The sequence below is a fragment of the Ceratotherium simum genome, chromosome 9 (assembly GCF_057802395.1).
Source record: "Ceratotherium simum simum isolate JZ-2026a chromosome 9, ASM5780239v1, whole genome shotgun sequence".
Classification (NCBI taxonomy): Eukaryota; Metazoa; Chordata; class Mammalia; order Perissodactyla; family Rhinocerotidae; genus Ceratotherium; species Ceratotherium simum.
This window is the reverse complement of record NC_141908.1, coordinates 61,196,621-61,331,468: the sequence shown is the minus strand read 5'-3', so window position 1 is coordinate 61,331,468 and position 134,848 is coordinate 61,196,621. Positions and strand designations below refer to the sequence as shown.

Below are 134,848 nucleotides of genomic sequence, written 5' to 3'. Positions count from 1 at the left end.
ACAATATTTGGCTTGAGTTGATAGTCTCAATTCTGCACTTCACTGAGAACATGCAGACACAGCCTGAAATGAATACAGAGAAAAACCAAACGTCTCTCGTGATTATGGCACTACTCCCTGTACGAGCATTTTAAAGACATTTTCAAAAAAATTAGTTCAATTAAAACAAGTTTGAATGCATATTTTCTTTATGAATACAATGCCTCATGTGAATTTGTTACTGGAGCATTTTGATTACACAACATTTTTTGCTTATATGTGTATGGTTATAGAGATAATACAAAAAGAAGCAATAAAAACAGAAGTAGAAACTTTCTACATTTCCTTCCAAATATTAATTACTTGCATGTCTGTGGTGATATTTAAGGATCTCACATGGCCCCAAATAAGTGAGATCTTTTTAAAGCCTGGAGAAAGAGAGCTTAGGATATACTTCAGAAATTTATAGTTCAATCCTTTGTGATATACATTTAAAAGAATAAGTAGGCTCCAAATACTTGTCTAATTCTTTTTCATCTTTTCTATTTCCCTCAAAAGACAGACCACTTTAAAAAAATTTTTGAAATTAGTAACATGCTAGATATGTGGGTTATCTTTATTGCAGCCACTTCTGTGGTTCAAAACCATATAACTAGGAAATAAATCAACCAACAAGCATTTATGGAGTATCTACATTGAGCTTAATACTCCACCCAGGGCTGTGAAGGTACAAAAAAGTGGTATTTCATTGAATCTAAGATACCATTGATTATAAGACACACCATTATTTTATGCACCACTGGGAAAGAAAAAATACTTCCAATTAAATCGTTACAAATTTTAAGACATCATTGATTATAAGATGCATCTTGATTTCAGAGAAGTTAATAATATGAAAAAATGTGTATTTCAGAATTGATAAAACTCAACAACAACTAAAAATAGATGCTGATTTCCAAAAGCTTACAATTCCATTTGGAAGGGGGAAAAAATCAACTGAGAAAAAATAAATCACAGAATAAAAAAACAGTGTTAGCAAAAACATGGAAGTAATAATTCATGCTGTGGGGAAGCTTCCCAGTTGTAAAACGAGAGCATGTTGGGAATAAAATTTACATGGTATGGTGAGTCTAGATTATATAAGCTTCAAAAATCAGGTGATGTTTGGGCTTGTAGTGTTTACGAACAGCATGAGTGACATGATAAAAACACTATTATACTGGATGAAGAAAATAATCAGAGGAACAATTGGGAAACTAAAGTAATAATCCAGGTATAAGGGACACTACAACTTGGATTATGTTGAAGCCCATAAGAAATGATGACTCAAAAGGCGCTTTTTAAAAGTACATGAAAGACATTGAAAGAATGAACATACGAATTTAGGAAAGAAGCTCATCAGAGATAACTTGACAGTTTAAAGCTAGGGAAACTTGGACACTAGTCTTATGAGGATTATGAGTTATATTTTTATAGAGTAGTAAGGAACCCAATTTATTTATTTAGTGCCTGTCATACTGTAAGCATTCAATAAATATTCCATGAATGGATGAACGAGTGAAGCCAGGACATCTGAATTGAGTTGAAGTCATTCACATGGAGGTGATGGTTAAATGAGAAAATATGAATTTCTCAAAGGAGCAAGTTTAAAGAAAGGCCAGTCAAGGACAATGCCCTGGGGGACAAACTTTGGGAGGCCTGAAAAGCAAGAGAAACATGTAAAGAAACCAGATAAGGAGAAGTTACAGAAGACAGTAGAAAACCTGGTTCATGTAATTAAAGGTTAATTATGGTTAAAAAAAAAAAAAGTTGTCCGACAGTATAAAAAGGTACAGAGAGGCCAGGATACAGAGAACCAGGAAAAGATAACTTGACATGATAAAATGAGATCAACTGGTGATTTTACATAGAACAGCTTCAATAGAGTGGTAGAGACAGCTGTCAAATTAGAGGGGTTGGAGAGATTTGATGGATTGGTAGTGGAGGCAGATGTAGGTCATGCTCAGAAACTACTAGATTGTCAATGATAGAAAATTCCCTTCCACAGTGTCATTCTCAAGGAATGTTGACATCTCCACTTTCTGCCAGGAATTTATCCTTTTCTAACCTTCTTTAACTATGTTAATTATAACATATGTGTATATATAAATATATATGTGTATATATAAAATATATGTGATATTTTTATTTAAAATGATAAAAAGCTGAGAAGAACTATGATCAAATCATTTAAAAGAATCAGGAATAATATAGATAATGTTAGCTAAATTAATAAAATCCTAGGATATTAAAAATGCTAGGGAGTGTATCTTGAAGTTTAAAAAGAGTAATTTTATGTCAACCAAAAGAACATGGTGAGTAGTAAAGTTAACTGAATGTGTTGTCTAAAGCACTGGAATAAGCAAACAACAGAATAATGGCCAAGAAGTTTAGAAAATGTTTGGTTCATACATCAGCTGATCTAGTTCATAAAGGAAATCATCTATATTTCTGGCTTTTAGATGGATGAATTAGAAAGCCATAGTGCTTCCCTTCAAAATGTGTCTTGGTGTCAACATTCAGTTGGATGACCAATTGGTCCAATGCAATATGACATGTCTTCTATTTTTATCTTCAGTCCTCTCTCAATTGAGTCACAAGTTGCTAGCAACTTATTTCCCCTGGAAATACTCCTAAAGAACTATATATTTCTCTGGGGATATCCCTATAGATATTCTGAGGATGACTAGTAAAAGCTAGAATCACTAGAGCTAAGCATATAGGAGAAAGCCCTCATTGTTTTCAAACAATGGTTATTTAAAACTGTATTAATTAATTTGGAAAGAGACTATGTAGAGTGAAAGGATTTTTTTCCTGAGATCTGAGATGTCTCTCATTCTGTGATAGTTAAGTCTTTTACTTCCTGACACTTAGATTTAAAAGACCAAGATTTAAAGACTTTAAATTTTTAACGACTTGAATTTAATATAAGTATGTTGATTAAGTATTTAACCTGAAGAGAGTAAGGCATATTGGATTGATGAATTTGGGGAAAAAAATGGAAATTTCACAAATCTTTCAGTGCTGAAATTCTAAAAGGCAGTGTGCAAGACTAGTGAAGTAGGGCCAGCCCTGTGGCCTAGTGGTTAAGCTCGGCATGCTCCGTTTCAGCAGCCCGGGGTTCAGTTCCCGGGTGTGGACCTACACCATTTGTCAGCAGCCATGCTGTGGCAGCGACCCACAAACAAAAAAATAGAGGAAGATTGGCAACAGATATCAGCTCAGCCCCAATCTTCCTCAGCAAAAAAAAATAAAATAAAGAGTAGTGAAGTAAAAGTCAGGGAATAAAGGTTATATTGCTGGCATTTTTGCTGACCTCAGATTTGGATTTTGTTGATTTTCAACTGAAGAATTTACTGCAGCTCTAAAAGTACATGATGCTTCAGTTTGAAAATAGCAGCAAATATTGAGAAACTTTACATGACTTATTTTTTATGAAAAGACTGTGAACAATGATGTGCTGTTTTAGAATTGTCCTTTTTGTGTACTCTTTAGCAATTGGAGTATTTGTTTACTAATCAAATACATTAAAATAGCTGTCTTGGGAAAAAAAGCAAAAACACATATTGGTTTTGTTTATTTGATGTACATTTCTTATATTTCTATAAAACAAGTCAAAGTGCATGGCTTAATTTAATATACCTTTAAATACACATGTACTAGCGAGTCTGAAAAAAATTAACTCTGCTGCATAAGAAAAGATTACTTTTCACATAAGAAAAGAAACAGACAAATGATGGTGTGTAGTTTCAAAGCTAAATGTGGCTAAATCATGGGTGTGTTAAATTGCTTGAATGTTCAAGGAAGCATTATTATTATTACTCTAGATCTATTCCTTATAACTTGCACTACTGAGTTTAGTACCTCATATTGCATCCTATACACAATGAAACCTTTGAAGTTTTCAAGAAAAATATAAAAAAATTAAATTATGGAGGGAAAAAAGTTTTCTTATCAGCTAGTGTAATTATTCAAAAAAAATCTTTATTATGATGTTTGGGATTTGATTTAAAATGATGGGAGAAGGAGGGTTATAAATCGAACAGAATTAGCGACATGTTGATAAGCATTGAAGCTGACTGACAGGTACGTGGGAGTGGGGTTAATTTTACTCTCCTTTCTCCTCTTATTTGAAAATTTGAAAATGTCCACTATTGAAAAGTAACCAAAAAAGTAAAATAAATTTAAAAAAATTAACTTTTATCAGAATATCTACCTTTGTGATCTCCTGAAAGTGGCCAGTCTCTTGGGAATTTAAGCATCCTAAAAATTTTATTTATTGAAGGAGAAGAAAAAGCAAAGAAAAGAAAGGAAACACACACAAACAAAGAAATTACCTGGCTAGTTAGCTAGAAAGAGGGAGGAAGGAGAGAAAAACTAGACAAAAAACTGTGCCCAATATTATTGAATATTTTGGGAAAAATAACTCAAGAACTTTTTCATAATATATTCTGGGTTTATTTTTTTTTTACTTTCTTATTTTTGTATTTCTACTTGAAAGAACTAAGAAGTGTGTTCTCATCATTTATTTTACGTCAAGTATGTTATTAGTCTTTAAGCTTGATTCATTCTACCTTACAATGTTTTTTAAAAATGGTTTTTATATCATTGTACAATATTACATTTTAAAATGTCTAGAGTTTGCAGGTCCTTCCACCATCAGAGATCAGCACTGCACGGAATTTTATTATTATTATTTTACAGAAAGAGAGGAACACTATAACTTCAGTGTGCATGTGTGCATGGGCTCGTGTGCATCTGTGTGTATATATGGCTATTTATGTCTTAGTAGCATAGATGACTCTAACTCAAAAGCTGTAGAGTCACACAACATGTGCTCATCTCCATGGTAACCATTTCTAAGATAAATGCACTTCTGAACAATGATCCCAAAATAGTCTATTACTTGTTTTTGTAGATTTCCATTGTAGCAGCAAAAAATAATTTTGAAAAACCTTGATCCATTCCTTAACCAACAAAACTAGAGACAACAAACATTGATCCAAACCTGCAGAGAAACCACGGTTAAGCGCAATCACAATTTCTATAATAAACTCAAGATTTCATTCTGATTTTCACTTTATGGATTACGTATACTTATTGCTTCTCCTGCAACTTTTTGGCTTCCTAAATTTTAGCCACTTATCCTCTCTCAGATTTCTCAACTATAAAATGAAGAGGAAGAAATAATCTTCCAGGTCGCTTTTGGCTCTAAAATTTTACGATTTTATGACATCTCTAGTCAATCTGAACCATTATGAGAACATGAGCTCAGGAAAAAAAAACAATTGAAGCCTAAGTCAGCCAATCTTTTCCTTTTACTAGGTTTAGATAAAGGAGAGTTTTAAAACTGTTTACCATAACTAGAAAAAACAGGGCTGATTCTACCTAACCCTTTTCAGTTCCTGGGAAATGGAAGGCTGATTCCTTGGGTTTTAGTATCTTTACTACTCCTCCTCCCACAACAACCTCCAGGGCCATTAAATTCTCTATGCTCCAAGATTTATAAGGATAGGGAGGAGGCAGGTTCCCTAAACCTTTATTCAGAGCAGCCTTAGGCAGAATTGTGACACCATACTTTTCCTTGGAGAGTAGTCCTTACTTTAGGTGCAACTCCTTTAAAATTCCTTTTAAATTGTTTCCTGCCTTTGGGGTGTCACACCTGCCCTCACAACATACCTGAATGCTGACAAGTCCTCCTCATCTGCTCTCTTCAGTGAAGTGAAACTTCCTCTTTCTCTTATCCAGGCACAGCTTCTCCTAGCAGCACACCCTGGCCAGACCACCAAGACTATCACTGTTATTCTTGTCCCAATGCCAGACTCACTCCCAAATGTACTAACTCTTCTTAGGTCTTCCTGCTTGGTACAAGGCTGCCTACTGACCTAATCCAAGCTAACAAAGGAAAAGGAAAGACTGGAGAATTTGTGTCTACCTTTTGGACATAAGTCCATTTAAAAAGCAGCCCTTTCAGGCCGGCCCCGTGGCTTAGCGGTTGAGTGCGCGCGCTCCGCTGCTGGAAGCCCAGGTTCGGATCCCGGGTGTGCACCGACACGCCGCTTCTCTGGCCATGCTGAGGCCGTGTCCCACATACAGCAACTAGAAGGTGCAACTATGACATACAACTATCTACTGGGGCTTTGGGGGAAAAATAAATAAATAAACAATTATTAAAAAAAAAAAAAAAAGCAGCCCTTTGCAGTCAATGCCATTACATTTTTTGGCTAAACTAAAGAATGTAGAGGATTTTAAAAGGGTAGAGCAGCACTGTAGAATGCCTACAAAAGGGATGGTTTTGGCAACGGCCTCTTCAATCCATGAAAGTGGTGGTTTGGGCATTGGGCTTTGTGAGTGCCAAAGGATGCAAAGAACCCCAAGTGGAAACTCCCTTTTGCCCCCACAGGTTAGTAGATTTTGTACCTCAAAAGTCCAACTCTATCAGTCATTGTCCGTTGGCCAAGTGGGGCTTGAAACTGCTGTGCCTGCCTTGTCCTGACCTCTTGTCAGACCACCAAGGTTCCAGGTACCCCTCTCTGAAGGCCCATTTCTCTGAATTACTTAAATCTTGGGTTATGACCCTAGTAGCTTTAAAGGCGCCTGAGAAACAGTTTAGTATTTCACCCTATTTTTCCCTTCTACTGTAGAATCTGAGCTGAGGATAAGTAATACTATAATACTTCGAATATCAAGAGCTTATTGTGTTCCTCATATCACATCAAGTGGATGATCTGCTTGGTTTCATTATAGGACCTACTCCACCAATAAAGACATATCTTTTAGTTCTCAAAAGCTGATAGAGGACCAAAGAATTTCCATCAAAAGCCTCAGCTAGCAGCAGATACATAACAGGTGTTAGTAAGACCTGGATATCCCATGTTTTCTTTCATTGACATGGAATTGCTTAGAAATTTCTTGGTATGGGTGTACTATAACTCCTGTAACTATTCCCTATTGTGAGAATTTAGGTTGTGTCTAATCTGTGTTATTATAAATAGTACCCTTGTGCACAATTTTTTTTTTATTTAGGATTTTTTTCTTAGGGAATATTTCCAGGAGTCAAATATTCAAATGTTTGAGTGTATATTCATATTTAGAAGTCATGGATATTTTAAATGTTCTTTATACATATGTCCAAATTGATCTCCAAAAGGGTTACAGCACTGTAGGAAAGTACCCTTTTTACTACAAAAGTAGTTTATTTTTTTATTTTTATTTTTTTTTGTGAGGAAGATCGGCCCTGAGCTAACATCTGCCAATCCTCCTCTTTTTGCTGAGGAAGACTGGCCCTGGGCTAACATCCATGCCCATCTTCCTCCACTTTATATGGGATGCTGCCAAAGCATGGCTTGACAAGAGGTGCGTTGGTGCGCGCCCGGAATCCAAACCGGCGAACCCTGGGCCGCTGCGCACTTAACTGCTTGTGCCACCGGACTGGCCCCCAAAAGTAGTTTATTTTTAAACTTAATTTTTCTTGTTTTCCAAAGTATGGACTCTTGCTGTTCTAAATTTTGGAGACCTTTTTTTCCCATGTTGTAAATTCACGAAGAAAATACAGTTTGGGGGCTGGCCCCATGGCTTAGCGGTTAAGTGCGCATGCTCTGCTACTGGCGGCCCTGGTTCGGATCCCAGGCGCGCACTGACGCACCGCTTCTCCGGCCATGCTGAGGCGGCGTCCCACATATAGCAACTAGAAGGAGGTGCAACTATGACATACAACTATCTACTGGGGCTTTGGGGGAAAAAAAGAGGAGGAGGATTGGCAATAGATGTTAGCTCAGAGCCGGTTTTCCTCAGCAAAAAGAGGAGGATTAGCATGGATGTTAGCTCAGGGCTGATCTTCCTCACAAAAAAAAAAAAAAAAGAAAATACAGTTTGGATTTTTTGTGTGTTATAGAGAAGAAAAGGCATTTGATATCACAAACAATACAAAATTGTAAAAATTAATATTTCTGTATTTTATTATAGCTCTTTTTCTTACAATGAATCTTAGGCTTAACTTTAAATTTACTAAACAAAAATTAAATGAAGAGTATATTGATCAAGCTTGTCATTATAATAACTTGAATTTCCCAAAGTGATAGCTAATATTGCCAGGAAAAAGGCTCTTCTATGATTCTTTGGAAATAAAAAAAGGAGAAATTATTCTTAGACTGAGTCAATCAAAATAATTTTGTAATTTTTCCTGTCAATTAGTGTAAATATCTAGCAAATATTTAATACTAGCCGAAAAAGCTTTTAGTCAATAAAATACTTCACTGTGATTTTGAATATTATCTGAGTTAAAAATTTTTTTTTTTTGCTTACACCTACGTACTAGCCAGAGAGCTTTTTACATAGTCAAATTCCCATAATCAGAGTTGCCTGAGATCAAAATACACGGAACAAGCACTGGGTATTACTGTAGACAGGACAGGTAGCACAAGGCTTGGTGGCTTTGTGCCTGCCAGTCCTCAAAGAATTATGACTCACCTAGAAGAAAAAAATGTGGTTGTTCAGTAGGGGTTTAGCTTTCTCTCTTTCAACCCAGTGACTCAGCATAACGAATGCACTGGATGCATTCTTCATTTGCTTCTCGATTTAGGAAGCACTATTCACACCGTCGTGATATCACATGCTGTTAGCTTAGCTTCCGTTTGATAGAGAGATATGTTTTTAACTGATCTTAATAAGTTTTACCCCTTGGTTTGGCTATTGCTAGGCATGTCATTTTGGTATTTATTCTTATAGTCTCCTTTTTAAAAAATCTTGCTAAAAATTACCATTAAGAAACATGAAAATAAAATTAACTCCACATTAAGAATACTGTTTATAACTCCAGGGCCTTTCTGAGGGAACAACAAATAGTTGTCTTTTTAAAAATAATTCAAAGGGATGTCTTTCAAGAGTTTCTAGTTGTTTATTATTTATATTATATTATTTATACTCTATTATTTATGGCATAAATAAAAGAATTCTGATTTAGATTATAGACAAATTAAAATCCTTTACCTTCAAGTTTGGAAAAATATTAAATGTCAAAGCTGGGTATTGGGTACATGGGAGGTTATTATACTCCTCTCTGCTCTTTTTATGTTTGAAACAATTTGTAATAAAAAGTCAAAATTTAAAAAAACCTTCCCACTAAAGATAGGAATACTTCTTGAAATAAAAGAGACATAAAAGAAAAAGAAATCTTTCACATAAAACTAATCTGTCTCCCATGGAAGGAAGAAAAAGAAATCCCTTAATCCTAGTATTTGATTATATTTTTGTATGACTTAGAATTTAAGGCAGCTTACCTAACTCTGAAAATTGTAGTCAAGTCCATTGCTTTGTGTCAAACTGTTATTTAATGTTAAATGATGGTGGTGATGGTGTTTACTTTATATTTACTTTTCACCTACCTGGAAAAGCAATAGCAGCATGAAACACAGGGCCAATTGTGTGCTGCTGGAATGGGATTTTGCCACCTGGCGTAGAAGTCAAGAGAAGGGTTATTTCGCTAACAAGTGTATATTGTCAACATTCAAAGACATTTTAATGTTTAGGTATTTGAAAACCTAACCAATACTGAATATTCTTAGAATTCATTGCTTCCTTCATTTTTGTGATCCTTTCATATGTCCTTTTCTTTCGCATGTTAAGTTTTACTTCTTATGAATAGAGTATGAATAGGGTGTACCAGCAACAGATTTCCAAATGTGCTGCTTTATACAGAGCAGCTTTGAAAGCTGAAAAACTGGCAGAGTCTGCTTTAGCAGCAGATTTCTGAAGTAAAATTTACAATTTTTCTGCATCATTCTGAGGCAGACTAACTACGGCTTATGTAATGTGCAAAAGCCACAGGATCTCTTTAAAGCACTGTATATTTCATTAAGGAGGCAGCCAACCCTGTATTATGTATAGTAATAAGAGAAAGGGATATGTAGGCACATGATATCTTGCACACAATTCAAAGACTTACTGCTAAACAGCAGTTTCCATTTTTTCCTCTGCACTAAACTGTTTTAGTCAAGGTATTCAATTGAAAGTAAAACAAAACAACTTGAGTTTCCTGCTTTCAGCTCTCCTTCCCACCTTCTGTTGGAGGTGCCAAAGGTCTGGCAGCCAGAGGAGGCAGATAAAGAGAGAACTTGAGTAATCCATCTACAGTGGGATATTTAGTCCTGATAAAATGTTGATTATAGAGGCTACCCTATTACTTCTGTGGAAAGATTACCATAGAGTTGGTTGTAATGCCTTGAACTGATCAGGAAAGAGATACTTTTTACAACTCTGGACGATGGTCTAAAAATTTGTTTTTTAACATTTATGTCAGGTTAAACCTGGACACTTATCACAGGACTACTTATGTACACAATTGCTCCTATTGTGCCTTTTTGGGTGGACTCATTACAGTCCAGAATGGTTCTGAATCTTGGGTCTATGGAGCTTTATATAGGCTTTAGTGAGACCATAAACTCTTTAAGATTGTGCTGCAAATGTGTATATTTTTTATGGATAGGATGCATAGCTTCATTAAATTTATTTTGGGGTCTGTGATCCAAAGCTAATTAGGAACCTTAGAACCAAGAATTAATTTGAGCTGTAAAAACCAACATGTAAAGAAAAAATGATTGCAGCTTTGTTTTTATTTCTTCTTTGACTTCTTAGGGGAAATGAGTAAAGTTGAGTTGTTCACTTGATTCTTTTCTTCTGATTCAATTCATGGGCTTTAAGTCTATCTCATCCTCTCTTAAAATAAGAGAGTGAACTAGACTAACTCTGTTACTTCCAGAATTGACTGCACAGCCAAGGATCTCTTCTGAGGTTTGGAAGTTCTATAGTTTGTAATCTGGCGGTTGCATTTTTGACTAATATACTGGATAACAGAACTACTAGCATTTTTTAGCTTATCAGTTAAATAACATAACTATTTTCTATTTAAATCAACTTGCAAATGTTTACTGTTTAAGTCAAACTTTCTATAATTAAAATCTGACATAAGAAAATATTTATACATACATATGTATATGCCAAAGTTTGCTTTAATATGCTCCTAATATTTAAAATGTAGAATCTACTATACGAAATAAGTGAATAATTCAAAACCAGTTAGGAAATGTGGCTTTCCTCTCTTTACAAGCTGAAAGTTAATTGTTCATTCTATTATTTCAAATATTATACAAATAAACACCATCAGGAATAGGAGGAATACAAAATTTAATTTTGAAAAATTGAATAAATTCTGATTCTAAAGTTTTGTTGTGAAAAGAGTAATCAGTTTAAGTAATTAGAAATAATAGAAGAAAATGGTAATACTTTAACATGCAAACAATCTAAGTGGGGCAGTTGTTTATTCATAGTTTTAAAGCAGAAAAAAAGGATTTGACAGTAGCAGCCTAGTTTGTATGATAGTGGTTAAGTAACATTTGATTTGAATTTAAGTGAGAATACAAAGTTGAATTTAAGCATCAGTGACCACCTGACTTATTGTAAATATTTACACTTCAGTGATGTTTTAATGGGAGAAATCATTTTATAATGAGTTTATAATATTTTAGTATAATGTATATTTTATAATAAGAAAAAATTTAATGTCCTTAGCATTTACACATAATCAACACTTAGAAGCTTAATGATTATGGTGTGTGTCTAAGATGAAATAGTGAAAATGTCATTTTCAGAAATTATTACTTTCAAATAGGAGTTCATCAAGCAAAGCAATGTTAATACAATTAGGTAAGTTTCTAATTCCTTTTGACTGAATGCTAAAACACGATGAGCTAGCTATATTATTCCCTAACCACTTCTCTCAGCTCCTTTGCCACTCTCTCCCTCCACTGCACTCAACTACAACAAGAAAAATCCACAACCTTCTATCTTTTTTGTGCCATGTACCGGTGTAGAAAATCACACAACTGGGCAGACTGGGGCAACAATGATAATAAAAATAATAGTAATAGCCATAACAGAAGTATCAGCAAGCAACATTTATACTCACTGAATTGTATAAGGTACAGTTCTAAAAACAGTCTCGTGCATTCCTCATAACAACTTAGGGAGGTAGGACAATTATCCCCATTTAAGGTGAAAAATTGAGGTTTAGAGAGCTTTAGTCACTTGTCCACGTTCACACTGCTGTAAGAGGCAAAGCCAGGATTCCACTCTGTCAGTCTGATCCCAGAGTGTAGGCTTATTTTGCTAACCATTTAAATACATGACGCCAAACTCAAATGAACATTTAACATTTCCGACACATGGCCTCCCTTTTAGGCTAAGGAAGTATTTCCATTTCATTGAGAAAATAGAAGATATGAGAAAACTTTCTGATCTTCTCCAAACCAATTCTACTGACTTACATCAGTGTACACATCAAGTGGTCAATAGTCTGAGCTCTGCCCCTTACTAGTTGTGACCTTGGGCACAACTTCCTCATCTGTTTAAGAGGAATGATAGAGTGAACCTACTTCAAGAGTTTGTTATGGAGATGAAACCCGTTAATGCATGTAAGATACTTGGACAGGACACACTGCAAGTACTCAGTAAATGTTAGCTAATATCATCATCACCTTGTCTCTCTCCACAACCCCCAATCAAAAATCAATCCAGGGCCGGCCTCGTGGCTTAGCGGTTGGGTGCGTGCGCTCTGCTGCTGGCGGCCCAGGTTCGGATCCTGGGTGTGCACCAACACACTGCTTCTCTGGCCATGCTGAGGCCGTGTCCCACATACAGCAACTAGAAGGATGTGCAGCTATGACATACAACTATCTACTGGGGCTTTGGGGGAAAAAAATAAATAAATAAAATTATTTAAAAAAAAAAGTCAATCCACCATACATGTATCGTCTGCTTCCCCTCCATTTCTTTTCTTCCTGTTCTGTCAAGGTATCTGCTCCTTTGATGATCTCTTCTCTCTGTGCCAAGTTATAAATCTCTCCCTCTTTACAGGATAATCAGGCAACTACCATTGAAAATAAACAAAAAACCTTCCCTTAACCCTTCCAGATACTGCCCCAGTCTCTGGTCTCCTTCACAATCTTGTTCAGTCTCATTTGCTGGCTCCATTTATCTTATTTGATTCTAAAAGTTGGAATTCCTCAGGGCTTTGGACTAGGCCCTATTTTCCTTTTTAAAATACTCTCCCCCAAAATGATCTCATCTATTCCCATGGCTTCAAATAACATCCGTATTCTGATGATCCCAAATTTGTATCTCCAGCATAGGCCTCTCCTTGGAAGTCTGGTTCAGTATAGTCAATATCTTTCCCAATTTTTGAAAGAGTGTTCATTTTTGGGGTAGACAAAATGTAAGTGGGTCTTAGGTGTTCAGCTGGAACTTGAGTATCATCATAAGCTTGTCCTGTATTCTAACTCAAGTTTTTTCTACCATTGATTTCACCAATTTTCCATGTAGCATTCTAATATTTAAAAAAGACTTAAGATCAAACCAAAAAGATCAACCAATATTTGTATACACTGATCTGTATTTCATGATCTACTGTATAAGTCTAAGCACAATAAATTTCTAAAACAAAATCAAAGAACTCACAAGTCCTTTGTACTGTGAAAAGAACCAAGAAGAATTAAAACCAATCATAAACTGAAAGTGTTCATTAGAATTTTTCCACAGAGAAAACTGAAGTTATTTGAGTGACTTTAAAAGGAAAGATAAATCTATCTTCAGTTTTGCAGAGCAGAAGCAAATAAACATGTGTGAAGTGCATTACCAAAGATCTGGCAGGCTAAAAAGACGAAGCTAATAGAATGTGAACAGTCAAGACCAAGACTGTAATTAATTTTTCATTGTTTTCTTTTTGAACTTTTCGGATCAGTTCTATTTCTGGCATCTCTTCTGCTGACTACTGGAGACGTCTTATGTTTCATTTAGGCCTGTCTTCGTTACTCCTTTGCAATACCAAGTTGCAATCTCTGGCTGAATCTTAACTCCTTACTTCATTTACTACAGATACTGGGATACTGTTGCTCCATCTTTTCCCTATTCTCTTTCTTAGTTATTTTTAGTGAAGTATATTTCTGTACCTGGTGGTCTTTGTTTGTAGGAGAAAACAACTTGAAGTATTGATTGAGTATATATGTTATTGTCTATTCTTTCTATGACTACTGTTAAAAGTGAAATCTTCTGTTGCGCTTTTTCACAGTTCACCCAAAGTTGGTTCCTCTGTTTACATTATGGTCTAACTATATGCAGTCTTTAAAACAATTTAAAAAATGACAATTCTTGCAGAACTCCACTAATTTCTTATTTACATATGCCTGACCCTTCCCACAGCCTGACCCCCTTTTCCCTTTCTATGCTCAATTTTGTCAGAATGTAGCAGTTTCCCAAAGCAAGGGATGGAGGACAGACAAAAACAATATATGTCTACTACACCATTCCCAAGCTGTTTCTAAGAGAAATTTGGTCACACATTTCTAGTCATGCATAGCTGGTAGTACCTGGTTTGAAGTCTGATGGGAGGAAAAATGTTGCATTTGTCTTTAAGAATAGTGGAATATTACCTTTGACAGGAGACATCATAATCTAACAGCTTTATCTTAAGAATCCAAGAAGATGCCTTTCATCGATTTTTCTCTCTTCTTGCCTTAAGTAGGAAAGCAACAGAAGGCTGAGTCAACTAAGTGATTAAAAAAAGCAAACTGAAATATTCTTTATGATTAGCAAAATGCGTTACAGAAATAATTCTCATCCTAGTTTCTGGAGAAAGAAAACCTAAAGAAAGGCACCTAAAAGAGCTGGTATCTCAGTCAGGGGAAAATATGGCAGAGTCTAGCTGTCAACTGAAGAAAGTTTAATGAAGGGACTGTTTATGAAGGTGTAGGCAGTGTTAAGGGACTCTAGAAGAAACTATAGAATCATGTTCACTGGGTGCATGACAAATTTCTGCCATTTAGCTGGTCTTCAGACATCACAGTAATTAAGAGTATGCATGAACTTTGGAGTCTGACTGAGAAAGGATCCAATACATACCAGCTTTACCACTTTCTATGAGTGCGATCATGGCGATTTAAAAAACCTATCTGCATTTCAGTTTCCTCCCCTCTAAAATGAAGATGATGACATCTCAAAGGGTTGTTGAGATAGGGAGATGAGAAAAAGTAACTCAAATAGTAGCATCTGACACATAGTGCAATAACACTTGAATATTAAATTTAATTATTATTCCTTCTCCGATTCCTAGTAGAGATATTATAACGTTGGCCACAAAAACTGTTATTATTTAGGATCGAGTTTGGCTGTGTGAGTAATAAAAATAAATAAATAAATAAAAGAAGCTTAAATAAAAGTTTCTCTTTCACACAACATCCAGATCTAGACAGGCCAGGGTTGGTATGGGAAGAAGCCCACACACACTTTCCATTTCTATGTTCTGCCATCCTTAGTGAGTGGCCACTGTCTTCACAGTCCAGGATAGTGGTTATCGCATCCTTGTTTCATGTGGGAGAATGAATCAAGTGGAGAAGAATTGGCAAAAGGAGAGCAGCAATCTCTTAAGGAAGATTCTTGAAAACTTACATCATATTGGCTGGAACATTAGTCCTATGGCTACACTAGGCTGCAAGGGAGGCTGGGAGATGTAGTCTTTATTCTATTTCTAAGGGAGAAAGAAACAACAGCTATTGAAGGATAATCAATGACCCTGTCACAGTCAGCGACTGTTTCAAATTATCTTTGTTATCCTTGAGTCCTCAAAAGTCATCTTTTGTTCTCCCATTTTTTTTTTATATTTCTTCTTCTTCGTTGAATTTTTTTCCCTATCTTAGCATTCATAAGCTTACATATTTTCTGTTCCACTTCTCTTTCTGGCTTTATTTCCCATTGTTTCTTTCATGTATGTAATGAACATTCCTATTATTTCCAGCACTTTCCTACTATTTTGCATTCACCAAAGTTGAACATTTTGCCTAGAATGTCATTTTCTACAAGTTTATAAGTCCAAGACTTACTTCTCATTCAAGGCCCAAGGGTAAGGTATTGCAAAAGGGCTCTTAGCAACTTCAGCTTGAAACTGTTCTTTCTAGGTCTTCTCTTATAGCCCTGTATTTCAGGCCTCCTTATATTAGACTTCCTTATGTATATTTCTATTCTCACCAGGATGTGAGTTCAAGGAAATCAAAATCTAGATCTTATACAGCTTCATATCTCCTTTAGAACAACAGTACTTTGCATACTTTAAGTATTTGATTGTTTAATGTATTACATAGAATTGAAAAGTATTCTTTAAATCCATCCAGGATTGTTACTGTAAATGACTGAATGTTTTGTAATAATACATATATAAAAGCTGTGTACCATAGATTTGTTTCTGAAATTTTATGAGTAGAAGTTTATAATTGAATCATTGTAAAATATATTTGGGTGCCACAAAATGTAATTCTATTATAAATACTTTTATAAAGTCAACCTCACTTCTCCTTCAATTTAAATATTTTCCAGTTTGGATTTTCAAATGCTTACATTCCTTAGAGTGGGTACCATTATACTTGTCTCAATAAAAATAATTTTTCAAACATAGATACATAACTTTTTAAAAGTCAGATTTATTGAGATATAATTTACATACAGTAAAATTTACACTTTTTTAGGCATACTGGTCTATACTAGTTAACTTTACTAGTTAATTTTCTAAGATTACTACAAATATGAAGCTATCATCTACTTCCTACGTCTCTCTGAAGGCTTATAATAATTTCAATGATTTCTGAATATGTTCTGGGGACAAACAGCAGAAATCTCTTAACTGAAGCGAAACTATTTGAAAATCTTTAGTACCAAAGGAACTGTGAAGACAATGCTTTGTATGATGAGGGAAATAAAATTTTCAATTGTGCTTTTTAAAATTTAGTTTCCTAATCATTTAAAAAATATTATGGTTTTCCAGAAAACTACAACAGGAAAAAAAATCCACAACAGGAGCAATTTTTCATAATAACTTTATAGGCTGATTCACATGGTATGGCATATTCTCAAAGACTGAAAACCTGAAAGTAAATATAAAATGACATATAATAATTACAATAGCCATAAATCATACATGCATAGCAAAATATATGATTATTACCTTAGCACTGACAGTATATTTATACTACACATATAGGCAAACTTTGAAAGGGTTGGATCTTAATAACAAAATGCTTTTTGATGCAAAATGCAAGAATTGTAAATACTTCATCTAGACCTAATCTCTTTTACTCAAATAGACATATTCCATTCAGTCTAGGGCCAATATGTCTAAAAATTAGTTGTAATAAATATTGAATGAGACTACTATTTTCAGAGTTCTCCCTTTATTGGGTACTCTCTGCGTTATAAGCAGCTATAAGCATTCAAGTTCAGATGGGAACATGATATGGCTTTTTTGAGGAGTAACAGTTGTGTTCAAATTATATGGTGCCATTTTCTTGTTCTCGCTATACGGCACTTTTGAAAAACTAGAAAATGATGTAAGCTTTCACTGGTAGGACTCTGAAATTCTGCCTTTAGTTAAATTTGCTTGTGGTCCTCTAAAGGAGCACATCTTTCCCCCAACATTCAACACCTTTCAGTTTTCCCATCTGACTGCCCCAAATCCCTCATGCAGCCTCCCTTCTCCCAGCTGTGCTCTCACTTTCTCAGGCTCCAGACACTGGTCTCCTCTAAATTAAAATTTTAACTATCAGGTTGGAAAGTAACCAGATAAATTAAATCCCCTAACGTGTTATTGACTAATAATAGCTCAATAGGTGATCTCTCTGAGGTGTTTGTATTTAAAACAAACAAAAAGGACTCTAGGTACAAAGCCTTCATTTAAGGCAATGAAATTCTATGTATAGAATTTCAAGCACAATGTCAGGTATGATAGACTTTCTGGTGGATGTAGGACTCTTTGTAACGGCCTTTAAATCCAATCCATTCCATTAACTCCCTCTCTCTCGTTGGGATATTGAAATGAAGATTTCCGTAGGAATAGTACATTTATTAGCTTTAAAAAATGTTTTAAAAGCTATTCGTCACAATTTCCTTTTCATAAAGTGTTTTGATCAATCCAATGATAGCTTATTTACTCTTAAAATGTCTTTTATTGAAGGTGGCAGAACATTTTGTCACTCACTTAAAATTAATGAACATAATATAAGATCAACACATTGAAGGAAATTAAGGCCAAAAATACTAAAATGGCTTCAATTGTCTTGGCTAGAATTCCTCACCCCAGTCAATTACATAAGTCCTTGATTTGTTCACTTTTGGAATCGTGTCTAATATATTTGACCAAAGGGAGTAGTCTTGGAGCGTGGCTGGGAAGAAATTGATCAGGAAAGAAACAATGAGATAGAAAAGTAGAATGTTTCCAAGAAGGGGTAGGATTTAGGGTGGAGGTCAGAAAAAAATGGGGGCGTTCCTTCATTCATTGAACATTTTATTTTTGGCCTTCCACATGCCAGGGCCTCTCTATTAGCGTTTTCTCCGGATGGGTGCTCCTCGTCGGCAAATTCCGGATTCTGATTATCTCAGGAACTTGAGTCGCCCTCACTTCCGACCTCCTCTCTCACAAACTGCCTTGAGGCGGGGGAGTAGCGATGGGATGGGGAGGATGGGAGAGGCGATGCCCGCCTCGCGGAGCACAACATCTGCTACGTTCAGCGGAAAGCGTCTGTCAAGCAGTGGGAGGAAAAAAAGCTTGGAGCCACCAGCCCACTCTTAGGCGAAACTCGCCTGAAACCCACCCACTCCGGGCTTCTGCTGCTTTCTTTGGGGAGGTGGGGCGGAAAAGCAACTTTTGGGAACTTGAAGGAGAGGGGCGTGGGGCTAAGTGGGACGAGCGTAGAAACGTGACCCGCCTCGATCCCGGGTTAGGACTCGCATGCCGGGATCAGGCGCAGTGGGTGGGCCGGGCCGGGTCTGGGGCCCGAGCCGGGTCCCGAGCGGCGGCGGCGGCGAGGCGGGGCGGGGAGGGCGAGGGCCCCCCAGGCGCAGTTCTCCGTCCGGCCTCGCGGGGGCGCCGGCGCGACCGATCAGGTGACCGAGCGCTCGTCCGGGGCTGCGAGAAGCGGCCTCGTTCTCAGCCGCCGGAGACGCCGCCGCCGCCGCCACACCTAGTGGAGGAGCCCGGGAAGGCGGCTCGGTGGGGGCTGGGGCGGAGAGCGCCGGGGGTGGGGACGGAAAGGCGGCGGGCGGAAGGCAGGAGGCTGCCGGGGCGCAGGCTGCTGCGGGGGAAGGGACCCCGAAGCGTCCGCCGCGGCTCGCTCTGTCACCGGCGCGGGATTGGGACGCCCGGGCCATGGGCGCGCTCCCCTGAGGCGGAGGTCGCGGGCGGGAGGGGAGGAGGCCCGGGAGAGGCTGCCGCGGAGGCCGCGGGCCGGGGACTGGGCGCGAGGCGGCCGGCGGCGGCGGCGGCGGCGGCACCACCACCACCACCACCACCACCACCTCCTCCACCACCATGTCGCGCTCGGTGCTGCAGCCCAGTCAGCAGAAGCTGGCGGAGAAGCTCACCATCCTCAACGATCGGGGCGTCGGCATGCTCACCCGCCTCTACAACATCAAGAAGGTGCGCACGGGCCGGCGAGGCCGCGGCGGGGGCGGCGGGCGGGCCGAGGAGGAATGGAGGGCAGGGGCGGCCGGGGTGAGGGCGGCGGGCGGCGCCCGGGGCAGAAATCACGGCCTCGCCGCCGCAGGCCCGGCCCGGGGTCGCCAGGATGCGCCGCGGCCTAATGCGGAGTCCGGGCGCCTCCCCGGTGGCTCGCGGGCCGGCCGGAGGCCGAGAGGAGCCATTTCCCGGCTCCTGGCGCCGGAATCCGGCCGGGCCCGGCTGCGGGTGAGGGTCGCTGCCGCCCTCTCCCCGGCACCCCCGCCCCCGAACGGGGTACACTGGAAAAGGAGGGTGGCGGGGGGGGGCGAGATTGGGGGGGAATAGGAAAACTTGGGTGTTCCCTAACTGGGGTTGAATGGTAGGAATCTGGCGGAGATGGTAGCAATTTTTTCTGGATTTTTTTGGTGTGTAAGTGTGGGAATTTGGGAAAGGAATGCCTAATCAGGATGAACCCCACATCCCCTCCACTTTGCCACTTTATTTTAGATTGCTAAATAAAAGCCATTTGAGAGCGGGTTGACCGTTTGAGATCATGTCATTTTGGAGGTGGAGAGGAGGGGGAAGTGAGGGTGGAACCAATTTTCTTCTGAAATACTCCTGGGCTGTGAGTCACTAGAACAGGAATAACAACCTTCTCTCCCTTCCCTCTTTACTCCTCCTCATCTTGGTTTTTCCAGCCCTGTCTGATAGTACCCAAACACCATTTCTTAAAGTTCGGCGTCGGTACAAAATAAAAACTGTGGGTATGTCGCTGTCACTGCTGATTTATAGCATACGCTGATAATTTGAGAAGCTATAGCTAATAGCCCATTGAAAGTCTTCATATGGCTTCAGCAGATTAAGGAATGGAAGGCTGAGTTGGAATTAAGAAAAATAAATGTAAAGATAGAACAAATATTATATTAATTTATCTCTAAGAGAAAACAAGCAAAATCCTTTTGACGACAAGGTTAGTAAATTTTAAAGAATTTATTAAGAGAAAATGAGAGAGAGATTTTTTGGTACAATCTAGATCCTTAGAGTTTCCAATGTGTATTTGATGTCATGTCTTCATAATAATTTTTGTTGGCTTTTTAGTGTATCATAAATATTTCTTTCATGGCAATAGAATGTTAGTGCTTGTAAATTAGGGCTGCTGAAGAAAGAATATCTTTTTGAAATTCCTATCATGGGGTTCAAGTATAAAACTAAACAATTTGATGTAGACATTGTAATTATAAAGGAGAAAACTGACCTGACTTAATAGTGATAAATATTGCATAAGGATAGCAATGCTCCCAGTTGCTCACCTGGATGCAAGGATTGATTGACTCTAAACTCAGTGCAATTTGGAGAGTAACTGCAACATGCCTATTCAGTTGGTTATATTTTATGTGGCAGGAGCTCAGTGTCATTAGAAAGAAGCCCTCTGGATTTATCAGAGAGCCTTGATTATACATTTATGTAGGTTGGGAATAATTTAATTTTAGGTAGTATTACTTATAGGTTGCATTGACCTAAACTTTTTTGTGAGCATTATACTCCTTAACAAAGTTGGAAATTGGTTCCTATCTGAACTTGTCCAAAAAACGAACAAGTCAAACATTACTAAAAGTTACTAGACCTGTGGTATTGTGGTTAAAGGAAATGGTTATGATGGTTTCCAGAAGAGGAAGTGAGAGTTAACATCAAAAGTGATTTGGGTATTTGGGCAAAATAGGTTTTTTTAAGCCTTCGTTCAACATTTTTATGGTGTAAATACAATCAAACTTTGCATAATCCACCTTCATAAATTAACTAAGATTATACTAAATTCGAAGCATTTGAACTCTTATAATTTCAGTTCACTGTCTTTTCTCAAAAGTGTCTTTTTTCACTTCCTGTTTTGAGAAACTTGAGGCTCTTGTATTACTGCACTAGTAAAATTTAAAATGAGTTGAATGTGATCATTATATCCTAGTGTCAAATATTTTGAGTTATTGAAATGTTATATTTCAACACTTAACATATTTATGGTTTGTTGAGAAGTATTTTATCTACCTTGCCTGATTGTGAGTTCCCTCTGGGCAGGGACAGTGTTACTCACTTTTGAGTTACTGGTACTTAGGGCCTCAGGTGGTCCATGAGGCCTTCAGTTAGGCCTTGTTGAAACGGATGAATACTATATATATTATATTATATGTATATATTTAACATATATATGAGTGTGTGTGTATAATCTTGCTCTAGTTTTAATAATTTTTGGTTTGCTTTCCTTGTATAATTTTACATACAAATGCATCAGATTTTGAATCTTTCAGCCTCTGCAGAGTTGTCTAAGACTGGCATATCTTCCCGGCTGGCTAGGAATTGAAACATTTGTTCAAAAATTTTGCCAAAATGAGTAAGATCTGTTCACCAAGTGTTTATAAGGTTCATGCTGTCTGCATTTTTATGACACTATAAACCACGTGATCTTTTCAGTCTCAATCTTCTGGTCCTCAAAAAAACCTCCCACCACATAGTACATGTCCACCACTCAATTATCACATTTTTATTAATGCATGTGTGCATTAGATTGTCTATCAGATCTGGTTACTTTGCTGTTTTAATTGCAAGTCTGCAATGGAAATATTTTAGTGAGCATACACAATGAAAAATACTTCAGTGACCTAAGTTAAAATAACTTCATAAGTTACTATAATCAAGAATAATGTTCTTTAATGCTTATTAGGGGACTGTAACATGGTTACTGAAAAATGTTTTGCTTTTATAAAGAAAATTTCATCAGTCAAAAAATTTTTGAGATCTTAATATTTACAGGTTACGGAAATTTTAAGGAGCTTGTAGTTTAATCAGGGATATAAGAACACATAAAGGAGGATTTTAGGGGAAACACGTGAGGGTGGTAGGCAGTTTTACATTTACATTTATTTGTTTCTTTTTTTTTTTTTAAAGATTTTATTTATTTATTTTTTCCCCCCAAAGCCCCAGTAGATAGTTCTATGTCATAGCTGCACATCCTTCTAGTTGCTGTATGTGGGACGCGGCCTCAGCATGGCCAGAGAAGCAGCGCGTCGGTGCGAGCCCGGGATCCGAACCCGGGTCGCCAGCAGTGGAGCGCGCTCACTTAACCACCAAGCCACGGGGCCGGCCCTATTTGTTTCTTAATTCCTTAAAGTTTTTATTTTTTTTAAAAACAAGTCTTCCCTTTTCCAGACTTAATAATGCTACTCACTTATAAAATGAGTTTTAACATTTTTCAGGCTACTTTTATATCTGTTACTGCAGCATGGCAGGCAGCATGGTGGAAGTAAAGGGTACTGGGCTAGAAGTTAGGAGACCTGCATTCCATTTTTCAGTCTGTCACTGAGAGTTCTATAACATTGGGTAGGTGTCTTGACTTCCATGAGCTTCATTTTTCCTCATCTGTAAAATGGGGGAAAATTAACTGTAAAAGGAAGGCTAAAGTCTCTTCCAGCTCTGATTATGTTATCTTTACAAGTAGAAGTTATGGCCCATCTTAAATAGTAACTGAGCTAAGTTTAGATTTCCATAATATAGGGATGGTAATGCCTGCTCTGCCTACTTCACAGGATTGTTTGTGAAGACAAAAGACAATAACAATGTGAAACTCTTAAAACTTCTGTGAATGGAAGGTAGTATTTATTTAGGAGTCTCAGCAACTTTTTTGGGCAACATGGATTTTTCTGAAATTTTATTGCTGTTCAGCAAACACATTTTTCCAAATCCCAAAAGAAAACATTTTTGCTGAGTTTAAAAATATTTCTATTTTGTTGTTTACTCTTGTTTTTTTCTGTCTCCTTTCTTTTCCTACACCATCACCAACATGAATTTGGTAACTCTGTACCAAAAACTCTCAGTTAACACTTGCATATTTTTCCTCTTGTTAAATTATTGCCTCAACTCTAAAAGACAGAAAAGGAGAAAAGACCCACCCAACTATTGCAAACTTTTTTTTAATGGAGTATTTTTGCAGATTTCATCCCACTTTTACTTTTTTGTTTTTTGATTAGAGGAATATTTTTCTTTTTTCCCCCCCACAGTCCTTTTCTCTTGATTTTGGATAAATGTATTTCATGAGGAAGAAAGTAATAGAATAGCAGTGTAAAATGAAAGTCCATAGCTGCTATCTGCTTATCTAATGCAGAAAAAAAAAAGATGTATGTGAAGGGTGCAGTGCAAGGTGAAGGGAGGGACGCCAGCTCCAGTCTTCCCTTTCAGTGTTGTGTTTCTCTTCATTTAGGGCATTATTTTCTCTGGTGGTCAATCAGGGGCAGAAGTATGTTCCAAAGATTGAATTGTGGCAAGTTCTAGAATAATGAGTATTATTAGTATAAAATTTTTTTTTCTCCCTGTGGTTTCGTTAATGAGAGCTTTAAACATGTTAAGAAGAAAACATTAATCTTTCCATAAATCTGACTTTAAATAATATGTATTATTTATTTAAACAAATCCTATTATGTCTGTCTGTAACATTTTTCAAGGAAGCTGCTTATAAAAATGAGGATCTGATAATTCTTTTTTCTTGTTATGCTGGATGGTAGGTTGAGGAGATAAAGATCACTGAAAAACACTTAGGAAAAAGAATTATTTTTATATTTTTAAGTAGCAGTGATAGATTATCCATCTTGTGTTTCCTTTGTGGAATTGTTAAATAACTTAAATATTAAAAATTTTTAATGATTACAAAAGGTATACGTGTTTATTGTCAAAAACTCAAACATAACAGAAATGTGTGACTTTAAAATTTTTTGCCTGCCCATCTCCTACTTTTAAAAATAAGCCATATAGGAGCTGGCCCAGTGACTTAGTGGTTAAGTGCACGTGCTCCGCTTGGGCAGGTTTGGATTCCGGACACGGACCTACGCACCGCTAATCAAGACATGCTATGGGAAAAAAAAACAAAAGCCTTAATCCTTTTTGGTACAAATGCTAACATATGTGCATGCATATTTTATTATATTATGATTAAATTAGATTCTTTTTTTTTGGTGAGGAAGATTGGCCTTGAGCTACCATCTGTTGCCAGTCTTTCTCTTTTTGCTTGAGGAAGATTGTCACTGGGCTAACATCTGTGCCAATCTTCCTCTGTTTTTTGTGTGTGGGACGCGGCCACAGCATGGCTTGATGAGCTGTGTGTAGGTCCGCACCCGGGCTCTGAACCTGTGAACTCCAGGCTGCCTAAGCGCAACCCACAAACTTAACCACTGTGCCACTGGACTGTGCCCCTAAATTAGATTCTTTACAAAAATAAAATTAAGAAGCAGCATGGTGCAGTTTGCATATAAATGAAGTTAGGGTCCTTAATTTATTGCTAGTATACTTACATTTTAAGAAAATTAAAGGAATGGACATATTCAGCTAGCCACATCCAATACCTTAAAAATGAGGAGGCCCAGATGAAAAAATGTGTTAGTGTTGAAAGTTCTTGTCCTGACTGGTTAGAGTGATTGGAAATCCAATTCATGTTCTTATTTGATAATTTACTAGAAATGTTAATGTTTAAAATTCCAACAATAATTTTGGGTCAGGTTCAGTAGATGTACATTTTACATGTTACTAAAACTGAATAGTTTCATCTCTTTATTGTCCAATAAAAATAATGTGTAATAAAAGTGATGCTAGCTGCCATGTATTGAGACTTTAGTGTATGCTAAGTGTTTTGTATTTTTTCTTGTGTTGGTCCTTAGATCTGTGATGTAGGTACCTATTTTATAGGTAAAGCAATTGATTTGGAGAGGTTAAGTACTTTGCCCAGTTCTTACTCTAGAAAAATAAGAATTTGGGTTGACACCTTTCTTTCTTGATCCCTAAGTCTGGGCTCTTAATTTTGCCATTAGACTTATAGTCATAGGTGAAATTTTTGTGGTAGATATGATTAGATTTTGAACACATAATAACATGAATATAAATGCAATTATATTACAGAAATAGTTTTTCTCTTAATATAGACTACTTTTATATGAACTTTGTATGGATTTATATGAAAAGACCATTGAGGTCATACTATTGGTATACCAGAGTAATCATTAATGGAGACTTCTGTTTAACTTTGTAATGTATTAAAATAATAAATAGTTTAGAATTAGGAATTTTAAAATTCAATTTATTCAAAAATCTTTTGGGGAAATATGTTTTAGGTTTACTTTTCACGTTAAGTGCATTTTTCCTTTGTGATTATTTCTAAAATGTAGTCTCTGACATATTAAAATAGACGAACTGAAAGGACTAATCATAGAAATAATACTAAAAAAAAAAAAAACAGGAAATTTTGCTTAAACTGGGGAAAGAGTGTATATAAAGCAAAAAGGAGGGGACCGGCCCCGTGGCTCAGCGGTTAAGTGCGAGCGCCCCGCTACTGGCAGCCCGGGTTCGGATCCTGGGCGCACACCGACGCACGTCTTGTCCGGCCATGCTGAGGTGGCATCCCACATACAGCAACTAGAAGGATGTGCAGCTGTGACATACAACTAGGTACTGGGGCTTTGGGGAGAGAAAGGGGAAAAAAAAGGAGGAGGATTGGCAATAGATGTTAGCTCAGGGCTGGTCTTCCTCAGCAAAAAGAGGAAGATTGGCATGGATGTTAGCTCAGGGCTGATCTTCCTCACACACACACACACAAAAAGGCAGAAAGGAAGGTGTAAACTAAAAAGAATGAAACAGCATTCATCTGCCTTAATTTTAAGGACACATGCAATTTTTTTCCTCACTTGATATTTTGTTTTTAATTTTGAAATTTCAGTATACTTTTTTCATTTTATATTTTGATTTCTAAAGTCAAATGGTAACATTTTTACATTGAAAGCCCTGTAACATGAAATATAAGACATGCAGTTAAGAAAGTAGAACCGGTAAGTTTCTTTCTTTTTGTCTTTGACATTCCAAAATTAGCAGTACTCCTTTCTATTCCCAAAATGTGATTTTTGGTTGACTGTTTTAATATTGCCTTTATTAGTAAATGTAGTAAAATCTTAATTTTGATCCTCTTAGAAATTTTCAATTCTGTAATTAGACTTTGGTAAATTGTTTACTTAATCTGACAGTGATGAGAAAATCTCCTAGTGAATCATTTCTTCAAATAATAGTGTATTGAAATGTTTTACTTAAGTAGGTTAATAAACTTCATAAGCTCTTGAATTGTTAGTTTGTAAGTAAGGTTGTACATGTGTCCATTTCAAAGGAATCTCTTGTTTTAAGTAAAAGAGCCTGTACTGGAAAATACATTCATATTGCATAGTTGATTATTTTAGATACTTGACAGAAATAAAACTGCATCTTTAAAACTAATAAAGTCATATGAGCTCTTCTTTCATTTAGTGTTCAATATTAAGGGTTTCCTTTTCATTCATTCATTTACTCTTCACTTATTGGATGTCTTCCTGGACTCTGGGGAAATGCATAAATTAAGATGCAGTCTCCAGTGCTAAGAAATTCATATCTTAGTGAGTGGGAGAGATGTATAGATATTTAATTAAAATGTAGTTTGTAAGTGTGGTTGGGGGAGTCTTGAGAAGTCTGGGGGGGTGGGAAGAAGAGATTGTGACATCTGTGCTTGGTTTTGTGTTTTTTTTTTTAATTTTTATTTATTTATTTTTCCCCCAAAGCCCCAGTAGATAGTTGTATGTCGTAGTTGCACATCCCAGTTGCTGTATGTGGGACGCGGCCTCAGCATGGCCGGAGAAGCGGTGCGTCGGTGTGCGCCCGGGATCTGAACCCGGGCCGCCAGTACCGGAGCGCGCGCACTTAACCGCTAAGCCATGGGGCCGGCCCTGTGCTTGGTTTTGAAGTATGGATAGAAGCTTCAGCCAGCCAACGTCAGGGAGTAGCCAGACATTACTTAAGATTCCAGAACTTTTGTTCAGTAGAATATATAAAGATAGAAAATGTATAAAGTTATAAAATATCCTAGTAATGTCTGATGTCCTTCTTGCTGGCATATATAGCCTCTGAACAACTTCTCTATCATGATATTTTCCATACTTGTAGTACATTCTGTGGCTTGAGAGAGCTAGGTTCTAGATAAAGCTCTTATACTATTTTCTTTTTCTTACTTGGACAAGTTATTTAGCCTTTCTGAGTTATAGTTTCTCTATTTATAAATTGAGGAGACCAGTAGTTCTTAGCCAGGGATATACAATATAATCATTTTAGAAGGTTTTTAAAAATAAACACAACTGGACTTGACTCAAACCTGCTGAATAAGAAAAAGCCCCTGAAGTGGGCTTTCTGATGTTAAGAAGCACTGAAATAAGTTAAATGTAAGTTCTTAATACCTCTAATTTCTTTCTCTGATAATTGTTCACTGTAGTGATTTAATTTTGTTTTCTGGGATATAACTAAATTTCTGGAATGCTAGGCTGGACATAGGCTTTCTGCTGGCAAATGCATCTACAGGGCACTTGTTTGCTCTCAGCTTCTGTTATGCTCTAGGTTATATTTTTTGGTTTTCTAAACCATGTTAGTCTTATTGATTCTAATTCTTTCAGTCTTAAATAGATATTTCAGTTCTCCCACATTTGTGGAATATTCTTTAATTAACCTTATAATATTGAGAATTAAATGAGTTAATTCATGTAAAGTGTTAGTGCAGTACCTGGCACAAGAGTAAGAAGTGAATAAATGTTGACTGTATTTCTGGGGCTTGAAACATAGTGGACATTTAATAAATGTTCATTTTTTTCCTATTAAATCTAGCTCAAGACTACCTTTAGGAGACATTTCTTCACTGTTCCTTTTTGCTACCTGATAGTATAGTTTGATATCTACTTACTGCTAATAAAAAATAACTATTTGTATTTCAGAAGTATGTTTTTCAGTAGTCCTTTAAAGAGCAATTTCTTTAGAACAGTAGAAATGTGACCACATATAATACTTCTAAAAAACTATAAGAGAACACCTTTGTTTTATAAACCGAGATGTTTCTGTATATTGGAAGCTGAAAAATGTTTCAGGGCAACAGTGACATAGACATCTTCTTGTGAATTGAATAGTAATTAGTAACTCTCATTTGAATCACTAAAATTTTTTTTTTTTTATAGTTTTTTTTTATTTATTTATTTTTTCCCCAAAGCCCCAGTAGATAGTTGTATGTCATAGTTGCATAAGAATCACTAAAATTTTTAATAACGAATTTTGAAATATATAATGGGTTGAAATATTGCTTAAGTTTATGATTTTCTCAGAACTTGAACTTAGAAAACAATAACCATAATTTATGTCTTTAAATCTGTTGTTGGGGCCGGCCTGGTGGCACAAGTGGTTAAGTGCGCACGCTCCACTTTGGCAGCCCGGGGTTCGCCGGTTCGGATCCCCGGGGGTGCACCGATGCACTACTTGGCAAGCCATGTTGTGGCGGCGTCCCATATAAAGTGGAGGAAGATGGGCACGGATGTTAGCCTAGGGCCAGTCTTCCTCAGCCAAAAAAAAAGAGGATTTGGCAGATTTTAGCACAGGGCTGATCTCACCAAAAAAAAAAAAAAATCTGTTATTGGCTGTAATTAAGAGGTAGTTATTGATAAAATTACATTAATTTTAAAGCATTTCTAATTATTTCAGTATACTTTCCTATCTAGCCTCTTAATCCAAACTGTAGCAGTGGATTACTTAATAAAAATTTTTTTTCTCACCCACCTGAGCTCAAGGGAAAGTTCAAAGCAGAGTGGTTGGCCAAAATATGTGATACAGATGAGAAAAAAAAAATTGGAAAATTAATCACTAATACTAGAATTTGAGACTTGATTTGCACTTGATAGTTTTTCCAATATTTGTTGAAAATTTTCACACTGTATTACTTTCATTATGTTTAAAATTAGAAAATGAAAGAATGATGGGTAAGTTGCCTTTACAGTCTGTGATGTTAGGTGATGTCCATTCTTCCTCTAGGCTAACTTCAATTTGTTAAAAACTCAGGGGAGAATCCTGGTCCCTTTATACCTTCAATTTTGCAAAACCTGCTTTAAAATTTGGTCTTTCTTGTTTATTGAGTAAAAATTAAATTCCTCTTTTTTGTGTTTTTCTCCTTTTCTCTAACCTGGTTCAGATGGGGCTCCTTTCTTTCCTGTACTGTCACAAAAAGCATTCTCACTATGATCCCTGGATTGTTCGTGTTTTTTTCAATTAAGTTATTATATTAAAAAAAATTGTTTCATTCTACAGTATTTAGGCAAAGGAAGGTGTTTTATTGCTGAGTTAGACTAGGACTTAAAAAATAAAACTGATCGAACTAATCAGATTTTTCCCTTGGTAGTAATTATTCCAATGAAAGTTTTTTTTTTTTTTTTTGTGAGGAGATCAGCCCTGTGCTAACATCCGCCAATCCTCCTCTTTTTTTGCTGAGGAAGACGGCCCTGGGCTAACATCTGTGCCCATCTTCCTCCACTTTATATGGGACGCCGCCACAGCATGGCTTGCCAAGCAGTATGTCGGTGCGCGCCCGGGATCCGAACCAGCGAACCCCAGGCCGCCGCAGCGGAGCGCGTGCACTAACCGCTTGCGCCACCGGGCCGGCCCCTCCAATGAAAGTTTTGAACAGCTGGGGTATTGAAAGAATGGAGCATGTTTTTATTTGTTTTTTTGAGCATATATTTTCAGATAAGTGTTGTTAGTGCTTTGGAATCTTTGAGTACTCGCAATTAGTAGTTGTAAAACCTTGAGCAAGTCACTTACTCTCTCTGAAGCTCTTTTTCTCTCTGTTGAGTGATGGTTTAGATAATTTCTAAAGCATAGGTGTTTTGCACACAGCAGGTGCCCAGTAAATGCTCTTTTTACTCCCCACTCTTGTATCTTTATAGTTTTCTTTTTTCTTGATTGTTGCTTAATCTCTTATGAATTGTTAGAGGACTATTTCTATCTATATTTGATTTAAAAAAATCAAATCATGGTAAGTTCTTGAAAAAATATGTAACATTAACCATGTAACATTAAGCTGTGGTATGTAATCTATGTTGTTACAGCCCGAGGAAAGGACTTGGGAAGGGGTTTTGGTAGTAGATTGGCGGAAAGATTTGTTTTAAAGTCATGCTTTAAAATTGTATAAAGCCTGGTCTTGAGATTGCTAGTCAAAGACGTTATTTTGTGGCCTGAATAAAATATTATGTGGTTTTCTGAAGCATCTTTGTTCTTTATATTTAGTAATAACATTACGTTTGTGTTTTATGAAAATATGAACTTGGAGATATTGAATTGACAGTTAATACTGACCTAGACTTGGTTAAATGGAAAACTTATTTTTGATAATTGGAAAGTCACTATAGATATCCATGTGTTTTCAAAAATTTTATTTTAAAAAATAGAAAATAATTGTTTAGAACTTATTTATTAAGTACTTATGTGCCAGGCACTGGAATAAGCACTTAATGTGCATTTTATCTTTTAAAAATCTGAACAATCTATCCTTTGAAGTACGAAGTAATAATATCCTTAGTTTATGGATTAGAGAGCTGAGGCTCAGAGGTTAAGCAATTTGCCTAAGGTCATGTGGGCTGTGATCTACTTGATTCAGAGAAAGAGTTCTTAATTATTATATTTAAGTATTTCCTTTAACACTAGTGTAATTTTATCTGCCACATTAAATAGTCCTGTCTTTGATGAAATTAAAGATAATTAGAATATTCATGGAAAATAAAGTTCCAATTCTGAGAAATGGAAATTTAAGTATGTAAGTATTTAAATTTGCTTTAGATCTGGAATTTTAAATTATAGTATTTTGTGCACTATGAAAGCATGCTGAGTCAAGATAAAGTAAAACATAAGGTTTTGCGGCAGTGCTTTTTAAAAATTCTGTGGTTCAGTTGTAATTTCCCTTTTGTCTGGTGAAATAGCCTATGTGAAAAAACTGTTTTTTGGTAGGGCTGTAAGATTCAGGGATTTAGACTAAATTTGGCCCTGTACTCACCTTTTTTTGGGGAGGCGGAATAGAAGTACTCAAAAATTTTATTTAATTGAATTGGTGATTTGTAAAACCTTTTGATTCAGTCTTTGTGGTTAGCATTTCTGAAATATATTAGTCTAAAATATGTTGATAACTCAATATAGTGAGATATATTGTTTTCTTAAATGTGGTACTTCAAAGGGTGATAGTTTTAAGAGTGAAAGATTAATTTTGTGTAATGTTGTAGGTGTATTAGGATGAGATAGGGTTTCAGGTGTACCAACTGTGGGCTATGTTCTTAAAATATAGGCTGTTATCTTATGATTTGTTTGTCCTCAATGTCCTCAAAGTGAAATTTTTTGAGTTAGGGTGAGGAAGATGATTAATCTTTATAAACTGAGACATCTGGTTAGTTGGAATTTTGCTGTACCTGTTTAGTATACATTAAAGCATGTAGTAGGAAATCCTTCTTAACTAAATTATTAAGTATGGCTCCTTGCCAGGGTGTATTTACCTAAATGTTAGCTTTTAGTCAGGTCATAGTTTATTTTTTTCTTTTTTTGCCTGAGCATTCCCCACACAAATGTCTCTTGATATTAAGTAAAAAAATCAAGTAGGTTGATTTCAGAAAAAATAAAATGGGGCCTGGTATTTCTGTTTAGTGTCTATGAACCTTGTAGTTTTTATTGGCATTTTTTGAGCGCTGACGGTATGCCACATGCCCTTGTAAATGCCTTGTGTGCTCACGTGCACACACACACTCATTTAGTGGGCCTAAAAACTTTTTGGTAGATTGTAATTATTATTACTTTTTAACAGATGGAAAAACTGAGGCACAGAGAAGTAAAATCAGTTGCTTATGGTTACACAGCTGGGAAGTGATGGAGCTGGGATTAGAACTCATGTTCTTAACAACTAGGCTAAACTTTTTGTAAGTTCAACAAATTTGGTATGTTTAGACTTAGGGTAAATGAAGGAAATATCGGGAGAGGGAATTGTAGTCATTGTTACTAGTTGTATATACTATGATAAAGACTATTCTGTGATTACTATTCATATGAAACTTTACTTGGGTAATTATAGCTATTATTAACAACAGGTAACATTTTTAGAGCACTTATTTGCCAATCCTTTTGCTAAGTACTATACATGGTGTATCTATCTCTCTTCTAATCCTCATAATGACCCTATGAGGTAAGTACTAATTTCCCCGTTTACCCATAAAGAAACTGAGACTAGGAGATGTTATGTGATATATTCGAGGTCCCGTGGTAGTAAGTGGTGAAGATTGAAATCCAGTCAGTCTTTTTGTAGAGTCTGTATTCTTAACCTTTATGGCAAGCATACTACTCCCAGTGTAGTAAGTTTAGATATGGCTTGGTGAGCAGTGTGAAAAAGGTAATCAGTTCCAAGGAAAGGAGATTATATATATTTATCTTTAGTTACTTGATTACATTCTTACGCAGTAAAATTTGTGATCCTGGGAAATGGGTATGATAGTCTAGCATATTTTCATTATTTGATAGTCACTACTGTTGTTAGAATGGATAGCTGAATTTTTAAATAATTAGAATATGAAAGATAATACATATCATTAAAACTGAACATAATTTGGAATCACTTTAGGATTCTGCACTGCCTCAGGCATGTTTATGAAACTTCATTTTCCTTATATCATTGATGTAAGGAAATGCTAGTAGCTGTTTTCTGTTGGGACAAATTCTTAGTTATGTGGTTCTTAGTTATTCCTATTTTATAGTTTATTTTTTTGGAGGTTAATTAATTGGAAGATTAATTTATGAGAAATATTTTGAACAAATGATAGCCTACTCTGAGGAAGTCAGATACATTTTAATGTTAATTATGTTGAAATGAAATTTACACGTAGCCTGTGTCAGTCTGGTTAAAGATTTATGAAGTTCTAAATTTCTTAGTTAATTTTGTTTTATCTAATTATGTTTGAGAATTAAGAAAATTCTTACAGCATTCCTATTTCCATTTGGAAAATATAGGAATATTTGCATTGCTATTTGTACTTTGGCTTGGAAGAAAGTTAGGTGATACTTGAAAAATAGTTTCAATTTGAGCTGAAGTGCAGTAGTCATCCAATAACGATTTATTTTTATTCTTGGCTACAGTTTCTTTTTAAGGTATGTAAAATTTCACTGATGGTTTTGCTCCTATTTTTATAGTTGCATGTAGTCTTTATTTTTTCCTTCTAGTATTATTCTAAGTTTATTTAGAAAGAGCACCAAGAAACTGACATGGTTGTACACTTACACAGTAGTATTTAAATATATATGAAGAGTATAATCTCTATAAATCTATTGTATACTAAAACTCGCTACTTAGAATACCTTTAAAATTGTAGCACCATATAGTTCTAATCTTGTTTTGTTATTCATAGTTTTCAGTGCATAAGTTCTCTTCTGAAGCGTACGTCATAGTTTGACAATCATTGTTTACACGTAATTTTCTCTCTTTTTATTACAATGCTTCCCCAGCAAGGACAAGTTTGGAAGGTTTGCAAAGCTTTTCACCTTCCCTCTGCCCGCTTGCCCGCTTTCAGATCAGTTTCATGTTTCATAACTTCTCTTTCTACAATTCACAACATAGCCATAGTAAACAAGGAAAAAACATTAAATTACAGTGCGCTATTCCTCACACATAGTAGAGAGATATAACTTTTCAAAGGACACATCCTTTTTAAAATACAATAAAAAGAAGTTAAATAGGAATGTTATAATTTTAGTAATTCCCTAAGAAATAACATCTCACTAGCAAGCAGTTAATTAAATGTCACATAATGAAACAGTGAACAGTACTGAAGATTATATTCTGTATTGCTGATAGTTCAGATAAGAAGTTCTTTCTAATAATAATACTTAGATTTGTATAATGCTTTGCAGTTTACTACAGAGAATGCTATACTGCTGATGTGGTCAAAATGTAAACATTTCCATTTGTTCTGTGCTTAAGAGAGATAGAACAGATGTAGATTCATTGTTTGAAGTGCTGCTGGTATGATGGAAAACTGCTGTAACTCAGATGTTCAGAGGAACAGGCAACACACTTTAGCACTATACAGACAATTTTAGCAGCTTCCAGTTCTTTTGAACTAGGGCTCTTGTATTAAAATGTTTAAAGTGAATGAGGAAAACATTTTGGAAAAGACATTTAAACATAAGCTTTTATTTTATAACACTTAGAAAGAAACATTTCCAGTACTCTTGAATATTTAATTTTGTAATATTTTATTAGCTTCAGATGAATACAATCCTACCTCAAACCAAGAATTTTTTTTTCTTTTCTTTTTTTTTAGGTTTGAGCTTTTTCCTTCACTGCTGTTCTGCGCTAACTGCTTTGAAACTTTCCATGCATTTTTTTCAGTAGAAGAACATCTCTGTACTGTCTCCCATTGCATATTTCAGCTGTGACAATCCCTGCACTTTGCCTATTCATTTTATCACCTGCTCACCAAAATCAATAAATACCTCTCTAATTTCTGATTACAGATTTGCTATTATTCCTTGGTTTTAGAAGAAGGATGTATTTCACTTTTTTATTACTGTTGTTTTATAGGCATGTGGAGACCCCAAGGCAAAACCATCCTATCTTATTGACAAAAACCTGGAATCTGCTGTGAAATTCATAGTCAGAAAGTTCCCTGCTGTAGAAACCCGCAACAACAATGTAAGTCATCTAAATTTTTGTATTACTTGATTTTAGCCATCTGTAGGGAAAGTAATGGTCAGTATAATGCTTAAAGTAGCTCTTATTTATCTAATTCTTTCTGTTTTGATATACAAATTACATACATTAATTAAGGGCTTTTAGAGACAATATTCTTCTCTCTGAAACTGGAAAAAATGACTCTGAGCTACATTACCATTTTATTATAGAAAAACATAAGAGTTAATTTCTTTACACTTCTTCCGTTTCAAGTTGCAACAGAGAGTAAGGTAATAGACACGTATGTATTCCAAATATTTGCATGACTAGTTGGACAGTTTTATCGTATAGTCATAAACTTCACTTTATTTTGAAGTTAGTATAGTCTTCATAGAGCTTGTATTGTTTTTGCTGTTTGTAGTAATTAACTATGTTAATATTAAAATATATTTATTTCTCTAGTATTTTTGTAATTGTGAAAACCATTCCTGAAAATTAAATAATATAACACGGTGGTGGTGTGGATCTTTGTTATCCCATATTAGTTTTCTCAGATGGGACAGTTGTTCTTAGTATATTGAAATATAGTCGTATTCAGAGTCTTCCTGATATGTTTACATATGTTTTGGTAGTTCTTTTTTTTTTTTGTGAGGAGATCAGCCCTGTGCTAACATCTGCTAGTCCTCCTCTTTTTTTTTGCTGAGGAAGACTGGCCCTGGGCTAACATCCATGCCCATCGTCCTCCACTTTATATGGGACGCCGCCACAGCATGGCTTGACAAGCGGTGCATTGGTGCGCACCGGGGATCCGAACTGGTGAACCCTGGGCCGCCGCTGCAGTGGAGCACGAGCACTTAACCGCTTGTGCCACCGGGCCAGCCCCTCTTTTGGTAGTTCTTTATAATAACTTCTATGACTAACTAATTTTTGAAAATTAAAGTTATTTTTCACCTTAATATGGCCTTTAATATAAATTTTGTTGACTTGGAATCTTTCTGTATGTATTCTTTTTTTACTTTTATTATTTTTTTGGTCGTCTCATGTTGCAATTCTTGCTCTCTTTTTTTCTTTATGTACAAACTTAGTCTAGAAATTTCCTCTTAACATTTGATCTTTCTCCTTTAGGAAGCTCTGTTTAAAAAATATTTTGTGTTTTTTTTTGGTTTCCTCAAATCATGTATGTTCATTGAAGATTTGTATTTAGCCTGTTGGTACCACTTTTACTTAAAAATATTTTAATGTAAAGGGAAAATATCAGTCAGAATTAATAAAATAAGTCTGGTAAAGTACTTTTTAAAGAAGTTTTTAAAAAGTCTATGTTTTTTGTGAGTACGGGTTAATGGGGGTTTTTGTTTCATAGAAGATTGTGCTTTATAATTAGTATATTAAGGTAGCACTATTAGTTCTTGATTACAAAGGAGTGATTCAAAGCACACGCTTCTTAAGAACACTATTTGTGTGGAGAACTCTTTTTTCTTTATTGACGTTAGTTAGCTAACTCATCTGTAGTTAGCTAACTCATCTGAGAGATCATATGCTCACTCTGAATGAGAGAGATTTTATAGTGAAAATCTGTCTTGCATTTAATTTCATATACACTTCTCTTTCTCATGACTGATAAAGTCTGTGATGTGAGCACTTCAGAGAATCTTTTAAGTTTAATTTATATGTGTATGTGTGTGTAAATTTCCTTGTGAGAATAAGCATAGTTCCTAAATATGAGCTCTTTTCTTAGAAAATTACCAAGATATGATTAAATATATATTCACTGTTGGATGACAGTGAAATTTTTTGTTAAAGAGTAAATTAAGAATCTTCGCTGTTCTTGATTTGCTGGGCAAACTGTTTAGAATAATGCTGTTGTTTTTTGTTTTTTAATAGTTTTAGTTCTCAACTTTGTAACAGAAAATTGATTATTTCAATAATGGCTTTATTGATATATTATTCACATACCATACAATTCAGTGATTTTTAGGACATCCACAGAGTTGTGCATCCAATACCACAATCAATTTTAGAACATTTTCGTCACCCCAAAAAGAAACCCTGGACCCATTAGCATTCACTCCTGCCAAACCCCCCAGCCCTGGGCAAACACTAATCTGCTTTTTGTCTGTATTCCTATTCTGGAGATTTCATATAAATAGAATCATATAACATATAGTCTTTTGTGAATGGTTTCTTTCACTTAGCATAATGTTTTCAGGGTTTATCCAAGTTGTAGCATGTATAAGTACTTCATTTTTTTTAATTGCCAAAAAATATTCCATTGTGCAGACATACCACATTTTATTTATCCATTCATCAGTTGATGGATATTTGAGTTGTTGCTACTTTTTTGACTCACGAATAATGCTGCTATGAACATTTGTGTGTACAAGTTATGTGAACATATGTTTTCAATTCTCTTGGATATATATATCTAGGAGTGGAATTGTTAATGGTCGTATGGTAATTCTGTGTTTAATCTATAAAATCAGTTGTACAGTGTTGTTGAGTGTTATTACTACTTGTAGAATTTACTCTGGTTGTTTTGTGTGCAAGGTCTGCGTTTTGTCATATGGCCTTTACAACTATTCAGTGTAATGCTATTCTCTTGTTTTTTATCTGCTGAAGTACTATATACTGGGTATTTCTGAAGTTTTGTGGTCTCAGTTTTGATCTAAGCCTGATAAAATCCTCTTGAGAAGTTCCTAGCCAGCTTGGGTTAGGAAATGAGAAATGAGGAGTTCGGTTTTATTATTATTTTTTCATTCCATAGAAGTAGTTGATGGAGGTTTCAGGACTGGGAATGACAGTAGCATCTGGAATTGATAGGAGCTTGCAGATTTCTGGCTGCTAAGTGCACTGAAGAAATGGTATTGATATCATAGTTGGTTTTTTTTCCTTCTTATTCCTGGTCTTGGAGTCGTTGTATAAATATGTGTCACAGAGCATGCTTACTTTATCTCAGAGATCGGGGAGAGGTACTGGTTAGCACTATTTCTGTTTTGATTCATGTCATACAAACACCACTTGTCCTCAGTTTCAGAAAAGGCAGTCATAAAGAGAGACTCTGTTTTGGTGAAAAATTCAGCAGCATTTTTTTTTTGGAAGTTTCTAAAATAGGTCCTGACAAAAAAGGCTAATCTTATTTTGCAGCCAAAAAATTGTTGATTCTTGATTGTTTCTTTGGTAACTGCTTCTGTTCCCTCTTAAATCTCATCAGAAGCTGTGAGCACGTAGATACTTGGTATACAGCAAAGGAGGACACTGCTGACAGGTCACAGGATTGGTGCCTAACATGGCTTCAACAGTGAGGATGTTGGACTCTGTCACTTTTACTGTCTTGCTCAGGCCCCTTTGTGCCTAGTGATAAACTTTTGTACCCCCCAATTTTGGATTTAGAGAAAGTCTGGACCAAGGAATGGGTTTTTTTTCTGGGTCATGATGTTGAACTGAATGCCCTAAATGCTTCAAGGCAGGCTGATTAAGTAAAATTCAAATGAATAAAAGCCATGCCCGTTTTAGAATTATAGCAGCTGCTTGTTGAGTGTCTCATATGTGCCAGGCTATGTGTTTTAATAGAGTTAATAGATTTTCTTTTTTAATTTCAGATTAAGGAAAGCATTTCTGAGCTGAGAGATTGTCTAATTTATCTATAACTTGCTATCTTCCATTATATTCAAAGTCTAACTGTCAAATGGATTTATAATTTGTTTCCCGTAGGTTTCTTATGAGCATATAGAGGGGAAATCTGTATTTCCCTGGATGAAGAAAATAGTAGAAACTCCTTATTTTATTAACAGGTAAAATTTCTTTTGCCCAAGAAATTCTAAAAGGCACATGTTCAGGTGAATGTTAAAACTTTTCTTAAAATTTTTCCAATATTTTTTACACTTAATTTTTCCCCTTTCTTCCTATGTTCTATTTATATCTAAAAGCTAGTGTTTTTTAAAACAGTAAAATATCTGGCACAAAGGTATCATTATGGAATTTGCCTATTTATTGTACATTTTAGTATCAAATTTTGATTTGATTCCCAAATTAATGGGAAAATGATATTACTGTCTATATATGTTGAATTAGATTTTAACTTCCTAAGAATGAAGACATTGTTAGTGAGTAGAGTGCCACAAGAATTATGTAGGGATTCTGGACCGAGATACAGGCCATTATTGAAATAATTTGAAAATGAAGTTTTCAAACTTAAGAGAAATATTTTGTGTTATAGATAATATTTATCTCCTCTCTCAACGCAGTAGTACAAGATACTGTGTAATAAATTATATTTTTCATTTAAATAGCTTACAGGGTCACTCAAGGAAAGACAAAATAAAGCAACTTTAAAAGTGTCATAATCGGCAGTAAAGTTGGTTCAGAGATATAGCATTAGAGTCTGTTTTTTTGTGTTTTTTTTTTTTTTTTGTGAGGAAGACTAGCACTGAGCTAACATGCGATGCCAATCCTCCTCTTGTTGCTGAGGAGGATTGGCCCTGGGCTAACATCTGTGCCCATCTTCCTCTGTTTTATGTGGGATGCTGCCACAGCATGATAAGCGGTGCATAGGTCCGAACCTGCGAACCCCAGGCCGCTGAAGTGGAGCACACAAACTTAACCACTATGCCACCGGGCTAGCCCTAGAATGTGTTTTTATTTTTATTTATTTATTTAAAGTTCTTTAATGAACTCCTTTTTCTTTCTTTGTTTCTTTTTTTTTTTTTGTGAGGAAGATCAGCCCTGAGCTAACATCCATGCCAATCCTCCTCTTTTTGCTGAGGAAGACTGGCCCTGAGCTGACGTCCGTGCCCATCTTCCTACACTTTACATGGGGCGCCACCACAGCATGGCCTGATAAGCGGGATCCGAACCCCGGCCACTAGCAACGGAGCGCACGCGCTTGACCGCTACGCCACAGAGCTGGCCCCTAGAGTGTGTTTTTAAACACCATTTTATCACTAGTACGTGGCACATAAGAAGCACTAAATAAATGTTTGATGAGTGAATGAACATTGATATGCTTTAAGTCAGCTAGCTTTTATTTATTCAAACATTGTCTTAGATCTGTCAGAACCCAAACTTATCAATACTTCTTTTAACTTTATTATGTTATTAGCTAAAAAATAACTGCTTTTTAGTGGAGCTACACAAATATATCTCATTAATGATATTACTGAAAGTAATCTGGAAAAACAATAAGAGTCACAGCTACTTAAAAACACAAATGTGGGGCTGGCCCCGTGGCTTAGCGGTTAAGTGTGTGCGTTCCACTGGTGGTGGCCTGGGTTCGGATTCTGGCGCTTACCGAAGCACCGCTTGTCCGGCCATGCTGAGGCGGCGTCCCACATACAGCAACTAGAAGGATGTGCAACTATGACATACAACTATCTACTGGGGCTTTGGGGAGAAGAAGGGAAAAAAAGGAGGAGGATTGGCAATAGATGTTAGCTCAGGGCCGGTCTTCTTCAGCAAAAAGAGGAGGATTGGCATGGATGTTAGCTCAGGGCTGATCTTCCTCACAAAAAAAACACAAGAAAAACCACAAATGTGTTGTGGGGGTGGAGTGGTGGTATTGGGGATGGGTCTAGGGAGGCCCTTGACACATGCACTGTGGTTAGGAGTTAGAAGGAAAGGGTAAGGAAGCTTGCTCCTTCCTCCTTAGTCTCTAAGAGGGCATTCCTTGTCTTGTCATGGCTTTCCTTACGATGGTAGTGTACTGGTTAAGAGGTTGGACTTTGGAGTCAATAAATCAGAATTTGAGTTCTGGTCTTTCCACATACCAGCTGAATGATTTTGGGCAAATCATTTAACGTCTTAAGGCCTCTTTGTTCTTATCTCTAAAATGGTGACAATACCAATCTCAAGAAGCAGTTTAATATCTCCTAAAGCACTTAGCAGACTGTGTGACAAATTGCTTTTGAAAAATGGAAGCTGTTATTTATGTTACCTCTCTGACTTTTTGGTCTACTTCACTGGCTTTTCTTCTAGCTGCCCTTTAAATGTGGGTATTTCTAAATGACCTTTTTTTATCCCACAGTATATATGTATGAAAACATGCTTTAACTAAGTAATACATTATCTTCTATCTTCTGTGTTCTAGATCTGACTTCCAGCTCCCCTTTGGACAGCTCCACAAGCTAAATAGCAAACTTTTTATCCAATTTTTTTTTTTTTTTTTTTTTGGTGAGGAAGATCAGCCCTGAGCTAACATCTGATGCCAATCCTCCTCTTTTTGCTGAGGAAGACTGGCCCTGGGCTAACATCCATGCCCATCTTCCTCTACTTTATATGGGATGCCGCCACAGCATGGCTTGACAAGCGTGCATTGGTACACGGTGTGTCCGAGATCTGAACCTGTGAACCCCAGGGCCGCCAAAATGGAGCTCGCACACTTAACCGCTGCACCACCAGGCCGGCCTTTTATCCAATATTGAACACATGATTATACTCCATTTTGTTTCTTTTCTGTGTTCTCTGCCTTGAGCCATCCCCATACATTTGGTTACCTAAACTAGATCTTTCAGAAACTCCTTTGACTTTTACAAAACATCAAGGTGGTCATTTAGGGCTTGTGAGTTTTAGTATTATAATGTCTCTCGAATTTATCCCCTTTAGGTTTCTGTCTCCCGTTGGGACAAATGCTATGATAATCCAAACACTGCTTTTCATGCCTTCCAATCTCTCCTCCTATTGCAGCCCCCGGCCCTCCCTGCAGCCTCCACTAGGGGAAACAAAATAAAACAAAGCTACTGTAATCTCTTTCTCTGTATTACCTCACATCTCTGTTTTCCTGGACCGTTCACTCATCTTTGAGTCCCTGTTGTCTAGAATATAGTAGACCAGCAAATAATACTTTGGTTTTAAAAGGAATCATCTTATAGTAAAATGATGTAACAGAGTTTTGATGGTGTGCTTTGTTGTTAGTAAATATGTCTCTCTTTCTATATAGACCCTAATGGAAACTTGAAGAAATATTTGGTCTTGACCAATTAAACTTTGACAAAATTCAAACAATTTTAGTTTAACTTTAACTTAAATGTCAATACTCTTTTGAAAAGGTATCATCAACGTTGAGTTAATATCTCTTCCACATGTAGTCTTTAATTCTAGCTTGAATAAACAATAAATAAAAGAATGAACCCCTCTTTAGAAGATACAAGTAAGCCTTGCTTTGATGTATTTGAAAAGTATTTGAAATAGTTAAGTGGCTGGCAGAGTATTGCATCATTACTAATGGACCTGCCCAAACTGGTTTAAATTTTTTTATTTTTAATTTTTACCGAAATAACATGAATACGTGGTAATGAATCAAATAGTCCAGAGGAATTTAGAATGAAAAGTGAGTGTATCTCCTACCTCACTCTTTTCCCACCTCAGACATATTCCTCAGAGGAAACTTCTGTTTTTAGTACTTCTAGAGGTTACCTCCTGGACTGTAAGAAATATGCTTGTTCTTTTAGATATTTATTTACCAACTTTAGACAATGTCTATTAATTCTTTGCTACAAAAGATGAAGATGTAGGTCGTTAAATTTCCTGTCCCTTGCTTACCCTCTCCCCTCTTCCTAATGTTTGATAATTTTTTTCTTAATATTTTTGGATCGTTGCTTACTTCCTTTGTAAACCCTTTTAAAAGGGTTTTGTCCCCTTTTTCTTTTTGTCTCCTTTTAAATAATATAGTTCTCTGTATATTTATATCCTCACCCTTGGTCATTTATACTTTTATGTTGTCGAATTGTTATTGCTTTTTTGTTCTGTGATTATAAAGTGTTCTCAGATTGAATTATATGCTGATTATAAAAATTAAAAACTAGTAAAGACCTGGGTGCTTGGTTTGCATTGCTTCACTCCGTTTTCACACTTCGGACTTTCTTATAAGTTCCAATAATATAATATATTTATGTTATATGTGTTTATTTCTATATATTTACTTATATATATAATATAATATAATTAGCATTAAAGTGAAATGGGTTCTTTCTTCCAAAATTATTTCACAGTTAAATTTGTTTCATAGGTATAGCATGGCTTTTTGGAATTACAGTTATGTGCCTTTATAGAATTCTTAAATTTATCCAGCCTAATAATCATACCACCTTTGTGTACGATTTCCTTTTTTTCTGGAGCCCACTCTCCTATACCCCGTCGTCTCTGACTTCCCTCTAGAGCGTTTGCTTAAGCGTACTGCGTAGCTTTCATCCTGGGCCATGTTTCTCTCTATTGTCTAGTGCAATGGTTTTCACCTGAGCTTTCACATTGAGTTTTGATAGAGGTTGGGAATCCCCTGAAATTTTGTACAGAATTTGTGTGTGAATGTATTTTTCAACTTTCGTCATATTCTCAAGGGTGGTTCTTCTCCTAAAGGGCATCTGTTTTAAAATCCCATTATTTTGTGAATTTTGTGCATTATATCTTCTGATCTTACTAAAGTACAGTCTTAACCTCTTCAGCTCAAGGATGTTTTCTGTTTTCTTGCAAATGAGACTGCCAATGAGCATTATACTGGGGTTTCATAGCAGAGCCCCTAAGGAGATGCATTCCTGGCATTTGCAGTCATTTTTCATTTTCTTCACATTTCCTAAAGTTATGTCTTGCCTCTAGGGATAGTTTTTCAGCTATCTTTCAAACTGTTGTTAGCCAATCCCTTTGGCTACAATGGTGATTATGGTGATATGCCCTTCATAATAGCAAAGGATTTTACTAAAACCTAATCACCTGCTGATCTTTAATTTTTGTTTTCTTGGTCATTTCTTTGAAGGGGCTTTAGCCACTTTTAACCTGGTACCCTTTGAGTACTTTTAGCATGGTATCTTATTATTTTTCATGGCAGTGCCTGTCTTTTGTCAGATCAAAAGTTATTTGCCAAGATCCAAAATAAAAGACAGCAAAAGAAACTATAATGAAGTAAATAACAGATGTACTATAATGAAGTAAATAACACTATTTTCCTTTATTCTTGTTCCTAGCACTCTTCTTAGGAAAAAATGTTTTAAATATGTACACCAATGATCTTTGGCCAAGAATACATCGGATAGTATATTGTGTTAGTTCTCATTGTCTAGTGTAGGATAGAATGTAGAATATGGGGGAATATATTTAATTGCTTTATTTTTTTAAAGAGTATTTTATTTTGGGAGAGTATGTACATTTTCATGGCACAAATGACCATGCTTTATCTTGCCTCTGGGCCTTTGCTTATGCTGTTTTTATTATCTGGAACAATCTTTCCCTTGCATATTCTTTCACTAGGCTAACTTCTGCTTGTCTTTGAGGTCTCAACTTAGATGTCACCATTTCAGAGATGCTTTCTTTAACCCTTTCAGTTTACGTTAAGAGTTGCATGTATGTGTTCCCATAGTCCCTTCTACTTATCGTTCATTTATTTATTTAAAACATTTATTGAGTGCCTTCTATGAGCCAAGTCCTGCTTTGGGGGAGGGGATCCAGCAGTGAATAAACAAATCAAGTCACTGCTCTTGTAGAGCTTACATTCTTTTTTTTTAATCTAAAACAAACAAACTTACTTTATAGACCCTGAAATTTGTTTCAAATAATTTTCACGTGTCAGAAAATATGACTTAAAAAAAATTTTTTTCAATGATTTAAAAATGTAAACATCATTCTTAGTTCATGGGCCATACAAAAAGAGCAGCAGGAGCCCAGATTCGGCCCACAGGCTATAGTTTGCCAACCTCTGGTTTAGGGTAATCTCAACAGCTGAAACAAATAAATCCCAGAATTTGAGTGGCTTAACATAATAAAAGTCTATTTTTCACTCCTCTAACAGTCCATTCTGGGAAGTCCTAATCATCGGGTGATTTTCTGCCCACAGTAACTCAGGGACCCATTTCTTTCCACCTTCTAACTCCACCATCCCTGAAGGTAGAAGTTCTTTACATCCAGCTGGCCAAAGTGTATAAGGAAAAGGCAAACCTGCTTCTTTTTTTTTTTTTTTTTTAATTTTTTGTTTATTGCAGTAACATTGGTTTATGACGTTGTAAAAATTTCAGGTGTACATCATTGTACTTCTATTTCTGCATAGATTACATCATGTTCACCACCAAAATACTAATTACAACCCATCACCACACACATGTACCGGATTAGCCCTTTCACCCTCCTCCCTCCCCCCTTCCCCTCTGGTAACCACCAATCCAATCTCTGTCCCTATGTGTTTGTTTATTGTTGTTATTATCTACTACTTAATGAAGGAAATCATACGGTATTTGACCTTCTCCCTCTGACTTATTTCACTTTGCATTATACCCTCAATGTCCATCCATGTTGTCACAAATGGCTGGATTTCATCGTTTCTTATGGCTGAGTAGTATTCCATTGTGTATATATACCACATAGAGCTTACATTCTGCTGGATAGAGATAGACAAAAAAAGAACAGGAACATAATACCAGGTAGAAATGAGTTCTAAGGAGAAGGACAAAGCAGTGAATAAGAGTGATACTGGGGAGATGCTAATATAATTAAGATGACCAGGGAAGTCCCTACTGAGGAGGAGGCTTAGGGCAGAGATTTGAAAATATGAGGGAGTGGGGTAAGCTGGGGGAGGAGCATTCTGTGCTGAGGGAGCAGCATCTGCAAAGGCTCAGGTGGGAGCATGTGGGACATGTTCAGGGAACAGGAGGTAGGCAATTATGAGTGGAACAGAGTGATTGGGGTGGGAGGAGAGATAGTGGTAGGAGATGAGGACAGAGTGACTGTAAGGGGTGAGCAGATCATGTATAGGGCTTTCTAGGCCATAGTAAGGACTTTGGCTAGTTATTCTGAGTGAGTTGAGATGTCACTGAAGGGGAGTAGCAGAGGAATGAAGTGATATATATCTATCATCAATATGGCTGCTGGGTTGAGAATAGTCTGCAGGGAAACAAAGGTAAAAACAGGGAAACTAGTTAGGAAATTTGCAGTCATTGAGATGAGAGCTGATAGTGGCTTGGACTAGGGCGGTAGAGGTGAGAAATGTTCAGATTCTGCATGTGTTTTGAAGGCAGAGCTTAGAGTATTTGCTGATGCATTGGATATGAGGTGTATGAGACCCCAAGGTTTTTGGCTTGAACACATATCAAGATTTACTGGGGTGAGCAAGCAAGAGGAACAGGTGTGGGGTGGGGGTATAGAAGGGATAGCACTCAACAGCTCGTTATTAGATATGTTAAGTTTGAAAGGCCTATTAGAAGTCTGAGTGGAGATGTTGAGTAACCATTTGTATATATAAGTCTAGAGCTCAGGCTAGCATTAAGCTGGGAATCAAGTTGAAGAGGAATTATTGAGTGTTTTAAAAGAGGAGAAGGAGCAGAATAATCATTGAGGAGAGTGGGAGAGGGAATTGACAGTGAAAATGGAGTAATGTTGCTACTCAGTTAGGGTTAATGATCATAAATTCAGGTTGAGATTGAGTCAGCATAGATATATGCTTTTTCCTGTTGTGGGTTTTATCAGACAATTATGGTAGACGGAGAGAGGGACAAAGAAGTAATATGATGAGGGGCCATTTAATCTTAAGATGGATAAAAAAGCAAATAGGACATGAGAGGGTGAGTGACAGTGAAAAGTTGGTAGGGTGAATGGATAGAAGGTCCCCCTGAGTTCAAAGAATTGATGAGGGTAGGGTATTAAGAGGATATTAGAGGTATTACGTGGGAACTATTCTGCTGTTGATGCCACTTCACCTTGTTTCCAAATCTCCCAAGAACAACAGATGTCCAAAAAGGCCAGAAAGAAGCCAAGACAGTTTAAGCATAAACTTTATTCCTGTTTACAGTCCTGCCACTTGAGGAAACTTAAGCCACCACTCTCTGTCAGTATGTATTCATGTAACAAAAATAGTTGCTGGGTGCCTTCTCAATTCTAGGCCCACCTTTAAATTCCTCCATCTTGCTCACCATCCTCACTGCACTTGGAAGCTCTGCCCTTTATTATTGTGGTCTTGCTCATACTGTTGTGCGTGTGTGTATGTGTGTGTGTGTATGTTTTACATCTTATGTTATTACCTGTTGGTGAGGGTCTTTGCCTTGAAGGGAATTAATCATTGTAGTTTTTCACCATCTTTGAACCTTGCACCTGGAAGTTAGTTGTAGTGTAACCATCTTCTAAAACTGGATATTTACCTAAGAAAAATGAGAGTTACCTTATATCTGCATATACATTCCTCACTAGACTGTATGCTCATTTAGGGGTAGGGTCAGCATTTTATTCATAGTTTTATTCTGACCTCTTCCCACGATGCCTGACAATATACTAGATTGGGACGTTGGTTGACTACATGAATAATATATTATTACAGTAACTATTCAGTTATCTAGAGGTCACTTTTCATGTCACTTGCCTCTTCGGATCACATCTGAGAACTAGAAAGGAAGCAGTTCTACTCCTAGGAATCTTCCCAAGGAAAATGAAAGTGCGTTTCCACATAAAGATATGTTTATGGCAGCATTCATTATTCATAATAGCCTAAAACTGGAAACAGTTCAAATGCCCATCAACTGATGAATAACAAAATGTAGTATATCCATTTAATGGAATACTATTCAGCAACTAAAAGGAACAAACTACCGATACGTGTTACAACATGGATGAACTCCAAAAACATTAGGCTAAGTGAAAGAAACTAGATGCAAAAAGCTACATATTAAATGATTCCATTTTATAGGAAAGGTCTAGAAAAATCTTTTTTTTTTTAAAAAGCAAATTTATTGAGACAGAACGCAGATCAGAAGTGCTTAGGGCTGGGGCTAAGAGCAGGATTAACTGTAAATATGCACAAGGAAACTTTTGGGGATAATGGAAATGTTCTAAAACTGGATAGGGGGCCGGCCCTGTGGCTTGGTGGTTAAGTGCGCGCGCTGCGATGCTGGTGGCCCGGGTTCGGATCCCGGGTGCGCATCGAGGCACCACTTCTCCGTTCATCCTGAGGCCAAGTCCCGCATACAACAACTAGAAGGATGTGCAGCTACGACATACAACTATTCACTGGGGCTTTGGGAGGAAAAAATAAAATAAATAAAATCTTTAAAAAAAAAAAAAAAAAAAAAAAAAAAATAAAACTGGATAGGGTTGGTGGTTATACAACTCTATAAATTTACGAAAGTTCTTTAATTGTTCACTTATGATGAATGAATTTTATGGTGTATAAACTGTATCTCAATAAAGCTATGGAAAACAAATGATTTTGAGCAACCAGAAACGATATTTTAGAAAAAATGAAGTTTCTTCAGACATAAGCTTTTTGGTTCTCAATATGCCCAAGCTTGTTGTTTACTTAGGCAAAATTGTAACCAGTATATTTTCTAACACATTGTACATTAAGAAGTTCTCTCATCAGGAGCAAATGATAATTGACTGGAAGAGAAATAAAAACTTTAAAAAGTAAAAAGTGGGGCCAGCCCCAGTGGCCTAATGCTTAAGTTTGGCGGCGCACTCCACTTCAGTGGCCTGGGTTCGGTTCCAGGGTGTGGACCTACAACACTTGTCTATCAGTGGCCGTACTGTGGTGGTGGCTCACATGCAAAAAGAGGAAGATTTGGTAGATGTTAGCACAGGGAGAATCTTCCTCAGCAAAAAAAAAAAAAAGTAAAAAGTATAGCCAGCAAGGACTGTTTAATGTTGGCAGATTACCTTGCACATGTCAGTAGCACCTGAGGCCATTTAGGCATAAATAGCTCAGTATAATTATGAATTACAATGATGACATCTAATCAGTAAGAAAAGCCTGATTTATTTCTGAAAGCAAGGTAATCACATATTAGAGAGATTTTGAAAAAAAAACTATTAACATTGAGTGTAAAGGGACTAGCTTCATTTATATTTCCATTTATAATGGAAGACAGTGCCATTATGTGAAGTAAATTATGTTATCATTAACACAATGTAATGTCTTTTATACAACCATGTTATATCTGACCAACCACACTGTACTAGGACATATAATTTGTCATTTTCTAGTACTAATGATAGAATTAGTTTCATCAGTTTGTGTTAATTTGACCATCTTGTGACCAGAAATCTTAAAACTTTCAAGATTTTTCCTGATACAAGTTAATGCGCTCAGTTGGTGAACTAGAGATTGTTTTCATTTGTATTACTGAATCTTTGTTTCAGTTATCTAGTGCTGCATAACAACCCCAAAAGTTAGTGTGCTTAAAACAACAGCAGCTTATTTCTTGTCATTCTGTGGGTTGACTGGGCAGTTGCTTTGCTGGTCTCACCAGCCTTAGGTCACTGCGGCATTCAGCTGGGATAGCAGGATGCTGAGCCTCACTTTCCACGTTATATGATATATCAGGCTTCTTCACACAGGGCATTTTAGGGCTTTGTTCCAAAGAGAGCAAAATCTGAAGCTATAAAGCCTCTTAAGAGTATCGCTTTGCTGCTTTCTGTTGGTCAAAGCAAGTCACAAGTCCAGCTTAGATTGTTGGAGTGGGAAAGTAGACTACAACTGTTAGTGGGAAAGAGCAATGAAATCCTATTGCAGAGAGGCATGGAGGCAACCTTTAATTTTTTTGCCATTCTGTTTTTTAAAATATAAAACTTTTCTATTCTTTGCTTTTTAGAATTAATTTAAACAGATGACTAGCAATGTAAACTTGAAAAAGATCACTTTAATATGTGAAATGAAGAGGGTGAATTAAAAGTTCTTAGAAGCTTCAGTCTGTGAGATTGATGAGGCTACAATTAAATACAAGTATTTTCTGAAAAGAAAGCAGTGTTAGCTTTGCTTGTCTCTATACTTCTTTTTGTCATTGTATGGCATCTTGAATGTTGAAGTGTATAGAAGAAGTGTTTTGAGCTTTGAAATCTGATTGACCTGGATTGGCATCTTACCCTCTTTTAGTCTCTTTCTGTATCTGGAAAATGATTATAAAAATATACCTTGATTGGGAGGATGGAAAAAGCTCTGGAGATAGATGGAGGTGATGGTTGAACAAGAATGCAACTGTATTTTTAGGTGTGAACTGCACACTTAAAAATGGTTAAAATGGTAGATTTTATGTTATGTGTATTTTACCACAAGAAAAAAAAGTACCTTGAAAAGTAGTTATGAGGATTAAATTTAGTAACAAATCTTAAACACTCAGTAGTGCTTATTTACTAGGCAAGTATCAGGATAACTTTCCCTAAAGTGTTTTTTTAATTACCCTTTGCTCAGAAAAAAGCATTTCTGAAATATTGACTGCCAATGGAATCATTTTGTATATGATAAAAGGAAAGTCCTACAAAGTCTTATGAACTTTTTTAAAAATGACTAATCTTGTGTTAATTTGGATTTTCAGGTAATCTTTGGAGATTTGCTTATAATTGATATGAATGTCATTTCTCTTTAGATGTATCGCATTTCCTTCTTTCATGCTTTCCTATCCTGGAAGGACAAAATTAAATATTTTTCCCAACTTTTGAGGTTTATTCAAGGGATTAAATCACCACTCTGTGTTAGGATACATAAACTCATTAGAGACATGACGTGATACAGGTATTTCATTCATTTGAAATCAGCAGTGCAGTTTAAAAATTGACTCTATGACTTTTGAGAAACTTGAGGATCATTTATTTATTTATTTATTTATTTGTAGTTCATCTACTTTGTGCCAGTATCCTACATGCTGGGGATACAGCAGGAAATAATACAAACCTCCTTGCCCCCATGAAATTTAAATTCAAATTGGGATGTTAGACAACAAACAACTAAAGTGAATAAATACGTACTTTCATTTAGAGATAAGTAGTAGGAAGAAATAGAAACCAGGATAAGGAGTTAGAGAGTGTAAGAGGGTGAGGAGACTAATTTAGATAAGAGTGCTCAGCAGTGACTTCTCTGAAGAGGAGTGAAGTGAGGGAGTGAGCTCTGTGAAGTGGAGAAGAGCATCCCAGCCATGAGAAAGAGCAAGTGCAAAGGCTCTGAGGTGGGGCCAAGCTTGGTGAATTTGATGAGCATGGCAGGAAGACCAGCTTGACAACTACTGAGTGAGGCTGGAGGAGTGTGAAAGGAGATGAGGTCTTAGAGATAGACAGGGGTCCTGTTTAGATTCTACTCTGAGGTGCTTGTACAAGGACTTTGTTTTGTTTTTGTTTTTGTTTTTTTGGTGAGGAAGATTAGCCCTGAGCTAACATCTGTTGCCAATCTTCCTCTTTTTGCTGAGGAAGATTGGCCCTGGGCTAACATCGGTACCTATCTTCCTCTACTTTTTATGTGGGACGCCTGCCACACCATAGCTTGATGGACAATGCGTAGGTCTGTGCCTAGGATCCAAACCTGCAGACCTGGGGCCGCCTAAGCAGAGCACATGAACTTAACCACTATGCCACTGGGCTGGCCCCATAAGGACTTTGTTTTTTGTTCTAAGTGTGATAGGAAACTATTGAAATTTTTTAAAAACCTTCTATTTCGAAATAACATTAGACTTAAAAGAAATTTTGAAAGAATAGTACAGAGAATTCCCATATACTCTTCACTCAGTGTTAACATCTTACATAACCATCATTGGAATCCTTTTTTCAGGGTAGTGTGGTGCCTTAAAATGCCCTCTTTCCTGCTGCTATGTGGAGACCACTGAAGAGGCAAGAGCAGAGGTACAGAGACCAGTTAGGAGGCCACTGTAGTAATCCAGATGAGAGTTGATGACTAGGGTGGTAGCAGGCGAGTTCCTTAAAAGAGTTGTTACCCAAATAGCCTCTCAGGATTCTTACTTTAAAAAACCTAGTTTCAAATATCATACTTAGAAACTGAACAAGATTTTCTCTGAAACCAAACTCCTATTCTTGGTTGTTTTTTAACAGGAACAAAATACTAGCATAATTTAGATCAAGGAAAATAATTTATTATGTGTAAACAGTTTCAATAATAAAGAAGATAATAATTGAAATGGATGAATAAAGAACTAAAGCCACATTCCTTTGTGTGGAAAATCTGTGAGTTAGCTCTCTTAGGCATTGGTTCCTTATTATAATTAGCCAGTACTTTTTCTTTGAAAGAATGAAAACTAGTAAATACTTAAATTTCAATCAGTTTTTTAGATACTTATTTTTGTGTGGACATGCTTCATTGTACAAAGATTACCAAGATTATTTTTTTGGTAAATATTTATTTATTTATTTATTTATTTATTTATTTATTTATTTATTTATTTATTTATTTATTTATTTATTTATTTATTTAATTTTCCCCAAAGCCCCAGTAGATAGTTGTATGTCATAGCTGCACATCCTTCTAGTTGCTGTATGTGGGACCCAGCCTCAGCATGGCCGGAGAAGCGGTGCGTCGGTGCGCACCCGGGATCCGAACCCGGGCTGCCAGCAGCGGAGCGCGCGCACTTCACCGCTAAGCCATGGGGCCGGCCCTACCAAGATTTTTCAATGCGAAGAAGATATGATCATATTTTGCTATCTGCATGGCTGATGTTTATTCTGTTTATTTTCAGTTTTTACACATTTTACTTGAGTGTTAAGAGTAATGATCCGTAGTTAGAGATTTTAATGCAAGCACTGTACAAATATTTTGCTAATATAGTTAACCTGTGTATCCATGATATACTTTTACAGTGTTAGTGAATAGAATCAATTCTTCTCAAAATTGTACTCTTCTAATGTTTTGTTCTGTAACATCAGTTTATTACTCATCTATGTTCTTAAACCATTTCCTGCTTTTTATTGACTATAGAACAATGGGATGATGAATTAAGAAAGCCTTGTTCTTTCTAACCTGAAGTTAAATACTTTTTGGTAGTAGCTACTCTCCTTCACTTTAAGAACTAAAATGTAGCATATTTTTACAGTTGAAGTCTGAGAGTTGTAGACCTCTTTGTCATTATAGTTGAACTCTTTCATGCAGAGCTTTATAGAATTTATTTTCATTAAGTGGGGAAATTAATTGTAACTATCTCAAAGAGGTGTCGGGAGGATTGTGTGAGATACTTGAAGATTATTTGTAACAATGCCTAGCAGAGGCATGTTCGGTTAATATCAGCGCTTATTAGAAGTACTATGAGTAGTATTGAGATTATTTGAAATAGCTTTATTTTTGCTTATTTTGAAGAAATTATGTGTGAGCTTCCTTTGTTATTCACCTATTTTTTGAGTAGCTTCTAGGTTCTAGGCACTGGTAGATTTTTTCATGTGTTTGTCTTGGCTAACTGTCCACATCAGCTCCTATTTTGATGATGAGGGTATTAGGCTCTGAGAGGTTGCATGTTTAGCCATGGGTGCACAATAAAAGGTAGGCTTTCTAGCATCACCTACCAAAACTTGTCTGACACTGACATAGAAAGGTCTTTTAAATTTGTCATAATCACTCATCTGATAGATGTTTATATTGCATACTTCTTTTTGTGCACAGCTGTATAATATGGGCTATGGAAATTAAAAAATCGAGTTAGGTACATTGTCTTATAGTGTTGGAGATAGCTATGATGTAAGGTAGAAAGTGATACTATTAGAAATTGTACACATTTAAAGGAAGGAGATGTTATTTGCATTTAGGGAAGAAGTTTGCAAATGAGGTTAACGTTTAACCTGAGTAGTTTAGGAGTAGTGGGATTTGGACATATAATGAGTAGTGGGATTTGGATATCTCAATTGAGGAACCAGTAAAGAAAACATGAGATGTGTATAGAAAATGGGAATAGTTTGTTTTGGCTACTGTGTATAGTATGTGAATGGGTGTAGGGGAAATTTAAATTAGAAAGGTCAATTAGGGCCAAATTATGTAGGGCTTTGAAAACTTGACTAATCGTTTTGAATTCAGACATCCATTAGTTCAATAAATTTTTTTAGCCATTGTAGAGGCTAGTTACATATGGTTTTGGGGAAGATAAAGTTGAATGAGAAATTTAGACCATAATGAGATTTTATTATTAAAAAGAGAAATGGTGGGCATGTAGATGGTAGAAAGAACACTTTATTAGGAGTAAGGAAATAAAATTTCCAATCCTGGCCTGTCATTAGGTAGCTTTGGGAAGATTCTTTTAAAGTTCTTTGGGCATTGGGTTCTTGATTAGGTTCTTTGTACAAAAGATCATTAAGGCCCGTAGCAAGATGGTGACTGTCATTTTTTGTCCAAACTAGGACACTGAAATTGAAAGGAAAAATAGTTAAGCCCAGTAGCAACCAAGTTATATCCTTGCCTCTTATTATGAGTCTATTTTCACTTGTTATATTTCAAAACTCAAATTTAAAGTACTGAAAAGCAGGAAAAAGGACTGTCAATCGTAAATGTTTAATGATGTTGAACAAGGTAAGGGTAGTATAATTGGAGGAAATAGAATCATTTTTAAATAAGTATCTGCATGATATTGTGAGTTAATGATTTAAAAATGAGCATGTAAACAAAGAATTGTTTTGAAATGATTTCAGAATAAGCAGTAAACAAATAATTGTTTTGAAACAGATATGTTGTTGAAAATAAACACAACTACTCTCACAGGTAAAGCTAAGAAGAGTTGTTCATCACTATAAGTATATACCTTAATTTGTATGGCGTTTGGGGGAAGTGATGAGATAATTCATTTACACGTTTTCCAGACATAGCTACTTCTTTAAATGTCTTCAGGGACTGCACTGTTTAGGGTAGTTTACCTATAATAGTTGGGTCTACCAGACTGCTATGTATGCTGTTTTAAATAATCTTTTTGTATTTTTTTTTTCAATCTTCCCTTGATGTTATGCTCACTGCTGTAAATTTTCTGGCTTATTGTAATGGTTCAATACAATTATGTACAGAGGCACCTCTCCCCCAACCTTCCTGTATAAGTAAGAACTGTATGAGGACCTCAAAATTGTGTGGGCTTTGATAGCAGGTTTGATGTTTGGAACCACTGTCCCATATTTTCTAGTTTCCTCATGTTGTAGATAAGTGATTCTCAGACATTTAATATGTATTCAGATCCCCTGGATATCTCGTTAAACGGCAGATTCTGGTTCACTAGGTCTGAGGTGGGACTGCGATTCTGCTTTTTTAACAAGCTCCTAAATGATGTGGAAGTTGCTATTCTTTAGACTATACTCAGAGTATCAAAGTTCTAGATGCTTTATTTTAATTCTGGCATTAAATATGGCTGGGTTCTTTCAGAAATTATATTAATAGTCTTACAAAGAAAACTTAGGACTTTTGTAAATTTAATAATACAGTTGATTGAAATAATATTTGTCTTTTGTATTCACATTTCCCTCTTTCATACGTGTACCAGTGTCTTAATTCTAGTTTTGCTTCTTTCTCATTTCTTTTTTGTTGTTGTGGTTTTTGCTTTTGTTTAACGTATTATTGTGTTTTGTGGATCTGGTCAGGGAACCGTTACTGTATTTTATGTTTGTATCTACATTTTATTTTGCATGCGTAACGTGGCTTTGCCTGGATGTTCTTTTTGGTAAGTTCCAAATTTATAAAGCATATTGTTTTTTGTAGTGTAAGTTATGATGTTTTTCACCTTCTTTTCTTCCACTTCTAGTAGTGTGATCATGCTCATGAGTTGTTTTTAATTTTTTTTTAAAGAGTTCATTTGATAATTATTTTTTCCTAACATTTTCCAGTTTTCCTTAGTAGTAGTGCAGTTTGATACTAATCTGCTTTGATTCGTTTTATGGCCTCACACTGTCAGTTGCTGATCACTATTAGCACAGTTGCTGTCTCAAGTATTTTGGTTTTTTGAAAAGCCTTAATCATTAGAAATATTGTTCTAAAAGCTTGTGCTTCCATATAGCAATCATAAAAGAAGATAGTTTGTAGTAAAATTAAATATTTTTCTTCTCAATGAACAATGCATTCTTATTTTGTTTTTACAGCAACAGCTTGCACAGCTACAGAAAGAAAAATCAGAGATTCTGAAAAATCTGGCATTATATTACTTCACATTTGTAGATGTTATGGAATTTAAGGTATGTATTTTAATATATAAAATTTAACATTTCAGAGGTAGATATGATATTTGTTAATTGTATAAATTGCTTTGTCACTTATCGGTAAGAAAATTAGAATTCTTCTAAGACTAGTTTAAAATACATTTTGTTTGTGTGTGTTTCCTGAATTTAATATTATTTGTATAGGTTAAAGATTAAAATAAGCTTTTATTTTTAGGACCATGTTTGTGAATTGCTGAACACTATTGATGTTTGCCAAGTCTTCTTTGATATTGTAAGTATTATTTTCAGAAAAATTTTCAATTCTCTTATCTGTTTGTAGTAGAACTAAGGGGACCGAATGCTTTTCTTTAGAGAAAATTTATATGGCTAGTATATAAAGTTTTAGCATTGTTAATTTGGCTTGTTTTGTAGCTGTTTTTTAAAGTGAGTATTTATAATGTATTATTTTTACTTGTTTATTTGATTGTCACTGAATATAAGTCTTATACATATTGGGAAATAGTTGTTAATTTAGTATTTTATTTTAGTAGGCCCAATTAAAAAAGTTAAGTGGATAATATTTTTCTCTGTAAAAGGCGTACTTGGTAGAATCTTTCTTAGTAAGACAATTTCTAGATATAGGAAAGCAAAGTGAAAATGTTTCCACTGACTTAATGGTGAACTTTTTTATTTACTTGTTTATTTAATAGTCATTTTTCTTGCTTAGTGAGATTGGCCTCTTGCGTTTCTTATTCTGGATTTGGTTATCCTTTTAAACTGTTAGCAGTTTGAATATGGCAATCACAGATTCTTTTGCATCCATAAAATTGTGTCACAAACACAAAATTATTATCTGTAATTCCCAAATTTTAGGCATATTTTTGTTGAAAGGAATTAGAATTTCAGAAATGGGGATAAAGTAAATAACTATAGAAAACTATTTGTTTTCAGTAGCTGCCATGAGATGAGTCTGTATGTGTTTGAAAGTTTGTGAAATAGGAAGGCATTAAATATGATTTTTTTCCCTAGACTGTAAACTTTGATTTAACAAAGAACTACTTAGATTTGATCATAACCTATACAACACTAATGATACTGCTGTCTCGAATTGAAGAAAGGAAGGCAATCATTGGATTATACAACTATGCTCATGAAATGACCCATGGAGCAAGGTAGACCTGCATTATAAGAATCTTGGTGAAATTCTCAATTTGATGGTTTACAACTCAGTGAAATTTGATATGTCTATTTTAAGTGATCGAGAATACCCACGCCTTGGTCAGATGATTGTGGATTATGAAAACCCTTTAAAGAAGATGATGGAAGAATTTGTACCCCATAGCAAGGTAAGAGCTGGTTTTTAGATGGGCTTTAATAATGTGTGTGAGATAACTTAAGGATGGATAGTTAGATAGAGTGATAAACTTCTTTTAGGAAAAAAATTATAATGGGATATGAATAATAGCCATGCATGGTTTTATCTAATTGTGAACCAGTGAACTAATTGATTAGATTTTGAATAGTGTATAAAGACTCAGGAATATATTGATCCATTATAATTTCTAGATTTATTATAGAGTGTAGAGGTAGTGAAGTTTAGTATTGAGAATGTTTACTCATTACTAGACTGCCTGGGTTCTAATGCCAACTCTGCCAATTACTAACTGTATAGTATTGGGCAAGTTACTTAACCAACTTCACTATACCTCAGTTTTCTTATCTGTAAAAATGGAGTAGTAGTAGTACCTACCTCAAATGACTCTTATGAGAACTGAGTTACTTCATAAAAACTATTTAGATACATAATATTTGATAAATTTAAGCTATATTATTATAATATAGCCTCTTAAGGAGAAAAAAATTATAGGAGTTTTCTGGAAATAATTTGCAATGTCTGTCTTTTATTATATATTAAAAAAATAGTTCTTAATGAAATAAATTTTGGTTTTAAGGAATCTTGCCATTACAGCTTCTCTGCAGTAGGGCTCTTTTAAAGAACCATGGTTCCTAGGCATGTCAAGAAAATTTATAGGTTTCTCATACATCCTCATTACTTATAGATAAGGAAATTGAGGCCTGGAGAAGTGACATGACAAAGTAAGCCCTCTGGCAGCGTAGTGCCAAAGCAGAGCTAAAGCCCAGGATATTAGGATCTTGCTCCATTGTTCTCTTTGAATAATGAGAGTTAGACTTGTCAATAATACACTATTTTGTATAAATCTGTGCTTTTTTTGACATATAGTTAACACCAAGAATTTTCCTTCAGAAAATTCTGAAGATGCATTTCCATTTTAATTCTTTGCATGGCTGTATTATAACCACAGATTTATATAGATTTAATGTCTTGGAATTAGTTGAATCATTAGTTTGAAAGAGACTAGTGGATGGCATCAGTTTTGAAGTAAAAATCAGCATTGTAGATGAAAGTGTCAGGATTCCTCAAAGTGCTGACCGTATCGTAGTCGTCATCCGTCTCTCAGGTTTTGGTAGTGCTTTTCCCTCACCTACAGCTGTCTTCCCTACTCCTCTCTATTTTTTCCTCTCTGGATCCATTTCTGACTTTTAGACAATCATGTTGGGCTTTGTTTTTATTTAGCCACTTCAAATTTGCTTCTTTCCCCACTTAGGTGATGAATATTTCCTTGAAGGCTGTTGGATCTCTTTTTAAGTTTTCCCTAGTCACTAGCAATTCCTAGACTGTTAATAATTACTTGAGGAGAACTGTCCATTTGTCCAGTTATTTCCTAGTCTTGATTTTTTTCTATGTTCCATCATATCTCAGAGTTTTGATAGAAAGGCTATAATGTATTTTCTAGGATTTGTTAAAATTAAATTAATTTAATTTTAGGAACATATTCAGTATCATTTGGTAGAGTAATAAAAATATGGATTCCTGGGTTCTACTCCCAGAGGTTCTGGTTTGCTAAGTTTCAGGTGGAGCCCTGGATTCTGTGTTCTAAACAAACTACTCTGGCAGTTTATGTGCAGCCAGATTAAAGAGTCACTCTGTATAGAATTTAGGAAGCAGGGATGGATAGCAAAGGATGGTTCAAAGCAAGCGAGAAGCAGATGAAATAAAACGTTAAATACCTTGGTGATAAAGCTGTAATTAACAGACCAAATGGCAAATAGAAGTTAAGTAATTTATTAAGATAGAGTACAGTGGATTATTTTTATAAGACAGTCGTTGGAAAATTCTGAAACATGTTGAGCTCTATTAACACTTAGTTGTATAACCATAATGTCCTTTTCTTTCAATGAGAACTATCAGAGTAGAAAATGATATGCCAAAGGATGGAACTAGGGTCTCTACTCCTCTTGAAATAAAGATCCCAAGATTGCCAAACATGTTAACTTTTAAGAAAGTAACATGATTTCCTGAGCTGAGCTCTTGCCCAGGAATGTAGAATCTATGTAGCTTTCAGGAAATTAAAAAAAAAGAAAATCTAGAGGAGGGTAGCTGGGACCCACCTCAGATATTATATGGAGCATAGTTGTAGTTAGGCTCTATTCTTTTATGATTGTTCAGTTAGAAATGCATAAGAGTTGTAGTTGGAATTTAAATGAAAAAAGAAAAACAACATTTTTATTCCTCAACTTTCTTTTTTCCTATTTTAATTAGTCTCTTTCAGATGCACTAATTTCTCTTCAGATGGTATATCCTCGAAGGAATCTTTCAGCTGACCAATGGAGAAATGCCCAGTTATTGAGTCTCATCAGTGCACCCAGTACAATGCTTAATCCTGCACAGTCTGACACTGTATGGTTCTATTTTTCCCTTTTTGAATGAAAATAGTAAAGTTGATTTTTAAAAAAGTCAGTTAAGCAGTGCTGTTGCAGTTTTTCTTCTAATTAGTATTAGCCTATCCATGAAATTTATTGTAAAATGCTCAGTAGTTAAGTTATACTGTTTAGTTTTTTTATTTCTAGATTCTGATGCTGTTAATACAATTAGTAGTATGAGTATTTTCTTTTAAAGTTTGTTTTTTTCTCTTATGGTAGAAAATTTGGAAGATGCAGAAAATTATAAAGAAGAAAACAAAATCACCTCAAATCTTACCAACTAGAGAAAGTTGTTATTATATTCTGTTATATTCTTTTCTCTGTATATGAACATAGATGTCATGCATATGGAGAATACACACACATAATTACTGATTTGGGTGAGACAGTGAGCATCCATGTACATAAATCTTTTTTAACTTGACTAAAATTTTATCCTTTGGAATACTGCAAACTCTGAAATAGACTTGGGAAATTTAGAACTTGTCATTTGCCAGATTGAAGACAATTTAGCAACAGTATTTTTTAAAGAGAGGTTTCAGGGTGTGTAAACACGAAAGGGGGCACAGCTCTGAATTTATGGACTGCAAGTTTAAATACAGATTATAAAACTTTTGTCCAGCTATTCAAATTTTTTGTAGTATTTGAGCCCAGAATTGAGGAGTAAGAATTCTCAAGAGGAAGAGGAGAGTGACTTAATATGGAATATTTTTTTTAGAATTTCTTCAAACCACAAATTTTTTTTTTCTCTTTTTAAGATGCCTTGTGAATATCTCTCTTTGGATGCAATGGAAAAATGGATTATCTGTAAGTAAAATCGATTAGTTTTATGATTACCCCTCAAGTTTTAAGTTTTAGAGAAAAATAACAGGTAACGTGTTACTTCTCTGCCAGGCCTTCTGTGTGCATTACCTGATTCAGTCCTCATATTGACCCTGCAGGGGTAGCTAGTCTCTTTTATAAATGAGGAATCTAGAGCTTAGTCCACACAGCTAGTAAGTGACAAAGACAAAATCAGAACCCAAGCTAACTGCAAAGCTTATGGTCTACGTTATATTGCCTCTCAACATAGCCATCTAAACTAAGTTTTTTTGTTTTGTTTTTAATGATTTTTTAACTATTGCGTTTATTCAGTTAAGGCTTGGTTTTAATTTACTTCAGCACATGTAATAAGTGACTCATGTTTGGCAGCTTGTTGGGTGCGTGGGGGATAAAATTACTAGTTTCTGCTCCTAAGAAGTTCACAAACTATGGGAGAAATAGACACATGGACACACAGATGTAATGTAGAATGAGACTTACTACAATGTAATTCCTTCTACCTCCCCCGGGTCCACTGGCAGAGAGGAATAATTTTGAGCAGGTTGTGTTTTTGAGTTCTTATAGTTCTTGTTTCTTGATTTATTAACGCTTAGATACTATTTGTTGACTTTTATTTATTATAGTGTTTCTTAAACTATGGTGAGGGACCAGTTTTTCTTTTTGAATGTTTTTTGGATTGATACTTTTATAAAATACAGTGGACATGAAATACAAATAAAGATGGCTAGGAATGACATTAACAAACATATTCAGGATTACACATTTGTGTGGGATTTCCAAATTAGGTAACAAAAGGTAAAAGAGATTTCGGAATTCATATAAGAGAGAGCAGCATAATATATTGAACGAATATTGGACTTTAAGGGTAACTGTTTGAGGCTAAGTCTAGCTCTAATACTTGATTAGTATAACTTTAGGCAAGTCATTGAACCTTCATTTCTTCAGCTGTAAAAGAACGATACCACCTGTTCTGTCTACTCTACGGGATGATCGTGGGAGAATATATGTGAAAAGACTTATTTAGTAGACTATAAGTTGCTATGAAAATGTGAGATGCTATTTCATTTCTTCTAGTGATTTAGAAAAGTAGATGAGTTTTACTTTTCAGTTGTTGTAACAACTGTAATGATTACTGTATTATGTGTTAATTAGTAACTTCTGATCTCTGGTATAAAATATTTTATAAATATTTCTGAAAATATCTTTTACTCATTTATTAAAATGACTTCCTTCGCAACCCAGAAACGACATTTTTTTTCCTTTTTGTCCATATGGGTTCAAAGAACTGATTTTGCAGAGTACAGAAAATTATTATTGAAAAAGAATATTGTTGCTATCTTGTGTGTATATATATTATTATCTGTCACTTAAAAGCCTCAAATTAGTGATCATGTTTATGTTTCTGTATTTTTCAAAAGCCACTCTATAACTGAAATAGCTTTGGAATACTTTCATATTTGTATTTATTTTTCTTTCTATTTAAAGTTGGCTTTATTTTGTGCCATGGGATCCTAAATACTGATACAACAGCACTGAACCTTTGGAAACTAGCTCTTCAAAGTAGCTCTTGCCTCTCTCTCTTTCGGGATGAAGTTTTCCACATTCACAAAGCTGCAGAGGACTTATTTGTAAACATACGAGGGTATGACATTTTCAATTATTTTGTCTTTTTTGAAGAATAGTAGTGGGTGGATTATCTATTGAAGTTTTGGGATAGAGAAGGGTCGTATCATGCAAGAAGATATAGCCTGTACCATCTTCCAGGTGGCAGCAAGTTGTTTTTACTTCCTGATATGGTAGCAATTACATTTTTTACAGCTAACTTCACAGATTAAAATATCCAGTGTTCCTGACCTTTTAAAACTTGTATTCCAGGAGAGAGAAGATATGTATTCTTTTGCAAAGCGTAATGTGGTTTTAGACATAAATATTACTAAAAGCACCATATACATTTTAGAGTTTTGAAATTTTTGTAAGTATTTTAGAAAACAGTCCATTTGTAAAAATATGTGAATCAATCAAAAATACTTCATTAAATTAATTATAACAATTAGAGAAGTCAGACCACTGTATGTAGGAAATCATGTTTCCTTGCAATAGGAAGGTATTCCAGGTGACTAATTTATCTTCATTCCCTGTAAAGCAAATGATTCTCAGAAATTTGTTTCCTTTGGAATTTTTGATGCCTGCATTTCTTTCCACTTGAGGTTCTGTAGCCAGTATATAAAAACCAAATTCAGTTCCGACTTGGTAACAATTGTGAAATCTTTTGAAATAGAGAGCATCTAAAATATCCTGGGATCCCCTGTATCTGAAATTGTTGAATAATTATGTTGGGCTTGTTAGCTTCAGATAGAAATGAAATTTACCTACATTTATTTTATATGCAGTTCAGTAATGTCTTAATGAAATTGAGATAAAATAAAGCATCTCTTAGTTATTAAACGACAAAGATATGTCTAGCGCTAATAATTTAAGTCAGTCTACTGTCTCAAATTTTAGTGTACATAAGAGTTACCCTGGGGTGTGAATTAAAATCTAGGTTCCTGGGCATTACCCCTAACCTTCTATATCTGTATCTTGGAAAGGTTAATGGAATTTGCCCTTTTCCCCCAACTAGAAATTTATCGAGGTAACTTTACAAACAGAAAAATGCGTAAATTTTAGGCGTACAGCTCAGTGACTTTGCACGTGAATACTCGAGATGTCCTCTTAGATCAAGATATAGAACATTGCATTATCCCCAGAAAATTCTCCTGTGCCTCTCTTCCTGGTCAGTACTGTCTCCCCTGAACCCCCTCCCCGCAGCCACTTTCTCAGGTGACCGCTGTTCTCATTTCTGTCCCCGTAGGTGATTCTGACGTTCTCATGCAGATAGTCTCTCAGTCACAATATGAGAAACAGTGCCCTGTGTACCTCTTAGCTCTCATTTGGCTTTCATTTTAGATGGTGGAGTACCTGGAAATATTCTGTGTTGTATGGGTTTTGTCATTTTCTAATTGATTCAGATTGAAAATCATGAAACTTGTGTGATGTCTTAGCATATTGACAACCTCTCTGTGGAATAATCATATTTAAATATATGTAAACATTTAAAACCAGGTAGTCTGTGCATATTGAGTGAGCTTATGTTATATATGGTACAAGTCAGTTTAATGGCACCATGAAACCAATTTTTTTTGCTATGCTTTTTTAATGATAAATTTATCATTTAAGAATCTTTGTATTTGAAGTTGTTTTAATTTTTTATTAAATTGTGAGTGTTCAATTGAATTTAAAATGTCAATTATCAGAGTAATTACAAATCAGATCATCAATATAAAACCTTAATTATAAAGGTCAGGGATTACAGAATTAGTATACTTTGGTCATTTGCTCAAAGAACATATAAGTGTTGGAGTACTTAATTTAGGAGTTCGAGTTCTTGGTTAAGTGGTTTTAGCCAGGTTGTTAGGAAGATAGTTTTTTTTTAGTATTTTAGGAATTTTGAGATTTTGTCTGTACTACTCATGAAATTAACATAAATTTATTAGTACTTATTTTTCAGATGGCACCTTTAAACTGTTGAATGTTCTATGTTCTGTTTCTTTTCATTAAATGTTTTTTAATTTGAAAAATAAGTGTTTTTTTTTAAAGTAGGTAAAAATCACCCATAATTCTATCCCTTAAAATAATATAAAGTAATCAAATACTTTTCTGGTCCAGTTTTCTCCACCACAAAAACCCCTATCTGCAAATAGTCACTAGTGTTGATCACTAGTAAATGTCCTTTCAAATTTTATTAATGCTAATGAGATAGCATAAAAAGTCAGAATAGCTTTGTCGCACTTTAGATTTTTGGAAATCACTGTTAGTTACATTGGAAGGATAGTTTTAATCTCTATTAGGCCTTAAGGAACTGTGTTTAATAAAATAAAGATCTGCTTTGTGAAGTTTCATTTTATTGTTGGATTTAATACAATATGAGATTTACTTTTCTAGGAAGACTTGACGGGGTACTTAACAGTGGTAGGAAAGGATGTGGATAGATTTCTTCCATGCATTTCCAGTTTGAGGACCAGTTTTTCTTGTTGATAATAAGTCATTTTTAATTGAGTTGGTATTTGAATAACTTGTTTTTACTGTTATTGATCAAATTAAGATTAACATGATTCCATTTTCTTTTTTTTTTGCACATAGCTATAATAAGCGTATTAATGACATAAGGGAATGCAAAGAGGCAGCTGTGTCACATGCGTAAGTAGTTCTGTCTTATCTTGGTACTTTCAATCAAGAAGAATTCCTTTCTTCAAGCATTATTTTGTTGAAGTAAATGCAAATTAAGAGTGTGCAAGATGTGTTAATTGAAGCGGGGGACTTTCAATCAATGAAAAATAAGTATATAACCTCAGTATCTGGTACCCTTGGAGTTAGTGCAGACAGATATTAAATATTTTCAGAATGTTGATAAAAATGTTCTAAGGAAGTACTATACAAAGGACTTTTATTTTAGGTATCATTCAAGTTTCTTACTGCCACTATGCTCCCGTGCCAGTACTTTGCAGATTGTGATGATTGTTGTATTACTTCATGAAAATTGACATTTCTTCACACTCTCCCAAATGGTATTTACTTTGTAAAGTGCGTTAATCCCACACCTTTCCCAAATTGTAGTAAATATAGATAAATTAGAAATCAGTGTATTTAAGATCTTTGAACAACTTTTCAGTTTTCTTATGAACTGTAAATAATTTGATATTTCATTTTAATTGTTATGTATATGGTATACTTGTATATAATATTTTCTCCAATGAGCCTAGGTGATGTAGTGATAACATTATCTGATCCATCACTATTTCTATAAGGCAGAGAGAACACAAGCATCAGTGCCATAGATGAAAATATAAAACTGCAAGAAGTTTTAGAATTTAGGTTTAGGCTATAGGATGGATACTAGGAATTTAAACTGTCTTTTTTCATTGCTCTCTGGGCTATATTGTTTCCTCATGCGTATTTTTCTTCTCTCCTAATGATTGTGCTATATCATTTCCTCATGCGTATTTTTTTCCTCTACTAATGATTACTGAAAAATCATTCTCTAGTACAAATAACATACTTTGGAGTGTGTTCGAATTCCTTTCCTGACCTACAGAAATACATACGATTATCGCTTCTTCATGAGATAGACTGTAATGTAGGCAGATATATGGTGTCATATATCTTTTATAAAGTTTTAAAAATAAGGTGTTTTTATTCCCTTTATTATATAAAATAATTATAAATAGTAAGCACTTGTAAATGTATCGCTCATTACCATGTGCCAGGCATAGTACTTTGTAGACACTTTCTCTCAATGTTAATAGAACCGCAGAGTCCTTGCAGCAACCTGATGTAGTAAAATAGTCAAAATAACATTTGTCTACTTTCTTCTTAGAAGTTACCCCATATGACTTTATTCTTGTCAGATAAAAAGGAGCTTGTCATTGGCATTATACTAACATGGTAAATGTACTATATGTTAGACATTATGAAAGATGTATCTTTTGAGGCAGATATCAGCATCCCTGTTTTATAGAGAGGCTGAAACTTAGAGAGGTAGAACCTAAGGTCACATAGGCAGAGGTTGGATTGTAATCTGTGTCTACTAAAACTAATCTACTGTATCACAGCTAAATTTCTGGTGTTATTTCTTATACTTGGTTTTTTGGCATATGCATTGTGTGTGTGTGTATGGCCATTTATTTTTTGAACCTATCTAAGTTTTAAAACTTTGTTGGATCAGTGTATACTTTGCATAGTATGAGGAGCTGGAATGCCTAGAATATTCTGTGATTTTTTTTTCCATGGTGATATGTGAGACTAAATTCTTTCTAATGGACATTTTATTTTAAAAATACCTGGTACATCAGTGTTTATGATTATCCTTTCCTTTGCTCATCATTCTGTTTTTGAATAAGAGTGCCAAATAGATCTCATCCCAGTATCTTTATTGAATCTAGCTCTTGTTTAGTCAGTTTTATATATTTAATAGGAATATATTTAATAAACGAGGATATGGATAATCAGATATTTATTGTTATATTTATTTGATTTCTATGTGGAAGTGACAAGAATGTATACAGTAGGACATCTGGATGTTGGGACATGCTTCTTGAAGGATTGGTCTTGAAATTTGGGTAGGATTTTGATAGGTGGAGTATAACAGAGTAAACATAGTTACAAAAGGTAGCGCAAGAAAGGCAAGGATAACATAAGATTGCAAAGTCACTTAATGACAAACACATAGATGATATTTTTCGGGGCTTCTGCTTCCTAAGAAAACTTTGGAAGTTGACCCTGAAATGATATTGTTTAATTGCCAATAATAATTTTAGTAGAAACAGATAAACTGTAATGGTGTCTTTTCCTGTAGTGGTTCCATGCACAGAGAAAGACGCAAGTTTTTAAGGTCTGCACTGAAAGAATTGGCCACTGTCCTGTCTGATCAACCTGGCTTGCTAGGTCCCAAGGTAACTGATTTAATTCTTATTTCAGCTACAAGTATGCCACATTAAAATTAAAAAAAAATCTTACCTCGTGAAATTTTAGTAAAATTTGAGTCAAGGACTATATAAAAGATTTTATATTTAGCTGAGAGTGATGTTGCTGCCTTGACACTTGTACATCACACCTTCCTGCATTTTCCTTGCTTCTTGCTTATGTGCATGTTTTCCCTGATACATACTTCCAAGTTCTCTTCTGGCCTCTCATTTCTGTCTTTTGATCTTGATATTGTCAGTTCTTGCCAATGACTTTCACTTGGAGAAAGATTATGAATAGGTTTTTTTTTTTAATCTTTGCATGAGAGTAAGCAATGTTATTTTTTTTTTTTGTAATTAGGCACTTTTTGTTTTTATGGCATTATCCTTTGCCCGTGATGAAATTATCTGGCTACTTCGTCATGCAGATAACATGCCAAAGAAGAGTGCAGATGACTTTATAGATAAGTAAGTTAGCAACATTAAAAACATTATTTTTTGTATATTTTGATTTATGGGCTATGGAATTTGGGGACTTTGAAGTAAAATTATTTTGCAGAGCTTCTTTTAGGGCTTTCCATATTTATCATAATAGTGGAATATTGTAATATATCATTGGATGACATGAATTAGAAGCAAAGTCAACTTTAGCTTAAAATTAAGGCTTTTAGTGTTTTCTCTCTAGTACCCGAGGTGGTCATAAAGTTCTTGTTTGTTTCCTTGTATACCCAGTAGTATTTCCATTGGAATTCACTTTTCAAAATGGTGTACTACACAAAAATTTAAATAAGAATCCTAACAGTAGAGTTGTAACAATGTGTCATTTGAAATGTCTTTCTCTCGTTTTAGTCCACAGTCCCTCAATAGGAGTTAGATAAATGAAGCAGAGAAATAAGAGCATACAGAAGAATCTTATTTCTTTCTAATCCTCTTTCATGATTTGTTTTTTGGGGGGTGAGGGTGATTGGCCCTGATCCAACATCTGTTGCCAATCTTTGTCTTTTTGCTTGAGGAAGATTCACACTGAGCTAACATTGGTGCCAGTCTTCCTCTATTTTGTATGTGGGTCACGACCACAGCAAGCTTGATGAGTGGTGAAGGGCCACACCCGGGATCCAAACCTGTGAACCTGGGCCGCTGAGGTGGAGCATGCTAAACTTAACCACTATGCCACTGGGCTGGCCCCTGTGATTTTTTTTTTTGATGAGGAAGATTGGCTCTAAGCTAACATCTGTTGCCAATCTTCCTATTTTTGCTTGAGGAAGATGGTCCCTGAGCTAACATCCATGCCAGTCTTCCTCTACTTTGTATATGGAAGGCTGCCACAGCATGGCTTGATGAGCAGTGTGTAGGTCTGCGCCTGGGATCTGAACCCACGAACCCCAGGCCCCCGAAGCGGAATATGTGAGCTTAACCACTACACCACTAGGCTGGCTCCCCCTGTGTTTTTTTTAAATGATGAATTTGAGATGTCCTAATTGTATTTTCATTTTGGATTTTCTTCTATCAATTTTTTAGTCTTAGCTCTTTTTTTGTTTCCATGATTTCTTTATTCATGTGAAATAATTTAAAAAGAAAATAATTGACGTTAAATATTTAACAGTGCTTTTTCTTAAGAACAAAACTTCTTGTAGTAATATCAAAGATATTTTATATTTTCCTTGATAATGAACTTACTTTTTGAGATATTTTTCTTGAATTTTTAACAAAGGCACATTGCTGAATTAATATTCTACATGGAAGAGCTTAGAGCACATGTAAGGAAATACGGACCCGTGATGCAGAGGTATTACGTGCAGTACCTTTCTGGCTTTGATGCTGTTGTCCTTAATGAACTTGTGCAGGTAAAAACTCTCTCTTATTATTCTCCCTTCCCTCCTATATAGTAACTGATTTGTTTGCTTAGCAAGCATTTATAAGATATAATCTTGTGGTACGTGGTGGAGATACAAATGTAAATGAGTCATGGTCATGTCTTGTGAAGGGGATCGTCTTCCAGAGGGGAAAAAACATTTAGTTGTAGTCCAGTGGGATAGGCGTTAGGCTTATGTGTGTACAAAGCCTGAGTGAACACAATGCAGGGAATGATTCTGTATCTAGGGGGTCGAGGTGTGTGTACAGTAATCAAATTGTAGAGCGCCTTGCAAAAGAGGAAGTTAGTTATAAATCGGATTTACTAGTTAGAAATATCACCTGGGCTCAGTGTGGACAATGGATTGCTGGAGGCCAAGGGAGGAGGCAGAGAGATCAGAAGAAAAATGCAGTAGGCTGGTGAGAGCTGTTGAGAGCCTGAGCCTGGACTGTGGCTGTGGGGATAAAGGAGAGAGGATGGAGACATTATAATTGATAAATATTAGAGGAAAAATAGAAGATAAATTTTTTTGCATAGTGTGTCAGAGGATGGCCAGTAAAAAAACATTCATCTAGGTGTCCTAATTTAATTAAATGTCTTAATTTTATTTTCAATTTGGGTTTTCTTCTTTTGATTTTTAGTCTTAGTGTTTTTCTTTTGCTTTCCGTAATGTCTTTATTCAGTCTTTTTCATCTTAATATAAATTTCTTTTATTTTTATTCCAAATAAACTGACTATAAGGAAAATAGTATTTTATTTGCTTCGTTTTATGAAATCACAGATGTCTAAAAACTACTATAATCTAACAGTATAAAGAAAGAACAGCACAAATTCTCTTTATATTAAGACTACTCTAAAACTACTGGTTTTCCAGAGAAACAATCATACTTTTATATATATTTTTTTAACTTATTTATTTATTCCCCCAAAGCCCCAGTGGACAGTTGTATGTCATAGCTGCACATCCTTCTAGCTGCTGCATGTGGGAGGCGGCCTCAGCACGGCCAGAGAAGCGGTGCGCTAGTGCGCACCCGGGATCCGAACCCCAGGCCGCCAGCAGCGGAGCGCACGCACTCAACCGCTAAGCCACAGGGCCGGCCCCATACTTTTAAATTCTAATTTTTTTCAAACCTACCTAAAAATGCAAATAAGAAAAATTGTTCATGTAATTGTTTACCTTGAATTATATACAGCTTATGTGGGTTACTATCCTAAACTAGTTTATTTCTCCTTTTATCCACTAGATGGAGCTCAGATGCTTCTTTTCTAAAATGTCCCTTAAAAAAGGGAATTGAAAAGCTGATTTTATCCCTAGACTGTTATTGCTTTGCTGTAATTTTATTTGAATAGTTACTGCTTAACCAGATAAATCAGAAGCTATCGGGCTATCATAGTTTAAAAAGTAAACCAGACTCCTGATTTCATGTCATTTTGATTGACAAAATGGCTAGTTGGATATTAATAAATTTTAGAGATTTATGTTATGATGTTAAAATTTTTAAGGCATTCCATATCTTTGGTGTTTTTTTTTAAGTATAAACTAGATTTTAACAGTACTGAGAAAATTAATTTCTTATTTTTTTCTGGAATTTTAGTAATAGTAGCAGCAATAATAATACTAATATTAATGATTGGCAAATTTATTGATAGTATTCTTTGTTATATCTGTACTCTGAGGGTAGGTATAGTTATCATTGTTTGCTGAAGAAAAAAGACCTTCTGTAACTTGATCAGTATCACACAGTTCATAAGTAATAGAGACAGTATTTGAACTCCAATCTTAACTCCAACACCTGAGCTTTTTACCTCCTTCTGTTGTAAAGTACACTCATGGTGTTTTTAACCATTTGCTAGGATTTAAATTTAGAACTAAGATTAACGTGTTAATATAGTTCATTGTAATAGGTGTTATGTTTATTTATTTATATCTAAAATATACAGAACATAAAAGTTACCATTTTAATCATTTTTAATTGTACAGTGTAGTGACATTACGTTTACACTGTTTTATAGGTCTTAATGTTCTGAAAATTATTTATGCAGTTTGTGAGCTAAGCATCCACTATTTAAAAATTTTTTATTATACATCCACTTTCAAATGTGGTTTATCAAATATTCATTTTTTTAGCCAGTTTGAGAGAGATTTTTTTGGTCCTGATTTTGGTGAGGTATAAGTTACATACAATAAAAATCACCCATTTTTGGCATGCAGTTTGAATTTTGGCAGCTGTATACATTTGTGTAACCATTACCACAGTCAAGACATAGAACATTTCCAACACTTAAAAGTTTTCTTGTGCACCTTTGTAGTTGATTCCCTCCCTAGACCCCCCAAAACTATCCATCTGATTTTTGTCACTTTCTACCTTTTAAAAAAAAAATGTTTCATATAAATGGAATCATATACTGTGTAATTTTTTGTTTTTGATTTCTTTCAATTAGCATAGTATTTTTGAGATTCATCCATGTTATTGTGTGTATCAACATTTCACTCCTGTTTATTGCTGAAAAATATTCCATAGTATGGATATACCAGTTTATCTGTCCACTAGTTGATGGACCTATGAGTTGTTTCCCAACTAGCTGTTTTTAACATTACTGTTTTTTGTTCTTTTTCAGAATCTTTCTGTTTGCCCTGAAGATGAATCGATCATCATGTCCTCTTTTGTTAACACTATGACTTCCCTAAGTGTAAAACAAGGTAATGAGTCTTTTAAGTAAAAACATATTTTTTTGTAATTAGGTTTTCAAATTTGATTATTAAGAAGACTTAACAGCTGATTTTTACAGAATCATTTATCTTATTTTTGGACATATTTATTCTGTTCTCTTTTGTCTTAACTTCATCTCTCTGAAGCAGAGGTTTCCAAAATGAATGTGTTATGAGTTTATAAAAATCATAAGGGGGCCGGCCCGGTGGCGCAAGCGGTTGGGTGCGCGCGTTCCGCTGCGGCGGCCCGGGGTTCGCTGGTTCGGGTCCCGGGTGCGCACTGACGCACTGCTTTGGCAGGCCATGCTGTGGCGGCGTCCCATATAAAGTGGAGGAGGATGGGCACGGATGTTAGCCCAGGGCCGTCTTCCTCGGCAAAAAAAAGAGGAGGATTGGCGGATGTTAGCACAGGGCTGATCTCCTCACAAAAAAAAAAAAAAAAAATCATAAGAATTATAGCTTGAAATTTCTTATTATTCAGCAGGGGAAAAAGGGGCATTTTGTAGGAATAAAAAAAAAAGTGCCTAGTATCGTAACAAAGTGTGTTTGTTTGTTTGTTTTTTTTTTTTGTGAGGAGATCAGCCCTGTGCTAACATCCGCCAATCCTCCTCTTTTTTTTTGCTGAGGAAGACGGCCCTGGGCTAACATCTGTGCCCATCTTCCTCCACAAAGTGTGTTTGGTGCAAGCCTTACCTATGACAGTAATGGATACTGTTGGTAAAATGTTTAATCTGTGCCAGGCACTTTTTGTAATTACCCTATTTTATCCGCATCATCTTTAAAAAGCTGTTATTACTTTTATTTGTCAGATTTGGAATCTTAAGGTTTGAGAGTTGACCTCTCAATTATTTAAAATGATTTGCCTAAGTTGTAAGAGGTATTAAGTACTAGAATAGGAATTTAAGTTCAGGTCTGCTAGTCTCAAAAGTTGATGTCCTATACTAGACTGCCTCTCTGTTATTTGAATGCTCTGTTCCAGTAGATTGATATGACGTTTGAGTTTCATAATCTTTAAGTAAAAGGTGTCAGAAACCTTGAACATTTCTGAGTAATGAATATATTTATTTTATTTTAACCAATCTTTATAGTTATCCCACTTAAGTAATGAAACTACTGTAAACTTGCCTGGTGATATTTGGTTTCTATCAAGTTATTATGTGAAACTTCAGTGTGCTATCCAAAGTTTCTATTCACAGGGTTCCTCAAGCTGCTTCAAATTGACGTGTAGGCAAACTGAGAATTAGGAGAGAAGTCTATATTTTACACTTCTCTGAGCATAACTGCCTCCTTTATCATCATCTTTATAGGATTTGAGAATTATTTTACTCACTTATTTTAATTATTTTAATAGCCTTAGCTATTAAATTCTTTTTATTTTTTAATTGTGGTAAAATATACATAACACGAAATTTACTATCTTACCATTTTTGAGTGTACAGTTCAGTAGTGTTATTTTCACATGGCTGTGCAGCCAATCTCCAGAACTTTTTCATCTTGCAAAACTGAAACTCTATAGCTATTAAATAACAACTCCCCATTTTCCTTTCCTCCCAGACCTTGGCATTGACCATTCTGCTTTCTGTTTCTATGAGTTCGACCACTCTAGATACCTCTTATAGGTGGAATCATACAGTATTTGCCTTTTTGTCACTGACTTATTTCACTTAGCATAATGTCCTCAGGGTTCATTGATGTTCTAGCATGTGTCAGAATTTCCTTCCTTTTTAAGGCTGAATAATGCATCATTGTGTATACATACTACATTTTGTTTATCCATTCATCTGTTGATGGATGTTTGAGTTGCTTCCACCTTTTGGCTATTGTGAATAGTGCTGCTGTGAACATGGGTGTACAAATATCTCTTCAAGACCCTGCTTTTAATTCTTTTGTATATGTGCCCAGAGTGGAATTGTTTTAGCTTTTAAATTTTAAAATGTGATTATAGCTTTGTGAAAACATTAATTTGCTTTGTAATCTTTTTTTCTGTTGTCATAGTTGAAGATGGGGAAGTATTTGATTTCAGAGGAATGAGATTAGATTGGTTTAGATTACAGGTAAGAATAACTTAATAGTTTTCATTGTTATTCTGTTTTGTTACTGAATACCTTAGTTAACATGAAAACATTGCTTAACATGAAAAAATATTCATTGTTGTATACCTATTGAAAAAACTTGTGTAACTAACCATATTCTTTACCTCATAGAAGAAACTTTTTTTGAGATATAATTGACATATAACATTGTTAATTTGATATACAATAAAATGATTCAATATATGTATATATTGTGAAATGATCACCACAATAAGTCTAGTTAATATCTATCATTGCACAGTTAAAAATTTTATTTTTTCTTGTGACGAGAACTTTTAAGATTTACTGTCTTAGGAACTTTCAAATATAAATGCAGTATTATTAACTATAATCAACATGCTGTACATTACATCCCCAGGACTTACTTATTTTATAATTGGAAATTTGTACCTTTTGACCACATTCACCCATTTCACCCACCTCCCACTCCTACTTTCTGCCTCTGGCAACTACCCATTTGTTGTCTGTATCTATGAGTTCGGTTTTTTTTTTTTTTTGCATGGTTTTTTTCCTTTAGATTCCATGTATAAGTGAGGATCATGTAGTATTTGTCTTTCTCTGTCTGAATTATTTTCACTTAGCATAAATTAGCCTTCAGGGTCCATCCATGTTGTCGAAAATGGCAGGATTTCCTTTTTTTCCCCCAAGACTGAATAGTATTCTATTGTATACATATACCACAACTTATCCATTCATTCCCTCCATTGATGCTTAGGTTGTTTCCATGTCTTGGCTATTGTAAATAATGCTGCAGTGATCATGGGGGTGCAGATATCTTTTCGAGTTAGTGTTTTTGTTTTCTTCGGATAAATACCCAGAAATGGATTGCTGGATCATATGGTAGTTCTATTTTTAATTTTTTGAGGAACTTCAGTACTGTTTTTCATAATGGCTGCACTTATTTGCGTTCCCACCAACAGTGCACAGGGTTCCCTTTTCTCCACATCCTCACCAACACTTGTTATTTCTTGTGTTTTTGATAATAGCCATTCTAACAGGTGTGAATTGATGATCTCATTGTGGTTTTGATTTGCATTTTCGTAATAATTAGTAATGTTGAGCACCTTTTCATGTACTTGTTGGCCATCTGTATGTTTTCTTTGGAAAAATATCTATTCACATCCTCTGGCCATTTTTTAATCGAATTGTTTGTTTTCTTGCTACTGAGTTGTATATAGAAGCACTGTATACTAGTTGTTAAACTTGGATAAATACATTTCTAACTTATGCCAATATAAAAGGGTTTTTGAATAAAACAGATTATTATAATTTTTAAATATCCAGATATTTAAATCCCAATATCTTTCTTGATTATCCTGATTCAAATGTGTACTTCTAAAGTGAAAACACAAAATCTTTTTTGATAAGATATTTATAATCTAGAACTAATTGATAAAAATTTTAGGCTTGTGGGCCATATAGTCTCTTTCATGACTACTCACCTCTGCCGTTGTAGCTTGAGAGCAACTGTAGACTGTATACATTTCTTTAAATGGGCATAGCTGTGTTCCAATAAAACTTTATTTATAAAAACAAGCAGCCAGCTCATAGGCCATAGTTTACCATCCCCTGATCTAGTGCCGAAAGCTTCATTTTTCTAAAATGTAGAAATAAATGATATTAGACTTTAAAAGTTTTTATTTAATATATAACTCTCACATAAATAGTTTTTAAGGGCTTCTAAAATTCAAGCCTAAAATCTTTGTATATACTGTAAATTTAATGATAGAATTTAATTACCCCTTAAGTATTTCTAGTAATTATGAGAAAACTGTGGCACAGTGTTTTCAATAACTGCATATTTTAAAAATATGTATATTCTAAAATAATAATAGTATGTTCTCATTATAAAAAGTCAAAGTATCCAGAGTGTAAAGTGAAAGTTTGCACTTTTCCCAATCTCATTCCCTAGAAGTATTCACTTTTAATAACTGGGCTATATTCTTTTAGGTGTTCAAACATGTAAATGGGATTATACTATAGACTGTTCTGCAACTTAAAAAATATTTTTTTGTTTAATTAAAAAATGGAACTACAAGCAGTACGTAGTTTGCAGAAGAGACTTTTAGATGAACACAGTCTCAGGAAGGACTCCTAGGAAGCGTATACTTTTCTGGCAGTCTTCTTAGTTCCCTGAGGTGCTTTTGCTTTTCTTAGGTTCTTTCCTTCCAACCTCAAAATACATAGGTACTTTTCTCTCTCTTGTTCTGTGTTCTGCAACAGTGTATTTTTAGAGATGAAGATTTTATAAATTAGGTCTCAGTATTAAGTAACTTGACTGAGGTTGCAGAGCTGATTAGTGGAAGATCAGGGAGGAACCCTTAAAACACCACCATCCCAAAATATTTAATGTGTATATATTATAGGTTATTTTCTTCCTATTAAAAATAATAAGTTTAGAAATTAACATTATCTTTATAAAAAGAAAGGAAACAATGTAGAAGTAGAGCTTATAAAGTGAAAATAGAAGTGATTGCTCTGCCAAAGGATATACACATTTAAAATTTTGAAAGTCATTGTCATGGTCTCCTGCCCTCAGTTTGTGGGAGTGCCTAAACCAACATATGGGTTCAGAGAATTTTAGAGATGGATTTCAAATTTACCCTTCTTAGATACTTCCAGGATTATTAAACTTACTCATTTGAAGGATTCGAGAATTTTAGCTTTGTTCAGTCATATGACAGAATATAAAGCATTTGCAGGAGCATGAAGAATGTAAAACTAATATATCCCTGTGTGAGTTTTTTTATTTTTATTAGATATTTATAAGCATATCACCTGCTATCTATCCCATTCTTTCATGTATTCTATACTTGCTTGTATAAGATTCCTAGGGCTGCCGTTATAAAGTACCACAAGCTGGGTGGCTTAAAGAACAGAAGTTTCTTGTCTCACAATTCTGGAGGCTGGAAGTCTGAAATCAAGGTGTCAGCTGAGTTGGTTCCTTCTGAGGGCTGTGAGGTGGAATCTGTTCCATGCCTTTTTCCTAGCTTCTGGTGATTTGCTGGCCATCTGTGGTGTTCTTTGGCTTATAGATGCATCACTCTAGTGGCATTCTCCCTGTCTCTCTTCACATAGTCTTCCTTCTGTGCGTCTGTGTGTCCAAATTTCTCCTTTTTATAAGGACACCAGTCATATTGGATTAGGGCATACTCTAATGACCTCATTTTACCTTGATTACCTCTGTAGACCCTATTTCCAAATAAGGTTATATCCTGAAGTATTGAGGACTGTGACTTCAATGTGTCTTTTTTGGGGACGCAGTTCAACCCATACCATTGCTCTTAACCATATTGGGACGTACAGTCACTTGGCTCCTTTCTACTGCATAATAGACTCTTATTTTTTAGGGACGGTGGGGCAAAGCATAGCAAGGAAGAAAAGAATGGGACATACAGATAATCTAGAGAAATCTTAGCTAGGAAAAGAGGGCAAAAGTGCAAGATGGGAAGCAGTGTCCAGAATCTAGGAGGTTTGCATAGATGATGAAGAGCAGGTCAACAGTGAAGTTTGCAAGCCTACAGACTAGATAATATGCTACAAGAGATCAAGTGTTGAGAGCAATATTATATAATCTGTAGAAGAGTACAGATCCTGTTATGAGGATTTTATAAATCTGACTATGGGGACAAGGCATAAAAGATATGAAAAATAGCAGTTGAAAATCTGAAAGATTAAGTTAAAAGATGCCACTGACAGAGTGTGATTATCAGTTAGTTACTGATTCTCAGAAGGGAGAAAGCTTTTTTCAAGTTGAAATTGCTAGTAATGGCTTTCTATAAAGCAACATTTTACCCACACATTGGAAAATGGGTAGAATCTGAATAGGAAAATAGCTTACACAGGAAAAGGGCAAACAGAGAGGCAAGAGCAAGTAAAGAGACTTTTTAGTGTCAAGTATTACTAGAAGAAGGAGCAGATCTTCACAAGAGATAATGAATGATCTGACTTGAATCAGTGATCAGGTAGAAGGACAAAAGTAGCACATGGCCAGAGAGAGGTGTCGAGTTCTATAGATATCAGTCCTTGAGTGGAGCAAGGCCTGAAGGATAAGCCTTTGGGTGAATTGTATAGTATGCTTTGTGCTTTCACTGGAGTTGTGTCCAATTTTGATCCTAAGGTCATTGGTCTTTAGGTCACTTTGATCTTTCTGAGTCTTTTTTCTAGTCTTAAGAGAAGAGTTCTTCAGCCCTGCATACATTCTTTGTCATTTTTTCCTGCTTCTTAAGGCATCTTATTCCTCTGTGCATTCCATTAGTTCCTTAAGCATCTTCAGTCACTCTTTCATTGAGGATCTTCTCTTGTCTTCTAATTTATTTGGGTTGTGCATATCTTACACTTTTATTTAAACCTGTTCTTCTTTTTTAATAACATGTTTCTCCTTCTGTTGTTATCAAACATTTCAAATGAGTGTTTTAAACTAAATTATCTCATTTTGTCACCATACATTTTATCTGAATTTATTTTCACAGTGATATTTTAATTGCGAATTTTTTAAATGTGGCTCAATTAATGAAAGTCTCTATTGAACTCGTGGCCAGAGCTGGTTCTTCTTTGTATTCTAAGGCTGATTAAAGGTAAATTAAACTTCAGCTAGACTTAGTTTGTAATAAATGTCCAGAGTATATCTTGCCATCAGAATATTGCCGTCATATTCCTCATTCTCTCCCCTTTTCTGGCAGACAAAAACAACAAAATATAAAAATCTGCTGTCTCTGTGATGTCTCTACCTTAGTGAGTGGTAACTCATCCACGTGGTGACTCGTTGCTATTGTGGGGGCTGAGATCGATTTTTATCCTGCTTACAAGGCGCTAATTATTTAGTCTCTTACTGTTTTATGGATATTGTCAGAAGACATGAGGCTCTTGGATCAGAGACGAAGGACTTAATTCATTGCACAGGAAGCAGCATGAGCATCAGCATATATGTGTCATTTTTCCCTTGCTTCTGTGTCCCATAGGGGTGGTGCAGAGGGACCCAGATGAATGGTAGGTGTGCATTGGGCTTGTGTTGTTGCAGCTAAGGAAGACTGAGTTTGAGGGAGTCTTCGTGTTATCAGCAGTAATCATACTTGCTCTTGGTTCCAGAGGTAGACATTACCTCATCTCTCAAGTTTGATAGCTGCAGATACAACCCTGAATAATGAATGGTCTGGGCCTTGCATTCTCGGCATATCCAGCAAGATGTGTAGGCACACATGAGATCCATGAAGGAGTGTCTCCCAAAAATTCAGAACCCTGGCCATCATCCATAATTCTTACGTTGACCACCATGTCTAGTCATTTTCCAGATTAAACTCTTTTACACTACTGCCACTCTAGACCACATCATAATCGTGTCTGGATTATTGCCACCACTACCTCCTAACAGATTTCTGCCTCCTTTTCTCTTTGTGCCCACCCCTCTGCATTTTCTCCCTCCACATAGAAGAATCTTTCTAAAACGACAGTTGCCTATCACACAGAACCTTCAGTGATTCACCAAAAATTTTAAATTCTTTAACATGGTATATAAGGGTCTGCATGATCTAGTTGAATCTCTTCTTTTACCATTTCCCTTCTCTTCTTTGCACTCAAACTGTAGCCATAGTGAACGATATTTATTCTCTAGGCACCCCTCCTATTCTTGTTCTCTGCCCTTCTGAAATGCACATTATCTGTGGACAGGGTTTTGCTCTCTGTGATTTAGTACCCTTATAGGGGAATTTCTTTCCCTTTCAACCTAGCATAATGGTTTTGGTTTAGTCCTATCACCTTTTTGGCCAACCTACACTAATTTTTACCATCTTCAGTGCTTTTCTAGAATTCATCAATTAGTACAGTATATTTTACTGTCCAGTTTTTAATGATTCAGTATAATCTAAAACCTCCTTGAATCAACATGTGCAGTACTTTCATCTGATTATTTCCTATGTATGTTTTCTCTCAAACTAGTTTGAAAACTTCTTTTGGTAGGGTCAACATGACAATTCATTGTTTTATACTTTTGATATTATAACTTCACTTCCTTTGGGGTTCATGATGAATGACTCATATTAGATTCTGTTTTATGGACAGAAGTATTTCAATTTATTTATTTAAAGAAATTCTTGATAGGAATTTCAAGTTTGGGTCACTATAGACGATTTTAAAAAGATAATGTTACTGATATAGTGTCACAATAGACTTTAAATATTTTTCAATAGTGGGTATTTTTTTTTCCTGTAGAATGACAAGGCTAAAGTCATTGATCTATACCTAAACTATTGTTTTTCGCTGTACTTTTACAGGCCTATACCAGTGTCTCCAAGGCTTCTCTTAGCCTTGCAGATCACAGAGAACTTGGAAAGATGATGAATACAATAATTTTTCATACAAAAATGGTAGATTCCTTGGTGGAAATGTTGGTGGAAACTTCAGATCTCTCTATATTTTGGTATGTTGTAATTTTCTTTAAATCAGAATTTGAAATTTTTAGTATCCAAAGATATGTTTCTTGATTGTTATGTTACTGTAGTCCTTAACACAGTTCAGTAACAGATTCTTAAGAATAAAGGGAATAGTGGACAACTTGCCAACAAAAAGAAGTTTAAAAAGTTGAGATTTTATGTCTACTTTTAATTCTTTGTAAGAACAACTCTTACTGTTGTGAGTTTATTTTTTACACTCTTTCTGAGGAGGTGAAATACAGTCACTTCACATTGCCTTAGAGTGCTTTTTTGCATCATTAGACTAAGGGGAAAGAAGTGTGGATTAGGGCCAAATAGAGCAAATGTTGGAAATGAAATACCAAGTGATTTCACTCTGCAGTATTGAATTAGACATTGATATTATGATCATGTGGTGACTACTGTCTCCGTTGTGCTCCACTCCCTTTTGCTTTTATCATAGCCTCTTTTGTTTATACTTAGTAGTTTACAACTTTTCCCGCCCTCTTTCTCCCCACATAATGTGGTCCTTAAAGGAAGGTCCTGTTTTTGTTTCCTTAGTGTCTAACATAGTAGATACTTAATAAGTTTTTTAATGGATAAATGAACTTGATTGTGATCAGATGAATAAACAGTGGGGCCAGAATTCAAACTCAAGTATTCTGGCTCGAAAGCTGTATAAAATCGACTCTATTTCTGCTTCTTGGCCTTTTTTCCTTTAGGGAAGCTGATCAGAATAACCCAGTATGTCCCTTTATTTCTAAAACGTTGAGATAATCTCAGTGGATAGTGATAGTAGTTTCTATGTACTGAATAGAGATCATTATGAAAAGCTTCTCATTGCTTTTATTTTGGAAAATAACCCAGTCTGCACTGATTTTGGCCATTTGTTAGGATGACTTTAATTAGCAGTATTGCAGAAGAAATGCAAATCACCAGGCAGGGAAGGCATAAGGGGTCTCATAAAGGAACTTAGGAAACACAATACATCACATGTCAGATTTGCAGGAATTTTGAAGATTATTTGGAACCCTATACTATTGTCTGACCCAGAGGCTACCTTGGAAAGAAAAAGGAAGATTATATGGTTAGGCATTTTTGAGCTACAGAAAGGTTCCTGTCGCAAAAGAAGGGTACAGCAATTAGAAAGTCCTCTTCCTTTTCTTGGAAATAAAAGCACTTTGAGTAATGTTTAAAATTTGCAATTTTCAGTCATATTTAATTAATTTTCATCTATATTTTTTCATAACCACATTCTTATTTTATCTGTCACATCTGTTTGTCTTATTATTCCAAGATATACTATATTTTATTGCTTCACATTCTTTTAATCTCTCTTAAATCGAGAAATAATTTAAAATTGATGATGTGTCATTCTTTAATTGACAATGTTTTTCTTTCTTAGTGGTACATAAAATAATGGTGTTTCTTACAATTGATAGTGACTTAGCTTTGATGAAATTTGATGATGTAAGATTTGAATGTCATATTCATATGCCATAGATATGGTTTATTTTCTATTTTTTATTTTAAAATTTGTTAATATTATACAAATAATATTTTTATTACTCCAGAATGATTATTGATGTGTAAGAGATACTCTTTGGAAAAATAACTATTCTCTTCTTAAGGGAATTAATTCTACCAGTTGGTAACTTTCATTCACTTAAATCAAGTTAACTATCAGGTACTGTGTCAGAAAATTTTAATTTTAACTATAAAAATTGTGATTCTAATTTTTAATTTGTTTCTTTATGTAGTTTTTATAGTCGTGCTTTTGAGAAGATGTTTCAGCAGTGTTTGGAGTTACCCTCTCAGTCAAGATACTCAATTGCATTTCCACTACTTTGCACTCATTTCATGAGTTGCACTCATGAATTGTGTCCAGAAGAGGTAATTTCAGAGTAGTACTGTGATTTATGTGGTATGCAGAATAAACCAGACCAAACATGTAGCCAACTAAATGTTTACAAAGTCATAATTACCTAATCTAGCTTCCCACCTACTGCATCTTTATACAGAATCAGAAGAATGCTTGAATAGATATATGATGTAGATATTATATATATTTGGATGGATAGATAAATATACATACATTTTTATAAGAACATATCATAAAATTACTTGGAATTTATTAAAATAAAGGGTGGGTCAGGTATTAATATGTATGGTAAAGTTATGTACAGTAATTGATTTTGTATGCTTACTTTTCCTCTGAAACTATCATTGAAAAGACTTGAAAATTGAACGTACAGATTACTGACCAAACAAAAACATGCAAAGAAGAATTTCACTGACTTGTTAATATAATAGATATAGTAAACAAAATTCAGATTTGCTGGTATCTGTCAGACATATACACGCAGGCATACACAGTTACTGAATGATTGAACTACTCACTAGTTTTATTGATACCAAGTATCTGTCAAAAATGTACTCAGGGGGCTGGCCTGGTGACGTAGTGGTTAAGTTCATGCACTCTGCTGCGGCAGTCCGGGGTTTGCAGGTTCAGATCCCAGGCGCAGATCTACGCACTGCTTACCAAGCCATGCTGTGGTGGAGTCCCACGTAAGGTAGAGGAAGATGGGCACGGATGTTAGCCCAGAGCCAGTCTTCCTTGGCAAAAAGAGGAGGATTGGCAACAGATGTTAGCTCACGGCTAATCTTCCTCCAAAAAAAAAAAAAAAAATTTACCCAGTATTTCTTTTAATCTTTAAAGAAGAAATATCACTTTATGAGTGTGGTAAGAAAATATATTAAAATTAAATAGTATATTTCTTTATAATTTAACTTGATGCTCAGTCCCTTTACTTAGAACCGCAGAACTTGTAGAAAAGAAACTTAGAGATAGCAGTAGCATTATTAATATCTTTAAGCATTAGGTAACATCTGTTGCAGATTGTATTCTAGCATTCCATTGCAAGTAGACTCTGAGACAGAGATTAGCCTGCAGGAAGTTTATTAGGGACTGCTTTTAGGATTAATACCTGTGAGGATATTAACACCACCAATTTTAATAGATTTACAGATTTTTTAGACTTAATAAATTTTTTTCCACAAGCTCGATACCTAAGATATACTATTAATTCTTCCCTCTTCATCATCCTTCCCACTAAATTACCCATCAAGTCCTCTTAATTTTATTTGTGTGGTATCATTTCTTGAATCCTGTACTTTCCATTGCTGTTGTCACTATTTTAGTTAATATTTTCAATATTCTTTCATATATACTCTTAAATAGTTTTCCTTCCTTCAGTATTTCTGCATTTAAGACTAATCCAATGCCACCAGATGCCTCTTTCCTTCTTAAAGAACCATCAGTGGTTGTCCATTGCATATGGAGAAAGTAAAAATTTCTCAGTCAGGCATTTAAAATCCTCAACAATTTGATCTCTACCCGCAGTCTTTCTTTTTTTTTTTTTTTGTCTTTTAAAAAATTATGATTAAAAATATATATATATAACATAAAAATGTGCCAGTTTTAACTTTTTGTGTGTGTGTGTAAGAAAGATTAGCCCTGAGCTAACATCCAATGCCAATTTTTGTTGAGGAAGATTGGCCCTGAGCTAACATCCTTGCCCATCTTCCTCTACTTTATATGGAACGCTGCCACAGCATGTCTGGACAAGCAGTGTGCCATTCCGTGCCTGGGATCCAAACCTGCGAACCCTGGGCCGCTGAAGTGGAGCACGCGAACTTAACCGCTACGCCACCGGCCTGGCCCCCCATTTTAGCTATTTTTAAATGTGCAGTTCAGTGGCATTAATTGCATTCACAGTTTTTTTTTTTTTAGGGGAGCTCCCCCCACTTTTTTTTTTGAGGAGGGTTGGCCCTATGCTAACATCTGTTGCCAATCTTCCTCTTTTTCTCTTTTTTCTCCCCAAAGCCCCAGTGCGTAGTTGTGTATCATAGTTGTAGAGTTGTAGCTCTTCTATATGGGACACCGCCTCAGTATGGCTTGATGAGCGGTGAGTAGGTCCGCGCCCAGGATCTGAACCGGGGAACTCTGGGCCGCCAAAGCAGAACGGGCGAACTTAACCGCTAAGCCACTGGGCCGGCCCCGCCTTCGCAGTTTTGTGTAACCATCACCACTGTCCATTTCCAAAACCTTCATCACCCCAAGCAGAAACTCTGTAATCATTAAACAGTAATTCCCCATCCTTCCTGGCCTTGGTATTCTCTAGTCTACTTTCTGTCTCTATGAATTTGCCTATTCTAGATAATTCATATAAATGGAGTCATACACTGTTTGTCATTTTGTGTCTGGCTTAGTGTTTCAAGGTTCACCCATGGTTGTAGCATGTATCAGAACTTCCTTTTTATGGCTGAATAATAATCCATTGTATGTATATACCACATTTTGTTTATCCCCTCCTCTGTTGCTGGACTCCACTCTCATTCTTTTCTTCTACTTTCCACTCCTTACTAACTATAACTAGTCTGCCTTACGCAAACCATACTAATTTACTTGTCTACTTTTGGGTCTCTTAAAGGCTTTTCCTCATACATAAAATTCATTTCACTGCACCTCTACCTGTTGTACTCTTGTTTCTACTTCAATGCTCAGCTTAAATCCCACCTCCTCCAAAAAGATTTTCATCATTTCTCTGGTTAGAATTTGTCCCTCCTTTACCATATTTTCATAGCACTTTATATTGTTGTTATATCTGTCATTATCTACCTTGTATCATTTCTGCCTCAGTTAGTTGGTAAAGTTATGGTTCCTTAATAGGGTAAGACTCAATTCTTATAAAGTAATTCCAACAGGTAATTAATAATGTGTTTATCTAGAACCATAAAATTTATATGGCATTCTTCTATCTTTTGTTGCATTTGATTCTTAAACAAAGTGACAACGTAGTCAGTACTGCTGGTAATTATCTTTAGTTTACAGATGAAGAAAGTCTCTAGTGGACTGATGTGTTTTTTTCTCCCTGTAGTTATGAAGCTAGCGAGTGGCACGGTTCTGTTTTTCATTTAGCTAATTTGTTAAAGCCTGTTATTTTCCAGCTGTGTCTTGTTAAATTCTGTGATAAAAAGATGCGAAGATACAATCTCTACCCTTAACAAATCCCTGATCTGATTATGTGTGCTGTGGTAGAAATATACATGGGGCACTCTGGAAGCATTGAGGGAATTCACCTAAGGATGAGGATAGAGTAAGTTGATGTGCATAGTTCTCAGTGCAATCTTGCTTTATAATTTTAGTTTTAGCCAGTCAGCTCATTTATATCAGAAAGATTATAGAAAAAGCTTCCAAAACAACTTCTTAATGCTGAGGCCTCAGTTTGAGCTGGAATACTTAAAATGAATTTGCAGAAAGGCAGTACATTTGAACTAGATTTGAAATTCACACCCTGCTAGGTCAGCAGGATCCCCAGATAAATGGCAGCCAGTACTAATGGGAAACTAGTAATTGTGTTGCTCTATCAGTCCTTTCTAGTATAGAAGTAGTTCACTCATCTTTTCCATTCTCACTGTTTAAAAATCTTCCGTATGCTGCTGTTTCTCAAATCTGTATCTCTAGCCTACACTTTTCCCTTTAACTCTAGATTTTCTCTGTATCCTGTTGCAACTGAGGTATTTTTAGCCATATGAAATGTAACATGTCCAGAATAGAACTGTTGATTCTCTGCATGTTACCCCAGCCCTACCCTTCGAGCCTTTTCTGTTTTTGGCTCTACCTTTATATATATCCAGACTCCTCCCTCTTCTCACTCTTGTCAGTGCCACATAATATTTTGCCTGGATTATTGTTATAGTCTCCTAAATGCTCTTTCTGCTTCTGCCATTGTCTTCCTAAAGTCTTTTCGCAACACTGCAGCCAGAGGCAGAGGCCAGATCGTGGCGAGACTTGTGATGTGTTAAGAAACCTTAGTTGTTTTGTTTTCCAGTTTCAGAATTTCTGAGCCGTTGAGAGGGAGTAATGAAATCAAATCTGTATTTTAATCAAGTTAGTCTAGTAAGTTTGAAGCAATGCTAGTTCAGTGTTCTTTTTTCAGGAAGAACTGATAACAAGGGATCTGTTTTATCTTTCAGGAGTCAGAATTTGGTTAAACAAAACTCTAAATGTTTATAATTTGAAATCTTTCCTTAAGTAAAGTGAAATAATATTTAGTTGTTTCTGGCCTGTAGCTCCCTTTTGATTTGGCTTCCTATTAAAGTTTTAAAGGGTATTTTTAAATAAAATACATTATAAGGTATCATGATAGATTTAGGAATAGTTATTTTGCATGTTTAAGTATTTTTATATTCTTTTACATTTATTAGAGTAGCATAGAAATAATGTGTATAATCTCTCTGTGTATTTGTTATATAATTATGTAAGGTAAGGGTAGGAAAAATTTTTAGAATTTGTCTCTTTGTAAAGTATTATAAATGTATAGTACAAAATTTTACAGCATTATATATGCAATATTCCAGTTACCATTGACAGGAAAAACATATTAAACTACTGCAACATCCACCAAAACTAAAAAGATACAGAATCCTGTAGATAGAGATGGAGAGATTTGATATATGTATCAAATATATATATATATATCTAAAATATCCTAAAAATTAAATATGATGTTCTTTTTTTCCCCTGTTGTGTTCAGTAAATGCATGGTCACTTTTTTTTTCTCCTCCGGGACGGGGAGACAGGGACTTTGATTTTAGGGAGTTGAATGCCTTGTGAATTTGTTTGTTTTACTGACTCAGTTTCTAACAATTTTAAATATTTGAGCTTTTCTTTTCTGTTTATACACTACAAAGTTGTTATTGTGTCAAGATTTATATATATATAAAATCAGGTAAGATTAGAAAACATTAAAGAAATCTGTTATTTCACATCTTATATTTGATATTTTATTATTTAAGGACTGGATATAGGACATTGTGGAATTTGAAAACCAAATTAATAGTTTTTCATGTGAAGGAAAATACTGGTTCTTTAAGATTCTTTACAGTTATAGTTTACTTGTATAATCACCAAATACTTATTTTATGTCATTTGTGTACAGATGGTAGCTTATTTGTTACAAGAGATAAAAGAAATCTATATAACATCTCCCACCTCTACTCCTTATTGTAGAATAGACTTTAACCTTATTTTCCATGTTGTGTTTCAATTCAAACTACTTTTTTGTAACTTTTATTATTATTATTATTATTATTATTATTATTATTAATTCTGCTTTTACAGCGACATCATATTGGAGATCGCAGTCTTTCTTTATGTAATATGTTTCTGGATGAAATGGCCAAACAAGCTCGAAATCTCATCACTGATATTTGCACAGAACAGTGTACTCTTAGTGACCAGGTAATAATTTAAGTGTTTTCTTACGGGTAGAACATTGGTGTATGAAGGCAAGAAAATTATGTATTAGCCAGTTATTTTTTTATTTTCCACTTTTTATTCTCAAACTTTCAGGAAATCTCATTACCTCTTGTTGTGAAGCTCTGTTATTAGGTTTTTGAAAAATTGCCACTGTCTTTAGGATTGCTTACAGTTTGAAATCCAACCTCTAGCTTGGCATTCAGGTCTCTTCCTGATAGCTCAAATCTGTCTACTCTACTCTGCGCTTTATGTTCCACCACCTAGTAGTACACACGAGATTGTGAACACATCATGTCCTAATATAGTTTTGTTCTTCATAGGCCATTTTCCTTCCAGTAAAATGGTCCTTTTCATTCCTTGTTTGCCTGGTGTGTTTTCACTTATCCTTTAAACTGCAGCCTTGATATAACTTCCTCTATGAAGTGTTTCTTCACACAAGATTTACCTATTTCTGTTTTCCACCAAGCCGTGTGGGCTTCCTAAGCTGGGTAGATAAACTCTACTTCTCGCTTACACTCCTGTTCTTAGTGCTAGCATGGTATTTGCTACATAGTCTAGATTCAGCTAAGGTTTGCTTCAATAGTTAACGTGTTTTCAAAGTAATTGGTGTAATGTAAGATTTCATCTCTGTTTAAATGTAGTTGCTGCCCAAGCATTGTGCCAAAACCATTAGTCAAGCAGTGAATAAGAAGTCGAAAAAACAGACTGGTAAGAAAGGGGAACCTGAAAGGGAGAAACCAGGAGTTGAGAGCATGAGGAAAAACAGGCTGGTAGTGACCAAGTAAGCCATCCACTTTTGTTATATCTTTTTGTTACACGTAGAAGAGTGTTTTCATTTTTTGTATGGTGTTAGTACTGAAGAAATGCTAGTAATTGTAAAATCTTCATTTCCTAGTCATTAATTTTTTTACTTTTTTGTGAACTTGATTAGCCAGTTAGTGCTTATTTCATCCTAAAATACAGATTTTGAATTTTTGAAGAAAATATGTGTAATAGATGATATTTGTCTTTATATACTGAATAGTGAAGGCCAAGAATCTATCTAAAATTTGGGGGGGGGGGGTGCACTATAAGCAATCTATAATTTTCAGTTTATTTAAAATCACATATCTGAGACTTTATTTTGGCCTGTTGTCATATATTAGAACATTCCTGATATCATTATTTTAAAATGGATATATCAGACTAGATAGCATTCAAGGCTGTTTGTTTGGAGGGGAGGCATAGATGGGCAATAATGGGTGAATTTTTTTTGTTTAAAGTAAATTTCATACTTCCTTGCTTCCTCCGTTGAGCAAGCTATTTGCCGTTTTGTAGACAGTTTTCTTCCTCCATAACAGAAAGTATAGCAGGAATTTGAAATGATTGTCTTTATGAATGTAGAATAAGCTCTTCGTTGTATATTAAGTCAATATAGTCGTTATCATCTGAATGTGAAAACGAATGATGTTATCTTTATTTATTTATTTATTTTTTGTGAGGAAGATCAGCCCTGAGCTAACATCCGTGCTAATCTTCCTCTTTTTGCTGGGGAAGACCGGCTCTGAGCTAACGTCTATTGCCAAGCCTCCTCCTTTTTTTCCCCCAAAGCCCCAGTAGATAGTTGTATGTCATAGCTGCACATCCTCCTAGTTGCTGTATGTGGGACGCGGCCTCAGCATGGCCGGGGAAGCGGTGCGTCGGTGCGCGCCCAGGACCCGAACCCGGGCCGCCAGCAGCGGAGCACGCTCACTTAACCGCTAAGCCATGGGGCCGGCCCTGATGTTATCTTTAGAAAGTTGCTCTCATAGGTTAGCGATACCCTTAAAGATTTTGAACTTTGTCAGTTTAGGAGAGGAAAAAAATTGGATTCTGTAATTCTTTTCTCCAAAGAAGTTCTGATATGTTTATAAAATTAATTTTGTATTGCCAGCATGAAATGTTGAAAGTTTCATTTACTGTTTATTAATATTTTTTCAGCCTTGATAAATTGCACACCGCACTTTCTGAGTTGTGTTTCTCTATAAATTATGTACCAAACATGGTGGTTTGGGAACATACCTTTACCCCGCGAGAATATTTGACTTCTCATCTGGAAATCCGCTTTACTAAGTAAGAAGGAATATGAATGGTGTTTGTTTGTTGGTTCGGTTAATGTTTGTTATATTTATTCTTCATATCTCTACAGTGTTTCCTTTTGTGAGGAAAAGCATTAGTAGAACTGGCATAGTATAAAGAATAATGAACTGGGAAGTACTTAAATTACCCAGATGCTCGTCCCATACTTGTTATTAACTAGTTGTAACACTGGACAAGTCAGTTAATCTCCATAGGCCTTGGCTTTCTTATAAGCAAAATGAGAAGATTGGGGCAAATCAGTGTATTTCACCTGCCAGGTGGCAACCCAATAGGGTGATGAAATCAGTTTAGAACGTTGTAGTCAACATTTAAAGAAAGAAAGAAGAGAGAGGGAAGGAAAGGAAGGAAGGAAGAAGAAATAAAAAAGAATCTGCATTGCATGTAGTAAGTTGAAGTATTGCTTCATGAAACTTTTCAGTTATGTATGTGTATGTGTATACTGAGTTGTGATGCTAGCTCCATATCTTATGGTAGGTCACAGTCAAATGTTTGAAAACCACAGGACTAGATGAGCTCTTAAGTCTTTTCTGAATTCAAATGTATGCTGTTATGCCTGTAGAATTCTAGACTTTTGAGGTGCTCAATTCTAATTAGAGTTTTATAAGTTATATATATGCTTCTTGACATGATATTGCATGTCATAAGTCAGAAACCTTTCAATTTTATAAATGTTGCTTCAACCTTTCCTAAAATTACACATCTATTTATTAAAGAAAATAGTGATTGATTTGACAACCTTTTCTTGAAAGCCTTAAAGCAATTTATAAAACAAAATTTTGCCAGAGGTTTTTCAAAGTTTTGTAGTCATTAACAAGTAGTATCTGTACCATATGCTTAACATTGTGTTAAGTACTATGAATAGTAATGAAATGGTATAAAGCTTAGAGCTACAACAATTAGAGAACAAAATAGGAGAATATATAAATGGGCAGTAAATTGAGTGTTAAGCCTCAGTCGCCTAGAGAAGAGTCTGGTGTTGAACACTGTCTTTTGCTCTCCTTTAATAAGCCAGGCATCCTGACAGTGAAGCCCAGAATGCTCTAGCATTTAGACCAAAGGGCCTTCGCCCTGTGGTATTTATTATTCTCAACTGGGTGGGGGTGGTGGAGTGGTGGGTGGAAGGTGGGGTTCAATTTATAGCTCCTTTGTTTTCCTTCTGTAAATAGTCTGGTCTGTTAATCTGTGGAGAAGCAGATGTTCTTTTTACCAAACATCTGCTTAGTGATCAGGATCAAGGCAAGGCTGTAAACTTGTTTACCTGGGAAAGATTTTTATGTCAGGAAAAATAGCTTGTGAGTCTTAGTCGGTTGATTTTTGTTAATCACTTGAGCACAATCTTAGGACTTAGGGGCTGTATACAAGGATAGCAGTTTTTGTCTTGAGTTGGTCTTCTGGGACTGTTTCTAGTGATGGGGTTTGTCTGTTGTCTTTAGAGACTCATCTTTACAAATACAAGTCTAAGATCTTTACAAATCTAATGCTCAGGGCGTTTTAAAGACAGTGAAATAAGGGTGGCCAGTGTAGGAAAAGATCATCTAGGAAAATATTTTCAAAATTAGGCTTCCTTTTAGGTTTATACAGTTTCTTAAGATATAAACCAAACAGAACTGTGTTTTATGTGCTGTGAGTGATTAAAGAACAATAAAGTTTTTTATTTATTGCCTTGTTTTGACTATCATGTGTTTTGTTGAGAGGCAGCACTAAGTTAAGCAATTGTGGGGTCAAACCCTAGACCCACCACTTCCAAACAAAGGAACCTTGATCACTTTACTTGAGTTCTGAGCCTTAGTTTTTTTCCATCTGTGAAGTAGTGGTGATAATAACTACATAGTAGTTATTAAATATAAGGATTTTAAGGAATATATATAAAGCCTAAAAAACTACTGGCATATAACAGTCCAGATGAATTCAAGCTACAGACTAAATAGTCCATTGTAGTTGCTACAGACAACATATCATGTTAAAGGAATTTTTTAAACCCTCTTTATCCTTAAATCATTTTTATTACTGAAGTCCTTAGAATTTTTTTAATCACTTGCATTCCCATTTCATTGTAGCTTTTAGGTATTCATTCCTTTTTTTAGGTTGTTTCTTTGGAAGGTAATGATAGTAGTAATTTCATGGCTTTCTAACAAACCGTATTTAAAATTAATTTTATTGCTTATTTAATAATAGAGATCAGTAGGTTGAATGGCCTGTTGACATAAATGCAAAAGTTAAGGGCTCTTATTGTTTTTACCCCCAGGTCAATTGTTGGAATGACTATGTATAATCAAGCCACACAGGAAATTGCAAAACCATCAGAGCTTCTAACAAGTGTAAGAGCATACATGACTGTACTCCAGTCAATAGAAAACTATGTGCAAATTGATATTACAAGAGTATTTAATAATGTTCTTCTTCAACAAACACAACATTTAGACAGTCATGGAGAGCCAACCATTACAAGTCTATACACAAATTGGTAAGGAGCACATTTAGAAATTTGGAGTGAAATAAAGTTTCTTTGTAATGAACCACTTAGGCAAGTTATTTTCTTATAAGTGCTCATTTACGTTGTTATTGGTCAACTTAAAATTATATATAGGAGTGTATACCATAATAAATTTTGAATTAAATAATTTTTCCTTGTTATACATTTACTTTTCTCCTTAGGTATTTGGAAACTTTGTTAAGACAAGTCAGCAATGGTCATATAGCTTATTTCCCTGCAATGAAAGCATTTGTGAACTTACCTACAGAAAATGAGTTAACATTCAATGCAGAGGAATATTCTGACATATCAGGTGAATAATATTATGACATGTTTTAGAGAATGAAGAAACCTTGATTCTTTTGGTTTTTGATTCTGTTATGACTGTTTTCATTTAATTATATGCATAATCATACCTTTTATCTTAGACTTACCTTTGCATTTGTGTTACTTTTTTTATTCTAGAGACTTTTCTCAAGATTCTCCATTAATAATTTGCTTCTGTAATGGAATGTTCCAGTATGTTATTCATTTTCTTAAGGTATTTGCTCTGTCAAAGTATAAAATTAATTACATTTCCTTTCAGAAATGAGGTCGTTATCAGAACTGCTAGGCCCATATGGTATGAAGTTCCTAAGTGAAAGCCTTATGTGGCATATTTCATCACAAGTTGCTGAACTTAAGGTAATACAGACTTTATCGATTTTAGCTTTTAATAGAAACATTAATTCCTGAAAAACATTTCAAGAATATGAACAGCAAGGCTAGACTATTAATTAATTTATCCTGACATGAAAGTTCTCATATGTAAATGAAATTAGAGAGCTAGCGTGGCCTTTCAGTAACATCTTAGTGTAGTTCTCTCTGTTTTACAGATGAAAAAACTGAAAGCCTAGAGAGGTGAATTGACTTGCTAAAGGAGACTGAAACTCAGATTTCTTGACTTTTGGTCAAGTCCTCTTTCTCTTGTACCATGGTGCTTTTCTTGGAATGACCATGTTTAAAAATTCCAGCCAAAGTCATTTGTTTAAATTTGTAGTTTGAATGTGTTACTTTCCACAGATTAAAACACAAACATTATTAGGCTTATTGTTTTTTTCTTACCATTAAGCAATCTTTTAAATTATCTTATGCCTGTTTTAAGCTGGATGAAAAATGTCTTTAGAATGCTTAATGTTTTAATAAAGATATGAAAGAACTGAAATAAGAACATTTTAAATAACTTTTTTTAAAAGCCTTTTAGAAATATCCCAGAGCTAAGGTGATTTATCTTGAATAAGTCTGTGTATATAATAGCTATCTAGTTTTTGAAAGAATTTGAATTTGGGCCACTAAAACTTGAACTTATGAGCAGAATAGAAAAGGCATGTTTTAAAATATGCCTTTTTCTTTGTGAAAGTTTTTTTGTTGGTTATTTGTGCCTTGCATTTTTAATTTCTTAAGAATATGGTATATAGCACTGATAAGTAGCTTGCATTTCAAATGTAGCATTTAGAGGTCTAAATGTGGTAATCTGATTTACTGAAAATGGAGCAAATTTATAGGATAAGTCAGTTGCTGTAAGGTTAATAATATTTCGCTGAGTGAATAAAATAGATGGCAAAAGTCAGCATGACTAAAAGGAGAGGCAGCATTACCCAGTGGTTAAGAACTCAAGCTTTCAAGTCAGGCTGCCTGTATTTCAGTCCTGTCATATGAGCTTTGACTTTGGACAAAATTTAAACTCACTAGGCTTTTACTTTGAGAGAATTATATGAGATAATACATGTCAGACACTTAGGTACTCAGCATAGTGCTTGACACAGTAAGTACTGAGTAAATATTATTTTGGCATTCATCATGTCATTATCCTCTCGTTCTTTTTTAAAAGAATGTTCTACAATTCTTATATAAAAATCAACTGTTAGATACCTTATAATGTGCATTTTCAGTACACAAACATTTTTTTGTGTGTGGTTTTTTTTTTTTAATTTTTTTTGTTTATTGCAGTAACATTGGTTTATAACATTGTAAAAATTTCAGGTGTACATCATTATACTTCTATTTCTGCATAGATTACATCATGTTCACCACCAAAATACTAATTATAACCCATCACCACACACATGTACCGAATTATCCCTTTCACCCTCCTCCCTCCCCCCTTCCCCTCTGGTAACCACCAATCCAATCTCTGTCTCTATGTGTTTGTTTATTATTGTTATTATCTACTACTTAATGAAGGAAATCATACGGTATTTGATCTTCTCCCTCTGACTTATTTCACTTTGCATTATACCCTCAATGTCCATCCATGTTGTCAGTATACAAACTTTATACAGTTTTAAATATACAAACATTGTAATACTAGTTTTGGTTCTTTACAAGCAAATATCATTCTTATTTATTAGACTCATTTCCCTGTAAATACATGATCTCTTTTCATCCTACTGTTCTCAGATAACAAATTTCTCATCTCCAATTTACTTTCTTCTGTTCCTTTCAGTATGAGGTAATAGAAGAATTATGGCCCAGTAATTTTACTTTACCAGCTATTTTTTAATTTCAGACTGAATAAAGAGATACTTCTAGAACTGTCAGTATTTTTAGTGCTTCTTTCCCATTTAATGTGGTGGATTGAGTATTGTGGTGTAATAAAAATTAGCCTGTTTGGGTCTCTCTGTATTCATGTCTGTGAGAGTTCAAAGGCATCTGATGTCCTTAACAGCACTGCAAGGCCCCTGTGGGATCTGGCCTTTCACTTTTCCTCACCTCCTTTACTTCTCCAGCCTGGTTGGCCTACTTGCTATTGTGTCATCTCAAAACACTCTTCAATGAGATATTGTCTTAGCTTGCCTTCTCATAACATTTGTGTATTTTTCAAATGTCACCACATCAGGATATCCTTCCTTGACCACGCTTTCTGAAATAGCAAGCATCACTTTTTATTCTCTTTATCCAGCTTTATGTGTATCTTACTTGTGACCTCTCGTGTTGTGTATTTGTATATGTCACTCTCACTGGAATAAAAACTCAGTTACAGTCAGCCCTCTATATCTGTGGATTCTGCATCTGTGGCTTCAACCAGCCACAGATAGAAAGGCCTACCGTGGTTGTCGGTACTGAAATATGTACAGATTTTTTTTTTCTTGTCATCATTCCCTAAACAATACAGTGTAACAACTATTTACATAGCATTTACATTGTGTTAGGTATTATAAGTAATCTAGAGATGATTTAAAGTATATGGGAAGATCTGCATAGGTTATTTGCAAATACTATGCCATTTTGGACTTGAGCATCCAGGGATTTTGAAATTGGGGGGTGGGGGGGTCCTGGAACCAATCCCCCGTGGATACTGAGGGATGATTGTATAAACTCGCTTAAAGCCTTGGTGCTAAATTAGTGTCCAACACATAGTAGGTGCTGGGCAAATATTTATTGAATGCAAAAATAAAAATAGATAGCTTTCTTGACTCTGTTCCTGGACTTTTCTAAGCTCTTTACATATGTATTACTAACTTCTTTAAATCCTTAAAATTGGTATTGTCCCTATTTACAAGTTAGGAAAGTAAGACCAAGAAAGGTTAAGTAATTTGTCAAGGCTCACATGCTTGATAAGTGGTTAAACTAAAATTTGAACCTACATAATCTGTCTAACGCCAGAGCTGATGCTAATACCATGCTACGCTGTCTCTGGAAATGAAAGGAATCTTAGCTGTCACCTGACCCACCCTTAGCTGATTCAGGCACATATGCTACATTTTTTTAGGTGATGATCTGGTCTTTTTGAAAATGAATCAATCTCATCAATTACTTTGTATTTCTAGTTATGTTGAGTCAATATCTAAATAGTAATTTTTGATTGGTCCTCATTTTTATATCAAAAGGCAGTGACTACCTTTGACAAGATCACCCTTCACATATTTAAAAACTTTTGCTGTGTTATTCTCATCCCCATGGGAAATATATTCATATTTAGTCTCACTTTCTTCTGTACAAATTCTGTCTTGTTAGTGTCACTCTTAGAGCTTAGTACCTTGAACTGAAAATAAACTTTAGCTAAAGATTTGATTAGTGAGGGTACACTTAAACGTACTCTGGATACTGTACTTACTAATACAGTTTAAGATAGCATTAACACTTTTGGTAGCTATACTATGTTATTTTGATATCAACTTGCAATCAGATAAGTTTTCTTGTTTTTTTTTACCATACATATTGACATTGAACCGTGGCTCTCCATATCATATATTTTGTACAGTTTTTTTAGACCTGTGTTGCTTTATTGTTGTTCTTTTAAAAATTTATCTTGTTAGATAATGTCCATTATTTCCAGATCTTTTTTGAGTTCAGATTTTGTCATAGTCTTTTAGTAATCCTTTTGTAAACATAAATCTTAGCTGTTTTCTTAAGTATTAATGTTATCAAATAACATTCTGATTCTTGAAAAGAAATGGAAGGAACTTATATTTTAACATTTCTCTCATATCTTGGAGTGACCATAGTTTCTTTCTCAGCTATTATTAAAATTTAATTTAAATTTGTTAATAGTATAAATAATGTTAATGGTATGACTAGTCCTATGGAGTGCTAATAGTATAAATAATGCTATGGACCTTTCTGATTCAAGATGTTATTTCTTGGCTGGATTCTTTTTCAAATATTTGATAATATTAAACCTGAGTCAAAAACCTAGACAAAAGAGACTTTCTGTGTAAGAGCTTAGATTCATTATCTCTTAGCTACATGGGTGTGGATTAGCTTGGGTTTGTCGTTAAATGTAATTAGCTCCAAAACTGCGATGGTTTACGCTAAACCATTGTTTTCTCTAAAACTTTTGATTTTAGCGTTTTAGTAATTTTCTATGTGATTTTCCTTACTTGACCTGACTTTCCATTTTACCTTCATTAAAACTTGCATATTTTATTAATGATTTAATGTTAGTTGTAGAAAGACTTTTAGAAAATCATGTGATTATGTTTTGGTATTTAGCGGCTTTCTGTTTTTACTTTTTTCTTCTCTAGTACTAAATCCTGATTTGATTAAATATTTTTCAAAAGGCTTCTTCATATGGTCAACCATAAATATGAAAGCTTTACTTTTCTTTGTGTCTTTATCATTTAGGTTCTTCAAAACAAAGTTAGTCCTAAGGATTCAGTTTTCTGGAATTGCACAGTGCTTTACAGTGATTTTCTTAGAAATACTTCTTAACAATCCCAAGATGTAATCCAGATTTCTCTGGATTAAACTACTTCTGTATTATTAAGAACTGGAGAAGGTGTTATTCATGATTTTATATTCTCAGCCTCTGTGTACTGAAACATACTTTCATGTGTATTCTTTTGTTTAATTCTGTAAGAAATCTTATGATCATAATATAATTAGTTTCATATAGACAAGTTCAATGTGTTGTATACTATTTCATTGAAATAAATCTCCAAAAGTACTCAGTCTTTCAGTGATGATTCTGATTGTTTTGCATCTTTCAGTGTCCTATAAGATTACTTTCCTCAGGATAAGCTAATTTATGAAATTACAGAAACAAAATAATATAGATTTTTGTTTCTAATATTGATAGGCTAGGTTATTTAGTTGTCCCTTAAGGACAACTTAAAAAACTAGAGAGATAAAAAGAAACGAGTCTTCTTTTAAAGAAGAGCTAAAAAGATAGGTATTTCTAGGCTGGTATCAAAGAGAATGTGTGAACTCAGAGACAAGCCTAGCCCTGGAAGCCACTTTTGACCTGAGGACATTTGCTGATCCAGAACTAACATTTGTAAGATTAAACTGTGGTTTTGGTGGCCTTGTTGGGCAAGGAGTCTGTAATCAAAACCGGAAAGCCTGCTGAAAATGGGAATGAGAAGGAAGTCTGCTTAAATTCCTCTACACTCTTTTTACATGAACACTCCAAAGGGTTACACCTTCAGGGTAACAGTGAACTGGAAATGATTCACCCCTCATCAGGGTTTGCAGCCTTGTTTACGTTGCTCTCTTTGTCCAAGGAGTCTCGGGTCTTGAACCTGGATTAAGGTGGTCCTACATTAGTAGTGCCCCAAGGTGCTTACTTGACAGAAGCTAACAAAAATCCTCTTTGGAGAAAGGTATTTTCACCCTAGGCTTCAAATGATTCCTGCAAATAATTTTTCAAACATGGTGACCTCTAGCTGGAGAGTGAAAGTCTGTTAGAGATCAGTGGAGGATGGAGGTAGGAGGTTTAATACGTCTGGCTGGCTGCCATGATTCTTAGGTCATTCTGCCTCTTTCTCCTGCCACCTTCTGTTTCTGGTGTTTCTTGAATTTAGTATTCTCTTTGGCTGCATCACTTCTTAAGGTGGTGAGGAGAAGTTGAGTGTGTAACGACTGCCGCCCCCGCCCCCATACAGACGTGTAATAACCCTCTTGTTTGTTTGTTTTTGTGAAGAAGATTAGCCCTGAGCTAACATCTGTTGCCAATCCTCCTCTTTTTGCTGAGGAAGATTGGCCCTGGGCTAACACCCGTGCCCATCTTCCTCTACTTTACATGTGGGACACCTGCCACAGCATGGCTAGATAAGTGGCACGTAGGTCCTCACCTGGGATCTGAACCTGCAAACCCAGGGCTGCTGGAGTGGAGCGTGCAAACTTAACCACTATGCCACCAGGCCAGCCCTTAACTCTCTTGTTTTCAGTCTCAAGCCTTTCTTTCTATGCCACTGCCTACCATTCCTGAGCCCTGCCTGCGTCCTGAGGCATGGATTAGCTTACCTTCTACATTGTATCTCCCCTACAGGAACTTGCTAGTGAAAATTCTCACCTCTACTTATTCTTTGCTCCAGTTTCCATCTTCTAGAAATTTGTTGACATCTCTCATTTGGTCTTGTTTCCTCTGTTATTGTAGGTTTATGCCTTTTTATTCTTTTCCTCTCACTTTAGTGGATTTCTGGAGGAAGCAGAGTTTTAGACATGTATAGAATTCTCTGTATTTAACCAGCATTTCCACATAGTTTACATACTTGTTTGAACATTTCTATAGGAAAAATTTCTGAAAGTGGATCAAAGGATATGAACATTTACATTTTTTCTGTTATTGCCATGTACCTCTCTGAAAAGATTGTAGCTCACACTCTCCACATTAGAGCATGATGATGTAATACAGCATTTTAGTCTTTATGAAATTAGACACTGAAATGTTTTTGGGGGAATTATAATATTTTTAAGATCATTGTGTTAACTTCTTAGCTTTTATTTTTCTGTATTTTTATTTATGTTTAATCTAAACTGACAAACTATTATGTGGCTGCCTCTTTTTCTTTTAAAGATGACCTTAATTGTTTTTAGTTCCTGTTTTAGCTGAGGACCCTTTTGTTTCAAAGAGTAAATTTGTGTGCCAATAAAAAAGGAGAGCTTCTTTATATTTAATGGTTGTGAATAAATTCGTGTGTCGGACATAGCGCTGTGCATGTGTACTCATGGTAAAATGTGTTTATTACTTTCCGGAGAAGAAAACAACCAGTCTTCTTTCCTACTAAAATTCATGGGATGTTTCATTTGAAGTTGTGCCCATTGAGTCAATTTCTCCTTCTAGTCCTGCCAAAGAATTGTTTTGGCATTTAACAGATCAGTTCTTCTAGTTCTTCACAGGGTCCTGGAAGATTTTTTTTGAAGTAGGAAATTTAAATACGAGTTGTGCCAAGAATTTAACAGTTTTTTTTTAACCATTTCTTTTTTTAGTACCCTTGATTTGTTTCACTTGATTTGTATCAGTTTGTTGTAAACCATTTAGTTGGTAGTTCTTAGTAGTACTTCCAGCTTTCAGTCCGTTTGTCAGTGATATTAATCATTGGCTTTAAATATATGGAGAGCTCTGTTTCAGGATGCAATTGAGGGAGAAAAGAAAAAAATTTAAATATGTAAACTATTACCTTCAAGAGGAGACGACATTTTACTTTTTTTTTTTTCTTTTAAAGAGTAATTTGCAAACAGATATTTTAGGGTAATAGTTCTTAAAGTATGGTCCTCTTATCAGCAGCAGCATTACCTTGGAATGTGTTAAAAATGTACAATTTTTGGTTCTACCTCAGGCCTGCTAAATCAGAACTTATGGGGCTGGGACCTAGCAAAGTATGTTTTAATTAACAAGTCCTCCAGATAATTCTGATGCACACTAAAGATTGGGAACCACTTCTTTAGGAATTAAGAGCATGGATTTTTAAATCATTTGAATTCAAATTCCAAACTCCACTATTTAATATCTCTATAACTTTGGGCAAGTTGTCTAACTTCTTCGAGCCTTAGTTTTTTCTCAGTTGTAAAATTAGAATATCACCTCCCTCATTTGAATCAGGTTAAATGGGATTATTTATAAATTGCCTAGTGCAGGAGCTTAAAAATGATTACAGTCTCCTTATTATTAAATATATACTATAATTTATTGATGATGGTCTAGTGGTTAAGATTTGGCGCTCTCACCACTGTGACCTGGGTTCGTTTCTTGGTCAGAGAATCACACCACCCGTCTGTCGGGTGTCACACTGTCATAGCTACTTGTTGCTGTGATGCTGAAAGCTATGCCACTGGTATTTCAAATACCAGCAGGGTCACCCAGGGTGGACAGGTTTCAGCAGAGCTTCTAGGCTAAGACATACAGGGAAGAAGAACCTGGCCATCCACTTGCAAAAAAAGTGGCCATGAAAACCCTATGAATGGCAGCGGAGTACTGTCTGATATAGTGCTGGAAGGTGAGGGGATGGCGCAAAAAGACCAGGCAGGGTTCCACTCTGCTGTGCAGAGGGTGGCTAGGAGTCAGAATCGACTTGACAGCACTAACAATAATAATTTATTTATTCTAAAACACAATTACACTATGTTAATATTTCTGAAATTGTATGTATGTGCTTATAGTCAGATGATTAGAAAAACATTGTCAGTTTAGTTGGTAGAGGTTTTTTTCTTAATGATACATAAGATAATGGTGCATCTAAAATTCAGTGATGTCTTTGATTCACTGGTATGTGATATTATGTTTTAGCTGCCTAGGTACCATCAGAGTTGGGCATATAGTTTGAGTGTGTATTGATTGAATCAAGGTTTAGTATGGGGCAAGTATTGAATTGGCCCCAGAGAGAGCAGGCAGTCTAATCAGAGACTGTAGAAGTTGAATAAAAATAAAAATGACTGGAGCTGAACAGCTGATTCAGAGCATAAAAAGAAATAATCTGAAGTAATATCAAGTAACCTAAGCAAAATTCATACTGGTATAGGAAAAATGATTTTTATGGGTTTTCTCTGTAGTTTTTCATGCTCCTCTTAATCAGTTGTCATCAGCCTTTGGCTCATAACAAAACCACTATGGCACTTGAATAATATGCTTGCTACATCTTTGTACCCAGACCTGCTGAATTGAAATATCCAGGCTTTCCAAATACATCTATCCACTATCTCTGCCAGAATCAAATTAATTATATTTGTTTTAGTTATACTCTTTAAGCTAAATTACTTTTCTAGTGCTCCTTTTAAGAAAAACTTCTTTAATGAGTTATACTTTTCTTCATTAGCTATCCTTCACTCCCTTCCCTTATGTTTATCCCTTCCTTCTCTCTCTTCCCTTTTCTCAGGTCCCTTGAAAGAGAAGTAGATAGTTGACACTTCCATTTTATCATTTGTCCTGGGAAACATTGCCCTATTATAATCTCCATGAAGTGGTCCCACACCCCAACAAGTTATCCTCCCTCTGATTGCATATATCCAGTGGTGAACTGTAGGCTGTCTTTGGCTAGCTTTAACTTGAGCAAGTTCTTTTTGTTTTGGTTGGAATTTATTGCTCTCTATGTCCATTTCAGTGTCTGCCTTTTATTATTGATGCTGTTCTGTATCTAAGCATAAGAAAATCCTTTATCCTGCTCCTTATCTTTATTGCTTTTTCCTGAACTCCTCCCTTCTTAAATTTGCAAACTGAAGGAAAACATTAATCCTATGTAAATAACTTTAAGGTTCTTTATTAAAACAGCAACAAAAATATATAGCATAGAGTATCTGGATTTCATAAATTATATTTCCTACTTGTCAGGTTGTAATTTCCAAGCATGCTCTCATCTTCTTAACACAAGGAGGTCTATGCCTGACGTAGGATCTTTCTTTTTTTTTTTTTTTTTTAGAAACTTGTGGTGGAGAATGTTGATGTGCTAACGCAAATGAGGACCAGCTTTGACAAACCAGACCAGATGGCTGCGCTGTTTAAAAGATTATCATGTGGGTAACTCATGATACTTTTTATAAGCATTAATAAGCATTAAGAAGACTCAGTATTTAGCTTTTGCTCAAAATTTGTAAATATAAATGTAGGTAGTCAATTATGAAAAGTATTCTTTAGCTTATGAAGAGAACTAGAAAATTTTTGCAGTCAAGCCATTTTTAAGTATATGGCCTCTGTGTTTCATAATTTTTTTTTACCGTACTCTTAGTACCGTGTATCAAATATTTAATGAATGTTATCATTATCAATTAGTTCATGAACCTGTTAAGTTTAATACAGTAAATCTGTATTAATTTAGACTAAAGGAGAATTAACTTTTGTCTGTAATTTTGTAAAAATCAGCTTTATTGAGGTATAATTTACATACAACAAAATGTACACATTTAAGTGAACAGTGTGATGAATTATGACAAATGTATATATATATCCATGTAACCATTACTTCTTTTCTTTGTGTGTGTGTGTGTGTGTGTGTGTGTGTAAGATTAGCCCTGAGCTAACATCCATTGCCAATCCTCCTCTTTTTGCTGAGGAAGATTGGCCCTGGGCTAACATCCGTGGCCGTCTTCCTCTACTTTATATGGGACGCCACCACAGCATAGCTTGATAAGCGGTGCGTCTGTGTGCACCCGGGATCCAAACCTGCGAACCCCAGGCCGCTGCAGCAGAGCGTGCACCCTTAACCGCTATGCCACCGGGCGGCCCCTAACCATTACTTCTTACTGATTTATTTAAAAGCCTTCCCAAAGTTAAGAATTAGTGAAATCCCAAATAAAATATTCTTTGTATTTTAGGAAACCAGAGAAAGTTTATTTTCCCAAATGAAAAAAATTCCTGAAGAAAATTAAAGCCATGCATGTATTTTACGTACTTCTCCTTTGACATTTTTCTTTTAAACTTTTTGCAGCTATATCATATTTTATAAAACTGTAAAATGATTTAGAGGATCACTTTATTAGGCTGTCTTATCCTACTTTAAAAAAATACAAACATATTATAAAAATAAATATATAATTAAACTACACAATGAGTTTCCTTGAACAAATCAGTGGTTGCCAGAACTATAAAGGGAAAGAAGTGGGGGAGTTTTTGGGGGGAATGAAACTGTTCACAGTGATGATGATGGTAACACAAGTCTCCACATGTTAAAGATTTTTCCTAGAGCTGTACATCAAAAGGAGAAAAAAGGTCAAGTTTACTGTATGTTACTTTAAAATATAACATTAAAAAAATGAAAAAGACTGACTTGGTAGCATCGTAGGGAGGAGGAGTGTGAATGAATTGTTAGTAGGAAATTATTTTTTAAATCTCTACCAGATTTCTTTTGTTTGTTGTTTTACTATATACTTATATTTTCCAGTCGTTTTTTCTTTGTTCTTATTATTTTTGTTTTTTTCGTTTCTCTTATTTTTTTAATACTTATTTCACCACCCATCTAGCCTTAACCCTATTTAACTTTCTACTGATAAAAGTTTTGACTATATCGTCTGATTAGAAGCTACTAATTCACTGCAGTGTTCAATGTCTTTTTACTGTTACCTTTAGTTTGCCGATTTGTGGAATTAAAACAAAATGGAGTTTGTTAAAATTCCAAGCAAAATTTGCAAGTTTTCAAAATAAAATCCACAATATTTTATCTAGATTCTGTTTGCTTGAATTTTGTGTATAATAGTGGTGATTCGTGACTTGAGGAATTGGCCAAAATCAAAAGCTAAATTATTGAGTCTTAATGTCCCGTATATATCAAATTTATCTTTAAATAGAATTTCTTTTTTGTGATTTGGAAAAAGAAAAGATCTGCTTGAGAGAGGCTTATTTAGGGGAATAGAGAAAGCTTCTCTTTCAGTTGAAATGTTTTCCAAAATATTCTCTTTTGTGTCTGATCCTTACCTTTAGGCTTCCTTCACCCCATATCCATAAGTTTATGTACTTTTGTAGCAGTGTGATTTTCATAGTCAACAAACACATTCTTTTTAATACCCTTAAAAATAAAAAGCAATATAATTTATTAAAAGTAGCTCTGAATTGGGAAGCAATCTGGAATTAATTATCAGTTTTAGGACTTTCTAACCATGTGACTTGAGCAAATTTAGTGATGTCCCTATTCCTTTTTTTCTAGTCTTTGACACTATGTTTGTTGGGGCTACGTTCATCGCTTTACTGGCACCCTTCTTCCAGACCTTTATTTTCTGGTTTTCATGTAGTAATTCTTCCGTTTTAAAACTCATTCCACTCACTTTTGCCCTGACCTTGCCACCATCTGCAAACCTACAAGTTGCCTCCAAGGACCTTTACTGTAGCACTACTTCGGGTGTTATTATCACCTGAAACTGTTGCACTAGTAAAATCTTGAGTTTGAAATTTCACTCTGAGACCATAGTCATGTCTTCCAGCTCTCCCACTCCTTCACTCCTATTAAACTTTTTGTTCTAGCTCACTGAAATTTTGATGTCTCTCTAGTTTTCTAATCAGTCTCTTTCTGGCTTTACTTAGTTATCCATTCTGCACTATAAAATTCGATTAGTGATTTTAATTACATTCTCCTCTGTGCTATCATACCCTTGACTTTTTGCTACATTCAACATCCCAAGCAATTTCCCTGATCCCAGAAAAGTCTCCTGCTCCCTGGAAACCAGGTACTGCTTGTGAAATAACACTTTTTAAGTCTGTTGTTTAAACCTTCCTCTTACACATCCTACCACTCTTCATATTGCTAAACTTTTTGACAAGCTTGTATTCACTGTTTTGTCTTCCCAATTCCCTGCTCTTAGTACACTGTAATATGGCTACTTTCCCAAAACTTCTGGAACAGGTCATTAGTGACTACTCATTTGCAAAATCTGGTCCTGTTTCCTCATTCTTATTCTACTTGATTTCTCTATATTGTTTATCTCTTTTATTCTCCTTTTTATTGAAACTTTATTCTCTTCATTTGCCAATACTTTTATCTCTACTTTTTAAGTTATTGTTCTACAGTCCTATTGGGAAAATTTATTCAGTCTTATTTATCACTGTGTCTTAAATATTCATCCCCAGCCTTGACTCTCTCTGTGGAGCTCCACACGTTTAATACCAAGGGCTAGTTTGACCGGGGTTGCTCAAAGTGTGGTGCATGGAGCAGAAGCAACAGGCAACAGCACCACTTAGGAGCTTGTTAATGTAAATTGTTGGGTCCCATCCCAGACCTACTGAATCAGATTGCTGGGGCCTACCAGGTGATCTGATTTGTACTTAAGTTTGAGAAACATCTTCAGCTATAGGAATGGGAAGGCTCTTCCCTTCCTGGGAGGTGCAAGGGTGGGGAGAAAAAGCCTGATATTCCTTCTTGAACATTTCATTACCCACCTTGCCACCTACCCAGTCACTCGCACAAGAAAACTTGGATATCCTCCCGGATTCTTCGTGTCATCACATTCCACATCCAATAGCTGTATCTTGCAGATCAGAGTGCAAACTGGTGGGTCACATTTGGCCCAAAGACATACTTTTTTTAGCCCTATGCTACATTAAATTAAAAAACAAAAACGGGGGGGGGGGCATTATTTTTAAAAGGGAGATATTTCACATAAAAATCCAAGCTTATGGCTTCCCCCAAAAAAGCTTGGGCAGTGTTTCCCGACATGGCAGTGGTTAGCCGGAGCTTAGTAACAGTTGCCACCTTCAGAAATTTTTTCTTCATTCTCTCTTACTCACTATTCTGTCTTTCATCGAGTCTACTCCACTATTTTACGTTAACTGCTGTAGGTATTTGAGCTTGTAACTTCTGCTGCAGATCCCACCTCTTAAATGTAATGCCCCACATCTATTCCTGTCTTTTCCTGTGGCTCTTAGGTAAGGCTTTATCCTTGTTTCGTGAACGACAGTCATGGCTTCCCAACAGTCTTCCCTTTCTAACCCATCTCCCACACTCAGAGTCATATTTCTAAACATATTTCTTTTTATATCATTCCTCATATTTCAGAAACCCTAAGCACTCCCCTCTTTTGAATGATAATGTAAACTCCTTAGCATGGCATTCAAAAGCCTTTATTTGGAGTAACCTCGTATCCAACCATTCTTTCCCCTCCTTTCCCTCATTGCCATTTGGTTGCCTTGCCCAAGACCCTCATAGCCACTGCTGTAGTGTTAGTTCCTTGGAATGTGTCTTAGTCCATTTGGGCTGCTGTGGCAAAATACCACAGACTGGGTAGTTTATAAACAACAGAAATTTATTTCTCACAGTTCTGGCGGCTGGAAGTCCAAGATCATGGTGCCAGCATGGTTGGGTGAGGGCTCTCTCCTGGGTCGCAGACTTCTCATTGTATTCTCACTTGACAGAAGGCGTTAGAAAGCTCTCTGGAGCCTCTTATAATCACTAATCAAATTCATAAGTGCTCCATCCTCATGGTGTGAGCACCTTCCAAAGGCTACAACTCCTAATACCATCAGCTTCGGGGGTTAGGATCTCAACATATGAATTTTGTGGGGACGCAAACATTCAAACCATAGCAAGATGTTACTGGAAATTATAGGGGCCTAGGGGAGGTGCCAGTGGTCAAATAGATTTAGCAAATAATCTGTTAAACGGTAAGTTAAACAAGATTTCTTACTGTGAAGTTTCGCAAAACTTTTAATGTGTCATTATTGTTGCACATATTCAAGAGGAGGTTGTAGGATAATAGTTTTTGCAAACCTATTTGATTAAAATTCTGGGTAACACCCTTTGGAATATATGATTATATCATGCTACTTTTCTTTCTTTTTTTTTTTTTTTGTGAGGAAGATCAGCCCTGAGCTAACATACATGCTAATCCTCCTCTTTTTGCTGAGGAAGACTGGCTCTGAGCTAACATCTATTGCCAATCCTCCTCCTTTTTTTTTCCCCCCCAAAGCCCCAGTAGATAGTTGTATGTCATAGTTGCACATCCTTCTAGTTGCTGTATGTGGGACGTGGCCTCAGCCTGGCTGGAGAAGCGGTGTATAGGTGTGCGCCCGGGATCCGAGCCTGGGCCGGGATCTGAACCCGGGCTGCCAGTAGTGGAGCGCGCACACTTAACTGCTAAACCTTGGGGCCAGCCCGCTACTTATTTTCTGATTATTCACCGTATTCTCTGCCATTTCTTTTTCTGAGTTTGCTATTCTTTTGTTTTCTGTCTTGAAATGCCCATCTCCTCTTACACCTCCTTTATGCCCAACTTGGATGACATTTTCTCAGAGAAATCTTTCCTTTCACCCTCCTTTTCTTCTCTCCTTTTCTGGATAGCAACAATTTCCTAGTCTCATTTCTTGAATAAACATCTTATTGAACAGCTTCTGGTCTTCTGGGTCTCAGGTACTCTGCTGAGTGCTAAAGATAGATAAAAAAATTAATAAGACTGGTTCCTGCTCATGAGGAATTTATAATACATTTGTGCTTAACATCATTTTGTTAACACCACTATTTTAATTCTCATCACATTTTGGCTTATATGCCTGTTTGTGTGTTTTAATAAAGGACACTTAACGGTAAAGGTTTAAACAAACCGTACAGGTGGTAGAAAGTCAAAACAATTCTCTTCATTTCTACTCCTCCAAGGTGACTACAGTTAACAGTTTTCTATACATCTTTCTGGAAATTTGTTATCTATATACAAATTATATGTATTGTATGTACATACAAATGTATGTATATATAAATGTGTGTATGTGTATACAAATATATGTGTATGTATAGCTTTTTCTCTTACATAAATGGGATCTTAGTTTTCTTGACAGTCCATTTAGACTGTTACTTAAGGTCTAGATTAGTATTCTGTTTATATTTTGTATTCTTACATAGTACAATGCCTTGTATATGGGAAGTAATTCAATAAATTTTTGTTGGCTTTTTGAATAGGAAGGTATTGATCCTTCAAATCCTAATGTCCCTTGATTTTGTTAACCAAGTATTGTCATATTGAGTATATAGTAATAATTTTCAGAAAAATGCTCTCTAACCAAAATGAAGTGATCAAATCCATTCATAGTCTTCAGCAACCTAGTCTTGCCAAAACTGCTTGTGATCTCAAAGGTCATTTTTTGTTTCTGGACTCTGTAAGTCCCAACAGCCTAAGAATTTGGCATTTGAGGATTTAACTCATATCCACTCTGATCAGCTTCTTCCTCTTTCTGCCCTAGTCTCTCTCCTTCCTCCTACCTCTGTCATTTCTGAGACAGGATTATACAGGTGGCTACTTATATGATTGTTTCAAGATTCAAGTGAACTATCTAAACCATTTTAAAGAATAGAGAGTACTTCATTTGAAGTAAACTATAATTTCCTTAATTTTAATATCAGCTTTCAGTACTTTTGCATCTTTAATCATTTGTTGTAATCAAATTGCTATTAATTGTACCTTTTATCATGGGAATTTTATGACTAAGAGTTTTCTCCAAGGTTAAGAAAGACTCCAGTTCACACTCTTTTCTTCTCTTCTCCTCCCCTTCCTTTAAATTTAGCTGTTGACAGTGTCTTGAAGAGGATGACAATAATTGGTGTAATTTTATCCTTCCGATCATTGGCACAAGAAGCACTTAGAGATGTAAGAAACCATTATAAGTACATATCCTATATCTAAATAATCCCTTTTAATTTCCCAGAAATTAAAAGTTACTCTAAATGTTAGTTGGCAGTAATACAATTAAAATTCCATTTTTCATAGTTTTATAAAATAAAGTATATAGAAGTTAAAGTTATTTAAACTCATTTTTTTTTTTGTATTGAAATGCAGGGGGTTTAACTTGCCTGGATATTGCACTACTATTTCAACTTTACTCTTTATTAAAACATTTTCCATTTTGACTATACTTAGTTTGACATTGAATACATTCCATTTCTACATATCTTAGTACTTTAGAAAATCACATGAAAATAGATAAAGTAAAGTAATTTTTATGAAAACTGGAAGTAATCGAATGGTAATATTTCATAAATTTAGAGGTTTCCATTTAAAAATAATTTTATGTTCTTATTTGTTGTTCTCCCTAGGTCTTGTCCTACCACATTCCTTTTCTTGTAAGTTCAATTGAAGATTTCAAGGATCATATTCCAAGGGAAACTGATATGAAGGTAATAAAACTTCTATTTGGATTTTACGGTTTCTAAAATGAAATACTTAAGTTACATATGAAGTAAGATTTAATAAATCCTGATCTACTGTAAAGTTTCTATTTCAGAGTGATCAGTTAGCATGCTTGCCATTGCAAATGCGTCTTTGAGAGCTCAGCACAAAAATATTATGTAGACATTTTGAAAGTCAGTCTTCCTTGATCACCTATAGCGATGTAAAATGGGTTGATATTGATATTTTTTTTCTTAAACCGATAGCTATTTATACATGGTCAGAAGCAGAATGAAAAAGATAAAGCAGTGAAATGAGAGTAGTTTTGTTTTAAATAAAGCTAAATTCAATCAGTATTTAAAAATTGAGGGCTGGCCCGGTGGCGCAAGCGGTTAAGTGCACGCGCTCTGCTGCGGCGGCCCGGGGTTCGCTGGTTCGGATCCCGGGCGCGCACTGACGCAGTGCTTGGCAAGCCATGCTGTGGCGGCGTCCTATATAAAGTGGAGGAAGATGGGCACAGATGTTAGCCCAGGGCCGTCTTCTTCAGCAAAAAAAAAAGAGGAGGATTGGCAGATGTTAGCACAGGGCTGATCTCCTCACCAAAAAAAAAAAAAAAAAAAAAAAAAAAATTGATGTTACAAAGTCATAAAAGGATGTTAATCATAGGCTATAATTTTTAAATTTTTAAAATATCCCGTTTTTAATTAATAAATCTAAGATAAAAGGTTGGTAGCCTGATGCAAGTCCATAGTTTTTGTTTGTTTTGAAAATTTATTGATCGTGAAATCCAACCACTGATCTAATCCCAGCAATGATTAACCAGTGGTTACACCTCTGGTAAGTGACATATCAGGGCTCATATCTATGTTTTCTAAGCTTTCATGTTTCTTGGAAAGATTATTTTCTGTTTTGCGTATTTTGAAAAGCAGCGACTGGAAAAAGTTATGTTTAAACTCTTTTGTCTAACACTCAAGTCTCTCCTCAGATTGATGCCACTCAAACTTTGAGTCTTATCTTCCATCGCTTGTTTCATCCTCTCCTGCTCTCTTCACTGTCTTACTCTACCCCTCTCTTCACATGTACCCTGTGAGATAACCAGATCTTTCTGTGTGCATTCTCACGTCTGTCTGTTTTGTCCTCTAATTTGTTCTGCCTGAAAATCCTGCCCCCTTCTCTATTTCTGCCTTTTGAAATTGTACTTATCTTTTAAGGCCTGATTCAATTGCCTTCTTCTAAGAAACATTTCTTGATCCCCAAGTGATAAAGAATTTCTTTTTCTTAGCATTATCAGAGAACTTTTGTTTAACCATTGTAGAATTAAGTGCATTCTGCCTTGTATTATAGTTGTGTTTTTCCACTTAAATTTATACTAGATGGAAAACATCTTGAAAACCAAGACCTTTTTTTCTTTATTTTTATTTTTCCCACAGTGCTTTGCATAGAATAAACATTTGAGATCAGTGATTGTCCTATGATTGAAAACTGTGTATGAATAGCACAAAATTATTTCTTCAGGGAAACGCTGTAGGGAAAAAAAGTTAAGAAAACATTAAAGACAAATCAGTCCTTGAGAAGACACTAGTGTGCAGATTATGAGAATACTAATTAATATTCTAGCAAAACTCCAATTCTCTTAGCACCTGATAATTATATTTCCAGTTTCCAGCAAACTTGCAACAGAACTTACTATTTTTTAAAAAACCAAACATAATTTTTAATAGTTTTTTTGAGATGTAATTCACCTATCATAAAATTTACTCATTTAAAGTATACAATTCAGTGGATCTTAATATAGTCACAGAATTGTGTAACCATCACCCCAGTCAATTTTAGAACATTTTCATCACCCCGAAAAGAAACCTTGTACCTATTAGTGGTTATTCCTAATTTCTTCCAGGTCCCCAGCCCTAGGCAACCACTAATCTACTTTCTGTCTTTATAGGTTTGCCTATTCTTGACACTTCATATAAATTATACAATATGTAGTCTTCTGACACTGGCTTCTTTCACTCAGCCTAATGTTTGCAGGTTTATTCATATTGTAGCACATATCAGTACTTCATTTTTTTACTGCTGAATAATATTCCATTGTATGGATATGTGTACCACATTTTATTTATCCATTCATCACTTGAACATTTAGGTTGTTTTTACTTTTTGGCTTTTATAGATAATACTACTATGAGTATCCATGTACAAGTTTTTGTGTGGACATATGCTTTCATTTCTCTTGGGTATATCCCAGGAGTGGAATTGCTGGATCATATAGAAACTTGATGTTTAGCCTTTTGAGAAACTGCCAGATTGTTTTCAAAATGACTGTACCATTTTGCATTCCTACCAGCAATGTATTTACATTTCTCTGTATCCTCATCAATACTTGTTATTATCTGTCTTCTTAATTATAGCCATTCTAGTGTGTGTGAAATGGCATCTCCTTGTTTTGTTTTGCATTTTCTTGATGGCAAATGATGTTGAACATCTTTTCGTGTGTGTTTAATTGGCTATCTGTATATCTTCTTTGGAGAAATGTCTATTCAGATCCCTTGCTCGTTTTTCAGTTGACTGGTTTGCCTTTTTAATTTTGAGTTGTAAAAGTTCTTCTTATATTCTGGATACAAGTCCATTAACAGATACATGATTTGCAAGTCTGTTCTGCCATTCTGTTGGTTGTATTTTCATTTTCTTCATAGTGTCCTCTGAAACACAAAAGTTTTTAATTTTGATGAAGTCCAATTTATCTATTTTTTCTTCTGCGGCCCTGCTTTTGGTGTCATATCTAATAAACCATTGCCTAAGCCAAGTCATATAAACTTATGCCTACATTTTCTTCTAAGAATTTTATAGTTTTAGCTCTTAGGTGTAGGTCTGTGATCTATTTTTAGTAAATTTTTATGTTTGGAGTGAGTAATGGATCACAAACAAATGTTATCTAGAACATAATCCATGGCAATTTCCATTTATTTTAAAATACACAGTTTTACTTCATATTTTATACTGAGTTGTTTGTTGTTGTAATACCAGAGGCAACAAATTATGTGGATCGTTTGAGGTATTGAGCAGTCAGAATATCTTAAATACTTGAAATTTTTATGTGAATCCAAAAAAAATTGCTTTTGTCATTAGAAATTCCTTTATCAGATTTTAAATCAGTACCCCTTAACAAATCTGTTATAATAAGTAATTTAGCATATTTATGGATATGATATGATTAGGCATTGAACCACTATAATTTTTCATTAAACAAGTATGGACAATAAACATAAGTCCAGTAATTTAGATTAACTTTTATTCATCTCTTTTGGCTTCATGTTTTATATGCATGCTTCCAAGAAAAATAATAACTTTAGAATCATTCTGTTGGAATTTGCCACCAAAAGTATACAGGTTTTGTTCGGCCTAACAGTAGGAAGTTAGAAGCAGCAGCACATCGCAGAGTAGTAAATCATCTGTTCAATGAGGTTAGTTGTGCTATAGTTCCTGCTTCGGCCATTTCTGAAATTCCGTAGTGTTCTTATAGGTAGACTCTAATCCAAATGATATATCTTTTCTTACTAAAGTGAGACTTCTGAGAAATTTGTTAGAATATGTTAATCTGTGATTCTTGTATTTTTATCAGGTTGCAATGAATGTGTATGAGTTATCATCAGCTGCTGGATTACCTTGCGAGATTGATCCTGCCTTGGTAGTGGCTCTCTCCTCACAAAAATCAGGTAACATGCATTAGTAAATAGGTAGTAGTGTTAGTTAAAATTACCAGGGCAATGTATATAGGTGTGATACTTACCTGTTTATTCAAATGCCTACTTTATATCAAGCTTTTTTTTTTTGGTAGCTGGAATATATCAGTGCAGAAAAAACAAAGATCCCCGTTTTCTGGAGCTTATGTTATAGCATAGTCATCACACAGATTAGATGTTTAAGCCATAAGACTGGATGAGATTACTGAGGCTATTTATGTAGACACAGAGGTGGAGACGTTCAGAGTCTGAGCCCTGGGACACTCTCAACTTTAAGAGCTCGGGGAGAAGAGGAGGAACTACCAAAAAAGAAACTGAGAAGGAAGGACCAGTGAAGGAGAAGGGAAATAAAGAAAGAGTAGTTCCAGGAGAGTAGAAAGGGAATGATCAGCTATGTAGAATTAATGGGTGATGCTGACAGGAGCAGCGTCAGTGGAGTTTTAGGCGCAAAAAGCTGATTAGAGAGGGCTTAAGAGAGAATATGAGAAGAGGAATTTGAGATAATAAGCATAAAACAACTCTCTCAAAGAGTTTTATTGTAAAGGGGAGCAAAGAAATAAAATTATAGTAGCTGGAGGCAGGAGTAAATCAAGAGAAGGATTTTTTTCAGGTGGGGGAATAACAGCATTTGTATGCTGATGGAAATGGTCCAGGAGACAGCAAAATTGATATCTAGAAAAGATTGTCCTATTTTAATTGGACTAGAGCGACCTACCGTAGAGAGTCTGTGCATTATTATATAATATTTAACATTTGCAAGATGTTAAGGCCAGCCCTTTGAAATGTAGTACCCAGAGTGCTCTAGATATTTCTAGATTTGTCTACAGAGTAAGTAACGTTTCATCTGTTTCTGGCACTAAATTGTCCTCCCTACCCGCTTGCACGTAGCATGGCGTCTGACTGAGTTCATCAGTTCTTCTTTTATTTAACATTGCTTTTTTTTATTTTGTCATTCATGCAGTATGTTAATTATAGTCACGTGGATAATTACTACTATTACTTAATTTGCTACAGTTGTATTTTTCATAATCAACCAAATTTTTAAAACATATCCTGGCTCTTTTCTTCTGTTCAATTCTTAGATATATGTGGTGGTAAATAGTAGGGTAACTGGAAGTTCCCAAGTACCAGATCAGTCAAGTGCCTAGACACCCCACAATTTTAGTACACATTATAGTAAATATTTTAGATAGGATTATGTCTTAAAAGCCTTAGGGCAATTATAGTTATTTCATTTATGACTGGTTCCTTGTGTCTTCTAAAATGGAGAGGTTGGAAATTCAGTCCACTTCCCTATTTATATCTTTTAAATAGTAAATTTCAAATCATATTCATATCTGTTTTAGAAAAAAAATTTCCGCATTTTTTTTGATGATTTTGCAGAGTAATTTATGAGATAATAAATCTAAACTGTAGTAAATAGAATTTTCTTGTAAAATAATAATTTTTTTGTGTGTGAGGAAGATCAGCCCTGAGCTAACATCCATGCGAATCCTCCTCTTTTTGCTGAGGAAGACTGGCCCTGGACTAACATCTGTGCCTATCTTCCTCCACTTTATATGGGACGCCGCCACAGCATGGCCTGACAAGTGGTGCCTCGGTGCACGCCTGGGATCCAAACGTGGGCCGCCAGCAGTGGAGTGCGTGCACTTAACCGCTATGCCATGGGGCTGGCCCCGTAAAATAATAATTTCTCATCAGTTTTCAATTAGGAAATTCTAGGATTCCAGTTATCCTAATTGTATTTTTTGCCCTATAATCTTAAAATTTAAAAAGAAAGGAAAATTTTGCCTTATTGTTTTATTAGAGGTCCTTGAAATATGCCTGAGTAGTTGATAATAGCCAATAGTAATGTATATTATTTCTATTCTATGTTTCTTGTAACAAAATTGTTATCAGTTCTGTAGAGGCTCAGTAAAATACTTTATATAATAAAATTTGCTTTTTCTAGTTTAGATATCAACTCTTAACAAATCTTGAAGAAATACTTTGGTTTTATTTTTAATTTTTCTCCCTTAGAAAACATAAGTCCAGAAGAAGAATATAAAATTGCCTGCCTCCTCATGGTCTTTGTGGCAGTTTCTTTGCCAACACTGGCCAGTAATGTGATGTCTCAGTATAGCCCTGCTATAGAAGGTAATAGTGGTTTAAAATTGTTTTGGCAATGGAAAGGTCATGAGTTTTGATGCAGTAGATACTTTTTAAGTAATTGATGTTGTTTTATAATAAAATGGGTTAAGTTCTGCCACTTACCAGCTGTATAACCTTGAATGGTCGATTTTCCTTTTTCTAAGCCCTGTTTCCTGATAGATGAAATCATGTGTGTGAACCTATGGGTGCCTGAATGTGTGTGTGGCAGGGGATGGTAAGGGAATATCCAACTTTTAGGATTATTTTAAGGATTGAATGAGAAAATGTTTGTAAAGCAGCTAAGCACTTCTTTTTTAAATTTCCAAGACAGTGTAAAACTGATGTATGGTTTCTTTTAAGGGTTTTTGAAAATTTACCTATTTAATACAGACATGACATTTGGTGCTCTTTCAGCTACCCTTGTTTTTATTTTTTTATTTATTTATTTTGTGAGGAAGGTTGGCCCTGAGCTAACATCTGCCAATCCTCCTCTTTTTGCTGAGAAAGACTGGCCCTGAGCTAACATCCATGCCCATCTTCCTCCACTTTATATGGGACGCTGCCACAGCATGGCTTGACAAGCAGTGCATCGGTGCGTGCCCGGGATCCAAACCAGCCAACCCCAGGCCGCCGCAGCGGAGCGCACGCACTTAAGCGCTTGCGCCAACCAGGCCGGCCCCTAGCTACCCTTGTTTTTAAAAGCACTAGTCCTCATGAAAGCGAAAGGAAAGCAAGGCAGGCAGGTTATGCCCCCACTCTGTGTTTTGTTTTTTTGTTTGTTTGTTTTTGCTGAAGAAGATTCGCCCTGAGCTAACATCTGTTCCCCCCTCTTTGTTTTTGCTGGAGGAAGAGTAGCCCTGAGCTAACGTCCATGCCAGTCTTCCTCTGTTTTGTATGTGGGTCACCACCACAGCGTGGCTGACAAGTGGTGTAGGTGTGCGCCCGGGATCCGAACCTGTGAACCCGGGCTGCTGAAGCAGAGCACGCCGAAATTAACCGCTACACCACAGGGCCGGCCCCACTCCACTCTGTTTTTAATCATGCCACTATTTATGCAGATTGTGAAGTCATTAAAGATTTGCCTTCTGTGTATTATTTGATATTTTGGGGTTGCATAGAAACCACAAACCCTGTTTACACTTTCTCAGGGCACTGCAACAACATACATTGCTTGGCCAAAGCCATCAACCAGATTGCTGCAGCTTTGTTTACAATCCACAAAGGAAGCATTGAAGACCGTCTTAAAGAATTTCTGGCGGTATGTATAATCAGATAGCAAAACTCATGCCATTTTCTAAAGAAAATTAAAAATCGTAACTATGAGATGTAACAGATGTAAATTCTCTTAATTTTTTTTGGAAGGAGGAACAGGTGAACACAGGGCATTAAAATCAAGGAGCTGTTAGTTTAGCATTTTTTCCCTTTGACTTAGAAGTCTCATTTCTAGAGCTCTGCAATGTGACTTTTTTTCCTAAGCTAATGTTTAGACTGCCTTAGAATTTTGCCTAGGGTTTGAAAGAGGAAAAAACAAAACAAAGGAAAACTGAGGCAAAATACATCTAAAGGGATGTATTTTACTTATTTCCATTTATTTGAAGAAAGACTGTTAATGGTGACAAACTCAAAAATAAGAATACTATTCACTACCAAAAGAGGGTGGTAGTGCTAATGCTAGCTTCATGAAGCATGTCTCTTAGTTTCTTTGTTAGTATAGCTCTTTCTTTCCTTTATCAATGTACCTTAGCCATATTTTACTTAAAGGAAAGATACACCATGGTATAATAAACATATTAGAATATTTGCTTCTTTTCAAGTTAGACATCCTGTTAGCTTTTTAAAAAAATTTATTTTTTTAATTTTTAAAGCAAATATAGTACTGACTTGAGGAGAAAATAACTTCTATTTCAAAGAAAACAGTATTAAGATTTAAAATTTTTCTTTCCATTTCCTTTATTTCCTTCATTCAAGACTTAATGTCTTAATCTCACAGTGTTCCCATTAATTCAAACTCAGTGTGAAATCTTCTTCTTTTTAGAGTACTAAGAAATATAGTTAATACAGATACTGGGAAGAGAAAAAATCTTAAAAAAAAAAAAAACAGTTTTAAAGACTAATTAAGAGCATTTGATTACATTTATCATCTTTGTGTCTGTTCTTACCTTAATAGCTCTCTAAATTATTGCTTGAATGTAAAGAATCTAAGCTCATCTTATTTGTTATTTAATTGCTCATTGTCTTATATATAGCTGCTGAATGATTGCAGTGTGTTGCAAGTTGAAGCATAATGAAAATAAACAAGTAACTGGTGAACATTGCTTTAAAAAAACTTATTTAAAATGTATGTATACTTTTAAGCTTGCGTCCTCCAGTCTACTGAAAATTGGCCAGGAGACAGATAAAACTACAACAAGAAATAGAGAATCTGTTTATTTACTGCTGGATATGGTAAGTCTCATTTTAATTTTTATTAACAAGAAAAAAGTACCGGTCATTCCTAGTAATCTTTTCTTGCATTTTAGTTATTAAATAACAAGAGCTGAAGTATTTTTTTGATCCCTTGTGTTCACTCTACGCAAGCCACACACTTTGTAGAGATTAACTGAAAAGACTGACATCACTTGTATTTTACCATATGGTAATCATATTAGAAAACAATAGAATAAAAGATCAGCATTACCTGTAGGGTATTCTTCTATGACTGGTTTTTCAACCTGTTGGAAAACACTTGGGCCTTATATTTTTCTAGTGTATCAGTTTTAACTCTTCCAGTTTTCTGAGTTTTCAGTATTCTGGCTCCCTTCCACCCATGTGATATAATTTCCTGTAATTCTCTATGCCTAGTCAGTTGGTTCTCTGTCTATGAAATGGCCATTCTTGTTTCTACCCAGTGGCTCTTCCCTCACTTAGAATAATTCCCTTTACCTTCAGAGATCCGTGTCTATGCTAATAATTCAGCATATCCCCTAACTCAGATCTTTTTCCAGATAGACTTGCCTGATTACTCTGCCTGCATTAACCTTTCTTCTTTTTTGAACTCCTCTGGTATTTATAGCTTTCTACTTAATTATAGTTGGTCTTACATTTGATTTGACTTTCTAGTGTAGTCTTGGGTCCCCAGTTAGACTTGGGTCCATATGGTGATATGGACCACATTTTAAGTATGTTTGTATTCTCTTTTATGTCTAGTATGTTGTTGAGGGCAATGAAAGTACTCACTATGTTCCTGTTGATTAGTTGATTTAATTGAAAAGTAGTGATTTTAAACATTTTGATACCATACCCTGTGGCACATTTACATTTCAGATTTTAAAGTAAAAGGAAAATAATTTGTGTCTATTTCCAATAAGAATAATATAAAATTATGGTTTACCAGTTGTCAGTATATGTTCCTATTATAAATAACTTGAATTCTGATGCATTTTTGGAATTTTTCAGATTGTGCAGGAATCCCCATTCCTGACAATGGATCTTTTGGAATCTTGTTTTCCTTATGTCTTGCTGAGAAATGCATACCATGCTGTCTACAAGCAAAGTGTTACATCTTCTGCTTAAAATATCTACTTATTGAAGACAAGCACGCATTTTTGTTGCCTCGGTTTTACCTGTAAACTGTGGAACTATTTTACCTTAAGGCCTGAAAAACAGTTTTGTGGATTATAAATTTCTTTCCTACAGTTGTATTTTCTGATCATTGGTTTCTTAATATGGTTGTACTACAATATACTTGGTTGATTTAGGTTGCACATTCACTGAATTCACTGAAATTATTCTTATAATTTTAGGGTATCATTTGTTTGAAAAACATACATTATCTCTATGTTTTTGATATTTGATAATGAAAAAAAAACCTTTGCTTGTTTATTTCTGAAAGAGAATTGTATTTAGTGATTATTTTAGATAGTGATATTATAGCATTCATCTGTGTGTAAATTATTTCATATAGGGAAGAGTTCTGGTCTGTACCTATGGTTCTTATTGAAAACAAAACTGGATGTGCATTTCTGTGATGTTATGAATACATTTCTACTTTATTTCAAAACATTTGCCAAACTCAGTACTATATAACACTGTATAACATTAAAAATGTTGAAGGACTGCTTAGCATTAGAAGCAGACTATGTCCTGAAATTCTAAAACAGCAGCATATGTTGTTGCTTGTATAAAGCCTAGTGATAATTTTTAGACTAACTTTCATGGTGCCCTGTTGGCATTAGCACTACCATTGTACCCTGCTGTATAATAAACAATCTTAGACATTTATCAACTGTTGATACAAATGTTAGTCCCTAACCACTTTTTATATGTTTTAAATTTTTGAAATTCAAGTGTACCTGCCATAACATAAAATAAACACTAGACTGTATCACATTTTGAATGATTTCTTTAATTTGGGATCTTCAGAAATTTATTCAATATTATGAAAGTTTTAGTTTAAACTTAGTTTAAACTAAACTTTAGTTTAGTTTAGGAATGTGTAAGTATAGCATTTGATACCAGGTTAGCTATTAACAGATTTGTTTAAATGTTTTGAAAAACATTGCACTGGAAAAAATATTAAAATTAGAAAATAGAATTATAAAACAGTCTTTAAAAATTAAAAACTAAATGGCCTGGCCTGGTGGTGTAGTGGTTGTTTGCGTGCTCCTCTTTGGTGGCCCGGGGTTCGCAGGTTCGGATCCCAGGTGCAGACTTATGCGCCACTTGTCAAGCCATGCTGTGGCGGTGTCCCATGTAAAGTAGAGGAAGATGGGCATGGATGTTAGCCCAGGGCCAATCTTCCTCAGCAAAAAGAGGAGGATTGACAACAGATGTTAACTCAGGGCTAATCTTCCTCACCAAAAAAAAAAAAAAAAAAAAAATTAAGAACTAAAAATAAATACTTGAAAGAATGCGACAAAATTGAGGGATCATGGAACTAGTGAAAATGTTCTTAAGAACTACTATATCAGTCAATAATTAATGGGAAAGATATAAAGGGCCTATTGCCTGGTCGTTGGCATGGAGGGCAGAGCAGCTCATTTAGTTTGAAAACTAACCAGATGTTTTGCCCTTTGATTAGCGTTGTAAAGACTGTTTCTCAACAGCTTTGTATCTGGATATCATAGTGCTTTTGCTGTTCAGGGCTTCTTATGTATACACTGGTAACTTGTCTTAAGATAAAAGAAAGCTGCTATGAACTCAGTTATAATGTTTTTCTTTGTTAAGATATAGAGTGGAGTGAAATCGAGGTGCCACAAGATTATCGTTTTGCTATTTGTGTATGGTTTGTCCAGTATTTAAAGCAGGGAATAGTTGTCGCTATTTGAAAATTTTTAGTGGTTCTATGAGAATCTTTTAAAAAGGAAAGAATTTTTAAATGGTATAGTTTCAAACTTGAAATAGCCTGATTACACAGTGAACAATTGAAACTAAGATTAAATGCTGTTTGTTTTGAAATATTAGGATCCTAGAGTGGTAATAATTTGTCGGTCGTGATATCCTGAGAGGTAATGTAGGCATTTGAGGATGTGCACTTTGATTAGGGTAATATGTGGAAGGCCATAGGAATGTACATAAGCCATTCTTTACCCCTGTTCACGCCAAGGAAAGATCACTCTTTCGTCACATGAAGTTTTTCTTTGCCCATATTTTTTTCTCTTATACCCGAACAGACTGACTGACTGACTGGTATACTAATTAATTATTCTTTACAGAGAGTTTTTCTACCAAAAAAGGGGGTGGGGGGCGCAAAGGTAAGTTGGAGGAAAAAATTAAAAGTAAATTGACAGCTACTGTTTTTAACATTTTGTTTATTTTAACTTTTCTTCTAAACTTAAACTACAACATACTGTTTTTGTTGTTTACACCACAATAATGTGATCACACCATGTATGTCTAGCATATAATCTGCTTATTTCACACTATAGTAGAAAAAGCTCTTTGATGTTCTTTTTAATGCCTCCATATATACCATGTCTAATTTAACAGTTTTATTTGGATGAACATTTAGGCAATTTCTTGTTCTTCATTATTATAAATATCTCCCATCTGTATCTTGGTGAACTTGGCCTATTATCTCCTTAGGATAATTTCTCACAAGATTGCTTGATGGAAGGATGTACACATTTTAAACGTTGATACATATTATTAGATTTCCCTCCAATAAGATTATATCAGTTTTACTCCTGCAGTTGTGTGTGTGAGTGAATTTCCTCCACTATTGCCAGCACATCTTTGCCTCTTCAAAAGGTGAAACATAAACCTTGTTTTAATTTACTCATCTTTGTTTGTTAGTGAGGTGAAATATCTTTATGTTTATTTGTTGTTTTTATTTAATGAATTACTCATTTTTATTCTTTGTTTTTTTCAAGTGGAGTATTCAAATGATTTTCTTCTAAAGTACTAATGGAACACTTATTTGCATTTATAAAATTTTTTAGTACGTCTAGTTAGGACTGAAAACAGTGCTCGTACAGTCTTCAGTGTAGTTGATACAACTATTAAAATACACCAATAGTGCACAGTAATTCATGTTGGAATACAGCTACTTTGGTAACTGAGTTCTAATTGACTTTTAGAGGTGTAGGGCATTTATTTCCAAGTCCAACTTAAGAATAGCATTGATATAAAAGGGCTATAGACCCGGTAAAGAATGAAAAGATGTCCAATTTAAATATATGAACTTAAGAGTGGATTGGAATTACACTGAGATTCTAATTCCTTTTTTCTAAATTTATACTATTAAATAGGTGTGTTGTAAATTATATATTAAGCTATTTCAGAAAGATGCTGTTTGTGTGTTTAGGTGCTATATGTAGGAGAGTGTGTATATACCAACTTTAACCTCATTTCTCAGAGATGTCATTTTGAAAACTTGATGTTCTCAAGTAAAACTACCAGTAAGAAGGCAAAAGTTGTAAGACTTGCCTTGCCTTTCTTACTAATAGCCTGGTATACATAATTTTCAAAAAAGAAAGGAGAAAAGACCAAAAAAATCACTCTCCTTCCTAAACTGATATACTAACCTTTGTCTTTCAATTAAATTACATCCTCTCAGGTTAATTTTTAAAGCTTTTTATATTTTAATGTGCTTGATAAAATTAAGTTTCTATCATTCATTCCGCCCCGGCCGTCATTCCCATCTTACAAAATGCTTTGGAACCTAGGTAGAGTGTCCTTTTTGTTATTAAATATACAAAGGAAATAGAAATCTATATCATATTTTATTTTAAATGTAATTTAAATCGTTCCTTGAGAGGAAATTACTGCCTACCTGTCATTAGTTCATCTTATCTTTATTTACTGTAATCCTTACCTTTATGTATTGAGCTAATACAGGATCTCTGGTCACAGAGTGTCCTGTGTTCTGTCAGTTTGAGAGCATATGTCTGTACTGTTGAGGATATAAAAGATGTGTAAGATCTTGCCCCTGCCTTTCAGGAGCTTTGTACTGTTTAAGTGAACTTTATGCTGTTTGTCATGTTTTAGTCAGCTGATTATTCTAGTTGTGCTAGTGTTGCCAATTTCTTAACCCAAAAAGAATGGAAAACAATCTGGAGTTCAGTGCCATAAGACTAGGGCTCTGGTATTTATTCAGGAAAAAAGACTGCTGGGAACTTAACAGCCAAGAGAAGCTTGAGTCCAAAAAAGGTCCAAGTCTGGCTTTATGGATTACACTTGGCATAGTGCTGTGCTGATAGTTGTGAGAATCTGATGCAGTTGAGCAAGTTTTGGCTGGATGAGATAAATTTAGGCTAGCAATACCCCCACCTAGTCTTTGTGTTTCCTCACTTAGTAAAACAGTGCAGCAGAGTTAAAATGAGGGCTTCCTTTTCTGTTAGACCCTAATTCGTTCCTTTCTTTTTTCTTTCTCTTTCTTTTCTCCAACTTATCTCTTAATTTTCACTTTCTTCTCTTTCCCAGAGGTAATCATGGAACTTGGCGCATGTGCTTCCCATGGCTTCCCATTCTGGATCCTCCTGTTAGTCGTTGGCACTCTCGTAATCATTTTCTCATATTTTCTATTCATTCTTTCAGCAAATATTTCTAGATGCCTGGATACGATGATGAGCAAAACAGAGAAGGTCCCTTTTTACAGTTGGGTTTGCATTTTAATGATGGAAGACAGTAAAGGAGCAAACTTCTGAAAGTGATAGGGACAGATATAGGATGATGGGCGGGGGAGTAGGGAAGAGAGTCACTTGGGCCACTACTTTAGAAACTGTCATCAGGGAAGGTCTCTGTAAGAGAAATATTCCAGCTAGTACAGGAAAGATGAGAAAGAACCAGAAATGGGCAGAGAGAACAGTGAAAGTAAAGGCCCAGAAGGCAAGAGCAAACTTGGCGTGTATGAGAAGTAGGAAGAAGTATACCCATTAGTGTTTCTGTCGCAAGGAGCGCTTGGTGCTCCTCCAGGAGCCTCATTTGGCTAGCTAACTCTTTTCCTTTACTAGTCTGCCTGTCTTCCTTTGTTCTTTGCTTATATATTCAGACTACACAAATCCAATTTAAGGTAGGTTGGTTATAAAGAAGGAAATGAACTGAATTCACAGATATGTTGTGGCATTAATCTGAGACTGATAAAGTCTATTATACACCATCTGTCCTAAACCAAGCTCAAGTTCTGTCAGGCAGTGAACCATAATCTGCTAGTTTAATTTGCATGTGATCATGCCCACCCTTCTATTATAATGACTTGCCTTTGGGAGATTTCAGCTTGTGTTATTTGTAAAGACTTTTGTGAATGAATAATCCTTCAAGTAGTAGTAACTCTTTACATCTGTCCTTATCTCTTCTTTATAGCCACTTGAACATAAACCATTGTTTCATTTGATGGCCTTGGCCTGAATTTCCAAGTAGACAACATGCCCTCTTTTTCTAAAGATGTGCCATGACCTCTGTCTGTGGGGAAAAGGATTTGTTTGAAATTGTAAGTGTTTTAATCTTTAGTGAAGAATGATTTTTGAGTTATTCGGTTTTGTTGAATTGAAAGAAAATATTTATTGACTCTACTTTGGTGTTATTTTCAGTGTGGAAAATTGCTTTAAGTATGTTAAAATTTCATTCTTTCCTATATGAAAAGAACTTTCCATATATATTGCTGTCATGAACAGCAATACCTCACTCTGAAATGTTTCACTTCCAAGAAAAGTTTTCAACCTGTCGTTCTGGCCTAAAAATAACAAAATAGGACAAATTAGCAATCTCAAGTCAGGAACTTAGGCACAGAGGGCCTCATTTCTGATTTAAGGACACGCACCTTGACCCTTACCATACTACTTCTTTCTGGTAACTTAAGGAGTAAGATGGATGGACAAGTTTTTGGTGCAGGAGAATTCTGGTCAACCTCTTACATGAGGTCCACAAACCTGGGAAATGGGTGACCTAGATGGAGCTGTACTGGGAATGCAACCTTGGTGATTGCCATGTCTTAAGTGTGATATATGGCTGAGTCACATTCATAATGCATATATTGACCAAATGCTCAGTGGCTGAGTCTTGAAATTTATATTTGGCCAACACCTAAGTTGAAGATTACCATCATAGGATACAAGCTTCTAGAAGACATGAACAAACATGATATTTAAGAATTATTATTACATCAGTTGTATTTTTAAAATTTAGTTCAGAATCATTAATTTCTCAGCTTTGTCAACTAAGTTGCACCCACACTCATGTTAAACTACTCATTTAAGATACTAGTAGTGGAGCCGGCCCTGTGGCTTAGTGGTTAAGTGCACGTGCTCCACTACTGGTGGCCCAGGTTCAGATCCAGGCACGCACTGACGCACCGCTTGTCCGGCCCTGCTGAGGCCGCGTCCCACATACAGCAACTAGAAGGATGTGCAACTATGACATACAACTATCTACTGGGGCTTTGGGGAGAAAAAGGGGAAAAAGGGAGGAAGATTGGCAATAGATGTTAGCTCAGGGCCGGTCTTCCTCAGCAAAAAAAAGAGGAGGATCGGCATGGATGTTAGCTCAGGGCTGATCTTCCTCACCAAAAAAAAAAAAAAAGATACTAGTAGTTACTTTGAAGTATAGAGCAGGTAGCAACTTATTATGCAGTTGCTGTCAAATTATTAGGATTTGCTTTTTCTCCATTAATAACTGCCTAAGTTAAAGGCATTTCTTCTTTAACACCTAGAATTGAAGATTTGGTGGCCAGTGATGATGATAAAATTTCATTGAAGTATTCTCACAAACTCAAACTTCATGCACTATTGGATGATGTTTTCTGAATGTTTTCAGAAATGAACTTTACATGTTGCCCTTATTTATTTTTTTCTAATGTTTTTTGCATGCACTTACAGGAATCACAGTTACTTGAGAAAAAAATTGTTCATAAACCTGGGTTCTAGAAATGTGGCAATGGAGCAATGTAACTGGCTGTCAAGATGGAAATATACCTTGTGAATTCCCACTTGCATGTCATCATTAATTGCATACACATCAATTTCGGCTTCTTTCCTGGAGTAGGTAGAGAATCCTTACAGCGAGTATCATGTAAGATATTCTTGCATTCTAAAGGCACATTCACACTTAAACTGATGGATAGAATTTAACATATCAAGCACACAGGGAGATTTTGTTTGAAAGTGAATATTCAATTATTAATAATCAGGCTGCCGTACTAATTAGGTATGACTGTAACCTACGTAATCAAATGGTCATTGATGACACACACGTTGTGAATGCCAGACGGCGCGTTGAAGTAGCCAACTGTCAGACCTGGCGAAGGCTGAAGCTAAAGCCGAGGAGCAGATAACGTACAACTCCCCAGGCCGCAGCTGAACTGCACTTCATCCCTAATTCTCACCTTCAGCCAAAATGTACCAGGGTCTTTGTGTGCAGCCGGAAGCAAGGCCCAGGTGGCAGAACTTGAGATGAGAGGGAGGGGAAGATTTGACCTTGGCTATTAATAGAAGTTTTGTCCAAGTCGAAAATGCTGGCTAGAGTAATAATGAAAGCAAACATTTATTGAGAGCTTACTGTGCACCAGCCACTGGGATAAGTTTTATCTAATTTAATCCTCTAAGTACTGCTTGTTTAGTCCTCACAATAACCCTACGTGATGATTGTCCTTGTTTACTGTTGTGGAAGCAGAAGTTCAGAGAAGGTAAGTAACTTGTACAAACTTAACTTGTAAGCACATTTGTAACTTCCTTACACTGCAAGGACAGAGTGGAGCCAAGATTTAAATCCAGCCCAGAGCTGTGTTCTTATGATTACGTTGTCTCTCAGATCTCTCAGATACAAAGGTGGGCTTTTTTATCCAATAGCATTTAAAGCTGCTTTGCACTGAATTAACTACAGCTCAAGGAGAAGAAAAATAACTGAGTGCTTACATTATGCCATTCTCAATGCTAGGCATTTTCCTGTCCATTACCTCATTTAATCTCCACAACCAAATTTGCTCTGTAGGGATTATTTTCTCAATTTTCATAAGTAAAAGAGGAAATTGTCTCAAAGAGCTTTAAATCCCTTGCCCCAGTGTCACAAAATTATTAGTGACAAAGCTGAGATTAAAATCTATGCTGTTAAATTTCTGCCCCTTATTTCTTCTACTTCTATCATGCTCTTTCCCAAAATACTGAAAACCATTTCCTGGGTAATTAACAGTGGGCTTGAGGGTACCATGACTGCTTTCTGTCCTCCCTGATTCTAATTTACTTCACTTTTTCTCTCTGATCCTCCACAGGTTAATCTCTACTGAATCAAATTTCTTTCCTAGTCTATCTTCACGCTCCTCCGCACCCCAGTGTGTAATAGATAGGATGTCACATCTTTACCAGTTGTGAAAATACTCATTTTACTTTTGAGGCTTCAACTCACACAGTATTTACTTCCTATGTTAAGAAAGATGATGTTTTGGTTAATTCGTGAAGCTAACCCAGCTGTTGAAGTGAGATCCTACCTTAGAATATACAACACCTAACCTAGCATTAGACTTAGTGTAGGGAGCTCTGTAAATATAAGTGATTGATTGATTCTGCCTTTATGAAAGATGAACTTGTTTTCAAGATAATAGCTAATACTTGAGTGAAAAACTCATTATGCAGCAATGACTGTAATAATGGAGTATTTCGGTCTTTTATAGCTAGGTAGAGCCTTAGAAATTATCTAGTTCAACCTACTCATGGGTTAAGTAATTTAACCGAAGTCACACACAAAAAGATGTATGGGGACTAGAATACTCTCTTCTTGATTCTTGGTATAGTGCTCCTTCTACTGTGCCATGCAGCCACATATATGCTTATAGTTATACGATCATAAAGTCTTAATCATAATGAACATTTACTGGTTTCTGGTAGGATTTTGGGGGCGGATGTAAGGTACGATGCTGTGGCATCAAACAAATCTGGGGTTTGAATCCCAGATCTGTCACTTAGGGATGAATTACTTGGCTTTTCTGAGTTTGTTTCTGTAAGTATAGAATGGGGATAATATCTCCCTCAAAGGACTATTGTGAAGATTAAAGTAAATGACATCATTGTATAAATTGGTGAGATTGGGACCTCCCACATAGTAAAAATTCAGTAAAGCATGGTTGTTTTTCTGATATTAGGCCATTTGGTTTTGCTTCTTATAAATAATCGCGTTCAAAGAGTTCATCATGGTTTTCATGAATAGTATAACATCACAACTTAAATTCTTGAAAATGGGACATTTTTGTGTCAGTCTATATCCCAGCTCTGCTCTGAAAGTCTTTTTCATTACCTTAAATGGGAAAGAGGTTTCTTTTAAGACTGCTCTATACTGTATATACTTTATACTGTAATTTTGCATACTATATACAACAGATGTAAAGCTTATATTTTCAAGTGTCATTGCAATATCCAGAACAGTTTCAACAATTGCTCATTGGAAGACTCTGCTTTTCCTCATGTTGTTTCATGGAATGAAATGTTCTCTTATATTCTGGCTGGCAAACTCCTGATCATACTGTAAACAGTGAGCTCAAACATCACTTCCCTTTTCCTTAGCACATCATCCTCTCTTCTGAACCTTGTAGATGCATTTACTATAGTGCTTATTGAATCACAGTGTAATTGTTATGTATCTGTGTCTCCTTCGATTCTGGGAATGCCTTGACGTCAGGGTCCATGTTTGTTTCATCTTTCTGTTTAGTCAACCCCCCAACCCACACAGCTCTCAGAAAATATGCTGTGAGGTGGAAACAGCTGATGGTTAGACAGATGCTACAGAATTCCATTGGTAAAGATGCCCTTTGCTTCATGTTGGGAGAAAGTGGTTATTTTTCTTTTTGTTCTTGTGGAGGGGCAGGACATTATGAGGTGCAGGTCGGTGGGGGTTTCCAGCACCTTTGTGTCAGTGGTGACGCAAAGAAGTGGTTTCTGTGCTTTCTCCCAGAGGTGATTTACATGTCTGGAGTATTTGGGGGAGAAGATGTGAAATCTGAGTTTCTTATATAAATAGGCAGAAGGATGGGAGCATTGGCAGGAGATCAAAAAGATGTTCTATGTCCATGTTGCAGGAAAATGACTTTTTTATCTGGAAATGTAAGTGAAATACCAAGAGCAAAGAAGAGGGGCTGTCAGAGAAATTACAAAGTGATAGTAATTGTCCTGAAATAGAGATGATCCTTTCAATCTGGGGCCTCACCTTTAGCTAGAGTCAGTACTTCATAAAAAAGGCAGGAGCTTTGAGACACTTAACTGTAATCTTATGCCTTTGCAGAAATACCTCCCATAATCAATCTGGTCTGATGATCTTCTTATGTCACTGGGCACAAGGATTAATAGGCCTTGAAACGTTATCCTATCAGTGTGATTTCTCATCTATTCTCAAGATTGTACTGGCAATTCCCTTGGCAGCTGATCACACAGTGAGGACCGACGAGGCTCATAGGCTTTCCAGACAGCAGAACACCCTTGGAGAATAAATTCCTCTGCTGCTGGAGGTCACGGGACCCAGAAAGTGATTAGAGGAAGCAGCTGATGTCCTCTCTATCAAGTTCTGCTATTCCTGTCACATCTGAGCCCAAGTCCAAGGGTTGCTGGCGAGTGAAATAATACCATGACTCCCGTCTGAAGGATAGATCACACAACTCAACTATACTGCCTTCAGCCGTAAGCCATAGAGTCTTCTAGAAAAGCAGTCTGAACATTTGCATTCTATACAAAATGTTACAGGTGGAAGACAATATAACAGTTTCTCAATCCCTCAAACCCCCCTATGTAAAACCTATTGTAGGAATTCTGCTTTGCTTCGTACATTAACCTCATTGTACCTTTTGAAGTTGAAGTTCCTACCAGTGTGTACAGTGGGTGAGTCCTCAGATTGAGTTGAACTGTCTTTCTGTGTGAGAGGGAGGGGACCTTGAGAGAACCTGTATTCCTGGGGAGCCCCCAGGTAGAGGGGCTCACAACACGCTCTGACAACTGGCGTGGTTGGATTCTCAGCTTAAATAATCACATCTGGTCTTGGTTTTATCGCCCTTTACCAACTTTGATTTATTTGAAGGGAAGGGAGGAAAAAGGCTAATAAATGCTCCTCTGGGCACTAGAGGGGCCCCTCCACAAGAACAAAGAGAAAAATAATTACTTGTTTCCAACATGAAGCAAAGGGCATCTCTACCAACGGATTTCTGTAACATCTGTCTAGCCGTCAGCCGTTTTCACCTCACAGCATATTTTCTAAGGGGGAATTCATTAGAGGAGGATTTGTTTCCTTACTTTTTAAATCTGGAAATTAATAATAGAATCCTTCATGTCATTCTAAATAACTTAATTTCTAAAGAAATCAGAAAAGGAGAGAATACAGTATTGTGGCACTTTTAAAATGTGGAGTATCCTCAGGGATGGTTATAGTGGGCAGTGGGTTTCTGAGAAATTATATACTCATTTTTATTATATACTGATTTTTAAAAGATTGATTTGATAAGAATTTTCATTTTAAAAACAATGAGTAGGAAAGTTAAAGAAACATAAATTTCCAGCTTTAAGTCTGCTTATCCTGGGAGCATTGTATATCTTTCCAGAATCCAAAACCTCAGCAACTCTGACTTCTTCTCCCTCCTCTTTCCTTCCCCACCCCATATAATTATAAAACTTAAAAGAAATAATATATTATGTCATATCCTAGCATCAGTTGAAATATTTTTTAATACCTATTATGTGCCAGATACCAGGGGCAGAATGATAAAAAACAAAACAAAACTAACAACTAAAAACACAGTTTGGCTAGACTTGTCTGTGTTTACCTGTCCTATGCCCAGCTTCATCTTGGGGAGCCATTCCTAATGGGAGCTCCCTTCTCCTGTGCTTACACACTCTGATCCTAATTTGTGCCTTCTTCTCCCTGGCTACAGCTGATTAAACGACAGAGGAAACTTAATCCAAGGGGATGACTTGAAAATGGTAGACTGTTTTGTTTTTGTTTTTGTTTTTTAAGATTTTTTTTATTTATTTTTTCCCTCCAAAGCCCCAGTAGATAGTTGTATGTCATAGCTGCACATCCTTCTAGTTGCTGTATGTGGGACGTGGCCTCAGCATGGGGGGAGAAGTGGTGCGTCGGTGCGCGCCTGGGATCCGAACCCGGGCCACCGGCAGCGGAGCACACACACTTAACCGCTAAGCCACGGGGCCAGCCCGACTGTTTTTTTTTTTAAATATACTTTATTTTTTGTGTGTGTGTGTGAGGAAGACCGGCCCTGAACTAACATCTATTGCCAATCCTCCTCCTTTTTTTCTCTTTTTCTTCCCAAAGCCCCAGTAGATAGTTGTATGTCATAGTTGCACATCCTTCTAGTTGATGTTATGTGGGACGCGGCCTCAGCATGGCCAGACAAGCAGTGCATCTGTATGTGCCCAGGATCCGAACCCGGGCTGCCAGTAGTGGAGCGCGTGCACTCAACCGCTAAGCCATGGGGCCGGACCCTGGTGAGCTGTTTTTATCAGGCTTTTCTCACATAATTTAGAACCGAGGCTGAAGATTATAGCGGCTACTTAAACGGAAAGTCTCATGGAGTTGGGACTGGGCAGCCCTTTGGAGTTTCCTCTACTCCTAGATTATGAAGGACAAGAGTAGCAGGGAAAGCTCATCAGGTGAAAAGAATAGAGTGGATACACAGGGTAAAGCAAAGAAGCATAAGAGCAGGAGGATGAGAAAACATCCAGACTCTCTTTTTTTACTTGAAGTAATTTGACAAGATTTATATTTCTTGCAACCCAAAGGACCTGTGCAGAGACGGTCCTCAATAAATATTTGTTGAATGAATGAATGCACGGGACATTGTGTCCTAAATGCTGGTGTGTGCACGAAGCAGATATGCTCCCTGACATCACAGAGTTTACAGTATAGTGGAGTAGACAGATTTTACACATTTTGATTTTGACCATAACCCGAGTGTAATGCTTATCATCTGATGTAGGAGGCAGACAGTAAAACAAATGGCTATCGAGTGTGGTAGTGTCAGAACTAACCAGGAGGTCAGGTGAAAGTTTCAATGTTACTGATCATGGCCAATGGATGTGTGAATGCATTAGAAAATTAGTATGATATCATTAGCAAAAAAATAAATAAATTGCACTTAACTAGAATTCAACTTTGGCTGGATTTTTTTCCGTCCCTTCCTCCCTCCTTTCCTTGCTTGCTTCCTCACTTTTTTTCTTTTTGAAATCTGGCTACCATATTGTGCTAGTGTACATATTTTAATTTGGTGCAGGGTGTGCATAACAAAATAAGTGAAAAGCTATAAATGTTAGAGCACATATGTTATTTATTCCAATGACTAAAGTGTGATAAATCATTTTGTCAAGTTGCACTGTAACGTTCAAATTGTGTCTATGTTATGGCTAATTGGCCAAGCATTTGCAATTCTGAATTCTACAACCTGGGGAAAAAGTGTATTAACTTATAACAATTGATCATTGAACTTGTTAACTGTACCTTTCCTAATTTATACTTTCTCTCTTTAACTGAAAAAAGAAAATGCCTTTCTCAAATATCTAAGTTTTACAGGTCATTGGAAAAAGAGTGCTGCACAACAGGCTTATTATAATGTGCTAAAAGATGGCACTTGTACCTCATTGGCACGTAGAGCGCTCATGAAACCTCTTTGATCTTTGCTGGCTTTTTAGCTGAAAGGATTTGGAAATCTTTTTGGCGCTGGCAAAAACAGAACTGTGGTAGCTCTTTATAGTTGGTCAATTTTTAGCAATGGATAAGAAAGTCTTTGTTGAAGCCAGTTTATTAATACATAATGGGCAACATGTTGCCTTAAAGGCAAATGCCTATTTTTCTCATATCAAACAACTCCCGCAATTTTTGCCAGCATCCAAAGATGTTTAAAAGGGGTCTGCATTTTCTTTTCCAGTCTGTCCTATGTTGAGAAATATACTGCAACCCTCTGAGCTTTAGCAGGTTTCTAGGTAAAAGGAATTTATCATGATGTAATTGATATTGTAACTACTCAGCTGGACATGGGCTTTCAAGGGCTAAGTCCATTTGCTGGTTGTTTGCATTTCCTACTCCAACTAAAAGAATTCAAAGACATGAAGAGTCTATTGTGAAAAATGCATGAATAATGCAAAAGTTGTCCTTAAGTGGGCTATCAGAAAGGGTACCAATGCAGTTATGGCTTTCTAATAAAATCATGAAAAACTTAAAAAAAATGTAACCATCTCAATTGTTGAGGCAGTTACAAAAGAGTGCGTGAGGGAAGGTTTCCCTTGAAATATGTTTTTTTTTTCCAATAAAGTCTTTTTTCCCCTTTCGCTTTATTGAGATGTAGTTGACATATATATAACATATAAGTTTAACATGTACAACCTGTTGGTTTGATACAATTATATATTGATACACTTATAACTCAACTACCATAGCTAGCTGACACCTCCATCATGACACATAATTGCCATTTCTTTTTTGTGGTGAGAACATTTAAGATCTACTCTCTTAGTAACTTTCAAGTATCTAATACAGTGTTATTAACTATAATCACTATTCTGTACATTAGATTCCCAGAATTTATTCATCTTATGATTGAAAGTTTGTACCCTTTGACCAACATCTCCTCATTTTCCCCACCCCCCATCCCCTAGTGACCACCATTCTACTCTGTTTCTATGAGTTTGACTTTTTTAGATTCCACATAGAAAAGTGATATAATTCAGTATTTGTCTTTCTTTGTCTGACATATTTCACTTAGCATAATACCCTCAAGTTTCATCCATGTTGTCGCAAATGGCAGAATCTCCTTCTTTCTCATAGCTGAATAATATTCCATTGTGTGTGTGTATATACATACATATATATATATATGTATGTATGTACACTGTATGTGTTCATCTGTTGAAAGACACTTAGGTTGTTTCTCTATCTTGGCCATTGTAAATAATGCTGCAACGAACATGGGGTATGGATATCTCCTTGGGATCCTGTTTTCATTTCCTTTGGATATATACCCAGAAGTGGGATTGCTGGATCATATGATAGTTCTATTTTTAATTTTTTGAGAACCCTTCATACTGTTTTCCATAGTGGCTGCACCCATTTACATCCCACTAGCAATGTGCAGGGGTTCCCTTTTCTCTACATCCTCGCCAACACTTGTTATTTTTCATGTTTGATGACAGCCATTCTAATAGATGTGAGGCGCTATCTCATTGTGGTTTGGATTTACAGTTCCCTGATGATTAGTGGTGTGGAGCACCTTTTCATGTACCTGTTGGCCATTTGTATGTCTTCTTTGGAAAAAAGTCTATTCAGTTACTTTACCATTTTTTAATCAGATTGTTTGTGGTTTTTTTACTATTGAGTTGTATGAGTTCTTTATATATTTTGAATATTAACTCCTTATCATATATAAGATTTACAAATATTTTCTCCCAAGCCATAGGTTGCCTTTTTATTTTGGTGATTATTTCCTTTGCTGTACAGAAACTTTCTAGTTTGATGTAGTCCCACTTATTAATTTTTGCTTTTGTTGCTTGTGCTTTTGGTACCATAGTCAAAAAATCATTGCCAAGGCCAATGTCAGGGAGATTTTCCTCTGTTTTCTTCTAGGAGTTTTATGGTTTCAGGTCTTATGTTTGTCTTTAATCCATTTCAAGTTAATTTTTGAATGGAGTAAGATAGGGGTCCAATTCCATTCTTCTGCATGTGCTTATCCAGTTTTCCCAGTACCATTTATTGAAAAGACTATTCTTTCTCCATTAAGTATTCTTGGTTCCCTTGTCAAATATTAGTTGACCATATATGTGAGGGTTTATTTCTGAGCTCTTGATTCTGTTCCATTGGTCTATGTCTCTTTTTTTTAGGCCAGTACCATACTGCTTTGGTTACTGTAGCTTTGTAGTATAGTTTGAAATCGGGAAGTGTAATGCGTCCAGCTGTGTTCTTCTTTCTCAGGGTTGCTTTGGCTATTTGGGGTCTTTTGTAGTTCCATACAAATTTTAGGATTGTTTTTTCTATTTCTGTGAAAAAATGCCTTTGGAATTTTGATAGAGATTGCATTGAGTCTATAGATTACTTTAGGTAGTATGGACATTTTAACAATACTAATTCTTCCAGTCCATGAACACAGATATATTTCCATTTATTTGTGTTTCCTTCCATTTCTTTCATCAATGACGTATAGTCTTCAGTATATAGATATTTCACCTCCTTGGTTAAATTTATTTCTGAGTATTTATTGTTTTTGATTCTATTGTGAATGGGATTATTTTATTTCTTTTTCAGATGTTTTGTTGTTATTTCATAGAAACACAACTGAT

At 35.6% G+C, this 134,848-nt stretch overlaps 1 protein-coding gene across 1 annotated transcript; it reads left to right on the top strand.

Moving 5' to 3' along the window:
* The first annotated feature begins 19,158 nt into the window (after nucleotides 1-19,158).
* NCKAP1 (NCK associated protein 1) lies at nucleotides 19,159-119,495 on the top strand. The gene is made up of 31 exons (XM_004426706.3): nucleotides 19,159-19,525; nucleotides 35,001-35,111; nucleotides 55,851-55,943; nucleotides 56,143-56,199; nucleotides 56,937-57,079; nucleotides 57,163-57,253; nucleotides 59,530-59,667; nucleotides 60,449-60,497; nucleotides 61,998-62,154; nucleotides 64,692-64,748; nucleotides 66,904-67,000; nucleotides 67,371-67,477; nucleotides 68,721-68,853; nucleotides 71,481-71,562; nucleotides 73,567-73,625; nucleotides 79,934-80,079; nucleotides 81,832-81,964; nucleotides 87,258-87,377; nucleotides 88,037-88,176; nucleotides 89,355-89,486; nucleotides 91,759-91,977; nucleotides 92,169-92,299; nucleotides 92,573-92,670; nucleotides 102,102-102,195; nucleotides 108,656-108,738; nucleotides 109,185-109,265; nucleotides 112,877-112,970; nucleotides 115,017-115,133; nucleotides 116,276-116,385; nucleotides 117,483-117,572; nucleotides 118,563-119,495. Exons 1-31 carry the CDS (start codon nucleotides 19,418-19,420, stop codon nucleotides 118,677-118,679), a joined length of 3,387 nt encoding a protein of 1,128 aa, XP_004426763.1. The 5' UTR covers nucleotides 19,159-19,417; the 3' UTR covers nucleotides 118,680-119,495.
* Nucleotides 119,496-134,848: the final 15,353 nt, after the last annotated feature.

Bases quoted from the DNA above. Each gene is read 5' to 3' on its own strand.
- NCKAP1 (XM_004426706.3), top strand. From the start codon at position 19,418: ATGTCGCGCTCGGTGCTGCAGCCCAGTCAGCAGAAGCTGGCGGAGAAG. The intron at 56,200-56,936 runs GTAAGTATTATT...TTTTTTCCCTAG, and splicing joins GCCAAGTCTTCTTTGATATT to ACTGTAAACTTTGATTTAAC. The intron at 81,965-87,257 runs GTAATTTCAGAG...CTGCTTTTACAG, and splicing joins ATGAATTGTGTCCAGAAGAG to CGACATCATATTGGAGATCG.